The sequence below is a fragment of the Ursus americanus genome, chromosome 16 (genome assembly GCF_024610735.1).
Source record: "Ursus americanus isolate L20-20 chromosome 16, mUrsAme1.1.p, whole genome shotgun sequence".
Classification (NCBI taxonomy): domain Eukaryota; kingdom Metazoa; phylum Chordata; class Mammalia; order Carnivora; family Ursidae; genus Ursus; species Ursus americanus.
The window spans coordinates 31,242,605-31,385,788 of NC_142142.1; the positions used below are offsets into that span (position 1 = coordinate 31,242,605).

General features: G+C 39.9%; 4 protein-coding genes and 10 non-coding genes across 31 annotated transcripts; 9 read left to right on the top strand and 5 right to left on the bottom strand.

The window, feature by feature from the left end:
• Positions 1-2,566: 2,566 nt before the first annotated feature.
• MED17 (mediator complex subunit 17) lies at positions 2,567-25,737 on the bottom strand. Its single transcript, XM_045790774.2, has 12 exons — positions 24,610-25,737; positions 22,245-22,411; positions 20,093-20,312; positions 15,586-15,722; positions 15,413-15,497; positions 14,928-15,080; positions 13,842-13,972; positions 13,011-13,195; positions 10,295-10,432; positions 5,846-5,963; positions 3,954-4,113; positions 2,567-2,926 (listed from the first exon to the last, which is right to left on the bottom strand). The coding sequence occupies exons 1-12, from the start codon at positions 24,857-24,859 to the stop codon at positions 2,715-2,717; spliced, it is 1,956 nt and encodes a 651-aa protein (XP_045646730.1). The 5' UTR covers positions 24,860-25,737; the 3' UTR covers positions 2,567-2,714.
• A 3,013-nt stretch (positions 25,738-28,750) lies between these two features.
• On the bottom strand, positions 28,751-51,352 carry BKGD (beta-keto-L-gulonate decarboxylase). 4 transcript variants are annotated; one of them, XM_045790772.2, is made up of 10 exons: positions 51,132-51,352; positions 50,633-50,750; positions 46,913-47,063; positions 44,192-44,290; positions 40,915-40,988; positions 40,629-40,730; positions 39,238-39,414; positions 37,953-38,102; positions 32,285-32,401; positions 28,751-31,341 (listed from the first exon to the last, which is right to left on the bottom strand). In XM_045790772.2, the coding sequence occupies exons 3-10, from the start codon at positions 46,965-46,967 to the stop codon at positions 31,168-31,170; spliced, it is 948 nt and encodes a 315-aa protein (XP_045646728.2). In that variant the 5' UTR covers positions 46,968-47,063; positions 50,633-50,750; positions 51,132-51,352; the 3' UTR covers positions 28,751-31,167. The 4 variants fall into 4 exon arrangements, with proteins under 4 accessions (XP_045646728.2, XP_045646727.2, XP_045646729.2 ...); XM_045790771.2 differs by lacking the exon at positions 50,633-50,750; XM_045790773.2 differs by lacking the exon at positions 50,633-50,750 and having other exon boundaries at positions 51,303-51,323.
• Positions 51,353-51,405: 53 nt separating this feature from the next.
• TAF1D (TATA-box binding protein associated factor, RNA polymerase I subunit D) lies at positions 51,406-68,597 on the top strand. 9 transcript variants are annotated; one of them, XM_087868247.1, is made up of 14 exons: positions 51,406-51,557; positions 53,192-53,349; positions 54,085-54,460; positions 55,322-55,497; positions 55,805-55,865; positions 56,307-56,478; positions 57,328-58,639; positions 58,870-58,904; positions 59,665-59,713; positions 60,109-60,146; positions 60,697-60,763; positions 61,203-61,246; positions 61,483-65,132; positions 67,090-68,597. In XM_087868247.1, exons 2-6 carry the CDS (start codon positions 53,312-53,314, stop codon positions 56,460-56,462), a joined length of 807 nt encoding a protein of 268 aa, XP_087724373.1. In that variant the 5' UTR covers positions 51,406-51,557; positions 53,192-53,311; the 3' UTR covers positions 56,463-56,478; positions 57,328-58,639; positions 58,870-58,904; positions 59,665-59,713; positions 60,109-60,146; positions 60,697-60,763; positions 61,203-61,246; positions 61,483-65,132; positions 67,090-68,597. The 9 variants fall into 9 exon arrangements, with proteins under 9 accessions (XP_087724373.1, XP_087724375.1, XP_087724374.1 ...); XM_087868249.1 differs by lacking the exon at positions 67,090-68,597 and having other exon boundaries at positions 57,328-57,361; positions 58,497-58,639; positions 61,483-66,033; XM_087868248.1 differs by lacking the exon at positions 67,090-68,597 and having other exon boundaries at positions 57,328-57,361; positions 58,590-58,639; positions 61,483-66,033.
• On the top strand, positions 57,034-57,160 carry LOC123787919 (small nucleolar RNA SNORA40). Its single transcript, XR_006778373.1, has one exon. It is a non-coding gene; the product is annotated as a small nucleolar RNA SNORA40 (small nucleolar RNA).
• On the top strand, positions 58,407-58,537 carry LOC123787915 (small nucleolar RNA SNORA18). The gene has a single exon (XR_006778369.1). It is a non-coding gene; the product is annotated as a small nucleolar RNA SNORA18 (small nucleolar RNA).
• LOC123787922 (small nucleolar RNA SNORD5) lies at positions 58,685-58,756 on the top strand. The gene has a single exon (XR_006778376.1). It is a non-coding gene; the product is annotated as a small nucleolar RNA SNORD5 (small nucleolar RNA).
• On the top strand, positions 59,458-59,595 carry LOC123787911 (small nucleolar RNA SNORA8). The gene has a single exon (XR_006778365.1). It is a non-coding gene; the product is annotated as a small nucleolar RNA SNORA8 (small nucleolar RNA).
• Positions 59,467-114,087, bottom strand: CEP295 (centrosomal protein 295). 7 transcript variants are annotated; one of them, XM_045790760.2, is made up of 31 exons: positions 113,952-114,025; positions 110,338-110,390; positions 109,931-110,064; positions 108,698-108,898; positions 101,838-101,962; positions 101,009-101,102; positions 99,064-99,159; positions 93,873-94,013; positions 91,218-91,401; positions 90,597-90,764; positions 88,104-88,325; positions 84,757-84,849; positions 84,501-84,604; positions 82,426-82,563; positions 81,912-82,009; positions 78,098-81,641; positions 76,680-76,848; positions 76,399-76,542; positions 72,201-72,353; positions 68,806-68,903; positions 68,188-68,290; positions 67,615-67,785; positions 66,677-66,816; positions 65,859-66,030; positions 64,632-65,239; positions 63,750-63,890; positions 62,459-62,555; positions 62,145-62,309; positions 61,953-62,058; positions 61,769-61,868; positions 59,467-61,682 (listed from the first exon to the last, which is right to left on the bottom strand). In XM_045790760.2, the coding sequence occupies exons 3-31, from the start codon at positions 110,036-110,038 to the stop codon at positions 61,644-61,646; spliced, it is 7,722 nt and encodes a 2,573-aa protein (XP_045646716.2). In that variant the 5' UTR covers positions 110,039-110,064; positions 110,338-110,390; positions 113,952-114,025; the 3' UTR covers positions 59,467-61,643. The 7 variants fall into 7 exon arrangements, with proteins under 7 accessions (XP_045646716.2, XP_087724369.1, XP_087724370.1 ...); XM_087868243.1 differs by lacking the exon at positions 110,338-110,390 and having other exon boundaries at positions 90,597-90,761; positions 113,952-114,087; XM_087868244.1 differs by lacking the exon at positions 110,338-110,390 and having other exon boundaries at positions 67,615-67,773; positions 113,952-114,087.
• On the top strand, positions 59,849-59,983 carry LOC123787913 (small nucleolar RNA SNORA1). Its single transcript, XR_006778367.1, has one exon. It is a non-coding gene; the product is annotated as a small nucleolar RNA SNORA1 (small nucleolar RNA).
• On the top strand, positions 60,322-60,395 carry LOC123787910 (small nucleolar RNA Z40). Its single transcript, XR_006778364.1, has one exon. It is a non-coding gene; the product is annotated as a small nucleolar RNA Z40 (small nucleolar RNA).
• LOC123787914 (small nucleolar RNA SNORA32) lies at positions 60,803-60,928 on the top strand. The gene has a single exon (XR_006778368.1). It is a non-coding gene; the product is annotated as a small nucleolar RNA SNORA32 (small nucleolar RNA).
• LOC123787912 (small nucleolar RNA SNORA25) lies at positions 61,276-61,402 on the top strand. The gene has a single exon (XR_006778366.1). It is a non-coding gene; the product is annotated as a small nucleolar RNA SNORA25 (small nucleolar RNA).
• On the bottom strand, positions 68,379-68,448 carry LOC123787916 (small nucleolar RNA U2-30). The gene has a single exon (XR_006778370.1). It is a non-coding gene; the product is annotated as a small nucleolar RNA U2-30 (small nucleolar RNA).
• On the bottom strand, positions 68,626-68,705 carry LOC123787917 (small nucleolar RNA U2-19). The gene has a single exon (XR_006778371.1). It is a non-coding gene; the product is annotated as a small nucleolar RNA U2-19 (small nucleolar RNA).
• Positions 114,088-143,184: the final 29,097 nt, after the last annotated feature.

A 143,184-nucleotide genomic window follows, 5' to 3' on the forward strand; every position in this document is an offset into this window, starting at 1 on the left:
TCCTTGACCATGATGTAGTCCTTCTCATTTGGACATTCAGATTGGTCTCAATTTTTCACTTTTACAGACCTCTTCGGTAATCCTTACACAGTAATCTTTGTGAATCTGTGCTTTGTGAAGTATGCCTACAGGACGAATTTCTAGAAGTGGACTGGTAGATAGGAAACAGCAAACTTTAGAACAAAGACCAAGCTCTGGTCACTGACAGAGTCTGAGTAGCGCTCACGTCCCGGTGCTTTGCTATTTCAGACCCACGGTTTCTCAGGGATGAACTGCCTATTACGTCAGTTCCCATCCTAAAGTGAGATTCAAAGAGCCTTTGGCCCCAACCATGTAAGGCAGCGAAGAACGGCAGCAGGAAGTGAGGTGAACAAAGGTGTGGAGAGAGGCTGACCACAGAGCGAGGCTTTCACAATGTTCACGGCCCCAGATGCACTCACTGTCTTTACCATCTTTGAATCTGAACGATGCAGGATGTTCAAAAATGCTTTCTCCTACTGATAAATGAAAATGAAGCTGGCGTCTTAACCACTTACCAAATTCCAAAACGCTTGCCTTTTAGAAACGGGCGTGCGGTGTTTTACACCCACACAGCACTTCAGGATTTCGCGCCCATTACCAGCCCCACTGAGGCCTTTGAACCACCACTGAGCGCCGGGGCATGCTCGTCCTCGCCGTCCACACAAGGGAACAGGTTCCGAGAGGGCCGCCTTGCCAGACGGATACGGCTACGCAGAGGTACGACCAACATCTGAACACAGCTCCTGCCAGCCTGTGAACACGGGGTGGGGGACTAACTGGTTTTCTCCAACCGGTCTCCCAAGTTTCCAGCGCCTTCTTCCAACGCCATGTCATTGAGGTTACAACGTTAAGCTGGAAAATGTAAATCAACACAAGGCCCAAGAGCTGCCAGTTCCTGCCCCTCCCCCACCTTACCTCAGTTTCCATAGTGGGTAATGGCTATTCACTACCCAGCGATTTAAAATAATGGGGATAGGAAGGCATATGAAGATCGTGTCAGTCTTCAATACGGCCTCAGATGAAGTTTAAGAGAACAGGTGGGCATATCTGTGCACGTGCTCTCCGCTCCACTCAGCGTGGTCCTGTCGTACTGGCTCAGGAGAGAGAAGAAAAAGCATCCAGAAATGTTGGATAGCCATCTTATGTCTGTTATAATAAAAGGAGGGGGATTTATTTGGCTTCTCTTTAAAATTTAATTTTTCTAATTCATTTTTATTATATTTACTGAGGTATCTGCAATGGATGGAAATGAAAAAAAAAAAACCACTCTGGCGAAAGTCCTTTGAGATTCACTGTATTAGCATGTGAGCCTTCAAAATCACATAAGGCTCCAGGTGGGAGTAGACGTGTACAGATTGGCTTAGGATAATTAGCTAAGGGAACTTTTGTGGGCCACCATGAAAAAATTTATAAAGATTTACAATTTAGACTCAGACCAATTTTTGAAAAATTTCCATGGAAAGATGCAGTATCCAAAAGGGGATTAAAAAACGCAAATACAAAGATGTTATGGAATTTGGGGGCTAACAAGCTCCATTTTTCTTTTAAAAGAAAAAGGAGAGAAATACAGAAAGCTTTTAAAGTTACTTCACAGACATCTTATAAATGATTAAAAGCATATCTTTTAAAAAATTGAAAGCCTTTCCCATAAGGAAAACACTGCTCATGTAATATTTATAGTGGTTCCAAAGGACCCATATCAACCTAAGTCTTTTAGGAAGGGAAGCTCCTCAGGCACATTTTAGGACTGGGGACCAGTTCCAGGAAGTTCAAACATGTTATCTGTAAAGTGTAATCAATCCACTGATCCCTCGGGAAAGAACGCTAATGGAGTAAGACAGGACAAGACTTTTCACTGGTAGAAGAGTGCAGGGCTCCAGGGGGGAGGCTGCAGGGGCAGGTGGGGCGAGGTGTGAGCACACCTGGTCCTAATGGGGACGGGGGTCACTCACGTGGGGGAAGAGAACAAAAGGGGACCCTAGGAAGCCCCAAGGATAATTCTGCCCCTGTACGCCTTCAGCCGGCACCTTCTAGGAAGCTCTCAAAGCACGGGTCAGGGTTGGACGCGGGCATTCGGAGCCCACAGCTGGAGGAGGAGGGACTTGATTTGCTGAGACCAGCGGCCGCTTTAGCAGCTCTGCGAGGGCCAGGAGGACGGGCTCCCCCTGCAGGTGCGTCGTCTGTTCCACTTGCTTAGGGGTGAGTGTGCTCCTGTAGGAAGGCTGCTGACTCCCAAGTCTTTAAATATCCTTACGCAATCTTGTTAAGGAGTAGTGGAATGAGACGCGTTGGTTAAAGACACAACTCATTTAGGTTAAGAGTTGAGAATATCTGGACTTTTTAACCATATGCTTTATTTGATGTCAACATCAAAGGAATATTTAAAAAGTTGAATTCAAACCCATAAATTAGTAACATTTCAAGTTAACTGCATAAAAAAAGTTGTTTTGCATTCCCCCATACTATATACCCTACAACTGTACATAAGCGTCTGCATTTCAAGCACTTGTCACTTATAAAGTGAAAGGTTTCAAAATGCTAGGTAAACATTTGCTTTTTTTTTTTTTTTTCCCCTTAAACAATTCTCCTTTGGAAAATTTTCTCTTCCTTGTGCTTATAGTTCATCTTCTCAAGTCAGTTTCTGGGAACTTCTTTGGAAAAAAATAATCCAGAAACTGTTCTGGAAACAAAAATCATAGTAGGCAAGGGCTAAGTGCAGACATAAGCAGCTCCATTTTATAAACAAAGTTTCGACCCTCCATTTTATTCCACTGAACTTCTCTGAATGGTCCGCGAAGATGATTCCATTTGCTATCCTGTAAAACATCACTTTTCGGAAGATCTTTACACTGGTTACGGGGAAACTGAACCATGATCTTGCTGCCACTTTCAGGGCCATTACGAACTGTGGAGCAAAACCAAAGTATTAATACAATTTCCAAGCTAGAAAACAAGGGTCCCACAATTTCATTCTACCACGAATACAAAAACCTTGTCCACCAACTTGAAAGCTCTTGTTTAAAAGTGCTTGTCAGTTTTAATATGCTACCCGCCTCTCCCACAAAACCCCAAAAAGCTTGTTTATACATACTAGGCTGGTATAAATATTCATGAATTCCTGTTTCTACCATAAAAATGCGGCAACATGAATTCTGGCTTAGGAAAGTCAAATGTCCTATCTATTTTCAGAAAACCAATTTATTTTTTTCTAAAACATCTGACACCCACCTAATATATAATGAAACTCAAACATTCGGAATCAGGCCTGGGAGAGATGAAGACAAGATCATTCTAAGTTCAGAACGTCAGGTTTTAATGAGGCTTCATCACTCAGCAAAGAAAAATGGGCATTCTGAAACTGTTATCAATCAAGACCTAGCAATGACCAAGCCTGCAGATTCACATGCTGTGGTTCTAGGGGGAAACCTTCTAATTACTCTTTCAAATATTTAGAGCAGGTATTAGAAAAGACCACACTAAAGCCATAAGTACTCCGAATATCATTTTCAACTAGATAATACGCGTGTTCATTAAAGTGCCCTACTCAGAGCGGGTGCTTCAGAACCACCTCTCCTCTCTGCCCCACCCCTTTACATCTTTGGGGTCAGATGTGACTCCTGCCTCTTTGCAGCAGCACATTTTCCAAATGCATTTATCCATCCAAGGTTCTGAACTGCAGGAGTAACAGTGCTGATGGCAGTTTTTAGAGCTCCTAGGAAAATGTGTCGCCAAACAAAACATTTTTTATGACCACCAGCAGAAAGAGAAGTAATCATCTGTTGCTCAAGAGCCGTGATCAGATAAATGCTCAGCGCAACTCCTCTACGAGCTCACTGCAGAGAGAAATTACCCTGAAGTATGTCTAACTAGTACAGGTGAACATTAAGGCCAAACTACCGAAGATCTCTTCCCATTCAAGGCAGCGCCAGTACCTGAAATAGCATAGTCGCCACTCGGGGAGGCCACGGTGATGGCAGAGGCATTGCCAATGCTCTCTATGGGCCCCAGTCCCACGTGATTACTGAAGCTGAGCACCTGCCAGCCCATGACCTTGGCGAGCTGCTGAACTGCATGCACCTGGTGCTGTGACATCTGTGAATGAAGAAGGAAACTTTATGCATAATCACCGTGGAGGTTTACTTTGCAGTAACCTGACATCATGACTGTAAACTTTCGCTGGGGTGCTCCCCGCCTAGCACGGGAATCCTCCTCTGTGACTATCCGGGGAGGATCCCACCTTCCACTGCGGAGGCTAAAACAGCCTGAGACCCGTCTTCCCTGTCCGCTGGCAGCTTGAGCACAGGAACCGGACCCCAGCATGGCCGAGTGGAGACTCCCGCCTGGATCACCGAATGTGCAGCAACATCAAAAGTAACAGAGGGTGAGTCTCTTCCAGTTAGCGCTTCGAATCCACTCGCCACCCTACTCTGCCCAGGGAGGATCACCCATGCGGTTCCATCAGCTGGCTCTGGGTTGGGTTCCGATATCGGGAGCCACCCGGGAAATGGGAGCCGGAAGGATGACGAGGAAGACAGTAAGGTCGGGGCATTTATTCTCCCAGTCCCCTCCCCTGTGAGGTTGTATCCTGTGACAGAAGGCGACTGCTTTTCTCCAAGTGGCCTGTTCCACAGGACTCTCTCCTTCAGGGTACCCATAAGCCCGCCCCTTCTCTCTTTGGCCTAGGACTGGTGCCCACTAAGCCTCCCAGGTCTGGTTACCTGGTTATTACTAGTACTAGGTCACCATGCTCTCCCTGGTGTCCTCCGACACCCACACTTTTGTAAATCCTTAGTAAAATGACTGAGCGTGCCACCTATTTCCTGTTAAAACCCTGACTGATACACCAGGGCCATCTGGAGTACATTCTGTCACTAGCAAGGAAGGCAGGAATGTCAGGATGGCAATGATGGCATGGCCTGGGCTGTGGTTCTCGCCACGTAGCTTCCTTTGATCCCCGCCCATCTGCAAGCCTTCCCATCGATTCCGGGGGCTACCCACCAGCCTTCTGATATATTTCTGTGTATGTATGCTTAAGGTGACCAAAGTCATTTTACGTGTAATCAACCAAGAGCTGCCATACCTCACAAATGCATTTTATTTACTCGGCACCAAAGAAGCAAGTCAGTATAAAAGATTATTACTTCTAAGATGGAGAGCATTAGTATTTTTTTTTAATTTTATGTGAAACATAAATATGTATTTTGTGAGAGATATATTAGCATTTCTAAACCTATACTTTCTCCCACAACTCAGTTTTTCATTGCATCATCATAACTCCATGAAGAACAAATGAAAAATACTGTTCTTAATTTTATAGAACAGGACAGAAAGGTCCAGAAATTTATCCAGTGTCACAAAGCAAATGTGTGGTGGAGCTGGGACTAGAACCCAGCACTTTCCATGCTGCTCCTTAATACTGAAGAACTCTTTCTTAGGGCTTAAGTAGAATATTCCACTATTATGGAGAATGGTCACTATAGTTTTCTTTCTGATCTCCCCTTTCCCTGGTTTTCTGGGGTTAATACTTCTTTACTTTTATGTGGTCCCATAGGGGTTGTAAACCTTGGCAAACATGAGAAATAAAAATTTGGTAATCTCAGAGCTGGTCTTTCATCTTAAATACAAACTAACTGGAAATAAATCTAGGATAGTTTACCAACATTTTCAGTTAACCCATAAGTTGTAAAATGTGCACTAGAAATTAAATAAATGGCAGAAAAAACTGGCTTCTTGTTATAATTTAATATACTTGAACCACTTCTTACTTTGTTCTTTAAGCAGTTAGGACAGGAAGAGGCTCAGGCCTAGACGGCTGCAATCTTACCTGGGACAGAAGGAAGTCCTGGAGCTCCTGCTCCTGGTGAGACAGTGTAATTACTCTTCCATCTCTGTGTACAACTCGGATCTGCTCAACTCCGATATTCAACTGCAGCTGGATGGACCTTTATAGACACACATACTAAAAATCAGAAATGTTCAAAATTACCTTATACAGTGCCACAAACATTAAACCTTAACATCAAAGAAACGGAAAATACCCATTTGGATAACCTGCCCTAACACCCACGGGAGAGAGGGGTTCTCTTAGGTTCAATGTAACCATCAGACTCCCACCAGACTCCCCCAGGCCACAATGAGCACCAGTCTGCTCAGAAGGCTGCAGACGACGAAGCACAGCTTGCCACCAACCACCATCCGCTGCTCCTCTCCTTGGGTCGTCCTTCCGCCTTTGCTGCAGTGAGCGGAGATCCACGCTGGGCACGCGTGCCCTCACTGAGAAACCTCATTCCCCGCAGGAGCCACACGTTCTCGTAACAACTCCATAGGCAGGGTTTCCAAGGGCCCCACAAAAGATGCTGCCCCGTCTCGGAAGTCACCCCATCCGGGGAAATCCATAGGCATCCCCATCAAGCTTTTCTAATCCCTTCCAGTCCAGACCCATTTTACCAGTTTGGGATCATTTTTGCCAAAAGCAATGTTGCCTAGTAACAGAGATGGCATCCTTTCTTATCACGCTACTGGGGGACAACAGCTAGAGAATTAACCAAAGAGCAAATTCTCATACAGAAAGGGAAAAGATTTGTTAACTCTGTGCCCTCTCTTGAAATAATCAAACAAGTCAGAATATGTACACCATTAACTTGGCTTAGGTCAAAGAAACTCATAAAATAACATGCTGTAACATTCTTCCAAACCAATTCACAAATTTTTGGCATTAGCATACAACATATGTACAAGAAACGTGAAAATCCTCAAATCGAACCATCTAGATGAACAATGCAGAAAAAATGGCATTCTGTCTTTCTGCATTTGAGAGCACCTGTTTTATAGCCTTTATTTTACAGTAAACATTTGGGAATGAAATATTTTGGCAATTATCTCCTTAAAACTGTTATTTTGGCTGAGTAAAAGTTTACAAGTTCCTTTGAAAGAAAACCACAGAATTCAGAAGGCTTACAAAAAAAACCCTTCTAAATCTAAACAAATTTTAAAAATTTCGATGACTACTGGCAGGAGCGTAATTGTGGCAGCCACTCTGAAAAGCAATTTGGTAACATTCAGAAACGTTTTAAAGGTCCTTATCTTTTGACCCAGCAATTACACTTGCAGGACTTTCTCCTACAGCTAGACTTGCACGTGTACAAGCTATTTTGCTGGCATCCAACTAAAATGTTGAGCAGCAGAAGGCTAATTAAAAGTCGTGGTACATAAAATGAATGCAATAAAGCTGTAAAAGAGAAGTAAATCTGAGATGGTGATAAGGAATGCTTATTCTCCAATATAATGCCACTGAGTTGGGGGGAAAGAAAAGCACACAAATTGGGAATGACTATTGATAGGTATAGGGTTTCTTTTAGGGGAAATGGAAATGTTCTGCAATTAGAGCGTGATGACAGTTACACGACATAGGGAATATACTAAAATCCACTGAACTGTACACTGTTTTTTCATTTTTTATGTTTTTTAAGTAGGCTCCATACCTAACTTGGGGCTTGAACTCATGATCCTGAGACTAAAAGTTGCATGCTCTACTGATTACACCAGCCAGGCACCCTGAACTGTACACTTTAAAATAGTGAATTTTAGGGGCGCCTGGGTGGCACAGCGGTTAAGCGTCTGCCTTTGGCTCAGGGCGTGATCCTGGCGTTATGGGATAGAGCCCACATCAGGCTCCTCCGCTATGAGCCTGCTTCTTCCTCTCCCACTCCCCCTGCTTGTGTTCCCTCTCTCGCTGGCTGTCTCTATCTCTGTTAAATAAATAAATAAAATCTTTAAAAAAATAATAAAAATAAAATAAAATAGTGAATTTTAGGTTATGTGAATTATGTCTCAATATTTTAAGGCACACATTATTGCAGGAAAAAAGTAGGATATATATGCTTGTAAGTGCACAGACTTTCCTGGAAGGATGGGTAGAAAATTGTTTTAAATGCTTGCTTCTGGGGGTGCCTGGGTGGCTCAGTCCTTAGAGCATCTGCCTTTGGCGTGGGTCATGACCTCGGGGTCCTGGGATGGAGCCCTGCATCAGGCTCTGTGCTCAGTGGGGAGTCTGCTTCTCCCTCTGTCCCTCTTCCCCTGGCTCAAGCTCTCTCTCAAATTGAAAGAGGAAAAGGAAAAGGAAAAGGAAAAGGGAAAGGGAAAGGGAAAGGGAAAGGGAAAGGAAAGGGAAAGGGAAAGGAAAAGGAAAGGGGAAGGGGAAGGGAAAGGAAAGGAAAGGAAAAGGGAAAGGGAAAGGGGAAGGGAAAGGGAAAGGAAAAGGAAAAGGAAAAGGGAAAGGGAAAGGGAAAGGGAAAGGAAAGGGAAAGGGAAAGGAAAAGGAAAGGGGAAGGGAAAGGAAAAGGAAAAGGGAAAGGAAAAGGGAAAGGAAAGGGGAAGGGGAAGGGAAAGGGAAAGGGAAAGGGAAAGGGAAAGGAAGAAAGAGAGAGAAAGAGAAAATGCTTCCTCCTGGGAAGTTTTAAGAGAATTACTTTCAACTTTAAGTAGCGTAAGTTGACCCCAGCTATAAAAGATGAGGAAAGGGGAGTTCTGCGACTTCCTTTCCCTCCTGATGCTGTCGAGGCTATGTAACCCTTCACAGAAGGTTACAACCCCTGGGTCCTATAACCATAATCTCACATTTGTTTGGTCTTAGTTCTAAATGTAAATAACTCAGTGCTGGTAATTTTCTTCCTTCCCACTCCTTTGAGCTCACTCTTTCTCTTAACATTTTATTATGGATATTTTTAAACACACACCCAAGTCTATAGTACCACAGATTCTGTATATATATATAGTAATATGTGCGAAAGTAATACAACGGAAGTCAACGGTGCCATCACCCAGCCCTAACGGTTAAAATACCTGCCAAACTTGTGTTATCTTACTCAACAGCTACTCTCCCACCATACCCCAAGTCACCCGAATTATTTTCTTGTTTCTTCAGGTATAGGGGAAGAAAACCATGATCCACCTTCAGCTCACCATCTTTTCCTGGAAGCTGCAAGACTGATTTCCATTGTGCAGTCTTTTATCTTTTATATACAATCTTTTAAATCAGGCTAATTGACTATTTTTCATTCTTAAAAAACAGTGATTTAAAGCCTTGATATTAAAAAAGAGCCATTTAAGGGTATTATACTCCCCTACACCTGGGGGTGGTGATTTTGCTTCTGGTGTGTTTTGCTCACTGGAGAGACCACTGTGACCAGTAAGGTCTGCCTGAAATAAGCAACTGAAGTTTGAAATGTAACAGGTACTCATGGACCTTGATAAATGTCTGCTAGTGGCTCACTCCAACTGACCTGCGGAACGGCACTCAACTACAGCCTGCCAGTTGTCAATTTTCAAGAGGCTCAAATGGAAGCCAAAAATGCCTTTCATGGCTACTTGCTGATTTTATTAACTTCATTTATTCACCCCAGTTTTACTGAGATAGAACGGACATATAGCATTGCTTAGTTTAAGGTGTACAGCATGATGATTTCGTAAGTGTATATATTGTGAAATGACCATCACAGTTAGTTCAGTGAACACCCATCACCTCACATGCTACCCATTTTTCTTCTCGTGAGAAGAACTTTCCAGATCTATTCTCTTAGCTACTTTCAAATATACAACATAGTATTATTAACTATAGTCACCTGCTGTACATTGCATCCCAGAACTTGTCCATTATAACTGGAAGTCTGTACCTTTGGAACACCTTTACCCATTTGCCCCCTACCCACCCCCCACCCCCACCACCTCTGGCAGCTACCAATTTGTTTTCTGTATATCAGCTTGTGATTTGTGAATGTACATCAGGAAGAATGCTGCTCTGTGAATGGTGGGGTCAAAAGTCATTTCACCTCCTTTATGGACACAGCTGTCAGCTGCATTATAAGGGCATAATCAGGAACTGGATTAGACTAAATTTAGCCTCACACCATGAGGGAGCTACAAAACTTAGGCTGTTTCAGGCACAATATGGAGAGTATACGCTCTAATATAAATGGCCCTACTCACTTCCAATACCCCAGACTCACCACATCAGTCTGAGGTGTGGTAGCTTCCCCCTCAATGAGGAAGTTCTTTTTTTTTTTTACCACAACTCAAACACATGACATTTACCTAACGGAGACTGTCTTAGACATTCTTACCTCTCATCCACACACTCTACAGTTGCTGTACTTCACCAGAATGTTATGCCACCGTAGCAAACAATATCCCAAAATCTCGATGTAATCACTCAACAAACATCAACACATAGAAACAACTTAACATTTTAAATGGGTAACTTATTTTTGACACTTACTTGCATATCTGTTCATAACCTTGTGATGTGATTAAAACCTTCACACTAGATTCATAAACATCATTAATATTTGACCAGTGAGCCTGTATCTGAGGGTCCTCAATGCGACTTGCTAAGCTGTCAATGGTCGCAGCAGTTCTTTTAAAGAAAAGAAGTTGACATTTTAAATAAGTCACCACATAAAATAGTAAGATTATAAATCACTTATCAATGTTATGGCTACGTGAAAACGAGATGACTAATTTTCGAAAGTACCACACTTGAAAAGCAAAGACTTTTCTTTAAAAAAGAAAAAAAAGAAGAAAGAAAAAGGTCAGATGGGGTGAGGGGCTCAGCGCCACACTACGACACGTACTGACACATGGGCTTACTCGCCCTGAACTCCAATTTGTGTGCTCTCAGGAAGGTTTCTCAGAACACAAGGAAGAAGGGTACTCCTAGAGTATAAACCTCAGCTCTAGGAAGAATATGAATCACTCACAGATGACAGTCCTTGGTCCCCGGTAACACGGGACACACCCATAGCTGAGGCCCACTCCTGTCACGGAATGAGAACCATTTTCCTGAGAAGCCGGGAGACTTTCTGCACGACGAAAACCTTACACTCCAATGAAGTTAACTATGATATGCACACATGAGAGACAGGATTCAAGTACTCGTGACACACGAAGGACTGGAGTAAGTGCTTCCATGAGCCCTATCACATCATCTCATTAATGACCCTGTCAAGTATATACCACTATTATCCCTATTTTTCAGTCTAGCAATGTTCAGTAATGTGCCTAAGGTTACAGAACCGTGAGCTGGGGCGCAAAACCAGGAGCCTAACTCCAGGGCCGAAAACCTGGGGGTGCAACCCTAGAGCCTGTAATCCTTCCTTTTTACACACACTAATCAACAGCCACTGCCCAGAAAAAACATAAATCATGAAAGTTAACCAAACTATTGGAGGTCCTGGTTTCCAGTTTTCTAATTCTAGTACTTGATTGGGAAGAGAAGGAAAAAGCCAGAAGAAATGTAAACAGCCACTGAGGACAAGGGGCATTTACATAAATGGGCTTGGGGTTTGCTCTTTTACTGCTTCTGCTCTGGTGCTGGTTTCCTTCAATCCCTTAACTGTCTCTTCCTTTTTCGTGACCTGTCTCCTTGACAGGGCTTCAAAAATTCCTACAGCAGATGGGTATGTATAGCAAAGCATTCATCTTAGTATTGTTTCAACAAACTAGAAATAAAAAGTATCTGGCAATTGAGAATTCGTAAAAGAAATCAGGGAATATTCACATAATGGGATATTACGTAGCTATTAAAATATCTCTCAAAAACATTTAATGAAAGATGAAAAAAATTGTAATATTAAGTGAAGGCAGGACATAAAGTTTTATGATTCCAGATATTTTTTTTTAAAAGATACACACACCCTGCCGCACATACATCAAAAACACGAGCATGTTAATAGTTGGTCTTGCTACGTATGGTATTTATACAGACGAGGCTGATACCTTGGAACATTATTTTTATAACTGGGGAAAACGGGAACATTTTACAAGCTTTGCTGCTTCCAAGGCTGTCGCTAATACTCTGAAATGTATAATGGTTCTAAAAATAGCTACTTCCATGCCCCTAACTTTTGGTAAAACGTTCCTATAATTGAAATGCACCAGTGAAAGTAACAATAGTAACCTACCATACTTGATTGTTTATAAGGAACTTCTGCATATTTAATTTGATCCTAAGACTAGACTCCTGTATCCCTAATTGACAGAGAAACAGGTGCAGGGCCACAGACATGAAACCAAAGTTAGTTAGCACGTGACTGAGCCTGGCTTAGACAAATTTTTTTACCCCAAATGCATCATGCTGTCTTCTCCAACATGTTTTCCTAATTCATTTTACTAAAAGCTGCAGACGTAAGTTTCCACTTGAAGACTACAAACTAATGTGCCATTAATCCATGACTTGTGTTCGCGGGGAAAAACTGGAAATCAAAAATAAACTATCACCCACAGCAGAGTGAGCCCACACTTGAAAGTCTACAGTTCTAGCAAGGCACAATTCTGAATGAAGTACACACAGCCCTCTTCACCAAGGACCAAAAATAAAATATAAGAGCACCTCTAGCACTTGAAAAAGATACACTGAGGCCCAGTCATGCTAAGTTCTTTGTAAATAACGTGTACAGACGTGAGAAGAGCTTGGGAGCTACACAGACCTGGGTGTAGATCCTGATTTTGCTACTCTTCAGGGCTACGTAACTTCTCTAGGCCTCAACCTTCTCATCAGTGAAAATGGGCTCATACCACCTATGCCAGAGAAGAGCTAGATAAGTCAAGATATGGGAAAGTGCCTTCTAAAGTCTTAAAAAGTGGGACAGCCAAAAAATAGGGAAAGCTTCGAGAACAGATTAAAATCAGTTCCAGAAGCGGTTTCTGGTAGATGGTCACTAAAGAAGGGGAGGACTTCTAGGGCACGTTCCTAGTGAGGTATCTTTCAAAACTGTGGCCTGTATTAGAAACCATCTCGAAAGTGACATGGGCCCTGGAGCTCAGTCTTCCCTAAACCTGACAGGAGCATCCCCAGCTGCAAACGCTCACCCTGCAGCCACCCTCCTCTTCCTGGAAAAGAAGGTTACCGCATGCCAAAATAATGTGTGTAAGGTAACTAATAAAGGAAAAGGACTGCAGTTTCCAAGAAAAACAGTTACTTTGTTCATCCTTACCTGCTCCTCAGGAAAATATGCTTTGCTTGTTTAATTATTTTTTCTAGAAGCCCTTCACTGGATTGTAGTGAATTAATTTCATTTTTATCAAAAGCTTGAGGACCTGAAAGTCTCATTCTCTTGTGACCAAAAGGCGCACTTGCTGGATGAGGCATCATGATGGAACTCAAGGTCTGTTTATGAAACTGTAACAAGAACAGCCACTTTTTATTACTTTTTGTATTGAAGTATAATTGACATCTAACTTGTATGAGTTTAAGGCACAAAACATCATGACTTGATGTTTGTATACATGGTAAAATGATTCATAACAAGTCTAGCTAACATCTGTCACCATAAAGTTACACATTAAAAAAATTTTTTTTTTTTTTAAAAACAACTAATACTTACATCTTAAAGGCAGGGGAGGCTGGAATACATACTTCTATTAAGTTTCTCAGGGGATTCTTTTGAAATTAGCCTAACCTGTGAACCAGCATTCTGGAAACACAGTTCTAGATAACCTGTAAGTAGAATATGTCCTGAAATAACTCCTGTCCTGTTCACAGGTTCTGGCAAGACATCTTCCCCATCACACAATCAGACTCACTCGTTCCTCTGCACCCTGCATGCTTTTCTTACGTGCCTATACATAACTTGCAGTATATTTCTACCACTACTAGCTATGCTTGGGAACAGAGACTGATAATCCTGATTATCTGTGTTATTCCCCCAGCATAGAGCAAGGATCTTTCACATCACAGACAGTGAATGTCACAGAGAAGAGCTTGTGCACATTCACTGCACCGGACACGCTTACCACAATGCAAGAAGAAACATTTCTCTCATTACCTCTCTAATTAGTAGATGCAAATTATGCTCTAAGACATAAAGATGGTCCTCCGGACTTTGCTTCTCAGTAGCAGATTTTTGGGATTTCTTATCATTTGAGGAATGGCACAAAGAAATCAATAACTGCAAGCCTATTTATAAAAAGAAGTAGGACAGATGCAAATCACCTAAGACATGGAAAAGCACAACTGTCTTCATAAAGTATAATCACAGCCCATTCTCAAAAGATCCATTCTAAACTTGAAGATTAGGCTTCATGATTAACATTTTCAGACCAAAATGACTATTCATGAGTATAATAAACTATTACTTATGTCAACAATTCAAATTCTATTGACCTACAATGTGGCTGTTGACCTTAAGCTGTGGTTAAAGACAGGTGAACAAAAGCTGTATATTGACTAATTAGTTTCTTCTTGCCTTTAGATTAAAAAAAGCAAAACAAAACACAACACCATTTTTGAGAAAAACAAAAGAACACAGAGTTGGTATCTGGTCTTGCTGACGAGAAGACAGATACCCTTCCTTGCTGCCATGAAAACCAGAATGGAATTTTTCACTTCTAAAAACCCATTCCTTTGACAAGACCCAAGAAGATACATCTCAGAATTTATATAAATAAACAAGAGCACAGCTAACTATAGACTGATCTCCAGGGCAGGTCTGACTGCTCTTGAGTAATGTAATTAAAATCCCAATTTCCACAAATATAGGAGTATTATGGGTATTCAATAACCGCTGTCTGACATCTCATTGAGACAGTAAGACAGGGTCCCTGAAAAATCCTCCACAAATGGTGTTAGCACAGGAGCCTCAAAACCATCGTTGCTGAATAACAGCACTGCCAGTACAAATGTTTAACATATACTGTTTAAAATCCAGGAGTCCCACTATTTAGGACACACGATAGAATTAGCAATGTGCTTTGTCCTGTATGCTCTATGAACTACCATATCACGGATATCAGGTCACCCCTTTGCTCTTACTGTTCCCCCAACACAACCAAATATGTAGTTACCCTCCTCTGTCCTGTTCCCCAAACCACAAAGTCCTGTTTATAAACTCGAAAGGGCTGGCTGCTCTTACTTGGAAAGGGCTGAGAGATAATCTGATTTTTCACCACAATGTGAGGGATCTGTGACTTAATTTGAACAGCTTCCCGAGAGAGCTGTGCAAAAATTTCTTTACACAACAGAACATTTTGTGCTGCTTCTAATTTCGTCTGCCAATGCGGGGAACCTGAAAGACAGGGGACATATGTATAAATCAATTATCTAACTATATTATGCATGAGTTAGTTTAAATGGTGATCTGGATACATATAACAAAAGTTCAGAAAACACTATATTAGAGCAAATCCTTTCCAAAATACAAAAATTTTCCTTTCTTTCACACAGAGAAAACTGGTGAAGATTGTACCGCTATTCATTAATGGTTAATGAACAGATTATAAATAATGAATTTTCAATTCATTACTCCAAAGTACCTAGCTTCCTCTCTACATTTATCACTAGTTTATTTGGGAATGTGAGCTCAGACAGAACCAGAAGTTAGAGGATAGAACACTACACCTGGTTTGGATTTGGGCAAAGGTCGTTTGAAGAGGTTGACTGTGCCCAGATCACCTATATCTGGAGCCTGTTTCTGAATTGAAACCTATGGGACAACAAAAACATGAAAAGGTGTTAGCAAATTAACTTCTGGGCGAAGTCATAAGAAATTACTTAAAATACTTGACAAATACCTTGATATAGGCAGACCCCTCCAAATCGCTAGGAATTTGAACATCAAGGGGACAGTAATCTTCAGGTATCTTTTTATCCAGATCAATATCTGTATTTTTTATTACTTCAAATGTACCATGATGGGGAAAGAGAGATCCTAATGGGGTATATTAAAAATAGGAAAATAAGAATCAATTAACATATTAATTTAACATATATTAAGTATATAATAATATTTCACTGCATATGACATCACTAAATCATAAATTAAACTCCCACCTGAAATGTGTTTTGGGGGGGATAGGGGAAGGGTAGTAAGCAAAGGGAAGAAAGGAAGCAGGAAAAAAAAGTTTTTTACCTTTAAAAAAAAAAAAAGACTCCTTGGTCTAATGGTATCATTATACTACGAACTCCATGGGCCATCAAACTGTTTTGTCCCAATGGAATTTGGCTCATAAAATTGATAAAGTGGATGTACTTCTAGAAAGTACTTCCTCAGATTTAAGCCTTAGAGATTAAACACTTCTGGAGCTAAGCCTCTGTAATAAGGTTGCAACTAAGGTGTTTGAATCCAGCCCAAAGAACAAAAGGATACCACCTTTTTTTCAACCAGTCCCTAGATTTTTATGTGATGCCTTTTTGTGTAGCTCCGAAGTCTGAGTGACTTGTTCTGGGCTGCTGAATTATGTGAGGACCAGGTATTATATGTACCTGCTGTTTCGTAACACAGGAAGACGTTCAAGATCTTGCAATTAAAAACGGTAGGGGCGCCTGGGTGGCTCAGTCAGTTAAGCATCTGCCTTTGGCCCAGGTCATGATCTTAGGGTCCTGGGATCGAGCCCCGCATCAGGCTCCCTGCTCAGTGGGGAGTCGCCTTCTCCCTCTTCCCCTATTTCTGCTCATGCTGTCTCTCTCCCTGTGTCTCTCTCTCAATAAATAAATAAATAAATAAATAAAATCTTTAAAACAAAAACAAAAACAAAACAGAATGTAATCAAGTCCTTTTATAATCATGAGTAACACTGCCATAAGGAGAAAGTGAGTAAAGTACTAGCACATAACTATTTGTTGAAGAGAACGTACAATGTCCAGAACCAGAAAGCACCTGCTTCTACAGACCACCCATTAAGATGTAAAAAAAAAAAAAAAAAAAGGCTTTGTCATCTTGAAATCATCTTTGAAGTGGGATTTTTACCTTCAGAATTCAGAATTCCTCAATTCACATCAATGCTGAGACACTTAAGTGCTGCAGTATTGACTTAAACCACTCAACTTGCGTGCTATTAACTGGGGGACAATAATGGCTTACTTCGGCAAATGAGTCCTTTAAAAATATCACTCTACTGTTGTTATCACAATGATCACAGCCAGGGCTCCTTGCTTTGTCCCTTGACATTCAAAGCTTTTATTCTACTGAGCTGTAAATCTTATAAACATTTACTGTGTAGCTTCTCTGAATATCCCTTAGCAGCTTACAAGACATTCCCATGATTAACTCTTGAAACCTATTATAATCATAGCTCAACAACAAAGAACTTATACAAAAAGATGTGAATTCAAGATCATAAAATTTTGGTATATGCCAACAAAATATATTCCTATAGCATTGCCTGTATGGGAAAAAAAGAAGGCAAAGTGTTTTCACTGCCTTCTCTCTTTGCCTAGGATGTGAAAACAGCTGAGATGACTTAGGGGAGAAAAAAAGAATAAGGCAGAATGAAAATATTTCTTTTTTTTCCTTTTATGCTTAGATTTTAAGGGTTACATGTAAGATTCTAATTGAGAAGACATTTAGTCTCTGACTTAAATGTCACTTATGGTTCAGGGCGTGTTAACATATAAACTCAATCTGTAGACTTTCTGCTAAATGTACCATTATTCACCATGATCAAGTGGGATTTACTCTGGGCTGCAGGGGTGGTTCAATATTCGCAAATCAATCAACATGATATACCACATCAATAAAAGAAAGGATAAGATCCTCTTCATAGATGCAGAAAAAGCATTTGACAAAATACAGCATCTATTCTAGATAAAAACCCTCAACAAAGGAGGGATAGAGGGAAATATACCTCAATGTCACAAAGGCCACATAAGAAAGACCCACAGCTACTATAACCCACAATGGGGAAACACTGAGAGCTTTTCCTCTACCGTCAGGAACAAGACACCGATGTTCACTCTCATCATTACTATTTAACACAGTACTGGAAGTCCTAGCCTCAGCAATCAGACAATAAAAAGCAACAAAAGGTATCCAAATCAGCAAGGAAGAAGTCAAACTTTCACTATTCACAGACAACATAATACTCTATTTAGAAAACCTGAAAGATCCCACCAAAAAATTGTTAGTACTCATACATGAATTCAGTGAAGTCATAGGATACAAAATCAACATACAGAAATCTGCTGTACTTCTACACACCAATAATGAAGCAACAGAAAAAGAGATCAAGGAATCGATCCTATTTACCATTGCACTGAAAATAAGATACCTCGGAATAAACCTAACCAGAGGTAAATGATCTGTAGTCTGAAAGCCATAGAACACTTATGAAAGAAACTGAAAAGGACACAAAGTAATGGAAAAACATTCCATGCTCACGGATTGGAAGAACAAACATTGTTAAAATGTCTATACTACCCAAAGCAATCTACACATTTAATCCAATCCCTATCAAAAACACCACCAGCAATTTTCAAAGAACTAGAATAAACAATCCTAAAATTTGTATGGAACCCCGAAACACCCCACATAGCCAAAGCAACCCTGAAAAAGAAAATCAAAGCTGGAGACATCATGATTCCAGACTTCAAGCTGTATTAAAAGCTGTAGTCATCAAGATAGTATGGTACTGGCAGAGAAACAGGCACAGAGATCAACAGAATAGAAAATCCAGAAACAGACCCACAACTCTATGGTCAACTACGACAAAAACAAAAACGAACTATGAGGACTTCATCAAGATAAAAAGCTCCTGCACAGTGAGGGGGACAATCAACAAAATTAAAAGGCAACCAACGGAATGGGAGAAGATATTTGCAAATGACATATCTGATAAAGGGTTAGTTTTCAAAATTTATAAAGAATTTATAAAACTCAACACCCAAAAAATAAATAATCCAGTTAAGAAACAGACAGAAGACATGAACAGACGTTTTTCCAAAGAAGACATCCAGATGGCCAACAGACACATGAAAAGATGCTCAATATCACTCATCATCAGGAAAATACAAATCAAAACCACAATGAGATACCACCTCACACCTGTCAGAATGGCTAAAATTAACAACACAGGAAACAAGGGGTGTTGGCAAGGATGCAGAGAAAGAGGAACACTCTTACACTGTTGGTGGGAATGCAAACTGGTGTAGCCACTCTGGAAAACAGTATAGAGGTTCCTCAAGAAGTTAAAAATAAAACTACCCTATGATCCAGCTATTGTACTACTAGATATTTACCCAAAGGATATACAAAAATACAGATCTGAAGGGGTACATGCACCCTGATATTACAGCAGCATTATCAACAACAGTCAAACCATGGAAAAAGCCCAAATGTTCATCAACTGATGAATGGATAAAGATGTGTGTGTGTGTGCATGTGTGTATAACAGAATATTATTCAGCTACCAAAAAGAATGAAATCTTGCCATTTGCAATGACATGGATGGAACTAGAGTGCGTTATGCTAAGCAAAATAAGCTGGTCAGAGAAAGACAAATACCATAGGATTGCACTCATATGTGAAATTCAAGAAACAAAACAGGTGAACATATAGGACAGGGGGGAAAAAAAGAGGGGGGGAAACAAACCATAAGAGACTCTTAATGATAGAGGGTTGATGAGGGAGATGAGTGGGGGATGGACTAGGTAGGTGATGGGTACTGAGGGCACTTGTTATGATGAGCACTGGGTGATATATGTTAGTGATGAATCACTGAATTCTACTCCTGAAACCAATATTGTACTGTATGTTAACTAAGTAGAATTTAAATAAAAATTTGGAAAAAAAATCAGTACAAAAATAAATAAGTAAATATGGGGTGCCTGGGTGGCTCAGTCTGTTAAGCGTCTGCCTTCAGCTCAGGTCATTATCTCAGGGTCCTGGGATCAAGCTCCACATCGGATTCCCTGCTCAGCAGGGAGTCTGGTTCTCCCTCTCCCTTTACCCCACCCCCCTGCTCATGCTCTCTTTCACTCACTATCTCAAATAAATAAAACTAAAAATAAGTAAGTAAGTAAGTAAGTAAGTAAATAAATAAATAAATAAATAAGCTTTCTGCTAAACGTACCTAAAGGTACCTAAGTAAATAGCTTAGATTCAATTATGTAAGTATATTTATATAAGGCTATGATAAAAGTAATTTTAGCTTATCAGGTTTATATGTACAGAAATTAAAACTTCAAAAAGTAACATATAACTGAGAAGTAATATATTATAGAATATACAACATTACAGTTACTCCTGTATAGTTTTTTGACAAACTATAGTTTAAAAGCATAGTTTTTAACAGTGATCTATACCTGCACTTCTGTAGCTCAGATCTCCAAGAATTTTATCCCCAACTTTTCTGAGTTTCCAGTGTTGCCGTAATCTCAAAAGCTCAGAGTTGAAGTCTCTTTGCAGCTTATTTTCTTGGTTTTCAGTGACTGATTTGGTCAGTCTTTCTGCCCCCTTCAACAGGATCTGTGCTGCTCCAGCGAGCGACTTCTTTTTAGATATCAACTGCAGTGTCTGCGGATTCTATCAAAAACAATAGTGTAGTTCTGTATTTTTAAATGATTTCAACGTTCTCTTAATAATAAAATACCTACTCAAGAGAAAATTGAGAAATTAAAGAAAAGCAGATAATGCTGTTTTTTGAAAAATAACCTTATTTCTCTGGTCAACTCAAATAAACTTATGTTAAACCACAAACACCACACTGGACTACAAATCAGAACTTACACCAACTCTGCCCAGCTTAGATGCGGTTCCCTTCTCACGTGGTGCGCACGCCCACCCCCCCACCATGTGCACACCCTTTTGTGGCACTCATTATTCTTCTGCCGGAAGTCTATAATCCCTGCTTGAAGGGCATCCACAAGATGGTAAAACCTACTATTCCATAGACCCTAGAACAATGCACGGCACATAATGCTTGATTTCTGGAACAAATAAATGATCCCCATGAGTACAGCTGTAGAATTATCTTATATTACGGCAAGCTACTGATGTGCCTTTGGAATACAGACTGAAGCCACACAGCGTTAAAATTAATGCACTTCACCAAAGGCTGATTTTTGGAAAACTGCTGAGAATTCACAATTTATACATTATATATACATACATAAATATCCATAATCACCACCAATTTGTGTGCTCTAGTCACCAGATACACTTCTAAAAAGACAAATTTAATGTAAGAAAGTCTTCTGATTGTGTGAGTCAAAATCACCAAGTCTCATCAAATGTCACAATAATCTTTTGACCATATTGGGGGACCTAATTCTAAGTTTTTGGAGAGCTCAGAAAATTACTGGAGACTCCTGGGTGGGAAGACCACAGGAAGGTGGCAAAGGCTGTGGGCCAGGAATAAGGTGCTAGAGTTCCTGGCTTTGCTGTCTAATCACTGGCTTTACTGCTTCTGAACACGTCACGCATCTCTCTGGGCCTTAGTTCTCTCTCCATAAAACGAAAGAACCAGACTGAATGGTCTCTAAGAAGTCTTCCAGCACAATGTTTCTAGACCCTGAAACTATTACCACATGAGTAATTATATCCAGTTCACTTCACTTTACAAAAGGGTAAAAACAACCATTACTTCCTTTCCTTGCCACTAACCTGGTCATGGACCTGACGCTTGTTTTCCTCAAGAACCTCCTAAGGGGCCTCCCTGCTTTTAGGCTCTTCATGCACCAATTCATCCTTCTGTTGTCTTTCATCTTCTAATGTTCAAACACTGAACATACTCTTCATCAAACTTCAACAATTGTACCTAGCTTTCAGTAGCTTCCATAATTTGGCCTAATTTTTCTAACCAGGCCCCAAAAAGAGGTTGAAGGGGAAAGCTGAGACTTCGAGAAAATCACTTGTTGAAGGATCCAGAGCTAATGAGGGCAGAGGCAGGATTTGAATCCAGGTCAGTCCGACTCCAAAGCCATTTTACCATCACGTTTTTGTGTAATACACTACAGATCAATGATCCAGGCTATAAGAATTTGTTAAGAACTGGGAAACTTTAGGGGCACCTGGGTGGCTCAGTCAGTTGGGCAGCCGACTCTTAAGTTTCGGCTCAGGTCATAATCTCAGGGTGTGGAGATCAAGCCCCACTACGGGCTCCACGCTCAGCACAGAGTCTGCTTGTCCCTCTCCCTCTGCTCCTCCCCAAGCTCCTGCTCTCAATCTCTCACTCTAAAATAAATAAATAAATCTTAAAAAAAAAAAAAAAAGATCTGGGATACTTTAAAGTATTACATTATTAATGAAACTTAACTCTTCTGAGGGTCACAGGGTCATTAATAAAATAATAAATAAAGATGTGTTTTATGCCTTTGTTTTGAACCATTTTGTCTTTAAATTTTCATCTGAACTTAATTTTGCAGAAAGGTAAAGGAGACAGCAGGCACATAGCCTGAGAAGTGGTCCCGGGACTTAATAAAATGGTACCATTATTCAACCGAAGTCCACACATACCTGTTTTGGAGGAAGTGCATCCTGAGAGACCGGATCAAGAGTCATAAATTTCTTATCCCTAACAATACTGAGGACATCATAGAGAACGCACATCTCTGTCAGGGCACTTCTCAAATTGTTCCTCACGGAGTCCCAAGGCCAAAGGGAAGGTTGAAATTTTACCAACCCTAAAAAGAGAAAGAAAAAAAGAAATTCACAGGTATGAGTTATACCGAGTAGAAGACAAATCTCATTTAGATGTTACAAGTACTAAAAGAAGAAACGATGACTTATTTCAAACCATTTCTTGTTTTATCCCATTCTGTCCACCCTTTCTTGAATCTCTGTAGATATTTAAGTTAGCATTCCTACAGTGGCAAAACAAACATGGTATCTAATTTCCACAGAGCTTAAATCTAACATTCCAACACTATAGGCAGGCATTTCAGTATTTTTTTAATGTATGCAAATAACCTTTTTCTTCCAGCTTTTAAAACTTGAATAATTGGAGAGCATTTCCAAAATACATTAAAGTGCAAAAATAAAAATGACCTATAATGGCAGCATTCAGATATTAAACAACGTTAACATGCCTTCCAACCTCTTAAATAATTTCGTTAAATTTCACCAAAACAAGCTCACTGCATAGAGTTCAGATAGAGTTATAGAGTAAAAAAGTAATAAAAGTTTTCCTTTATTCCCCACCCCTAATTCTCTCCTCTCCTGAGAGGTAATCAAAATTAACAGTTGGGGCATATCCATTCAAATGCTTTTCAATGCATTTACATACATTTACTTCCATCTTTCTATTACTTGCTTTTTTCTCCAATTATTATATCCTAGAGATACTTCCATGTCAGCACGTATAGGTCTATTTCCTTCTTTTAACACTGTTTGACATTCTGGAGCGCGGATGTACAGTAAGTTTAACCATTCCTACTTAATGGACATGTGCGTTGGTTTCACTAATGCTAGTAGTGGTAAACACGTTGCACACCCATCTGCGTACATGCATAACTTTTTCCGTAGGCTGTATCCCTAGCTGTGATTTAGTGGGTCAAAGGAGTTGCACATTTAACACTTCTGACACATACTGAACTGCTAAACTGTCTTCCAAAAACGTTTTACCAATTCACATTCCCAACACTGGATGTTAAGTTTTCTAAGCTGCTGCTAATGGTATGCGCGAGAATAGTGTTTTAATGATGTTTTAATTTGCCTCTCCCTACTAGTAAGATCTGATGTCTTTTTCTGACAGCTGTTTATTATACCTTCAGGCTATTTTTCCAGTGAGCTGTCTTTTCCCCCCGTTTGCAGGGAATCTTTGAACATCAGGGATAGCAACCACTGTCTGTCCTACATGCTGCCAATACTTTTCCCAGTCTCCCATTTATTTTTTTACTTTATTCGTGGCACCTTTTTCCATTATTACTTTAAAATTTTACGTACTCTCTCTCTTTGGCTTTATAATTTCGGTTTCCTATCTTGCTTAAGGTCTCTTCTGCTCCCAAAGTTCTATGTTTGTAACTTTCTTCCAATCTTTATTCTCTTCATTTGCATTTCAATCCTTGTGGAAGTAATCCCGAGTGTGAAGTGTGAGACAGTATTTATTTTTTACTCCCAAATGGACCCCCAACTGTCCTAACACCACTGGCTCGAAAATCCATCTTTAAATTCCTACTTACATAGGGCCTGTTGCAAATACCCAAACCAAGAATTGTATTTTTTATCCCCGACAATTATGAGAATCCAAAACCCACTCATACTGTTTCTACAATTCTCTCCTAAGGAGCCTCCCTCCTTTCAGTTTTGTGTTCCCTGCAACCCATTCGCTACATAGGATCCAGAGTATTCTTTTTAACGTACACTCACCTGTCTACTTAAATCATTCCAAAAGCTATCAGTTGTCCTTTCAATAAAACCCAAATGCTTATCTTGGTCTACTGGCTCGACGTGATTTGGCCCCCGCCGACCTCTTAGACCTTACCTCATAATCCAGTCAATACAGACCTCTCTTTTCAGTAGGTGTTATTAGCACCATCCCCACTGCACAGGGAAGGAAAGTAACTCGGACAGTAAGTGGCAGAGCAGCGATATGAACCGCAGGCCTCTTAACCAAGTGTGCCATATCACAGGCTTAAACACTTCATCAGTGACAGTGTCTCAAATGCTCCAACTCAACATTAAGAGGCAGGCAGCGCCCTAAATTATCCAGCTGTGAGTGAAAAGACCCCAGTGAGCACGATCACTATTCCGCGCGGGTGTTGTCAAAGTTCGTCCACGCACCGCATTCGCTCAGCGCGGGAGAGCCGGAGCCGCAATACCTGGGCGGGTACCGGGGCCCCCAGACCCGCCGGCGGACTCGAGCGGCACACACGGGCCTTACCTTCCTCATCGTCCTGGTCCGCGCTGGACCCGGCTCCTGCCCAGTCCTGCGCATCGCCCTCGGCCCCCGCCGCCTCCTCCTCCTCGGAGCCCGAACCCTGGCTGAAGTCGATCCGCTGCGCCAAGCGCGCCAGGTTCTGCGACATGGACAGCGGCTGCAGGTACGTCTCAGTGCCATCCAGGCCCACCTCCTGGACCTGCTTCTCACAGGCCGACTCGATGCTGATCCGTACAGCGCGCACTCCAGACATGCTGGCGGCGTCGGGGGGCGTACGGAGGAACCCCGCGCAAGCCGAAAGCGCCGAAGTGAAAAGCAGAGGCGCCTCCGAGGAGAGCCCGCAAGCCGGGAACCGCAGCGCCTCAGCGCACCTGGGGTAACCAAACACTGCTGCCGGGCGGGAAACAAAGCCGAGGGCCAAGCGACTTTCCCAGAATGCACTGCAGTTCCCCACCCCGGCTCGGAGTCTCCCGGAACCCAACGGGCAGGAGCCGGCGCTCCGGGCTTCCGGGGGAGCGCTTCCGGTTTTCCCTGCGCTGCGTCGGGAAAAACTTCCTGGTCTGTAGGAGGCGTGGCCGGCAGTGGGAGGGAGGGAGGAAGGGAGAGAGGGATTCCGGTGCCGAGGGCGTGGATTGGCTGGTCCCTGGTGTCCGTCTGCATTTTAAGGTATTACTTGCTTGAAGTGACGGAGTACGGAAAGCTCAAGAAGGCTGAAGAGAAGTAGGGAAAAGGAAATGAATGGGTCCATGGGTCTTAGCAATGAGAGTCCCTCTGACAATGCTGAGATTTGAGGGTTTACACTCAAAGAAACATGTGTGAAGAGTTATAAGGATGTAATTTGAGGAAAAACATAAATAGTGCTTATCACTACTTAAAATTGTCCTGCACAATTAGTTTGTTATCTGTTTTCCTGTTAGTTGTAACCCCTGGTCAGCGACTATCTCCAGGAAGCATAATAGACACTGGCACGTAATATGAGCTTAATTTTTATTTCATGCCTGAGTAACTGAGAATAAGTAATACTTTAAAAGATTAAGAAGCAATGGTATAACTTCAGTCTGAGTCCCCTATAGTATGTCATTAGTATTAATTCCACAGGGGAGGGTAGATTATTTTATATTACAAAACTCTAAGGGATTATGTATAGCATTAATCATTTTTTTTAATATTTATTTGAGAGGGGGAGAGAGAGAGAGAGTATGAGCAGGGTGGAGGGGCAGAGGGAGAGGGAGAAGCAGACTTCCCACTGAGCAGGGAGCCTGACCCGGGCTGGATACCAGGACCCTGAGATCATGACCTGAACAAAAGGCAGACCTGGGCGGTTGAGCCACCCAGGCATCCCTATAGTATTTATCATTGATGAGGGATAGAAGCAGAAAAATGTTTACCTTCAGGCCAAAAGGCAGACCTATAGCCTGCATAGCTTTGATAAGGATCAAACAGGTGCTGGCTCCTACATTCTTAAAGGATCTCACTGACTGCATTTACATCTCACCCATAATTAATATCGAGCTGATTGATAAGCACCAGAGAAATCTTGCAAAAGTAGTCTTACAAGGAGAAATTTGAAGAAGGCATTTATGATCTAATACTCCCGTATGTCCCCTCCCCCTTGAGCACTAAGTTTAGAACCACCAGCTTCACACAGCAGAAGCACACCTCTTTCTGCTCATAGGTCCTGTCCCTGTGCTATAAAAAAGCACCTTTTTGCACAGAAAATGTCTCAAAAGTTCTTTCTTTTCTTTCTTTCTTTCTTTCTTTCTTTCTTTCTTTCTTTCTTTCTTTCTTTCTTTCTTTTTCTTTCTCTCCTTCCTTCTTTCATTTTTTTAGAGAGAGAGGCAGAATGTGCGAGTTGGGGGGGGAGGGTCGGAGAGAGAGAGAGAGGGAGAGAATCTTAAGCAGACTCCATGCGTAGTAAGGAGCCCAAGGTAGGGCTCTCATGACCCTGAGTTCCTGATCTGAGCCGAATCAAGAGTCAGACGCTTAACTGACTGAGTCACCCAGGTGCCCCTCAAGACTTCTTTCCTGACCGTTTGTGGCCCCACATCAATCATGAGTCTTTTCAAGTTTTGTACTGACCAAGATAAAATTTAAGTTTTTGACTTACTTTCCTAAGGTATTTAGAAAAATAGGATTGCACTGGTATCAGCCTCTACAGAATCAATGTGCGGGGTATGTGTTAGGAATGTGAATTTTCAAGAGAGAGAGACTTATTTTTTGGAAGCTCAACAGTAATTCTTTTGCACAATCATGTTTGAGAACCACTATACTTTTATGCATACATTTGTAAAAGGTTTTAACACTTTAAAATTTCATTAATATTTATCGTTAACTCTACTTGAGCCCATCACCGTGCCAAGTGTTTTAATCATATTTCTTATTTCGTCTTTTTAAGGTTCTCATACTTCTGCATTTTGGCCCTGGCATCTGCTATCTCATCTGGGTTAGGGCACACACCCAAGAATCAGAATCGAGGCTGGGCTCAGCTGGTGGGTTCTACTTCAAGATCTAGGGCCACAGGTCGTTCAGATAACTCTGTACCAGGTGTCTCTCATTGTTCTTGGACTAGCAGGCTGTTCAGGGTATGTTCTTATGGTGATGGCAGAGGTATAAGAGGGAAGTTTTGCCTGCATTACATGTCTGACATCCACATGGCCCAGGCCAAGCCTAAAAGTCAAGGATGGGAGAGGGGAGACTCTCAGCCTTTTCAGTTGAAGGAACTTCAGAGTTACAGGGAAAGGGGTGTAGATAAAGGGAGGAATGAGGCCAACAGCCTGTCACATATGGAAAATAATCCAGTTACATTCCCCCATCTCACACCATAAATAAAAATTCCAATGAATTAAAGATCTAAGTATAAAAAACAGAGTGGAGTCTTCTGCAGACTCAGATATATATGAGACTAAGTCCTGTTTAAAGGGAAGTGTTCTATGAAAATTATTTGTCAGATTTTGAGGTTTCATGGAGCTCATATCTTCCTAGGGAAGAAATGAGCCGCCCCCCCCCCCACACAATCTTTCAAGACTGAGGAGACGGAGATCTGCTAGGATCTCAATCTTTCAAGACTGAGGAGACGGAGATCTGCTAGGATCTCAATGAAAACGCCAAGGAACACACAGAATAACAGGCTGTAAGTAGAGGTGGCCTGAGTCTTATTTAAAATGCGGCTGTACCCCAACCCAGCTCAATCTCTGATTGAGGAATCGAGGAATCAGTCTCTCACTTTATCTACCTTACAAAAGAAAGGTGGAAACTCTTATCAGTGGAAGATACCTAGAACATACAATATCCAGCTTATAATAGTAATTGTTGTAGATATGTAAAAAGGCAGGCAAGGGTGACTGATAATCAAAACCTAGAACAACAGGAACATATCCATGGATGATCAAAACATTGGAGATGGGGCAAGAACTTTAACTGATCGATGATGTTAGATGAAAATGGAGAAGATGGATGAAGGGTTCAAACCGAGACTGGAAATGATTTTCCAGTCTATTGGGTTGATTTAGTCCATCACTGTGCCAAAACCACACTCTTACTTTAATAAGTTTATAAATGTTGTAATCTATATATCAAATACCTCTGACCTTGTTGTCTTGATAAACCTTTGTTTATCTTGGCATCTTGCTATCCCATATTTTAGAATCAATTGATCCTATGAAAAGCCCTACTGGCATTAGACTGGCATGAAATTGAATTTATAGATTTGACAAGAAATGCTTCTGGTGCTTCTATGATATTGCATTTTCCTAAATATAAGTATTTATTTTGCATATTTTTAAGTTTTCAACAGTTTTATAATTTTCTCCATGATGATTATATATAATCTTTGTTAAAGAAAATATTGCTATGTACTTTTGATAACATTGTAATTGATATTTTTCAAATTTACATTTTTAACTATTTCTTACTTATTGGTATGAAGAAATGCAACTTATTAATATACATTGATTTTATATTTTGGAAACTTCTTGAACTCAGTCTAATAATTTCACTATAAACTCTCTTGGGTTTTCCAAGAATCAATCATGTTTTCTGCCAAAAAAAAATTGTGTTTTTCTTCCTTTTCAGTCATTATTCTTTCTTGCCTGCTTTTTCTGGCTAGAACCTCCAATAGTTGATGATATTAGGCATACTTGTCACATTTCTTTTTTTTTTTTTTTAAGATTTTTTAAAGTAATCTGTACACCCAACATGGGGCTCAAACTTACAACCTCAAGATCAAGAGTCACATGCTCTACTGACTGAGCCAGCCAGGCGCCCCATCACATTTCTAATTTTAAAGTGAATATGGCATTAACATATAGCTTTGTAAATACATATATAGCATTACACAAAACTGCTTCTTAGAGCATGCACTAGGTGTTAGCTGCATAGTCAGGTGATCTTACTTTGTTCACAACAACCTCCTCATTGTTTCTTTTTTTTTTTTTAAAGATTTTATTTATTTCAGAGAGAGAGAGAGTGAGAGAGAGCACATGCAGGGTGAAGGGCAGAGGGAGAAGCAGACTCACTGCTGAGCGGGGAGCCCAATGTGGGACTCAGTCCCAGGACTCCAGGATCATGACCTGAGCCAAAGGCAGACGCTTAACTGACTCAGCCACCTAGGCGCCCTACTGTTTCTTAAACATTCAAAGTTCCCTCCTGCCTCTGGACTTTTAAATCTGCCAGGAAAGATGTTTCTCCAAATAACTTCACAATTCACTTTCTCATTTCTTTCAGGTCTCTGCTAAAATGTCTCTTTTTCAGAGTCTTTTCCTGATTACCCCATATAAAATGTGTAGTAAAGAGTCTAATTCCATTTTTTATGTTTGCTGACAGCTTTTAAGCCTCACTCCTCCCTCTTCCCATTCTGCTCCATATTTGAGCAAGCTGATAAGCCTGGCTGCTTCTTCTTTGACACTTGTGGGAAATTTAAACTGCATATGGAATCATCACCCTGGCCCTAACCCTTCACCACCATAAAAACCCCAAGCCAGTCTCCTTTCCCTGTTCTCTCAAGCCATTTTTGGACCTGTGTGGGAGCTGTCCTGCTTTCTCCAGAGAGCCTCATTATGCAAGCAGTAAATCCTTTCATACCCTGTTGGGCCGTGTGTGACTTTATCCTCCTCGACATCCAAACCAAATTTTGGGTGATGAATCCATCCTGTCATATATGAGATGGACACAACAGTCCATCCTGTGCTTTATTTTTCTTCATAGGACTTAATACCACCTGTCATGTTATATATTTGCTTATTGTGAGTTTTCCCCCACTATATAAATGACTGAATGATAGAGCCCAGCACCTGGTGAAGCATCTGACATAACCTTCCACACACTCATTCATTCAACAAATATTTACTGAATGGCTGCTTTGGCCAGGCACTGTTAAAGGCATTAGTGCCGCACTGGTAAACAAAGCCCTTACCCTCATGGAGCTTACATTCCAGTGGGCAGAGTAGGGGTCCAATATGCTTTTGTTAAACTAATTAACAGTGATATTTTTTTTCTGTCTGGAGGTAAGATATTAAAAAGAAACATTATATTGTGATTATAAAATTTTTATTCATTTTTTTTGCTTCAAACTGGTGCTTATTTAAAAATAACATTTAGGAATTTGTACTCACAGGACATGTTATAGGTAACATCCAAAGAAGACAATCAAAAAATATTTTTTGAAGATTTATGATGTGTTTAGTATTAAAGAGAGCCTAAATTTGCACATGGTTAGCATTAGCAAGATTAAGATTAGAAAGTTGATTTCTGACTAACGATTATTATAGAAGAATACTGAGGAAAATTTCAATAATTACAATCAGTAAAATAGTATAATTTTTTATTTTACAAAGGTCAGTGGTCATGTTTAGCAATAGGCTCACTTGTAAATTAAAGTATACTCACTTCAGTGTTGTATTTTGATGCTGTTTCTTTTCCCTTTCCTTCTGGCAAAAAACCAACAAGGTACAAACTACTTCCAATTGGCAAGCCAAACAAAGGAGGCATCATGGCTAGCTACCTAGTTGCCAATGTTTGTGAAAGGCAAACAGCGAACTGAGTATGGTTCAACCCCACCAAAAGGGGTAAAGTTGCTTCCTCTGCTCACCTTTTTCCATGAAAAAGAGTATACTCTGATTTCTGAAATGGATTTTTTAAATTTAGTACTAAGATTCAACAACTATCAACATTTGCAACACTGATTTTTCTAATACCCAGAAACATCCACTTAGGAGTTGTGAGACTAATTTGAAAAATTTAATAATGTTATACAAACGTAAGTTATTACCAGTAGACAGTAGGAATAAATCACATGATTCCTGATCATGTTTATACTTAAGGTATAAACATAAGACTGATGTTTTTGGTGTTATTAAAGAATAAAAAAATGAAGACCATTTTCATTATGTATCTGTTTCCAAAAATCTCTAATGAAATAATAGAGTATAAATGTCAACATACCTTTCAGTTAAAGGCCAAAGAATGGGATTTAAGTAGCGAGATCATTTCTATTGGATTTTATAGTAGTATTCGGTTAATGAGTTAATTAGTTAACTTTAGTTAATTATTTCTTTTTCATTTGATTTAATCTCGCCCAAATGAATGGGTCTCTTTTGGTTGATCAATGCGATACAGAAACTCCGCAGGCAAGAAGTATCCAAGATATTCCACTGTGTCTGGGGTAGTATCATAATGGTAGTGTCCACCTTCTCCATGATGACTAAAAAAATGAGTGTGCTCCAATCGCAAATCAAACCCCTAGGACAACAGACAAGCTATTTGTCAGTATTCAAATTATTTTGGATAGGATTTAAGGGGGAGGGAGACCTTCTTATTAATGTTACAATAGTTTTTTTATTTTTTAAGTAAGTAACATATTCACTTAATTCAAAATTCAAAGAATGAAAAAGGATATATTCATTAAAATGTGTCTTTCCATTTCCTGATTTTACTACTTACTCCCTTTCCTTGCAGGCAAACAATATAAGCAGTTTCTTTTATATCCTTCCAGAAATATTTACTTTTGTAATTTTTACTCAAATGGTAGCACCCTACCATTTGTGCTGAATATTGCTCTTCTTCATTTAACAATATGCTTGAGATCTTAGTATATCAGATTATAAAAGAGCTTCCTCTTTCTTTTACACCTACATGGCATTCTATTGTACATACATACCACTTCCCAACTGACATTTAGATTATTTCCAATTCTATTACAGTAATGCTTTCATGACTAACCTTTTAACTAATAATTTCACATAGTTTTGCATATTTAAGGATAAATTCCTAGATATGTATGTAATCGGTAGATCAAAAAATATGACTAGTCAGTATTCTGGTAGGTATTTTCTTTGAATTGGTCTATATTATATCTTTTTCTAGTGTATAATATTAGAATATAATGAATAGTATCATGAGCAACAAATAAGATAGGAGACCTAAATCCTGGTCTTGATTCTACTATTTAATAACATGACTTTGGTTGTTATTTAAAATACCTGGGCCTTCATTTGCCCAAAGGTGAAATCGGCCCTGCCTAACTCATAGGGTGGTTATCCACCTGCTCCCTTATCTTTCATGATAATTCTGGAGACTAGCCTATTTCTTAAATAACAAAAGTGCCTAATTTTAAAAGAATATCCTAAAAATTAAGCATTATCACTGTATGACACCACAATATAGAAGACAGACATAAACTTACTGGGTCTCTGGAGACAAAAACTGGCAGACAAACCAAAGGAGCTTTCATCTCATAAAAGCGCAACCATTTATTCACCTCTTCATCAGAGTTCAATGGGCAGGAAGAAAATTCTGCGGGCTACAATAAAAGATCATTCTAAATATATACAATATTATTTAGAATTAAATTTTAAATTATATATAACATCATGAGGTTAAAATTTTAAGCCTTCTTATACATTTAATCATTTTAGAATCAAAACAAGTTACGTAACCTAGTTTTCAAAAGGACCACCAATCAAGTGTACAAGCTAAAATGTATGAAGGAATAATGAAGGAATGAGTCCATTACTATCTTTTCATTTTTTATAGCCTCTCAGTTTTCCTGGAAATATATCCTCATCCTAATTTTAAATCTCATTATTGCTACCCGTAGATGGGTGGGGGGAGGGGGGAGCAAGGCATTAGAAATTGGTAGAAGCATCAAAAAGAATAAAATACTAAGGAATAAACTTAAGGAGGCAAAAAACATGTACTACAAAGCATTGCTGAAAGAAATTTAAAAAGACTCCAACAGGGGCACCTGGGTGGCTCAGTCTTCTGGGTGACCAACTGGATTTTGGCTCAGGCCATGATCTCAGGGTCTGGAGATCAAGCCCTTAGTTGAGCCCCAAGTTCAGCCCCCCATCAGCCCCTTGAGACCCCCCACCCCCATGAAGCCCCACTAGGAAGGCTGCAAGGAGCACCACAAGGAGCCCTGAGGACACAGAAGGGAGTCTGCCTCTCTCCCTCTCCTTTTGACCCCCCCACTTGTATATGCACACACATGTGTGCACTCTCTAAAATAAATCTTAAAATAAGATAAAAAGATTCCAATAAATGGGAAAATGTCCTGTGTTTATGAATTGAACTTAATATTGTTAGGATGTTAATACTACCAAAAGTGATCTAAAGATTCAGTGCCATCCCTATCAAAATCCCAAAGAAGTTTTTGCAGAAATAGAGAACCCATCGTAAAATTCATATGTAATCACAAGGGATCCTGAAGACCCAAACCCATCTTGAGGGAAAAAGAAAGCTGGAAGTCTAATACTTCCTGATATCAAACTTACTACCAGTAATCAAAACAGTGACAATGGCATAAAAACAGACATAAAGATCAGTGGAATGGAATAGAGATCTCAGAAATAAACCTCTGCACATACAGCAAATAATTTTCAATAAGGGTATTAAGACCATTCAATGGAAAAAGGATATCTTTAAAAAAATGGTGCTGGGAAAACTGGATATTGATGTACAAAAGAATGAAATTGGACCCTTAATTTATATGTATATAAAAATTAACTCAAAATGGATCAAAGACCTAACTGTAAGAGCTAAAATATAAAACTTAGAAGAAAACATAAGGGTTAAAGTTTCATGACATTGGATTTCACCATAATTTCTTAGATTTGACATCAAAAGTACAGGCAACAAAAGGAATAATAAACAGGTGGGACTACATCATATTAAAAACTTCTGTGCTGTAAAGAAAACAATCAACAAAATGAAAAGACCATTTACGGAACGGGAAAAAATATTTGCAAACCATATATCCACTAAGGGGTTAATATCCAAAATATACAAGGAACTCCTACAACTCAATAGCAAAAAAAAACCCAATTAAAAAATAGACAAAGGAACTGAATTAGGCATTTCTCCAAAGACATACAAATGGCCAAGAGGTATATTAAAAAGTGCTCAATATCACTCATCATCAGGGAATTGCAAATCACAACCATGAGATAGCACACCTGACTCCTGTGAGGATGGCTACTATAAACAAAAAACAAAAAACAAGAGATAACAAGTGTTGGTGAGGATGTGCAGAAAAGGGGACCCTTGCATGCTATTAGTAGGTATGTAAATTGGTACAATCATTATGGAAAATGTAATTACAGGCATACCTTGGAGATCTCAGGGGTTCTGTTCCAGACCACTGCAATAAAGTGAATACGCAATAGAGCAAGTCAAATGAATGTTTTGGTTTCCCAGTGTATGTAAATGTGATGTTTACACTATACTGTAGCCTTTTAAGTGTGCAGTAGCATTATGTCTAAAAAAATGTACATACTTTAATTTAAAAATACTTTATTGCTGAAGAATGCTAACAATCATCTGAGCTTTCAGCGAGTCATAAGCTTTTTGCTGGTGGAGGGTCTTGCCTCAGTGTTGATGGCTGCTGAGTGACCAGGGTGCTGATTGCTGAAGGCTGGAGTGGCTGTGGCAACGTCTTAAAATAAGAAAACAATGAAGTCTCCGCATCAATTGACTCTTCCTTTCATGAATGATTTCTCTGTAGCATGCGATGCTGTTCGGTAGCATTTTACCCATTGGAGAACTTCCAAAATTGGAGTCAATCCTCTCAAACCCTACAGCTGCTTTAGCAACTAAGTTCATGTAATATTCTAAACCCTTTGTCATTTCAACAATCTTCACAGTATCTTTACCAGGAGTAGATTCCATCTCAAGAAACCACTTTCTTTGCTCATCCGTAAAGCAACTCCTCAACTGTTCGAGTTTTATCATGAGATTGTAGCAATTCAGTCCCATCTTTAGGCTCCGCTTCTCATTCTAGTTCTCTCACTGTAACCTCCACATCTGCAGTGACTTCCTCCACTCAAGTCTCGAACCCCACAAAGTCATCCATGAGGGTTGGGATCAACTCCTCCCAAACTCCTATTTACATTGATATTTTCACCTCTACTCTTGAATCACAAATGTTCTCTCTCTTTTTTTAAGATTTTATTTATTTATTTGACAGAGAGAGTGCACACAAGCAGGGGGAGTGGCAGGCAGAGGGAAAGGGAGAAGCAGGCTCCCCACTGACTTGGGGCTCGGATCCCAGGACCCTGAGATCATGACCTGAGCTGAAGGCAGACACTTAACCACCCGAGCCACCCAGGCGCCCCTCACAAATGTTCTTAATAGTATCTAGAATGGTGAATTCTTTCCAGAATGTTTTCAATTGACTTTGCCCTGAGCTGCCACATATCTATGGCAGCTATAACCTTACGAAATGTATTTCTTAAATAATGAGATTTGAAAGTTGAAATTACTCCTTGATCCATGGGCTGCAGAATGGATGTTGTGTGAGCGGGCATGAAAACACTAATCTCATTGTGTGTCTCAATTAGAGCTCTTGGATGACCAGGTACATTGTCAATGAGCATGAAAGGAGTATTTTTTTCTGAGCAGTGGGTATCAACAGTGTGCTAAAAACATTCAGTAAACCATGTTGTAAACAGATGTGCTACCATCAAGGCTTTGTTGTTCCACTGATGAGCGCAGGCAGAGTAGATTTAGCATAATTCTTAGCGGCCTAGGATTTTCAGAATGGTCAATGAGCACTGGCTTCAACTTCCAGTCACCAGCTGCGGTAGCCCCTAACAGGAGAGTCAGCCTGTCCACTGGAGCTTTGAAGCCAGGCACCGATTTCTCCTCTCGAGCTCTGGAAGTCCTAGATGGTATTTCTTCCAATATCAGGCTGTTCTGTCTACACTGAAAATCGGTTGTTCAGTGTAGCCACCTTCAGTAATGATCTTAGCTAGGCCTCTGGATCACTTGCTTCCGCATCAGCACGCTCTGCTTCCCCTCGCACTTGTATGTTACGGAGACAGCTTCTCTCCTTCAACCTCACGAACCAACCTCTGTTAGCTTCAGACTTCTGCAGCTTCCTACCTCTTTCAGCCTTCATAGGATTGCTCTGAATTAGGCTATGGCTTAAGGGAATGTTGTGGCTGGTTTGGCCTCCTATCCAGACCACTAAAACTTAACCCATATCAATAATAAGGCTGTTTTTGCTTTCTTATCATTTGTGTATTCACTGGACTAACACTTCTAATTTTCGTTGAAGAACTTTTCCTTTGCATTTATAATTCACTATTTGGACAAGAGGTTTAGCTTTTGGCCTTTCTTGGCTTTTGACATGTCTTCCTCACTAAGCTTAATCACTTCTCCCTTTTAATTTAAAGTGAGAGAAGTACGACTCTTCCTTTCACTTGGTCATTTAGAGGCCATTGTAGTGTTATTAATTGGCCTCATTTCAATATTGTTGTGTCCTAGGGAATAGGGAGGCCCAAGGAGAGGGACAGAGATGGGAGAATGGCCAGTGGGTGGAACTGTCAAAACATACCAACATTTACTGGTTAAGTTGTCCATCTTATATGGATGCAGTTTGTGGCACCCCAAAACAATTACAATAGTTACATCAAAGATCACTGATCTCAGACCACCATAACAAATATAATAATGAAAAGGTTTGAAATATTGCCAGAATTACCAAAATGTGACACAGAGACAGGAAGTGAGCAAATGCTGTTGGAAAATTGGTGCCAAAAGACTTGCTTGATGCAGTGTTGCCACAAACCTTCAATTTAGGAAAAATGCAGTATCTGTGGAATGCAATAATGTGAAACACAATAAAACAAGGTATGCCCATAGTCAGTAACGTATTGAGTACCTGCATATTTAAAAATCCTATAATTATTTGGTATTTACCAATAGATTAATCTGTAACTCTGTTTTTAATAATTTGGAAAATTAACTATTTTCACAATGTTGTGTTTTTCTTTGCAAAATCAGCTGGCTTGCCATTTAAAGTTATCAGGATGAGATGCCAGGGTGGCTCAGTCGGTTAAGCAACTGACTCATGATTTTGGCTCAGGTTATGATCTCGGGGTCCTGGGATTGAGCCGCACATTGGGTTCTGCACTCAGCACAAAGTCTGCTTGGGATTCTCTCTCTCCTTCTCCCTCTGCCCCTCCCCCTGCTCACGCACACGCTCTCTCTGTCCATCACACTATCTCTCTAAAATAAATAAATAAAATATTTTTAAAAATACAATAAAAAATAAAATTATCAGAATAAAAACCATTAAAACCAAACATTTTTTGATGCTTTTACTGATAAAATGAAAAGGAAATTAACTGTAATGACATTTATACTATTCATTCATTCATCTCCAAAAAATTATTTTAAAACCTGAATGCCCTAGGTCTTGCTTTATATAGTATTCCATCCTTAATGTCTTATAAACTTGTGTAATTAACCTATAAGATTATAGTTCTCATAAGGAGTCCTTTCCCCAAAACCACAACCATCTTTTTTTTTTTTTTGAGAACGAGAGAGCGAGAGGGAGGGACAGAGAGGGGCAGAGACAGGGAGAGAGAATCTCAAGCAGGCTCTGTGCCCAGAGTGGAGCCTGATGCGGGGTTCAATCTCACAACCCTGAGATCATGACCTGGGCCAGTAACAAGAGTTGGATGCCCAAATGACTGAGCCACCAGGCGCCCCACCACAACCGTCTTAATAGCAAAGTCTATGTATGGAGTTCAGGATTCTGGCAATAAAAATGATAATCCATGTCTAAGGCTTATACTCATATCTCTCTAGATCTTAAAAACAAATGCAATGGAAAGAAAGTTCTAATTTATTAACATGAAAGAAAGGACCCTAGTTAGACATTATCGCACAATGTGATTTATAGTATTGTTTGCCATTTAAGTTTTAAAGTAATACAATCCTAGTAAAAGTATTCAGGGTGTCTTTAAGGGTAGAATTCGCAATGTATGATAAAAAATGCTAAGATCTTAAGTATATGCACAGACATACCCACATACACATGCACGCATGTCCATGAAGGCCCTTACCATTATGTGAGTCTTCACTTTTCCCTTCTGAACTATGAAAGTACCTCCCATCCCTACAGGTTTATCTCCATAATGTTTTTCAAGAGTCTGTCTCATACAAGTCACAAAGTTAAGTTTTCCAGTTCTTCTTTTGGCTTTCACCTCAATGACCTAGAGAAGACATAAATATGCATACCATTGTTCTAAGCTGAAAAATTTTATGTGAATAACTATCAAAGTGAAACACATAATCTAATGCCATCAAGCAAATATTCATTTGTTTGCTTAGAGCACCCACACAGGAGTTGAGTGAGATGTCTCATCCTGTCTTGATCAATGATATATATTATATACACATGATAAGTTATCATTTACTCTAATAAGTCTTATTCATGCTTTCTTGAACAGAGAGAGTTACAGCGAAGTCTTCCACTGAGCTCTAAAGATTCTTATCTTTATGTGTCAAGGTGGTAAAAGGTTGAGAATTCCTGGCTTAAAGGGGTTAACCTCTGGTAATTTAGAGGGGAGGAGAAAGTGATTACATTTTCTCCTTTCCCTTAAAATTCTGGACTTATATTACTTCCACTTAATTAAGTCTATTTTTTTTTTTTTTAAGGAGGCTCCACGCCCAGCATGGAACCCATCGCAATGCTGGAACTCACAACGCTGAGATCAAGACCTGAGCTGAGATCAAGAATCAGATGCTTAACCAACTGAGTCACCCACACACCACTTAATCAGGTCTTTTTAATTCACTGCCTCGTTTTTCAAAGTAGCTAAAGTAACTACTCCTATTGAAAAATCTGGGAGTTCTCACAACTGCTAACACTGTAATCATCTTTTTAATTTTCCTTCCTTCCTCCTTGCTATAATATTTTGCTACCACCATTTCTGTCTAGGTCAACCAACATCTGATCCATCAGGAATGAACAAACTACTTACAGACGAACTACAGGTAGGCACTATCTATTTATTTCAACTGAATGGCTCATGTATTTGACTCACTCCCCACATGAATATTCTGTTACCTTTTATTCCTCAGAAAAAAAGGTACTGCTTACTAAGTTTTGGATTTTTTTGTTTTGTTTTGCTTTTTTGCTTACTAAGTATTCTTAACCTCAGTTTTAAATAAGACTTTCGCCTTGCCTGTATTACCATAGTAATCTTTCATAATCGGGTTATTTAAAGAAATTTGACTTAGCTAGTTTGACTTTTCTTAAGAAAACAATATTTGTGGCAATAAAAGTTCAACTTTTAAGCTGAGAACTTTTGGAGAATATTGTGTTTTTGTGAACAAAAAAATCACCTTTCCAGGTTGACCCTCACTGGCAAAAAGATTAGCCAGTAATGCACACCCAAAATCATGATATTTCTCACTGTATTTCTCTAGTAGGCACCCTCCATCTGCAGGGTTAACACGGGCAAAGTAACTTCCATTCACTGGATGTTTGTGTTCACTTTCTGTTTGAATAACTGGCATAAACTGGAAAAAAAAGTAAATAAGAAAAGTAAATTAGTCAACCCTGACATCAATATGCAAAGAAAATATCTATCTAATCCTTGACTTAAGATATTTTATTTCAGGACCTAGTAAGAAAACATGAAGTATGAAATATTTAATTTGAGATTCAAAATGTTAAAGATTTACAAACATCAAAAAATTGAAAAAAATATTTTATAAAATGTGTACAGTATTTCTTACAGTGTTTCTATAACATTGTAAATTGTGCTTTAAAATGTCTGACTTTAGATTTTAAACTTTTTTCCTATATTGAACACTAGGTAAATTATACTAATCTTTCTACAAAAGAACTTGTAAGACTATTGACTAATGGTCACATCTGAAGAGGTGAAGGGATGGGCAGACTGAAGAGATCCTTCACTCTTCTATTAAGAGATGTGAAGAGGGGCGCCTGAGTGGCACAGCAGTTGGGCGTCTGCCTTCGGCTCAGGGCATGATCCCGGCATTATGGGATCGAGCCCCACATCAGGCTCTTCCGCTATGAGCCTGCTTCTTCCTCTCCCACTCCCCCTGCTTGTGTTCCCTCTCTCACTGGCTGTCTCTATCTCTGTCGAATAAATAAATAAAATCTTAAAAAAAAAAAAAAGAGATGTGAAGAAACACTGATGTTTTTATGTTGTTAATATACTAACATACACAGTAATAGATAGTACTTTTTGTAAATAATCACCATACCATTGGGGTAGGTCCTTACTATTTAGTCTGAAAGAGGGAATTAATGAGATCATTAATTATTCCATTCATCTTCTGATCAAAAGCTGCTCTCATATCAAAAGGAAAGATTTGAAGCTAGGAATTTTCTGATGTGTAAGGATTAAAATCTTTAGCAATCCAGGGTCCTCAGCAGACCACATTAAGACTTCAGACTCATCTAACACTCAGTGTATACTCTAAGAAAATCTGAAATTAGAGGTCAGTGCTCCATTACAGTTAGAGTATATGCTACAGTCCAAATCTGTACCAAACAATATCAAATCTGTAAAGAAAGAGGACATTGACCATTTATAATTCATTCAGAAAGCAGATTTTCTGATAGGGTAATAAAAGAAAAAAGGTAAACCAAATGTCAAATCAATAAAATAATAAAATAAAATAAAATAAAATAAAATAAAATAAAATAATAAAATAAAATAAAATAAAATAAAATAAAATAAAATAATTATATGTATGCTGACCTCACAATTGAACCCAAGAGTCTGAAATGGGCCTGCTCCTGCTCCAAGAATAAAAGCTCCAGGAAGCTTGATCTCTTTTGCAATCTTATTTATATCATACACCTATACAAGAAGAAAAAATATTATTTAAATGATAATCATACAAATCTCTTGGTTTACTTTTTTTGACTGAGTCCATTAACACTTCCTTGCCACATTGGTCAATGGATCTTCTAACAATAAAAAGAGGTATCAACCCAACTTCTTATAATCTTCATGTGAATGTGAAGAGTAAAAGTACACTTACTTTTTCTTTTTTTACAAGAGGCAATAAGTAAGGCACACCTCCTACTTCTGCAATTCTAGTTTTCCCACAGATGCCTAAAAAAAAAAAGTCACCTTAAAAATAAGCAAACATCTAACTTAAGTGTAAAATGCCAGAAGGCACTAATTTAATTTATTAAGAGTATATAACTTTTCCATTCTCACAGTTTTACAAGTGGCAGGTTTGGAAGATGAAAGTAGCTATGATCCCCATCCTATTCTAACTATTTGTGTTTCCAATATTGTCATAACCAAGTTTGACTTAATACAGTTGGTAGCATAAAGGCAACAGAAAGTTGGTAAAAGAGCAAGGCTAGAATTGAAGCCAAAGTTTGGATTGGATGAGATTTCCAGAATTAGTCTGTAATGACCTATTCCTTTAACAATCTGTGCTTCGGGCGGGGGGCGGGGGGGTTGGCTAAAATTGTATTTTAATATAGAATATTTTGCTTTGTTAGAGTTATTAGTTCTTTAAGAAATCTATACTGGAAAATCAAAGTTGTTTATTCCCAAGGTTGTTTATAGAAATGCAAGTAATTAGAGATAACTTCAGATGCTGGGAACTTTCTACTTATATTTTTAATTAACATCATAGGTACAGCTAGACGCGATCTGGGAAAGGTACCTTTTTTTTTTTTTTAAATGTAGAGAAAAAGTAGTCTTGTCAGTTTCATGCTAACATTATTAAAAAGTAAAGTATATATAATTGCTTTATTTCTTCAGTTATGCAGAGGGTAGATGTACAAAATTTTTATAGATCCCATTTATAATTAGGGATTTTAGAAATATCTTCCATGGGATCAGCAGAAATTACTCATGGATAAGAATCGTTCTCATAAGTGATAGTAATGTTAAAGTTGTCTTTTTGGTTTTTGGCGTTTTTTTTGTTTTTGTTTTTAACTTTAAGTGGGTTCTACCCCCAACGTGGGGCTTGAACTCATGACCCTGAGATCAAGAGTCACATGTTCTACCAACTGAGCTGGCCAGGCGCCCCCAGCAATGCTGAAGTTGAAAGAAACCACTAGGGGACTATTTTAATAGTCTAGGGAAAAGACAAGTAATGAGCTAAAAATGGTTGGCTGTAGAGATGGAGAAGAGGAAATTAAAAAAAAGAACAAGGGAGAATAGGCAACTATGGTGAAGGAATGAGCTAAATTTTAGACCTGCTGACCTCAAGTTGTCCTTAGCATTTATAGGTGGAGATGTCCTGTGGACAGGTGGAATTACTGATCCATAGCTAAGAAAAAGAGAGACCGAGGTGAGATGTGCAGATTTCAAGTTTTTGTATCCAAGTAGTAATTTAAAACCATAGGAGTGGATGGAAAAATGCAGAGAGATCATATAGAATAAGAAGAGGCTGAGGAAAGAATTCTAGAAAATGTCAGGATTTAAGAGCCTGTCAGAAAGAGAAAGGACCTAGGAAAAATGAGGTAGAAAGAACTGGAAGTAGGAAAGATACCAAGGAAGAAGAGGCAAAAGAACCAAGGAGAGGGGAGAGAAGATGTCAGGCAACAACGGCCGGATACTATGTAATATGTGAGAGATCAGAAAATACTAGTAAACATACCAAAGTCACTGGTGACTTCAGTAAGACCAGTTCACGTAGAAAGTACCTAATGACATTTATGAAAGATCATTCATATATAAACATACATATCTAGCCATATCTAGCTTCCTTAGTGTTACAATTTAAAGGCTTACAAATTATTGACTAGAAAATTCTTTGGATGACAGAATTAAGATTAACCATTTTTTCTTTTCCTTGTATTCTTCTGTGTTTTCTGATTCTTTAATTTTATTTTAACTAATTAATTACTTATTTAGTGGGGAGAATAAATTACCTCTATAATTGGAAGAAGCATGGCTATAAAAAAGTAATATGCTAAATGCTTTCAAGGTACAAAGAGAAATTGCTATCCGGTACACAAAACTTCTAGAATTTACAGGTATACTTAAAACCAAAGACTGTTTAAACTGGAAAGACCAAGAGGAACATGAAAGCCAAATCTCTCCATTTAAATATATGTGAGGCCCAAATACATTGCTTGGCTTACCCAGGGTAAAAAAAATCTGTACATGGCAGAGAAAGAAGCAGAGTCCAGGACTTCTGTGTATAACTACTTTTTTTTTTTTTTTTAAGATTTTATTTATTTATTCGACAGAGATAGAGACAGCCAGCGAGAGAGGGAACACAAGCAGGGGGAGTGGGAGAGGAAGAAGCAGGCTCATAGCGGAGGAGCCTGATGTGGGGCTCGATCCCAGAATGCCGGGATCACGCCCTGAGCTGAAGGCAGACGCTTAACCGTTGTGCCACCCAGGCGCCCCAGAACTACTTTTTTTTTTTTTTTTTTTTTTTAAAGATTTTATTTATTTGACAGAGATAGAGACAGCCAGCGAGAGAGGGAACACAAGCAGGGGCAGTGGGAGAGGAAGAAGCAGGCTCACAGCGGAGGAGCCTGATGTGGGGCTCGATCCCAGAACGCCAGGATCACGCCCTGAGCCGAAGGCAGACGCTTAACCGCTGTGCCACCCAGGCGCCCCTCCAGAACTACTTTTTAACAAAGATGTCAGTTACATATCAAAGAGGGAGCGAGTGTGTTTATCTCAAATTGCTCAGCACAGTAGGGTGTAATGGGAGATCAGACTTTTGAAACAGATAGACTTGGATTTGAATCCTGCTTATGATTACTATTGAGCTTGCTTAGCCTCTCTGAGTTTCGGTTTTCTCTTCTATAGACTGGGGCTAGTAATGACCTTGCAGTGTTACTGTCAAAATTAAGACATCAAATATAGGTTTCCATCATACAAATTATATTTACTCGACCAATATTAATTTCCCTTCTTACTTTAAACATTGGCTGGATGGTCACTTGGCAAATAAGCATTTCATAGATGATTCAAATACAAGGCTTTTAAGATCCCTTCTGGCCTTGAATAAATAAAAACATAAAAATTTATGTTTCCATAACAGTCACCTCAACAGTTAAAAACAAACCCTCATGTGCTATCAAGGATTCTAGGCTACTGAATATCTATATAACCTATGAAAATAACAAAAGTGCATAAAAAAATATTTTCCCACAAGGGTATAAAATGAAATTTGCTCAATATAAGAAAACAGCACAGAAATTCAGCACGATTTAGTCTACAATTTGGGACAATAATCTTTATTTGTAGATAATTTAAGATGATCCTTCATAATAATTCTCATTTCAGAAGAAGATTAGGACTGAAAAAAGTGAACTGCAAAAATTGTTTACCTTTTACAGGAAAGGTAAATGGCTCCTTAGTCAAATCAGGGCAATCAACCACAGAGACTTGGACATCTGCAAAGTTATCCTTTAGCCCCTTCTGCAGAACTGACAAAGACAAGGAAAAAAGGTTATTTAATATTACGTAAAAATTTGCCACCATATATCAAATCTTCCCTCAACATTTTGGGTATCATGCTTCCAATCTAACCGTGTATTAATATGAATTGGAGGGAGAAGAGCACCTGGCTGGCTCAGCCAGTAGAGCAAGCGACTCTTGATCTTGGTTCAAGCCCCAGGCTGGACATAGAGCTTACTTAATAATGGGGGGGGGGAATGGTCTTCCTAATGAATATAATTAGACATTAGACACACAATTAATCGAATGTGTACTATCAAATACCCCCATAAAAATCACTATAAATCTGTAGAGATTTAAACCATTGAAGATAAACACTGCACTAAGGTGAGGACTACCTTCCTTTTGGGGGGAGAATTCCAAAGACCTATTGAAATGTATATATTTAAACAGTTAGAAAGTAAGCATTACATGCAACAATTTCATTGACACTTGAAGACAAAATGTTGAGCAAAAGGAGTAAGACACAAAAGAGTACATATAACTTCAGTTATATATATTTCAAAATCAGGCAATTAATCTAAGGTGACAGAAGTCAGAACAGTGTTACCTCTTGGAGTAGAGATATTGACTGGAAAAGTAAATAAAGGAGTCTTCTGGGATGCTGGAAATATTTTATATCTCAATCTGGATGGTAGTGACACGGGTATAAACATGTTAAAATTCATCAAGCTGTACACTTAAGACTAGCATACTGTAATGGAGATATAACTCAATAAAAAAGTAAAAAAACAAAACATATTTTAAAGTTATAAATCTAGGCACAACGTGTGGGGAGTGGGGGAGGAGGAGAGAGAGAATTTTAAGCAGGCTCCACGCCCAGTGCAGAGCCCAACACAGGACTCGATCTCATGACCCTGAGATCATGACCTGAGCCAAAATCAAGAGTTGGACACTTAACTGACTTGAGCCATCCACGTGCCCCTAGGAGCAATGTACTTCTAAGGGTGATAAGTTTCCATAAAAATTTCTGTGAGAGTAGTCAGCCATTAGTTCAGGTTTTATAGAATCAGATTCTCCAAAACATGAAGTCGTCTTAAATCTAGCCATGTAGACATTCCATACCAGATCTTTTATCTATATGAAAAAGGAAACCAAGTTGCCTGGAAAATTCCCCTCCCTAAACTAATGACTGCAGACTTATGAATAGATAAAGTAAGATTTCAGCATGTGGAAATATAGTAAAATCTATTTTTTGTCATTTACAAAGAGAACAAATTCTTGCTATACGGTTTTCTGTAAAACTGAAAATAAATTTTAAGCCAAAAAACTCAGATTCCATTTCTATTTTGTACTGAATATATCCTGTACATACAGAGGAACATAAAACACAAACACACAAGAGAAGATAGATGTAGAAAGGCCCTCAAAGAAATGATTCCTAGCTGTCCCATCATATCAGGGAAGACAGAAAGACTGACAGAAAAAAAAATACAGGCAAAGAATACAAGTGATACAGATTGTTTACTAGCTGCCACCTAAATTTAGGAAAAAATAGGAACATTAGAAGAAGCAAGCCACAACCGAGCAAAACCCGAGAACACTTCTTGACTTCAACCTCATCAGGAAGACAGACGAACTATCAGGATGCGTGCGCTTCGGAAAGGGTAGGTTTTATAGGTACTATCAGAACCTAAAGGTGTCAAATAAATGCTAGCTTTCTGACAGGCTATATAGTTTTGGGTTAGTAGTATTCCTAGCTTGAATTCATATTCCTATTTTTATTTTCTTTTTCTTATCTATCAGCCCTCCTAATTAATCTTGTGAAGCTGCCTTAAATTCTTGTTCGAATAAGGGGAAATGCATAAAAATATACGCAGAGAAATCCAAGCAAGTTCATCGGCAGTCTATCATATCAGGAGAAGGGGAAAGGGTAGTAATGTTAGGAACATGATTAATATACCACAGTACATTATATATTTAAAGAATATTGCAACTGGTAAAAAGTTAAAATTGTGTGATTTTGTGGGCATCACACATACTAAATCTTGGATGACTATATTCATATTCACTCTGTAAAGTTGGTATCTTAACAAGAATCATCAAATGGTGAGTTTAGGTTTTTTAGGGGGGCATAATTTTGGACTCTCTCAATAAAAATAGTACGAAGAGGGACGCCTGCGTGGCTCTGACGGTTGGGCATCTGACTCTTGGTTTTGGCTCAGGTCAGGATCTCATGGGTCACGGGATGGAGCCTGAGGCTCAGCGCCGCTCAGGGCAGAGTCTGCTCGAGATTCTTTCCCTCTTCCTCTCCTTCTCCATCTGCCCCTCCACCTGCTCACGTTCTCTCTCTTTCTCTCTCTCTCTGAAATAAATAAATAAATCTTAAAAAAAAAAGTACAAAGAGATATCGAAAAGGAAAATGAGGGAGAGGGAGAAGCAGACTCCCCGCTGAGCAGGGAGCCCAATGTGGGGCTCCATCCTGGGCTCATAACCTGAGCCAAAGGCAGACGCTTAACTAACTCAGGCAACCTAGGAATATGAGTTCTGCATTGGAAATACTATTGCATAAATCGTATCTTAGAATATTTTTTTTTTTAAATTTTTCCTTAGAATAACTAAAAAGAACTCAAAGTTATTATTGTATTTACCTCCAACAAGCTCCTCGAGACTTGGCACATGAAAAGAATACTCAGCACAAGCCATATCTTTCTTCTTTAGGTATAAGGATATACACGCAAAGCTATGGTAGGCTAATGATCACAAGCGTTCACCGTGCACCATGCATGAACAGCTGTTGCTCTGGAAAGGAACACAAGAGTTCAGTTACATAAAAAGGGCAAAAGGGCATTTATGTTTCTTTCCTCACAGAAAGGCAACCACAGTTTCCAGTATTTATTTATTTATTCATTCATTCATTGAAGATTTTATTTATTTATTTGACAGAGAGAGAGGGAATGCAAGCAGGGGGAGTGGGAGAGGGAGAAGCAGGCTTCCCGCTGGGCAGGAAGCCCGATTCAGGGCTCAACCCCAGAACACTGGGATCATGACCTGAGCCAAAGGCAGATGCTTAACGACTGAGCCACCCAGGCGCCCCCAGTTTCCAGTGTTTAATATTCCAAGTGAGAAATACCCAAGTAACCTTTTTTTGATACTGATACTTGAAAGTCAACCTTTAAAATAGACAGACAAAAGGAAATGCCAAACCAAGAAGGCACATGATTCATTTTCTTTAGTCATATATGTGGATCGAACATGCAGTTTACTGATGGTTGGTCTAAGGAACATAGGTCCTGAAGCGAAAAGTAGTTTCTAAGGTTTATACGTAACTGTTTAAATGGTTGTAGATAACAGTATAGGATGCTCAAGTAATTCTCTCACAGATAATTTGTATTTTCTTTTCTATATTTGACATTTAAGGTAAAATTTAAACAAGTTTCTTAGACTATCACTTTTACAAAAGAAAATTTAAATTACTAAGAGAAATGCAAACTTCCACAAATGAGTACCTACTGAAATTCAAATTATTACTTTTACTTACAAATAAATACTTTCTTAGTAAGCACCTTTAATGTTCAATTATTCTGATAACCTAACCAATTACAGTTTGATGTTTTAAAAATATATGCTAAGCATATTTTACAATAACTAGACATATATACACAGAGATTAGTATCTTACCTTAAGTGTTCGGGTGATAAGGTGTGCACGCAGAGGGAAATAAATGAAATGAAAGGAAAAAGAAAAACTCAAGCAAATATAATGTGAGGTGGGCAGGGAATCCCACGCTCAGCCAACCGCAACAAAGAATGCAGGTAAACTCTTTTAAGAGTGTTTCTAAGCACTATTCAGATTTTTGTTAAAATTGTTAATGGAACACCTCATTAATGATTAATCTCAATAGTCTCTGATACAAGCTTACTTAGTAAGTGAAAGGTGCTCTTTCAGTAGCACTTGGAAAATCCCCCCCCCCTTTTTTTTAATTTTCCAGAGTTTCACAGGTTTCTTAGAAACTGAGTTTCTGGTTTTGATGATAAATTTCAAATGACATGTCATCCACAAACACGCTATCTCATACATTTAAGACTTAACTTTTACACAAATACTTCATCAAATACCAACTTTTATTATCCTTTAATTACATAATATGCATAATCTAGTCTTGCAAATAAAATATCAACTGTTGATAATGGGCCCCAAGACCTATATAATCATATTTCGATGACCTCAAGCATATCTTTCAGTTGACCAATCTATAATGGTTCAGGAATGAAACATTTTAACTTTTTTTTTGAAATTAATTTCAGATGGACAGAAAATACATATAAATATTCCTGTATACTCTTCACCTAGATTTTCCAAATGCCAACATCTTATATTTTATCAGAAAGTACTAATTAAGAGCATGTCAAAATCTGCTCAATACTCCCATTTAGTTATAATGAGGAAAATAAAGCACTCTAGATATTTCTGTTTATAGTAGGAATAATAAAGACAAGTTTAAATTCAAATACAATCCTAATTTTACACCCTTTGCTATCTTTAAAAGGTCAGATTTGTTTGTTTGTTCGTTTTCTTCCCCCCCCCAAAATAAAAACAAAGTCCAGCCCCGGGAGGCTACAGTTGAATAACTAGTTTGGAAATGCAGAACTTCAGGCAGGTCAACAGCCCAGAAGGCAGTGTGGTAATGTGTGCATAAATGTGTTTATGTGAGAGGGAGGAGGGGAGGTTGATGCTGGAGTGATGGGAGAAGGGGGTTAGAAAGGTTCTAATATAAAGTCAAGTGTGGCTCTAGGAGGACAGCTTTGGGCCATAAGGAGGCACAGGAAATTTTCCCTCCAGATTCCTCCAGAGTCAGTGGCCCAGAAGCAGGGTCTAGAAAAGGGAAGACTATAAACAGGGTCAGTTGGATAAGTGGACCTGCAGAGACAATGCCTAACAGGGTAGACCAACTGTAGCAACCAAGCTGGTAACTATTTATTGACAGCCTGCTATATAACGGCTACCATGTTAGGCTCTTTACATTCTCTCAGAACCTCTCATACTGAATAGATAATATAATTCTCATTTTACAAAAGAGGAATAGGCCAGAGAGAATATATTATTTGTTCAAGATCACTCAGCTATTAAAGTGGCAGAAATAATTCAAAATCAAATGCAGCCCACTGTAAAGCCAGAACTCCCTCGCATTAGACCATGTGGGTTAACCCGTGATGAAATGATACATTTCAGCTCATATAGGAAGAATTCGTACAGAGCCATCTTATAGCACTCAGAGTTATCATCTGTTTGCTTTGTTCCTTCCACCTAGGCTGTGATCTCTGCGAAGGTAGGACTGTGGTTCTGTCTTCTAAGTGCTTTCCCTAGAGGACACCAGTTCAGCCTTAATTATTTATTGAATATTTACAATGCATCAGACTCATAAGGCTCTGGGATAGGGCTGGCCTCATGTGTGTGCAACTAGCATAATGACACAGGGCCAAGTGCTCAGAATGGCACTTATTTTAATGCTCTGTGGTCACCACCCTGAAATTCTTAACTTTATATTTGAACTTTTAAGACCAATAGGACAATGGAGCATGTGCAGGATCAGAGGCTGGGGGGCAAAGTGCATGTCCACCACTACTCCTTGCTACCTCACCCACATAAAGCATTTGTGAAACCCCATGAGCACAGAAATCTGGTGGATCCACCATCTGTGGGGAGCTCTGCGAGACTCAGCGTCCCTGGATTCCATACTGTTGGTAGAATGTGCATATATCAAGGAGTAAAAAAAAAAAAAAATACGGGTAAGTTGGTTTTGTGGTTTCCATTGTTCCAGTATGAACAAAATACATGTTTGTGTGAGCTACAAATTATGAATTGTGAAATTTCATTGATTCTGCATACGAGTTAACTGTTCTTACGTTTGTATTTAAAACCGGAGTTGCACGCTATACGAAGTAAAATTCATGCTAATATTTATATTTAAATTTTTTTCTTTACTTTGACATTAAGTAACAAATTTCTGTTAATAATAGCATAATAATAATAGCACGATTAACATGCTATTATAATTAACAGTAGAAAGTTAAAACACCATGACAAGTCAAAGGAGATACTACAGAAGAAAGTAGACAGCTTATATTTTAGTACCTTTAGTGGCGCTTCCCTCTGCTCTTGAACAAGAGGCCCTGCATTTTCATTTCGTCCTGAGCCTCACAAAGTACATCCCTAGGCCTGCTCCCATGTAGGGCAGAGAGTAAGACATGTCCTACCTGTCCTGGAGCTTCCAAGTATTTCCTAACTGTGGAGATGCCTAGAGGATTCGACTTTTATGCATCGAATTTTTTCAATATTTAGAGCGAAACTGAGTAAAGAGATTAGATTACCTTCAAGGTGTGTTCAGTCCTGGGATGACACTAACTATACAGGACTAGGCAGCTTTAGGGCTCTATCATACGATACAAGAGGTCTGAAAGTGGACACATCAAACCAGCTGATTCCTTTCTGTAGGGGAGAAAACCCATCAAACATTTAGTGGGGGCGGAACCCACCAAAACTAAACTAGTTTAACTGTTTCAACACTCAGTAGCCGTTCAGGGGACTAAGGAGTCAAAATCGCAGGAAAAAAATCCACCGCTGATGTCTTGCGATACGTTAACCAAGTCCTGGAGGCTGACCCTCAGTTTGGAGGGAAAGAGCGTGCTAACGAAACAAGTCCAAAGGTGGAGAGGGGAATGGGGTGTGCTATGGAGTAATACTGGCTTCCAGAACAAAGGTTACATATTTGCAGTCACGGTCAAAGCACGAGCCTGTCACAGTTTCACACACAAGAGATTTCTGAAGGCAAAAGTAGACAGGACAAAACACAGCCGGCACCACACTCACCGCCACGCACACACCCCCGAAGGCTTTAGAAAATCAGACGGCAACTCAGCAAATGCGAAACACCGGAAACAGCTGAGTGGCTGACTCCTCGCAGTTCACAGCCACTCCGTTTGCTTGGCCCCACAGTCTGTTCTTGTCATTAGCGGAAACGTTCTCGGCTACTCCACGTACCTACTAGGTTAGCTAAGCCTGCACCTGAATTCCGATTTTGTGCGTCAACCAACCCCGCCTCCTCCGCGTTTGGGCATTCAGGCACCGCCCACCCCAATCGCCCCACCCCTCGCGGCGGTCAAAATGGCGCCCTGCGTCTCCCCTCCGCCAACCTTTCACTTTCCTCGTGGCGTTCAATTGTTCTCGCGAGATTTCGGGCCCACAATTGGCTGGTTCGCGGACCAGGCTCTCCTTTCCTTCCGCGAGGTTGTGGAGGTGAGCTGTTGTTGGCGTGTTGGGGTGCCGAGGTTTGGAGGTTGCCGAAAGCGTACCTCCGAGGCCTGGGTTGCGGGGCGCGAGTACGCAGCAGAGGCCCGTGGTGGGCCGGCGCTGTTGGTGCAGGCCGTTTGCCAGTTTGAGTGGGCAGGAAGGCAGGACTATCGGGCCTGGTGAGCGAGGGAGGAGTTAGGTTTTCCCGGGATCCCCGCGTGGCTCAGGAGGCCCGAGCCGCGGAAGGCAGGCCCCGAGGGTGGAGGGCTCGCGGTCGCTGGCTGAGGGCTTGCTTGGTGGCTGCACTGTGGCCCACATCTGCGCGTTCAGAGGCGTGCTGCGTTGTGTCGATGCAGAGTTTAAAATTGAGCATTACGGACAAGTACACGTTTTGAGAATTTCTTAAGTGCGAGGTAACCATTTCTGACGCCGCCTTCCTTGCTTGCGGTGAAGTGCTTCCTGGAGACCCTCGCCCCAAGGTTAGACATACTAAGTGGTTGAAGGGATTGTTAGCTCTACAGAAGTGCGCTACCTCGCCGCGTGGCCTCTCGCCGAATCTTGGGATTGGAAGTACACTTCGTTAGGAATGTTTCTACACGGTTTCCGGAAAAGTGGTTTTTGAGTTAACCCCGCTGTGCTGTAATAATGTGCTGATATTTAAGACAGACCTAACCTCCGGTATACCATCAGTGCCGTTGGACCCAATTTTTGTTAAATTTCGTTTTTGAATAATTATTTCATGAATACTTAGGTTTTCGCATTTTAAAAAGCTACCATCAAAACATACCGCGTCTGTCGGATATTTTGCAAATCTCTAAGATCTACCTGACCTTGGTGATTTCTTGTATTTAAGATATTTGTCATTTTATCCTAGGATTCCTTTCTTCACTACTCAGTTGGCATTCTCAGGTATACTAAAGACAACACAAAAACTGAAGTATGTTGGTATCCCCGTAGGGGAGATGAGGTAGTAAAATAAGACATCTTTAGTTTTTTTTCCCATTGTCAGATTTTCCAAGGAGATTATAAAAAGAGGAAGGGCACCATTGTGTGGTTTGTTGGCCTTTCTTTGAAAAGTTTCAGAATTCAGAACATTATTTAATTATTACCCATAATGGCAGGGAGACAGTATGCCAAGGAAGAGGTTTCACAGTGACTTTGGTGAATCATAGTATGAATAAGGGGCTACAAATGGAAATCCAGGAGTGAGGTAGTAAATCATTATTTTTCCTGATATAGGGAGGCAACACTGCCTTCTGGCTTTGTATGCGAAAGGTTTTTCAAGGAGTTCTCATCTGCTATTGAAGAATGGCTTTTTGGCCATTAATTGTATGTGAATACTTGTACATTACATGGTTAGTGAAATTACATTTTGTATCATGGGAAGATGTTTAATACTTTTTTGGAAATGGCAATACCTGGAATCTTATTCCACTGGGTAGATTGAGAAAACAACTGAAAAACAGAAACCGTGAATTCAGTTTCTAGTTTATAGAATTTGATTTGAAATGGATGATTCTTAACACAAAAATATTAAGGGCCTTGTATATGATTTTTGCCTTAATTTACATAAAACGTGACATAATCTGACTACATCGAATTTTGTACTACTGGGATACTAACTGTTGGCATTTGTTTAGAGAAACTACATCACGGTTACCGAATTGTCAGAACTCTGAAACAAATAACTAGTAGTGGATAAAACAGTTTGAAGAAGGACTTGGGAGAATATGTAACAGGAATGAATTTTCTCAACTCTAATGGCATCTAGTTCAGCTGTGGAAATGGAAAATGAAAGGTAAGTGCTTTTTTTTTTTTTTTTTTTTTAAATCAACCACCACCAGATTTTTACTGCAAAACTGACTAGATTTGCTGGTAACGTTTACTGTATTTTTATTACTTGGTAAGCAATAAAGGTAATTTTCAAGAATTAGGAAAGAAGGAAAACCTGTTTTACACAGGTCTCAGTTTGTTTATGTAGTTAACGGTGGGACACATTCTTAACCCCAGGGAAACAGAATATTCTCTGGGCCGGGTTGGTATCTGTTCTGACCAAATCATCCTAACATTACAACAGGAGAATAGACATAAGTGGGACGATCTTGCTTAAAAATCAACTTGTTGAGATAACAAGCACATTTATAATAGTGCTGGCATGCATATATACATGATGGAAATATCTAGTTGACTGGGAAATCAAATCTGCATTTCTATTCAAATTAAATATCTATCTGCCAGGCTACTCTTGTTTTATTTAGAGTAAGCTCTAGCAGTAAACAAGATTGCCTTTGGAAATTAAAAATATATTATTTCTCTTGGAAGGTCATTTTTTGGTAAGTGCTATGGCATCGTGGCACATAGCATTACGGTCCATTTTAGGTAGTCAGAACTAAGTGGTTGGTTTAATCCTGAGCCCATCTTTAAAAATCCTGAGCATGTTTTCCTGCTTTTGGTCTGTGGAAGAAAAAGTACCTTAGGGTAATAAGCATTCAGTAATACAAAAGTGCAATTTATTTTTTCCCCTTTTTTCTAGTGATAATTCTTCTGGTAGCAGCTTATTTAAAACTCAGTGTGTCCCTTACTCACCTAAACAGAGGCAGAGAAACCCTACTAGGAAGTTTGTTAATTCACCTCAAGGTGGTAAAGCAGGGGATTCATCCAGTGACTCATCTTTTGAACCAAGACCATTGACTTTAAAAGCTATTTTTGAAAGATTCAAAAAAAAGAAACGTAAAAAGAGGAAATATAAACCAACAGGAAAACCAAGAGGAAGACCAAGAGGGAGAAAAAACAGTAGACGTTCCCAGATAAATAAGAAACAAGTTCAAGACAAAGGATCTGGGTTCCCATTTTTAGAATCCGAGAATGCAACAAAACCATTACCCTGGAGAAAGATTTTAACCTTTGAGGTGAGTCAGTATTTTATATGTGTGGATACACATAGCTAAAATGTCTGAAATGGCTTGTTGGCCACTTTTAGAATTTAGATGTGCCTGGAACATAGAATCTGCGACTTTGATAATATTCTTCTGTACTGACTTATCTGCCACTTCAAGACCAGCCCATCCTTTAGCACAGACTTCACCTGGGTTTCTGGGTGTCTTCTTCACTGGTATAGTCAGTGAATATACCTATATATGAGGTGCTTCAAGGCCGTTATCTCTTGATCTCATCAGGTCTTTAAATATCATCCCTAAAACTCAAGTGATTCCCAGTTCTACAGTAACCTAAGTCAAACCCACCCATATCTTCCATGGGTAGTGGCTTTAGTAGAGGCCATTTTCTTACAGATACTGAATATTTGATTTTGACAGAATTGCTTGACAAATAACTTAGGATTAGACTCTCAAATACTTGAGTTAAATGATTGCATAATTTATAATCTTTTGCTCTAGAATTGGTGATTTGAAAGAATACTAACGTTTTATGTTTTAAGCTGATTATATGAACAAAAGAGATTTGTTTCTCTTTGCACTTAAAAATGTCTTTAGAAATTCCCAAACAATGCAAGATTTGTGCTTAGTTTTTCTTGGTATACCAACTGAGGTAAATTTGATAATGTGCTAGGTAGATAGTGTATTCTTTTTACAACCAGCATCTGGTATACGTGATCCACATATGGCAGTGAGTAAATCAAGATTGCTTAAGAGTTTGTGGTAAAAGGATCCTTTCCATTTTGGAACATAAGGCATCTGCTTATGGTTGCTGAAGTCATGGAGGAAGATTTTGTATTTTGTAAGACCATTATATAAAGTGTTTTTGATATTTAGCAAGCAGTGGCAAGAGGATTTTTCAACTACCTTGAAAAACTAAAGTATGAGTACTACCTCAAGGAATCCTTGAAACAAATGAATGTTGGCGAAGATTTAGAAAAAGAAGATCTTGACAGTCGTAGATACAAATACTTGGATGATGATGGATCTCTCTCTCCTATTGAAGAGTCAGAGTAAGTTTATTCTGTGACATAATTTTGGTCCTAGGTTTTATTGAATTAAATCTGTTTATAAATTTTAATTGTTCCATATTATGTTATGGATTTGTTTATTCTTTAATAGTGATGGGAGCACATATACAATAAGCCATCTGAGTCGTAGTTGAGCTTGGCACATGAGCCATCCATTTTGGGATATCATACATGACAACATAATTTTTCTCCTTACTAGTATTGCTGTTTCAGTTGTACGTCATGACAGTATATTACTAATTGGGTTCTAGAGGATTCTGTCATCTGAGGGTATATTTTAATGTTACAGAACAGAGGATGAGGCTGCAACAAATCTTGGACATAATGACGAATGTGATATCAAATTGGTGGTAAGTGACATTTTTTGTCCCATTTCATTTTAGGAAGATAGCAGTTGTACAGGAAGAATTTAATCCACTAGTTACTATCTTAGATTCTGAATTTAATTTTTGAAAGGCTCAGTGGATTTGGTACAGGAAATGTAAGCATAAAAATAGGGATTATTTGGATACTTGGTGAGAACATGGGCTTTTCAGTACTGTTAATACATTTAATATGTTAAGTTTTGCCATTAAGATGTCTAATTAGGATTTTCTAATGAAAAAAATTAGCTGAATTTAAGTTTTTAACATCAGGTCGTAGTTAACCAGGTTATTTTAAGTAATCTAGAATTCAGTTATATGTAATTACTAAAGCACCTTTAACACCTTACTAGAATTCAGTTACATGTGTAATTACTAAAGTGTTATTATACATGTAGTTATTTATTTAATATTGATTTTTTTATGCAGGACAATGATGATTTCATAATAAGTTCTGAAGTACCAAAGATGAAGAATATGTATTTAGAACAAGAGGAAAATACGGAAGAAGCTGCTTTGTCTAAAAAGAGAGCATCAAAGTCCAAAAACACTGGACAGAGGATAGGGTGGCCTGAAAAGAGATAGGAATATGAATGTTAAGGTAAATAGAACAGAGAAAACAGCTTTTCGTAAAAAGTAAAGATAATAAATGCAAATACATTGGTGTAGTGATAAAAGAACCTGCTAAGGGGAAAAGAAAAAATATCTGAACAAATTAGTGAAACTCTTAAAGAATTACTAGACAAAACATTTTAAAACAGTGAAATTATACACGTAGGGAAAATTGAGGCTTGCATAGCAGAAGTAATTACTTGAGAAATAATAAACAGAAGATCCGTTTTGCCTGTATTTGTTTATTTCACGGTAAGCACTTACAGGAGTCACTTGAACATTCAAATCAGAGAAGTACAGAGATTATTATAATAAAGTTTTTCAGGATTACAATCACTAATGATGGACAACCAACCATCCATTCCTCAGAGTCCCTGAAACCGTTTTGATTGCAGTTTTATTGAGACAAAAGTGACTTTTACCTTCAAATGTATGGTACTGTAATAACTTACTGGTTACCTAGACTATTTCAACTACCACTTTCTTCTCATCACTACTGTATATTGCTGATTAATGCCACTAAAGATATACTGTATTTTATGATCGCACTTGTGCTTGTTTTTGTTTAGTTTGTGAACAAAGACTTAGACAAAGTGCAAAAAATAAATCCTCTTTTGCAACCCAGAGCTCATGGCTCAGTATGAGTTTTGATACAGATAAGAAGGAACAAGTTCCCTAAAACATTAAAGTGGTGGTTGGGGGTACTGATAAGCCTGAAGGGCGGCTCCAGGACTGTAGAATTACTTACAGCATATGATACAAGGAAAATCTCAGGTATATTGAATTAGTATTCTCATTTTAATGTTGACATGAAACAAAGATGCCTTCTGTTTTTTAGGCTTTTCACTTGAACACAATGTCTGGACTTAAAGGTATGTCTTATGCTTTAGGTGAGTTTTTGGATCAGATTTGTTTAACTGTACTTTGTCAGTTTAAACCTCCACAGGTTTTGTTACTGAAAGACATTTTGCCAGTTTACAATCTGACATTTCAGAAAAATGAATTTTAGGGTTCACACATTTTATAGTGATAGAGTGCAAGCTTCACTTTACTTGCAGGAAAAGGGTCTCCACAAACTAAGTTAGTTTATATTGAAATAATCAGAATACCGGATATTCCCGTTTCACACATTTACATTATTTTAACTAATGCATAGTCTAAAATGAGGTGTAGGGTTTCATAATATAATGTTAGAAATGACTAGAGGACATAAGATTTCTTAAATCGGAATGATGCAGAGGTTAATTAAAAAGCACCCAATTTGTTTATCTTCCAATGATTTCTTAAATGGGAAGAGCAGAAATATAGCCACATTAATATTTGCCTGTATTTTTTTTTTAAAGATTTTATTTATTTATTTGACAGCCAGCCAGCCAGAGAGGGAACACAAGCAGGGGGAGTGGGAGAGGAAGAAGCAGTCTCCCAGTGGAAGAGCCTGATGCGGGGCTGGATCCCAGAATGCCGGGATCACGCCCTGAGCCGAAGGCAGACATCTAACGACTGAGCCACCCAGGCGCCAGTTGCCTGTATTTTTTATAAGTGATAGCAAATAATGGTATCTCTTAAGATGAGGCAAAAAATTAAACACTTCGATGTAATATGGGAATGTCCTAGACAAAACATTGTGATACTGGAGTTGCAAAAATCAAGACTTAGATACGGAAATCTTTTTCCTTTGGTGGTTCTATAGTAGCTACTTCATACTTTAGTATTTGGTCTTTATTCTCAGTATAGGCTCACTCTTTCCTGTAAGCATGTTAAAAATCCTTACCATGTAATTAATTTATAGAATGATTTCTTTAAATTTATTGTAAATATTTGGCTTTTTGCATAATTTTGAACTCGGGAGACTTAGAGCAGATCACAGTTCTGATTGTTTTTCTTGTGGAATCTTGCAATTTAAATCTGTAAACAGTGGTTGAGGTCTATCCCGATGGGGCTTTTTCTGTAGACCTACATCGTTGGAAACGCCTCATAGAGTATATGTGTGGTTTCCTTTATTCACAGAACTATGTGTTAGATCTGTGGGAAAGAACTACAAGACATTTATCTGCTACAACTCTGTGAAAGACCTAATAGTCAGATTTTTTTAAATCTTAGATATTGGCGTATCCCAACAATCTGCACAGTTCTAGGGTGTGATAGTTCAGGTAAGTTTTCATTGGGGACAGTATAATCTTTGGAGTACTGTTACAGTTCAGATGATGAATTTAACTGTTCAACTGCTGAATGATACAGACGTGAACTAAAACTTAATTCTGACAGAGCTGATTATAGCTTAAAAAATACAGTTACCAATTTGGATACTAATCATATATTTAGGTTTTAAATTTTAATCATTAAATTGTCCTTAATCTTTTATTTGGTATTTTATCTGTAGGGGTGAATATGATTTGAACTCATTCACATTTAGAGGTAGGTGGAACATTTTATTTCTGTTGAAATTTATTAAGGATCCAAAAGTTCTGAAAAAATGTAAGTTGTGAGGTCAGCTTACTATTGTATGCAGTAGTTTGGGTATGCAACAGAAGTATCAAGATCTTGGTAAAAATGTTTGCTGTAATACTTACAGAATTGGACAAACTGAAGAGACTGCATGTCTAGGGAATAACATGAAAGTACCCCCTTTTGTACATTATTAAACAAGTCTCTTATTTATCCTAGTAACCTTTGGCTGTTAAAAAAGGGATACTGAATTTTTTTAAGGAATTCTGCCTAATAACTGAGCAACTGATTTTGATTTCTAGTGCATCATTTCTTTAGTGATTTGACTTAATAGTTTGCATTTTATAGAGACAGGAAAGATAATGGAGTAGGTTTAACTTAAGATTCAGGTAATGTAGTTGCCTTATTGGAATGACAATTAGGAATAAAGGTCAAATTACATATTACAAGTACTTAAATTTCTAGATTTTCAGGTAGTAGCATTGCATCCTTGAAGTAGAGGGCGTTGCATATCCATCAGGATCGCACTGCATGGTATCTGCCCTCAGCAGCTCATTCCTGCTGGGTGTTCAAAGGACAGTGCAATAGAAACTCAGTATCTGGCATCGTTGGTTTTCTTTGCTTCGTGCATGTTAAACCTGGTATTTTTATTGAAACAGTATTCCTATAGTTTTTCATAATGTTCAATTTGAGATCATCTTCAAGAGGAACTAATGCTTTTTTTTTTTAGGGTGTTTGAAATTGAGAACCAGGCAGATGCAGGCTCAAACCCTGAAGGGGTAAGGCTTTTTATTATACTTGTTTCTAGTGGCTGCTTTGTTTTAGTGATAGCATCTGGTTAGCCAAACAGCGGGACTTCTGTAAAGATGCAGAAGTCTTTATATAGATCATAAGCTTGAGAGGAACTTTTATAAAGCCTCATTCTAGATGGAAATGGGCACTGTCGTTCTTGGTGTCCAGAAATTGTTAATGTGGCTACATTGAGACACAGGTTATGCTTCCATCACAACAAGTTTATTGCTGTGGTGACAATGAGGCCTGTAACATTTTCTGTTAGGCTCATGGAGTGTAGGTGGAAGTAACAAGACTTTTCAGCATTAGAAACAATTAAGGGATAATTTTCGATCTATTCGCCAAAATAGCAATCGGTGTACTTCTACAATTTGACTTCTAGGGCCCTGAAGTAAAGACATTGGATCCCAAAGATTACAGGTAAGATTTCCTCTCAAAAGCCTTATGTTATAGGAGATGGAATCCATTTATTTACCTAATTTTAACAGCAAGTAATCCTGGTAGTTAATTATCTCACCACTTAAAAAAAACCAAACAGAAAACCCTAGATGTTAAAAGGCCACAATGGGTGTTTATAGTGTTGGCCAGTGATTTGTGATGTTATGATGATGGGCAAAATGTTCAACTGCTCTGAATGCACTGAATGAAAAGTAGCCTTTCTGAACATCCATCCAAACATAACCTGTGCTGTACTTTCCAGCAAAAGCTCTAAAGTAAAAGTTAACTGAAACAAGAATAGTTACCTTTGGAGTTAATAATCCGTTAATCATTTCATGTCAATTAGGGTATTGAATGCAAGTAAATATAGCTTTAGTTTAAAATACATTTGTTCCCAACATTTAAACGGACTGGATTGAAAACAATTATTCCAACTTTGTAGTTTTAAGTCTGTAATTTCCAGCACATACTAGTTCAGACTGGGTTTTAGGATACTTGGGAACCTAATTAACTGCATTTTGAAAATCCATAGGTGGGGAGTTTTTGAAGTGTGTCCATATTCAAGTGGTGATCCAAGAAGCCCAACCGAAAGAACTCTGGCAAGTTAATTCTCTATCTTCTACCATATAATGGCATAATGGTCATTACCAAGGCTTTGAGAATGCAGTTTCTCATTTGCTGTGGACATGACCACAAAAAAATTTTCCCACTAGGTTTTCTTTCTTTCTGCTACTTTGTTAGCATTCAGCCTATTGGGAACATTTTTTCAACCCTTTCCTATTTCCATTGCCTAGCTCAGCACTGTCCAGTATAAATATAACACAAGCCATATTTCAAATTCTCATCTGACTATACGTGGCTAGTATATCAAAAAGTGTGTGCCTAGATCTCTACTCGTGCTTAATCTTCTGCTTAATCTTTCTGTGTTGCTAATAACCATGCGACTTGTAATATAATAGATCTAACAGAGGGAGGCTGGCTTCAGTTTACATGATCATCTCTGGAAATGGAACCTTACTTTTATGTTCTGTTACATAGGACTGACAGTGACAACTGTGCATTGAACAAGTTCTTTTTAAAAGGTATGTACACATTTGAAAAAATAACTTCTAGGTCATTTCAAAGAGGGCTTGTGGGACTAAAACCAAGAGCTCTTAACGCTGTGACCAAATATTGGAGTTCTCCATAGGATGTAATAGTTACTCAATAGTGCTATGTTTTCCTGAGGAGATACAAGATTTAGCTGCTTCTATCCATGATTGGTCAAGTGGGAAAGAAGTCTCTCAAGTTCAACCAGTGTATATACTCTTGTTCCCAGGACTGTTTTGAAGATTATGATTCTGACTTTGGAGGAACTATGGCGACTGGCAGCGGAAGGAATCACATGTAAAATTTCTTAAATAAAAATTTATTAGTTTAAATAATTTTGCCTATGTTACACATAATTTTAAAAAAAAACTTTACACTTTTAGTAGAAAGTCAGCATGTATTTTTGGCTCGAAGTTTCTCTAGTGTTTTCTGTGGAGGGAATTAAAAAAAAAATTTTAGCAGTTAACGGTGCAGTATACCCTAGACATGGAAAAATTGTAGGGGGCCTAGCTCACCTTATGAAATTCTTTTGCCCTTGCTCTGTTTTGGGCATATGCATCTTGCTTTGCTTTCTCTTCCCTTTGCTTTTTGACTTCAGCTAATTGATTGTATGATCTGTAAGAAATTTATACACGGAATTAAAGACACATTTTAGGAATGTGAATTACTGTTCATTCACACACACATACACACCTATACCTTAGGGTCCTTTGATGCATGAGGGCTTGCGCAGTCTTTCTGTCTTCAGGAAGTGACACTCTAACCTTAACCTTATTCACACCCTTCAGGCGACTCACAGATGAGCCTGAGCAGAGAACAAGTGACTTGGCAAATATTACAGTGTTACTACATTTTCTTTGTCAGAACTGATGTAGATTGTGTGGAACATACCTGTAGGTTTCTCCTCAACTATCCTGATTTGAGAATTTTCAGGAATACGAATTTTATTCTTTATTTCTTTTTGTCTCTGGGAGGATCTCTCCATAAATGATTTTTTCCTCTTTATAAATGCTTCTTGTAAGCTCCCAGGTAGAGCTATAATCTTTGGAGAGGCTTCTGTTTAAAAAAAAAAAAAAAATTGAAGTTTATTTGTATTGTGCCAGCAGTTGTACAAGATTGTGGGGCAGGGTGAACACTGGAACTGAATCAGGAACTCTGCTGGCCCCTTGGTTAACACTAACCATTTCAGATGTTCAAGGGCATACCTGCAGACACGATCACTGGCTCCTCCGTGCCGTGTTCGGATACATCTGGACAACCCAAGGTTTCGGTTTCTGATACAAGAGGCAGAAATTCACTCACCTAATTGCAAAAAAATTATAGATGAATTTACCACTTTTTCACCTCACTGAACAGAATCACACGCATAGGTTCTAAACCTTTATAGTTTCTAACCCCTGGCTCCCTTTGGTAGACAAATGTGGTCTTCAGGGGGAGGGAGGCAGTTGGAATGCCTACCCTCTAATCCTCAAATACAGTATGGGAATCTATGTCCAATAGACTTCGCTCCCGTTCTTTCACTGCTTTGTGCTGGTTCTCACATCTGAACTGTAGTTTTCTGGGAAGACAGAGTTTTTGATAAATGACTTTATTCTTACTAAAATGCTTTACCAGACCAGCCCACTCTAGCGAAAAGCTCCCCCTGCACCCTGATTCCTGTCAAGTTCTTCCATTCCACTTCTGCATCTGCTCTGCTGCTGTCCTGCCTCCCCAAATTACTCTTCTCAGTAATCATGGCAACAAGTATCAGGCCACAAAAGTCCTACTACTCTGTTAAGAGGGAAAATTAATACACTGAATCAGACAGCAGGTGGGGAGTTTCCAGCTGCAGTTTTGTAATCAATTCATCTAATCTAGAATCCTTACTAAGTTAGAATTAAGTTTGCGGCAGAATTCCCTCCAATGACTACCTTCTAAGAAGTGAAGTGAGCCAGCAGGAATGGTTTAGCTTGCCAAAGTGGAGAAAAGTATAAAGGAACCTGCCGCTAATAGAACTTAAAACCTATTTTAGTGTTAGTTTTATAACTTGAAATATGTCCTCATTTTTTCTTCAGGACTGACACACACAAAATAAAGTAATAGCACTCATTCTGTATCCCCCTCAGGTCTGGTTTTACCTGTCTTCTAGAGCTCTGCTGCCTCAAAACTTATTTGAATCAATTCATTCATGAGTCCAACCCTTACAGGTCCTAATGAAATCTATAGCATCATTAAGATGAATGTCTTGAGGACTATTAAATGGCACAAAACAATGCTACTGGGCAGTTCGAGAGCTGGTCCCTTTTCCTGTCAGCTGTCAATTGCTCTAAGCACAGTAACCCCTCCTGTTCACTGGGTAGTTGACTGCATTTGCACCTAGGAAGGGGAAGTAAATTACGTTTGCAGACAATTCTAATGTGGAAACAAAGTGGAAAAAACTTCCTGTTTCCCTATTCTCAGCTATGTGCTGCTGTATAAATGAGGTGTACTCATATTAAAGGGAGCTATGAAATTTACCTGAGAACTGCTTTTTGCCTCATTTCCTTTATTTTCTTCTAGGGTTAGATTTGCAAAATCCATTTCAGCAATACTGATATCACTAGTGCTTACTAATGTAAGCTCTGGTTCTTCCATTATACCATGGCCAGACTCTGTCTCCTGTGCAATAAAATTCAAAAGGAAACCATACCCTTAAAACATTAAAAATGTAAAAACAACCTACATTACAGAAGGACAGTGGTCTGCGAAGAGCATGGTGGTGCCTCCCCCACCCCAAACCACTTATAGAAATACTTAGAGACTTCGTGGATGGACGAAAATAATGATACTGTCTGAAAATAGCAAGGCTTCTAGGTCCAAATGCTCATTATGGTGCTATCAGAAAGTACAAATGCAGGTTGACTGGGGGCTGTGCAGAACCTGAGGGGGTAACCTATTAAAAGCAGTAGCTGGTGGGGTGCAGCCAAATGGAGGCCACTGCTGCCAAACTACAATTTTAGAGGGAAGTATCTTTAATTACTGAACAAGAATTTGGAAAACAAAACCACCCCAAAAGCCACAGAATAAAAACACATCTGTGGACTAGATGTCACTCTTGCTCTCAATACAATTTCTAGTCTATATCTGTAGAAGGACAAACAGTACTAGAAGGTAAAAACTACATTCAGGTGACTGGACTGGAAACCAAGCAGATTAATCCAATGCAGGGCAAAGAGGCTGAAGCATAGGCCAAGCCATTAGAAAAGGGATGTGAACTGGGAGCAGATCTTTTGCTGGAGATTTCCAATGATGACAAGATTGACCATCTCAGGAACATAGCAAGTAATTGGGCAGCTTGAATTTTATTTCAAAAGACTTCCCTGGAAATGAATTTATTTACATACAACAGATTTCACTTACCCACATTGGAATAGAGCTCTGTAATGATCCAGAACTTAAAAACAGCTCTGATTGTGCTAGTTGAGAAAGGTTTCTTGAGATTTTTGGAGTTTCTGCCTTAGCTGAATACTCAAAATATTTTTCATTCTGAACAGAATATGGTGCCTGAACTGAAGTTCCCATCTCCACTGTTCTGGTGCAGGATTGAGAATCCATTTCCTCCACACGTGAATTTAAAACCCCATGGGTTTCATTTTTTTCTCCATCGAGTCCTCTTTCTGATAATTCTTCGAAACCCAGTCTTTCTTTTCTGCCTTCTGGTTGGGCTCTTATTGAGCACTCACTAGAGGTAGACCCACAGGGAGTGCTATACTGTAGACTTAAGGGATGAAATACGTTAGCCTCATCAGATGAACTGAAGACTGAACTCTGTAAACTTCCTACACAGAGGTGGAAATGAACACTTTTTTTCTTATTTTGTATTTCAGTCTGTTCGGAGTAGTTCTGATTTTCCATGCCTTGGTAAGAATCTCTTGCTTCGATGCTAAAAATACTTGGTAGATCAACATGCTGGCTCCCCTCCTGGGAAGAAAATTCTGGCAGAAGCTGTTGAAAAGATTGTTCAGATCCTGTAAGAATTAAGTTAACCATAATTACATGTTGTAAAACCTGGATACAGATACAATCTCTAATGGTCTGACTAAATTGCAAGTAATGAAGTCAGATTACTTCCTACAATTTGAGGAGTGAAAGTTGATGTATGTATACATGAATAGAAAACTAAAAGGATGGTCACAGTGATTTTCAAATAATTCTGCTCCTACTATGTATTTTCTCCTGGTTATTAGACATGAGGACTCTTCCCTCCTAAGAAAGAATATTGATTTTAAAAACTTAGATGGTCTGTGTATCTCATATAAAAATACATATGTATATGTGTGTATACATAAAATTTGTTCAAGAAGTTTTAGAAGGATACTTAAAACTTAACCGTAAGGGTTGAGGGTAAGGAAGTTGAGGAACAAGAGGCAGCACTTTTGCTTTTTATTTTATCAAAAGTTCAGAACTGTAAAAATGCAAACTGAGCATTATTACTTCTGTTACTGAAATGAGTACACAGAAACAGAAGCTGTAACACTGGGAATGGGTGAGGACGGGAGTGAAGACATACATACCAGGTGCTGCTACGTACAATTTCCAAGAAAAATGGATGTAAACCAGGGAAAAGTATTTCTAACTTAATCATACCCTCAGTCTTTTCTGTAGCAAATATCTGAGTTGCAGCATGAGCCAAATGAGGGTCCGGTTGCTGGTTCAGGCTTGTGTTAGAAGATTTCAGGCCAGTTCTCAGTGCTGTAAAGGAAACAGTACTTCTGGATGCTCCAACAGCATGGTGGCTTTCACAGGAAGAATCTGAGTTCTGGTGGAAAACAACAGGGAAAGGCTGAAATACTGATTACGTATTACCAACTGGATCAATAGTCCTGTTCCTATGATACCACTCTTCCTTAATTACCACTTTACTTTCACACTAATAATTTGCTTATTTAAACCCAAGTCTTCCATTTCGGTCAATATGAAAGAGACTTTTTTAAAAAAGATTACTTAGAATACAAACTGCAAATTAACCAGATAGTTAAGCCTGGGATGTCAGGGTATGGGAGCAAAAGACCTAGGTTTGAATCTCAGCTGCTTTATTATACAGGAAGAGGCTTTAAGTTTTGTAAAATCAGTAAAAAAAAATTAACAATAAAAATATTCTTGAGCCTTTTATAGATTATACTCATTAGCTGGAGAGAAGGCTGACAGGACAAAATTCTAGTACAGCTGGTTTTCAATCTTCCACATTAGAATCACTAGGGGAATTCAAAAAAAGTTTGTAATAATCTAAGCACTCCTAGAGATTATGATTTAATTGGTCTGGGTACAACCTGGGCATTGGGATTTTTAAAAGCTTTCCATGTGATTCTAATCGGCAGCCAAGGTTAAGAACCACTGTTCTAACAGAAGAAAAGATAAACTGTTTTTGGAAATTCACAGCAATGAAGTATCTCCATTTAAAATACCTGGTAAAAGTCTCTGCTGTCTTGAGAAATCCCAGAGTATGATGATGATATATCAAAATCTGGATGTGGTTCTAACGGTTTAAACAGCTGACGATGCAAATTTGGAAAAGTGTGTTCCAATTCTGGAAAGTCAAGGTCAACTGTTGCAATTTTGAGAAAAAAAGGTAAAATTTAATTTTAGGTAACTGCAATTTAGCAAAATTACTTCCATATTTTTTTTCATTGCCAGCAGATGCTTTCAAATTCAGTCCTATCATTACATCCCACAAAAAATGAGGATACTCTCAATGACCAAAACCTTTGACGAAGTTTCCATTTGTACGCTCCAAAATCTTATGACATTAATTAGAAGAAGCCACTATGATCACTGCTTTGCTATATAAGCTTTGTTATTCTCGCTTATTTCATTTTAGGCTCAATGATTTAAAAAAAAGAAAAAGAAGACAAGTTCCTGTACAGGGTGTTACTATGGGCCAGCCACTGTACTTCATGTGTATTATCTCATTTAATCTCCGACATCCCCCTTTTAACAGAAGATGAAGGAGTAGCAACATGCTCATTGTCTCACAGCTAATAAACGATCAAACCAGGGTCTCAAGGTCCGACCTTATTCTCAATATTGGTAATACTGCCTCAGCTGTTGCAGCTAACTTTGCAATGCTAAAGGAAGATCTGTTCATCTCTGCTACATGTTCTTCAGTCTAATTCATTCCAGATCCCCTCTCTTTCCAAATGCCCTGTTTTCCATGTATCGTGTCATAACTGCCACAGCAGGCCATAAAGACATGAAGCTCAAACAAGCACTCCTTAAAACTAAAAGGATGAAAGGTTATACAAAAGTATTGTTCAAAATAATTTTACCCTCAAGTCTGTTTTTTCAGCCATCAAATTTGCTTCACTTATGTGCTTATCTATCATCTGCTGCACGTGTGTCTTACCAGGTGTAAACTTTTCCACTGCAGGCAACAGAGGCTGATGAATTTCCCGAGAGTCCTGCCTTTGACAAAGAACTTGTGATGAAGGAAGCATAGAACTTAAAATATCTCTTTCGTCTTCTTTACCGGTGGTAGATTCTTGTTCCCTGGGGTCCACAGGCTCTGAAAATGACCCTGAACATTGAGTTTAATGAAAATACTTAATGCTGGCACTTCCTTAGAGACAAGTTTTGGTAGAGAGGCATAGCAATACACACTGAGGAGGGATCAGAGCAATTAAGAGATCTGCTCAGATAGATTCCCGCTGAATGGGAAAATGTGACAATAGCAGATAAATCTGAAAATGTTGGAGAACCACAGAGCACCCCTGTGGGCCTGCAGGCCTGTGACTTCCAGTAATGTTTACAGTATCATACTGCCCATTATCCTCCCAGGAATGAACAGTTTACCTCTGAGACTGAAAGAAACAGCCACTCTCAGCACACTGATAAGCTCTCAGTGTCTGCTCTCACCACTCTACTGACCTCAACTGATGCTGGTCTTTCAGTTTACTAACAAACATTCTGATGTTATTACCTGGATCTGTAAGGCTCAGATCTGTGTTTTCATAACTTAAAAAGCTCCCAGTAGAAACAGTTACTGATGATAATGGCTCATGATAAATCTCTTCTGTTTCAGCCTAAAAATGAAGAGGTACGTTAGACCACAATGTAGGAAGTAACAGCTAGAAAAAAACCCAAATCACCAACATTAGCAGTTATCAATTCTGAGCTCAGATCAAGTGTAGAAACCTTCATAGTTGTAAAGGTCAGTAGTAAAACCTTTTCATCATTGCTCAGAACTCATTAGTCTCATATACACACACATCTCCCCCCACCCTTGACCTCATTTATCAAGTCCTCAGACACAGTCACACAGTCACCTTTACACACACACACACACACACACACACACACACACACACACACACACCCCTCCAGACATAAGCCCTTATTGTTCTAAGTTACTTTTGCTTCTCAGAACTAGAGAGATCATGCATCAGGTAGACTGGCAGGTCTTCTGATGCTCAGATTTGGCTATTTTCATCATTGATCCACTTCAGTAAGAGCAGATCTCAGAGAACACAGACTGCGCTAGAGACAACATGACACTGAACAGCTCTAACAATGGAGTGCACATGAAGACACTACTTACGTGATCTGGCTCCACAGCTGGACTCCGACATGTATGTTCTTCCTCCACAGCATGGCTTAATACGGCATGATTCTCAGCCACAGCCTCCTTGACCTTCACTGAAATTGGGGATGAGGGGTAGTTTAGATTTTTACAAGTCAAATTCTTAGCACCAGAGGATTTCGTTTCTATTTTCCTATAGTTCTCTTTCATATTTTGCTTTGTTGAACTGCCTTATCTTAGACCAAAAAGAAACAAACATTCATTTTATTATTCATTAGAAACATTTCCTAGTCAGCACAATATGCTTTTCCCTGGAAAACTGTACTTGTTATTACTCTACAAAAAGAAAATTAGCAATGTGATGGGAAATGCTTTTGTTTTACGTGAAGCAAGAATATTCTATCACTAACACGATATGATCTCAAAGTTGAGAAAAATGATATAAAAAGAATATATCAAAATTATTTGGTCTCAATAATAATTCAGGCATTCTGAGTTAATTTTTCTCTTACTCCAAGAGCCAAAATTTATGAGAAAGAGGTCAAAATGTATAGTTATCTGTGGCTATGAAACAGAATAAAATTAAAACCACACCACCAAATATATAAACTAACGATGTATATCTCATTATCACCATGATTTTATTAAGAGACATCACACACATTACAAGTATGTTTCTTAAATGTTTTTGTAAGAAATGTTTTCTCAAAGACCTAGGACACACACATGTACCTGTATATTTATAAAATAATATCTGTATTATGGATAATAAGGCAGAAACAAAGCTAATACTGAATATTATATATTAAGTACAATTTGTTTTTAATCATTTTTTTACTGTCTTCTACTTCATTACAAATATACCTACTTAATACAACCAATAAACTTACTTCTATGCACATTAAAATTTTCAGTAAAGAAACTAAGATACAGTGCAATTTTACAGTAAGTTATTTTTTCCTAGGCAACTCATTTCAAAAGCTGGTTGGGAGATAAGTGAATCTGGGGTTTGTCAATTCATAATCATAAATATACTGTTAACTGTAACACACCAAGAAGATTCCCCCAGGGGTAAGACTTGGGTAAAGTAAGAGGTGAAAAATAAAAGAAAGGAACAGGGTCTTTTCTTTTGGAGAAATGTTGCAGAATTCAGTGGAGAGGTTGCTGAAAGAGCTGGAAGAAAAACAAGCCACGCTGGTTTGGAAAGGACTCACTGATACAAGGGACCCATTATGTGATTACCGAAAAGGGGAAGTAGCATCATGAAAGCAATGCCTTGAATAGAGTCATCTTCCCAGGATATGCAAGGTTGTCCACTTTCCTTCAGAAGCAAAGCACCATTTCCCGCCCTCCCACAAAAGAAAAGGGTACAGAGCTTGAAGTGAGTGATACCACCATAAAGCTACTAAGAAATCAAGCTGAGGTGATGAGAACCTGAATAAAGAGGAAAGGAGGGAAAAGAGAAGAAGTAACAAAGCAGGCACCCTCTTTTCTAAGACAGAAACAACATGAATGTAGGGATGATTATGAGAAAGAGAAAAGCAGTCCCTGAGAGCCAGGAACTGACCTGGCACAATCAGCGAGGCCTTAACGTTCTCCCGTTAAACATGAACAATTCCACAGAATACCAGTAACAGGAAAGGCTACTCTGTGACTACGACGGATCAAGACAAAAATCAGGCCACCAGTACTATGTCTCAACCAGGAGTATTATCCAAAGCACAAAAATGACCAAGCATCTCCTTATCCTGGCCTGAATTAACTGAGACAAAAAGTGTCATTTTATATATTTTTAATATGTCAAATATAATTAAGAACAATTATTTTAAAGATTATTTATTTATTAGAGAGAGAGAGAGAGAGAGTGAATCCCAAGCAGACTCTGTGCTGAGCATGGAGCCCGACGCAGGGCTTGATCCCACAACCCTGAGATCATGACCTGAGCCAAAACCAAGAGTCAAACATTTAACCGACTGAGACATCCAGGTGCCCTGAGAATGACAATTCATAATAAAGGCAATACATGCTCATTATGATTTTAGAAAGCACCAAAAGTTATAAAGAAGGAAAATTCCTCCTTTTCCTACCAATCATGAGCCACCACTTATTGCACTTCAGTGAATTTGTTGTTGTTGTTGTTGTTGTTGTTGTTGTTTTAATATGAGGAACTGCTTCTTCGTTACCAGTTACAGCTTTCATAAGCCTCACTCTGTTGTTCCTACCTCCTGGATAATTCCAATAAGGGAACTGCCCCTCCTTTCTGATAACATCCAGTACTCATAAGCAGAGCCCCATTTCCTTGAAGCCTTCCCCAGATCACCTAATGCGAGCCCGAATCTTAGAGTAAGTCCCTTCTAATACCTGCACAGAGACACCTCCCAGTTCCCCGTCGTGAGCATTCTACCTCACTGCAACAAGTGAGAACACGCAGTTCTATTCGACTACAGGTATGTTCCCGGTCCTCTTTGGCTAGAGGACACCAATAGGTAGAGTAAAAAGGCAATACAGGTATCCACTGGCTAAATCTAAAAGAATGGTTACAGTTTTATTTTAAATTGTTGGCTCTCTCTTGCCTCTCATTCTATTAAACTATAGTGACAGTTAAAATAAAAAGAAATCTGGCTAGAAAAGGTAACTGCTTAAAAGATCCTTTGGAACTAATGCAGCAGTATGAACCAGAACTATGCTTTGTAGGGAAAGCAATATTACACATATAAAACAGTTTGTTATATACTTGCGGAAATTCAAAAGTGAAAAAAAATTAATACTAGTTGTGTTTGGGAGGCAGGATTAAGTAATTTAAAGTTTGTCCCTTGTAACTCTCTTTTCCAAATATTTTAAAGTAAGCATAAAGCATGTCATTTAGAATGCCACAGGATATTTTAAAGATAATATTTAATACTATTAAATTAAATATGGACTGTTACAAATTGGCTTAAATACAAAATTTGTAGAGGTTGCCAACGGTGAAAACTCCATACCCTCATATATTTCCTATTAGCATTTATTTAGTAAAATAATTTAAAAGCAAAATTACTATTCTCTAAATAAACTTCACTCCCTTATTCAGCTTTTTGTGGGAAGAAATAATACATGCTTTTTGTAAAAAAGAAAAAAAACCTATAATACATGAACATATAAAATGGAAAGTGAAACCCAGCCTCTGACAAAGGTAAAGCTGTACCAACACTTTGGTGATTATCATTCCAGACATTTTTCAATGCATAAGGACAAGTTTTACCCCCTTCATTTAACAAGTACACAGAAGTGCATGGTACAGACGCACCATAATGATTCTACTACCAACAGTCATTAAAGCTACTCACCATTTCTCAATACGAATTACACTACAGTAAGTATCTTTTGTCCACACAGCCTGTGCACAGCAATCCCACTGCGTGGTTCACTCTCACCTGCTTCCTTGGAGTCATCACCACAGACGTTCTCCTGGGCAACGGGGTAGAGAAATCCAAATGCATCACAGTTCAGGGGGCTCCCAACAAAACTTTGTTCTCGGCTTATTGAGACCCTTAGGGGGTCCCTGTCTGGATAAAAATCTGGTTTACCTGGGAGGAAGACAAGATGGACTCATTAGATTTTCACTTACAGTTCTAGAGTTAGTAGCTAAAACAAAAATGGCAATTTACAGGTAAAATCTATGTAGCAAGAAAATAGTTAACTGCTTATCTTTCACACAGACCTTTAAATTATTTCACTTCGATTTTACTTTTTAATGATAGTCCCATTTTCAACACCAGATAATACTTCAGTATTGACTAATCACAGGAAAAAATGCCTGGAGAATTTACTAACCATTATTAGTATTACAAGGTGTAGTCTGTGTTCATAAAATAAAGTCAAAAATAGTCACAGCTAATCTGTGGTATAAGAAATCAAGGCAGAGGTTTACCCTGGAGAGAACAGAGAGATTGTAATTGGGAGGACACAGGGGAGGGTTTGTGGAGTTCTCTAAGGTTCTAGTTTTTGTTTTTTTGTTTTTAAGATTTTATTTATTTATTTGACAGAGCGAGAGGCAGCGAGAGAGGGAACACAAGCAGGGGGAGTGAGAGAGGGAGAAGCAGGCTTCCCGCGGAGCAGGGAGCCCAGAATGCTGGCATCATGACCTGAGCCGAAGGCAGACGCTTAATGACTGAGCCACCCAGGTGCCCCTCTAAGGTTCTAGTTCTTGACCCGAGTGGTGGCTACACGGGGGTGGTTATTACAGCGGTCATCACTGAAATAAACACTTATGATTTGTGCACTTCTCTGAATGTTATACTTCTATACAAAAATAACAAACAAGTAAGGAAACAGAGGAGTGGGAGACACCCCAAAGTCGAAGCTAATCTGTGCACAAGCTTGGAAAAACTTGGCAATTCAAGGCACCAGCTATTGCATAAGGAAAGTGTGCACGAGAGAACTGAAGACGGGGAGAATGTTTAGAAATATGTACTTGGAACAGATCTATCCCATCTCCTAAGATCCCTGTCCCTCAACATCATGCCCACAGGAGACTAAGGGTTTATTCTCTGGAGAAACTGTATCCAATACACTCTGAAATTAGGGGGTTCGGCACCAAAAGGAAGCAACGGTGGAAGGAAGTGAGAATGCCATAAAGTAATCTGGGGTATTCAAGTCTGCGGCCTCAATGCAGACCCCCCAGGTCTGGCTCCATTAACAGCAGCAGCCAGATTTGTATCGCGCTTGGAGGCTCCTTTCTTAAAGAAACTAAACTGTGAACTGCCTCAAGGAAAAGAACTCCAGATGCTAAATTGAGGGTACCCAATGAGAAACCTCCTTTTCTAATGAAGTTCAGCAGGAAACAAGGCCCCCGTTACAGAATTTCTAATTGGCCTTTAGCATCCCACTCAAATATGCACGACATTAGAGAAAAGCCTCTAAAAAATGAGAAACAACAAAAAAGGAACAAAAGAATTCAGACAGAGAAAATACAGGAATCCAAACAAACAGAAAAACATATATATTCAAAGCAGGTAATACGCTGCATCTTTGAGCCAACAGCAGGATGCAGACAACAGCAGGATGCTATGAAAAAGGAAGAAAAACAAAACAAAACCAGGGAAAGGGCAAGCTTTTGAAAATGCAATTTGACAGTCAAAATGAAAATTCATTAAGTTAGGGAAAAAATTGAGGAAATTCTTCCAGGAAGAAAAACCAAAAGCAGAAGAAATGAGCTAGAGAAGAAAACTGGAGGATCAACACAGATCAGTGTCTCTCAACAGGACTTCTCACCGCCTGTCCAAGGAGTCCGTAGACATTATCTTTTGTTCTACATGTCTCCTACGTCCATGAAATTTTAATAACTACAGATACACTGTTTATCTTTTTATGTACACCTGTGCTTTGGTACATAAAGACAGACTTCACCTCCCCAAGAACCAATTCTCGTCCTCTTTGGAAGCAATAACCCCCTTATTAAGAACGCATGACAGAGCTCCCCCAACTTTCAAGTGGAAGGTGTTTCACGGACAAACTGGTGTGATCTCACCTTCTATTGGAGGTACGTGATAGAAGTATTAGTGTGAGAAAACAGATATTTAACAGAAACTTTAAGCAAATAAAAAAAGGAGACAATTTACTATACAAGAAAGTTTTACAAAAAAGGAAACAGTTATAGTACACTAATTGTCTTAGCAGTGAAAAACATTTATACATTAGTGTGATGGTAATTTAGCTTAATTTTTCCTAAAATTCATTGCCAAGTGACTTGTGTGGTAAATTTAAGAAGAAACACATAAAAGACCTGAAAAGTGGCTGCCTCTGGTAAAGTTAAGGGGTAAAGTGTGGATAGTGGCAGGAAAAAATGCTGTTTCATGTTATAACCTTTTAGCACTATTTGCCTTTTCAAACCATTTGCCTGTAATATTTTGACTAAAAGTCTTACCCAAAAAAGTGTAATAAAGGCCAGGATAAAAGCTCCAAAGGCCCAGGAGAGGGATACTTGATAGTTCAGGCCCGGTTTCCCAGAGAAGGGGCACTGGATCAGCCCCACCCTGAAAGGAAGAGCAAGACCACGAAGGGCCTGGCAGGTGGAGCTGGAGACTTAGACTCAATTTAGACTTATTCCTCGAATCGAACAGAAGCCCAATGAAGAGTTTCTAACAGGGACGCAGAGGGAGATGACTCGGAAGGTACCACGGGAAAATCAGAGTACAGCTAGACTGGAAACAGGAAGACACAGAAGCCGTAGCAGCCACTCAGGAGAGAACTGGTAGCCTGCACTCCTGAGTGCGAGTGGGAACGAGCGCACAGATGCCCGAGCTGAACAAGGAGAACTGAGAACTGGGCGTTTTTATTGGGTGTTGGAGAGATAAAGACAAGGGCAATGTTAAGATTTACATCTAAGTACTTGTCCATGAAAAAAGAAGGCTCAAGGATAAGGAGGTGGTGGTGAGGGGTGAGCTATATGATATATAGTTTTCTCTTTTGGACAAGATGACACTTTATCAATCTCAAACATGACTCATTAAATCATAGAAATCGATGGTGAGAATTTCCCAATGCGCATCCTGAATTAGGGAAAGCACTAATTCCCAAATAGCTGTGGTTTGCCAAAGAGTGCAAAACAGGAGAAAAGCTTTCAGAAACGCCTAGGAATAAATAAAATCATTATGTTAAAACTTTCGTAAGACACAATAAGGAAGCAGAAAGGGGACTGATTCTTAAGAGTTACTCTGAATCTCTACCTTCCTTAATTCTTTCACTCAGAAACAAAGGTACCATATTTTATGGCTTAAGACCAAGGTAGCTGTTACTATTACACTTCTATGTACTTGTCTAGTGACAAAGCCAATTTTTCCCCCTAATGTGTTTTGATAAATTTGATCAATTGAGTGTGAATTCTAAAAATAATTATGAAATTCAAATAGGGCTATTTACTAAAGATTGGAGGGAGGACTTTTCCTAGGTAACTGCATCTTGGAAAAAGTACAGAGAAGAAATACACCTGTAACTGTCCTTAAAGCCAGGATTTTAAGCATAATAATTATCCCATAAAAAATATAAGAAAACAGCAGGGAAGGTATTGAAGTAGAAAAGCAGCAAAGAGGAAAAGAAAGCACAGAGTGACTCGTCCTAAACAAAGGAGGTTTAGAAGGCAGATACGAGGGGCGCCTGGGTGGCACAGCGGTTAAGCGCCTGCCTTCGGCTCAGGGCGTGATCCTGGCGTTATGGGATCGAGCCCCACATCAGGCTCTTCCGCTATGAGCCTGCTTCTTCCTCTCCCACTCCCCCTGCTTGTGTTCCCTCTCTCACTGGCTGTCTCTATCTCTGTCGAATAAATAAATAAAATCTTAAAAAAAAAAAGAAGGCAGATACGAAAGGAAGCAGAGGGAAGCAAGAGTGTCGGAAGCAGACGATACTGAAGAATTTTTGTCTACAATAAACAGATTTTCGCCACTTACGAGAAAAAGCTAGTTACCTAATGCCACATTTAAGTCTAAATTTTAAATACTATTTATGTAAACCATTTTTTTCCTTTCATGAATACTCACAGCCTGTTTCTTCAGGACAAAAGATTTAGCAGGTGAAAAAAATGTAGGAAACTGGTAAACTATTAAAAAATCCTGTTTTATCAAACCATATACTTACCTAGTATAGAAGTTCTGCCACTTGCTGGTGACTCTACCTCTGGTATAGCACTGAGTTCATGTTGGTTCAAGTCCAATCCACATTTCACTTTTGCTACAGGTGGCTTTGAGGATCTCCTGCCCAGTTCTTTGTCCAGATGCTCGCCTACCGAGTCAGTGACAAAGTTAGGCACAGTACAAATCTGTTAACATACTACAAACTTTTCTGCAGCCAGCAGATTGCTGGAGGTGAAAGCAAAGAATAATCAGGATAGTTACAAGAAAAAAATGCAGTTATCTTACCACTTTGCTTGGCGCCACTCTCTTCTGAAAGCCACTGATTATCACCAGAGTTGCCCCTACTTGCAGGACTAACGCCTTCCTGATCATCTCCTGCTAGGTCCTGGCGATGAGGAAGCCACTCTCTGAGCTTCTGAGTTTCTACACCACTTTCAGGCGTGGGCTTACTTATCTGAGAAAGTGGACAGTTGAGGGCGGGGATGACCAAGATAAGGGATCATGTGAAGAATTCACCAGGTGTGTATCACCCTTCTTAAATCAGAACCTCAACCAAATAGTTTCACCAATCACACTGTTACAACTTTAGAGATTAAAAAAAGTGAGAAATGCTTCTAATACAGAAAAGGTGATACTTCCATTGAAAAGTTCAACCTTTCACAGGGCTTGGACTTAAAAAACAGCCTCCACTGCATCTTTCAGTAAGACATTACACTTAAGTACTCCCCCCTCCTTTTCTTTCCCCATCACTTTTCCTTAAAATGACCAGGAAATCCCTACAACTCACGTTTTCATGAACTCAACTCAAGCTTCTCTTGAATGTCAAAGGACTTATATAGAATTCTATTTAGGCTAAATCATAGATTCAGGAAGTGGCCTTTTAAAATAAAATGGACAGATTCACATTCAGGAGAATATACTCATCTCCCCTACAGAGGAACTATGAATACAACGTGATTGTGCCAGAGTCTTCTCACCAATTCAATAACAAACAGCAGGTCTAACTGCCCACCAGCCTAAAATCTCGCCAGTTTTAGAAAAGGCGGTGATACTGTCACTTGAAAAAGGTGGTACTAATTTTGATTCAAATACAAATGTCAACAAAGTGCTATACAGAAAGCACAAGACTTGCTATTTGCATAAAGAAATTCTGCTAATTATTTTGCAATTTAATTAAAAAAAATATTTTACTTATTTTTGCGACGGGGGGTTGAGAGAGCAAGCTCACGAGTTGGGGGGGAGGGGCAGGAGAAGCAGACTCCCCCGCTAAGCAGGCAGCCCAACACAGGGATCCCAGGACCCTGGGATCATGATCTGAGCCGAAGGCAGATGCTTACCCTACTGAGCCACCCCGGTGCCCTTGCAATTTAATCTTCTGGTAAGCTCAAAACCCTTTATAATAAAACTTCAAATGACAATCTGCATTTTTAATGGTGGTTTCATTTGGTTCTGTCAAAATAAGGCTGAAATCAGTTGGTCTTCGAACAACTATTAACCTCATAAATACCATGCAAGGTAGAATCAATTTTTATGTTTTAATATCCACATTGTTTAAGGTAGAAAATTAAAGCAGTTAAGGTCAAACCATTTATTCTCAATAACTGAGAACTTATTTAGGCCTGAGATGAAAAAAAATATCTAGGTTGTCTGAGTTGGTTTACCTCCATTAATTTAATTTCCAACTATTCAAGTTTAACACATACCTGACTACAGTTAAAGAAATCCTTCAAAGTCTCTTGATGTTTCTGTATCTGCTGCTGCAATGTTGTCTGTCTCTGTACAAGCAATTCTTCTTGGGCTCTTTGGCTATAATGCAGAACTTTCTTCTGCAGATCCAACTGCTTCTGAAGTCCTAGGTTATCCTGCTGAGTTAAGACAGGTTGTGAAAACCACACAAGTCTATCTTGAAATCTGGGGATCACAGAATTGCTTGAAGGAACTGCATGTTCACTCCTAGATGAATACAATTCACCATTGTTTTTAGATTTAACTTCAGCAAAAGGCAGTGGAATAAATGAATCCTCTCTTTCTATGGGTAAAAACAAAGAGGGAATAGCATGCTCAGAAGATTCACTTTCAGTCAATTTTGTTTGTTTGTTTAACAGCGGTTCTTCCTGGTCCTTCTCATTAGAATGCACCACTTCCCTCTGTAAGTCCAACTGTGCTGTCAAAATATTCTGCGGAGGCACAACAGGCTGTGATGAACTTGGAAGTCTGTCCTGGGATGTTGGGATCTCAGGATGACTTGAGGGAACAGTACTATCACTTCTGGTTGCAAGAGGCTTCTGGATTCTTTCAGAGTCAGCCACAGGCGGTGCTACCTGGGATAACAATGAAGAGCCAATCTGCTCCGATGATAACAATGAAGAGCCAATCTGCTCCGATGATACCCTTTTCTCCAGTTTACTTAGTCTTTGCGAAAGTAATTCTTCTTGGGCTTCCTGTCTAGATCGAATGGCTATCCTTTGTATTTCTAACTGCTCTTGAAGTACTTTCAAATCACCATGGTGAGGCTGGACTAAATGCTCAGAGGATAACTCTTCCTCAAATTTATATTGTCCGGGCAAAACCAATTCTTTCTGGGTTTTCTCCCCACACGGAAGGGAATTTCTTTGTGCATACAAGTGTTCTTGCTGAAGTCCAATCAAGTGATCTTGTTGAGGTAAGACAGGCTGAGATAAACCTAAAAGGCTGTCAGGCAATCCTGGTATCCCAGAATGTCTGGAGGAAGCTGTATTATCACTCTTAGTTGAACAAGGTTCTTGGGTTCTTCCAGATTCACTAAGAGGTAATGAAGCAAATGAATGCTGTACAACTGGGGATAGGAAGGAAGAGGAGCCAACCTGCTCAGGAGATATTCTTTGCTTCCACTCACTCTGCTGGTGCAAAAGTAAATCTTCCTGAGCTTCCTGTCTAGATTGAACGATAGCTTCTCTCTGTGTAGCTAACCTTTCTCCAAGCGCCTTCAGATTATCTTGTTGAGGCCGAATAAGCTGTGATATCCTCAAAAGCCTATCCTGCAATTGTGGGATCTGAAGATGGCTTGAAAGAGTTTTACCATCACTCTCTGTTGAAGGAGGCTCCTGGGTCGTACCAGATTCAGCAGAAGGTAACGAAGTAAATGAAGGCTGTCCTAACTGGGGTCCGAATGAGGAGTCGGTTTGTACCGAAGACACATTTCCTTGGGTTTTCTGGCTAAAATGAAGGGCCGCCTTCTCTGTGTCCAGCCATTCTTGGTGTTCCTCCAACCTACCTTGCAGAGGTCGTGTAGGTTGTGGAAATCCCAGAAGTCCTTCCTGAAATCTTGGGATCTTAGAATGGCTTAAGGGAACTGTACTGTCACTCTTGATTGACATAAACTCCTGGAATCTTTCAGACTCGGCTACCTGGGACAGGGATAAAGAGGGGCCAGTCTGTTCAGAAGAAATTGTTTTTTCTAATTCATGTGGTTTGTGTATGAATTCCTGAGCTTCTTGTTCAGCACCAAGCATTACCCTCTGTGTGTGCGACTGTTCTTGAAGTGCTGTCGAATTTTCTTGCCGTGGCAGGTTATACTGTGGAAAACTACGAAGCTCATCCTGAAATGCTGGGATTACCGGGTGACTGGAGGGAATAACACTCTCCTTTCCAGATAAATAAAAGTTCTGAATTCTTCCAGGCTCAGTTTTAGCAGGAGTTTGTGAAGCAACTAAACACGGAGCAACCGCTGTTGGGAGTGAAGAACTCATTTGCGCAGACTTACTGTCTCCCAAATCCCTTCGTCTACGCAAAAGCAACTCTGCCCGGGCTTCCTGCCTGGCCTGAGGAGCAGCCCTCTGTGTGGTCACCTGTTCTTGGAGCAACTTCAAACTATCATGCAAAGGTAGGAACTGCTGTAGGAAACTCAAGGACCCATCCTGAGGTTTTTGGTTTTCAGACTGGCTTGAGAGAAGTCCCTTCGTACTCTCCGATGAATACTGCTCCTGGATCTTTCCGGAATGAGTGCCAGCTGTAGGTAGTGAAGTAAATGTATGCTGAGCTACCTGAGAAGGGAGAGAAGGGGGTGCAGTCTGTTCAGACCATATTCTTCCACCCAATTCCCTCTGTTTATGTATATATGATACTTCCTGGGCTTCTCGCCTGGCTTGAAGGCTGTCCCTCTGAATATTTAACTGTTCTTGGAGAAACTTAAAATTATCTTGCTGTGATAAGACGGGCTGTGAAAAACTTAAAAGCCTATCTGGAAGTCGTGGGACCCCAAGATGGCATGAGGGAACTGCAGTGTCATCCCCGGTTGAAGAAGATTCCTGGACTCTTCCCGATTCAGCTCTGGCAGAAGGCAGTGTAGCAAATGACTCCAGAGATACTAATGGAAGGGAGACAGAGAGGCCAGTTTGTCCTTCCAATTCTTTCTGTTTGTACAAAAGCAGTCGTTCCTGAGCTTCCTGTCTTGACCGAAGAACTTCCTTCTGCAGGTCTAACTGTTCTTGGAGAGCCTTCAAATTACCCAGCTGGGCTGTGATATTCTCTGAGGTTGGCAAAGATTTATCCTGCATTTGGCTGATTACAGAATGACTAACAGAAACTGTACTTTTGTTCATGGTTGAAAAGGATTCCTGGATTTTTCCAGATTCAACTGCAACAGGAAGAGAACTAAAAGCATGCTCAGCTGCCAGTGGCTGGAATGAAGAACGTTCAGGTAGCTTGGAGGGTATACTTTCCTTGTTCTCTGAGAACCTTTGCTGGGGATCTAAAGTTTGAAAAGTTGTTGCCCTAGATACTTCGGCTACTTCTTTAGGATCCTGTATTATTAGCAGCTTACCCTGTGACAAAGGCTTTGAAAGTGCATGAGAGTCTTTATGAATCAATTTATCGTCTCTCTGTTGTACTTCACTCTGTGAGACTTGCTTAGGCTGTTCCTGTGATTCCAAACACTGCTTGGCCAAAACTTCTGAAGTGATTAATGTGTCTGTTTCTACCTGCCTTTGTGGAAAGAGACTTTGTCTTGGAACCTGAAAATAATCTTGCTCTAATTTGGAGATCCGTATGGATGGTACAGGTTGGTATTTGTTAGGGTTCAACTTGGGTCTCTGACCTTGATCCCAATGCTCTGACAGAACAGTGGGTCTTTCAGAGTTCTGTGGTAGTACTGATATCACAGATTCAGGTATCAATGAAGTGGCTAACCCGGAGGAGTACTTTCCTTTTAACATAGTCTGATATTCGAGTAATCGTTTCCTGGCTGTTTCAACAGACTGTCTGTGAAACCTAAAACAAACAAAAAACCAAACATTATTCTTTCTTGATGAAAATAATGCCCTATATTCTCAAGTGCCTACACATTAAATTTAACAAACAGCAATTTAGGGTTGGCCATCATCATGATGAAAAAAAGAACAACATTCATATTGATCTTTGGGAAACCTATATACTGTAGTCCTAAGGGAATCCAGATTAGATCTTCATATAAACAAAATAATAAATTCCGAAGAGGCAGCTACACAGTATATCACATATAAATTGTACCCTAGCTAATACCTGTTCTGCTGTAAAAGCTGCTGTTGATAGTTACGAATCATCTGCCTATGATTATCTTCATCAGAAGTTACAGTGCATGGTGCTGGAGCAGTGCCAACCTAGTAAAAGACAAAGCTACTAATTAAAAGGCAAATCCAGACACAAGTACTGAAGTATTTTATATAAACTGAAGTTCTACATTTGTAAACTTTCATATAGCTTTATTTTTCATAAAAAAGACTGGCACTTCATTATTAAGAAATGAAGTAATCCACCATTCTCTTTTAGTGCCAAGTCCAAGAGCTCAACACACACCTTACTTATAAATCAAGGTCACATATACTGGTAACCTCTAGAAACCGAAAAATGAAAATACAGATGTATCTACAGCTACCTATATATGCACACACACACAGTGTTAAAAAAATTACCAAATAAAAATTAGAGATGCATTTTACTTTCCTGAACGCTACAACTGTTCATATTTTCTTACCCCCCAACAATCTAAGTAGGGATGAGATGTCCTGCATCCTACCCCAGTCTGCTGCGTTCTTGTCCTTTTTTCTTCTTCCAGCTGAGCCTTGAAGCAATCAGTTTCTAATCGTAACTTCTGTTGTTCAATTTGTTCAAGTAATTCCAACTGCTTTTGCTTCTGCTCTTCTATTTCCATTATCTAAGTAACAAAAATACTACTACCTATTAACAACAAACTCAAACAAAAGAGAAGTGTGTATGAATTACATTGAAAAGAAACAGACCTCATCACCAAGAATACCAATTATCCGAGAAGAAAGTGGTAACGTTTTATCTGTTACTGCCACTGCCAGAGGGAGGAAGAGGGTGAGATGGGAAAGGGGGGAAGGAAAAAAGAGGCAGAAGGGGAAGGAAAAAATAAACACATTAACTGTTCCTACTTCCTGTGGGAGCACAGTGAAACCTTGCTCACCACTCTTAAGACCCACCTTCAGAGAAGCAGCAAATGAAGCTCAGCCAAATTCTGCGCTCGCATCTTTAATTTTACAGTGTTCTCAGTAAGAAAAATGACCGAAGAAATTAAATACCAAGGCCTTACAAATAATTTGACTTCTTAGGCACACCCATAAAGGAGTGCAGTTATCTGGAGGCCAAATAATACATGAGCAACATTCTGTGTCTTCTGTCGGGTGTGAAACAGACGGGAAGACAATGGTAGAGGGCTAACACATAAACTCTAGTGTTACACCAACACACACACACACACACACAGAGATCCAAGTAATGAGAACATGCCAGAGGAGCTCCAAGCTTCGTAAGGACAGGGACTAGTCTGACTGGCTGTGTGTTAAATCCAGCACCTAGTACAGTCCCTAGAATACATAGAACACATAAATATTACTCAATAAGTAGAACAAGGAACGTATGGGAAGTTTTATGAAGAGGGACACTTCTGCTACAGATAATGAAGAACGATCTTGTTTTCAAAATAAAAAATGTCTCAATCTGGTATTTTCCCTATTTCTTTTTTTTTTTTAAAGATTTTATTTATTTATTCGACAGAGATAGAGACAGCCAGTGAGAGAGGGAACACAAGCAGGGGGAGTGGGAGAGGAAGAAGCAGGCTCATAGCGGAGGAGCCTGATGTGGGGCTCGATCCCAGAACGCCAGGATCACGCCCTGAGCCGAAGGCAGACGCTTAACCGCTGTGCCACCCAGGCGCCCCTATTTTCCCTCTTTCTAATCAGGCAAGAATGGCTACAGCTGTGTTCTTGTCCGCTTCTTCTCTACTTTCCCTTACTCGGAGGAGCCACTGAACTTTGGCCACTTACAGTTCTGCAGCACCTCCAGAACTACGCTGTCAATACAACAGTCACTAGCTACAGATGACTATTAAAATGTAAATGAATTAAAATAAAATAAAACTGAAATCCAGTTACTCAGTAGTACTAGGCATATTTCAAGTATTCAATAGCCCATGCAGCTAGCAGGTACCATACGGGACATAGATATGGAACATTTCCATTACCACAGAAAGCTCTATTGGACAATACTGCTTTAGAATACTGATTAGAAAACACTTATCTGAGAAAAATACTGGCTTACAGAATTCTTACCCCCAGCTGTATTTTCATAAAAACTATGACTATGAACTAACTAGCTTACTGACAATTAGCCTCTTTCAAGGAAATCTGTGTTAAAAAAAAAAAAAATCTTGTATTAAGATAGATGGGGCCAAAATTATAGTTAAGGAAGTTGAATTAACAATTTTTCTTCTGAAATACTATTTTTCAAAAAAACTTTTGAGGTTATAAAGCCTAGCTGAATTCAACAAATATTTATTGAGCACTTACTATGTATAAAGCATTGCACCAAAAACTATGTAAAGTAAGTAGAATTTTCAAAAAAGACAGTCCCTGTCTTTAACAAAAATATTAAATACAAAACAGAATGCAGTAAGAGTCAAATGAGTAGTATAAACAAAGATGAAGTATCTTTTATCAGCCGAATGCCTAAGACAAGACAGAAGAAATAGTATCAAAAGCAGCCAGACAGTAAGACAAATTTCATTGATCACACAAAATTATAGAACCTAGGGGAAGAAAAAAACCTCTAAAAATAAAAATTTCAGATTACCTGTTTCTGCCTTGCTGCCATTCTAATTTTGGCTGCTTCTTCTTGAGGATGCAGTAGAACTGAACTCTGAGCTACAGCTGTGATAGGCTGAGCCTCCTTTATTTCTAAAAGAATCCCAAAAACAAAAATTAGTTCCAATAATTTAAAATTCTGACACCACTAGAATTCTTTATTCATTTATGACATATGTAATTTTATTAGGAAAAAAATGTTAAATTGAGCAAGCTTAATTTGAGAATGTGATAAAAAGAAATACCTTGTTCCTTTTCAGAGTCTGTATCCAATGAAAGCGGTTTCTCTTCACTAGTAATTGGTCCGGAGTCAACTGTTAAAGTATCACTTTCAGCAACTGTAGTAGATACATTATTACAAACATATTATCACTGTAAACTTAAATCTGAACAAAGTAACAAAAACCTGCATTCAGATTAACAATTCAATTTTGGTCCATCTAACATTTAGTTAAGATCTAGTCATGTTCCAGATGACTGCATATTTTATCCATTAAACATGAACCTAATATAAGAAGACAGATGAGAGACTAAAATTGTGAACTTTCAAAAGGAAAAAATGAAGAATTGATTAAAAAGGTTTGCTGACAGTTTCAAACACAGGGAAAAGCAAAGAAGAACAGAATAAGCAAGGCACCTAAGTTAAAAAAGAGAAGCTTAAGGAATGTCAATGTATCCCTGCCATTTTTAGACGGGATTTTTCATATTTCTGAAATCAGAATGGAGAAGGAAGTTAAAGCAGTGTCTTGGACCGTATCAGGGTAGTTAGGAACTCTGAATCAAACGTTCACTCACTCACTTATGCAGCTCCTACTTACGTGCTGCACGCTGGGGATACAGTGGCAAATTTTAAAAAGGCCTAAAGGAAGTTTTACAGGGCAAGTGGGGGGACAGAAACATTAAATAATCATCCTAAGAAAAAATTACAAAACTAGTAACTGATAAGTGCTATATAAGAGAAAGAAAGGATTATGCAGTAGAGTATTAAAGGAGAAGGTGAATTAGACTAGGGGCGCAGGTGAGATTTGTCTTAGGAAATGACATTTAGGCAGACATCTGAAAGGTAAGGAGGAATCAGCCACGTAAAGGAGGTGGGGAGGTATAGGAACGAATATGAAATGTAGTCAGACAAGGGGGAGAATGAATGAAGCAAGATGATGCTGGAGAAAGCCAACTCGTACAGGGCCTTTAAAAAAAATAACCTGGTTAAGGATTGAAGATGAAAGCGCCTCCTTTTACTGAATTCTGAAACCATACTCTCTCCTACTTTTGTCGGCCACTCCTTTTTACCACCTTTGTTGTCTGCCCCTCCTTTAGTCATCTTCTAAATGATGGAGTCCCTCAAATGTCCCTCGAAGGTCAAATTCTTTCTCCTGGAAGAGTTCTTCTATGCCTGTAGCTTTAAATATCATATCTACATCTCACTTCCAAACCACTCTTGTTTTAAGCTATTCAATCCAGCAAATACTAACTGAGCATCGTTTAGGTACAAGGCACTAGTCTTGCCCTGGGGATACAGCAATGAAGAAAACCCAGTTCCTACCTTCAATGGAACTGGAGGATGTACAGGGTGGAGAAAGTGTCAAGAAGCAAATAAGCCAAGAAAGTAAATTTATGGTCCAGGAGATGTTGGTAAGAGCTATGGAAGGAGTGAAGGCAAGAGCTATGGGGAAAAAGCAGGGTAAAGGTGATAGGGAGTAAAGGGTACGGGAGGAGGAGGAGTGTAGAAACTTGCCATTTTATACAGAGTGAACAGAGAAGGCCTCGCTGAGAAAGCCATGTCTCACTAAGTATCTGAAGAAAGTGAGAGTGAGGCACAGAAATATCCAAGAGCACCCCAGCCAAAAAGAGCTCAATTTGCAAAGACCATGTTAGTCAAGTTTGCTATGTCTGAGGAATAGCCAGGAAGCCAGTGCCTATGGTGAGTAGTTTGGGAGGGAAGTATGGTAGAAAATGAACTTAGAGAAAGAGAGGGTGAAAGAAATGGTGGGAGGGGGTGTATATGCACGCAGATTATACAAGGCTTTGATGCCCCTGTAAGCACTTTGGTTTTAACTGAATGAACTGGGTAGTTGTTGGAGGGCTTCCTCCTTAGGAATGACTTGAGGTAATTTGTGTTTTAACAGGATGACTCTGGGACTAGGTCGTAGCAGGGAGGTGCAAAATCTGAAGACAGACCAGTTAGGAGGCCACTGCCAAGAATCCACACTGGACAAGAAACGTAGCTTAAACTAGGATGGTAGGTGGTGAGAACTGGTTGGACTGTGGACAGGTTTTGAGGGTGAGACCAAAGCTAGAAAGACACTCAGATGTCATCAGAATAAAGATGGTAATGTAAAGTCATGACATTAGCATTCAACTAGGGAATGTAAAAGGATCTGAGAAACATGCTCTGGGAGCAATGACTAGTGGTTATAGAGACAAGAACAGCAGCAAAAGAAATCACAGAGGAGGAGCCAGTGAGGTAGGAAAAGTGAGAGGGTGGTGTCAAGAGGTCAAGTGAAGAAATGAGTTCCAGGTTTCCTGTTGTACTTAGGATAAAATCCAAAATCTAGACACAGACTGTAAGTCACTTCTTTCAGAAGCCTGGTAACAAAATACTTCCATAAAAATCCAATCACATTTTTAAAAAAATTCAGAAGATAAAACTCTTAGAAAAAAAAAAAAGAATCAAAGAGGAATTACATCATCACGACTCATTTGTTACTTTGTAATGCCAGATAATGTTCTGGCTTGACCTTTGTAACTTCTGGTTAACAGCCTTTTCGTCTACCAAAAGAAACTTCTTTAAGAGTGACAAAGAAACCAAATTTCTGGTGGCAATGTGAAATAAACACACAATATATTCAAAGACTGTTAATATATTCATCATTCTTTGATTCAGGAATTCTTTCAAGAGTTGTTCCTAAGGAAATAAAGATATAGGCAAAGACTGCTAAAAGGATGCTCACTATAGCACAAAAAATAACAAGAAAAATTAGAAACTGGCTAAATATTTAACAAAACAAACTGGTTAATTTTGGTTCCTGAGTTACACTGGACTATTATTAATATATACAGCTGACCCTTGAACAATGCCGGAGTTTGAAGCCAAACCCCCTACTTACAACTTCTGACTCTCCAAAAACTTTACTAATAGCCTATGGTTGGCTGGGAGCCTTACCAATAACATAGTTGATTAACACGTATTTTGTATTTTATATGTATTACATGCTATATTCTTAAAATACCTATTTAATTTTTTCTGAACTTTAGGCTATGCAGTTTCTCTGTTTTTTCAAACTGTTACAACCTCCAAAAAATCTTCTAATATGTTTATGCAAAAAAACCCTGCATATAATTGGACCCATGTAGCTCAAACCCATTTTGTTCAAGGGTCAACCACGTATAAATACTACTACTACATTAACGTGTGCCTGGAAGAAGGTTCATGAAGGTTTTTAACATCTACTGCCTTGAAGTAGCAGCACTACGGGCTTAAGCATTTTCTTCCTTTTGACCACTATTCTTTGATGTTTCAGGAATGAGTATATTTTTGAACAACTTAGGAAGGGTCTGTGTGCTACAAAATGAGACTCTTGGAGAGACCCACCTTGGTCCTGCCCAGAGGATGATGTTCTCTCTTCGCTAACAGTTGCTCCTGATTCGACTGTGGGTGCTTTACTCTCAGTTTCACTAAGAGTTGTAATCACTTCACTTTCATCCTCAGATGTGGATTTAATTGTCCAGAGAGATTTTTGGCTTCGGATCCTATTTAATAATTTTTTAAAAAGAATTTTTGAAGGGACCTGGTGGGTCTTTATTGCCAGGGGAACTAAAAGAAAAGAAAAGAAAAAAAACTTATTCAGGACCTGTTATATACCAAGCAAATTATTCTATTCTACTTAGCAACCACCACAAACACTAGATAAAAGCACAACTTTATATTTTTTATATTTTTCATTTATAATTTAACAGCACATACAATTATATTTGACCCCAATTGCAATTTTATAACCAGGAATAATTTTCAATTTAAATTTAAATAAAGGCACCAAAATTCAACTATTTTCCAACAACATGCAATACCGATTTTGAGCTTAAAAATTTATCACGGGGAGGTTTATTCTGCTTGCTAAATGATGACAGAATGCATATCACATAATTAACTTGCGTGAGATCAGCATTCAAAATATGTTCTGTAAGGTCTTATACTCTAACCTAGAGAAGGGGCCTAAATAAGGCTCTGTACTTAGTAAGCTACAGAGGAAAATGTTACGAGTTATAACCCTGAAAGCCAATCAGGTGCTCCCAAATTATTCCTGTACTATCTGGAGAAAATTTTCCCCACCTATCTTCATAAAAAGATCCCTTTCAGTTAAAAACAAAATTCTTCGGTTATTTCCCAAAACATCCTTCCCTATGGGTTGATGGTACACCACCAAAACTCAGCATAGTACAAACAACTCTCTAAGGCGACAAAACTGTGTTGCAAACACATAGTTCTCTGGCTTTAATCAAGGAATAAAATTTAAGAAATCCATTAAAGTTGAAAACAGGCGAACTATAGTTTTGTCTGACATACTTTTCAAAAAACACTTTCTAATTTTAACTTACAAACAATAAAGTACATAAAACCTAAGTGTACAGCTAAAAGAATTTTACATACAACTATGTAACACCATCCAGATCATTACGTAGAACATTACCAGCACCTAGAAGGCTCCATCATGCCCCTTCCCACTCAACACACCCCTAAATATAACCACTGTTCTAATTTCAAGACGAGATTAGTTCTGAATGCTTACTCTTTTTTAACTTCATACAAATATGGAATTATACTTAGGTATTCTTTTCTGCCTGGATTCTTTCAATCATCATTAGCCTGTGACTCACTTATATTTAAGAAATTAAATTTGTTGCCAATTTTTAAAAATAAGTATTTTTAAAAATCAATGGGGTTCCTAGATTCTTTTGAAAAATCAAGAGAGCTGGCAACATCGAGTGAATTCCAAGTGGGATTAGCAGGAGCTGAAGAGTAACTGTCCCTTTGGATATGGCAAGAATTGCAATTCTGACAAACTAGAGATCTGAATAATATTCCTAATTAAAAAAACTGAAAAAGCTGGATGAAATAGGAAAAGTATCTTCCTTAAAGGCTCTGCTGATCTGATAAGGAAATCAAAGATTCTTCAGAGGCCAGAAAGAAAGTGTAACTGGGAATTCTGGAAGGAGGTGAACACTGAACCCATCTTCCGATGCTTATGAAAAACCACAGTAATCTCACACTGTTTAGACAGCAGTTGGACATAGGAGACAGGGAGTCTAGAGTCTAATAGGAGTCTCACCAGGAGTCGAACAGGAGACCCACATAAAGTTGGAACCACAAAGGGATACCTACCCACACTACAGAATAAAGATTTATACGAAAGCTTGAGTGGTTCTGAACAAAGGCAATACTAGTAGGTATGGGGGAGAGGAAGAGATCAAAATAAAGAGAACTTGGTCTCTAAGGAGACGTGAAGTAAAGGGGGAGGTGTTACTGGTAACGTTCACTGGTCTGGCTTAGATAATTACAGACTGTGGTATCATTTACTAACATGAGGAAGACAAGATTTCAGTAGGCAAGAGAAGAAGTTTAAATGTATTGTCAGACAGGGAGTTTTAAGTAGCTGTGAGACAGCCAAGTGAAAGAGTTAAGAATGGTGGGGCCAGAGGTGAAGTTTAGAAGAGAGATTGAAGTTTGTGTTACTCAACATTGTACACGAAGTACTTAGCAGTAATTAACACAGTAGGATCTGTGGTGATTCGATGAAAGTCTAAAGATAATGCTGAGCCTTCAAAGGAATTCAGCATTGGGCATCTAACTTAAATAACCTAAAAATCTTCACACTATATGTACATGTGAACAAAATGACTTTCCTTCCATATATATGAAAAGGATCTTTAATGATGGAAATCTAAAAACATGGCTTCTTTCCTCCTTTACTCCCATTAGTATTAGTCATTTGTTTACACTAACATTAGACCAGATTTTCCTGTTGGCAAATTACTAGCATGTTTTTCTATGAAATATGGTAATATTCAGCTCAGAAGGAGTTTTTACCGTCTGCTTCACTAGAACATATTGTTTCGGCTTCTGTCACTGGAATGTTTTCAGTTTCTCCTAGGCTTTCTTGTTCCATTGAAAGGTCCAGTTCTTCGTCTTGGATCTTATCAGTCACAGTGGGCAAAGGTTCTGGTTCGAGGTGCAAAATCAGGTTTCCTTTCACTTCTCAGTAAAGAAATAGAGAGAGAGGTTTCCATTCTGAAATGACTAAAAAGAACTTGAGCATAAAATTTTAAAGGCCATTTCTTCCTTTCTTTCTTTCTTTTTTTTTTTTTTTTAAGATTTTATTTATTCATTTGACAGAGAGAGAGAGAACACAAGCAGGGGGAGCGGCAGGCAGAGGGAGAAGCAGGTTCCCCACTGAGCAAGGAGCCCGAAGCGGGACTCGATCCAAGCACCCTGGGATCATGACCTAAGCAGAAGGCAGACATTTAACCGACTGAGCCACTCAGGCATCCCATGAAAGGCCATTATTGTTTCTAAGTCTAAAATAGGAGGGCCTCTTTCAAACTGAGAACTCATCCCAACATAAAAACTGCTTTGTCAATACAAATGTATTTCGCCACCAACACACTTAGAAGCACTGCTGAAAGCTTATGGGAAATGGGAGAGTCTTACTCCTGTCTGCATTGTACATGTCTTCAAAGGCAAATTCCAATTCTCTCTGCCAGTCTTCCTTCATTTCACTGCGTTTGTGCGGAAGCTCAACCAGCTGCGGTGGCATCCGCGCTACCGTCTGCCTCCTCCGTGCCAGGTCCTCTTGCTGGAGCTGTCTGAGTTCTTTCATTAGCTTCTCCTGAGTCTTCAAGAATAGAGGAATTTAATCAATAACAGTTCGGTCACAGACTTTAGACAGTAACATTAACAGGAAGGGAAAAGTGGAGAAATCATGAGGAACAGGGCCTGGAGCTCACTCCCTGCCCCTCCCGTGTTCTGCTACAAAAAGACACAAACTATTCATTCAGAGACATTTACTGAAAGCCGAATACCATGTGAAAGGCTAGGAACACAATCTCACTCCTAGCCTAGAGATCAACACACAGGTAACTAGTATTATGTTAGTGTTACGGAAGGATAGTACCGGCTAGGCCACAGAGCTTCCAAATTGTCTGCTGGTTACAGATCTCCTGTCTCAGGATGGTTGTGAAGTGATGGTCTGTATGAGCTGCTGTGGCTCCTGCAATGTACTTTGTTCCAGTGCTCCCTGGAGCCAGCAGTACGTACGTACGTACCAGTCGCGGGTAAGCACCAAGATCCAGAGTGGCTAGCTTAACAGACATTTCTTGTTACTTCACACTCTTACAAATCCCCATGATGAAAGGGGATCTGTATCGACTTCTTTAACCTTAAAAAGTCTGGCTAATATGAAAGTTTAAGTACAATGTTTTAGTGAGGTTATCTAATTAAATTATGGTGGTGAAGGATAGTGAGGGAGGATGAGGGAAGACTTCTCATCCCGAGTTGAGAATTTAGCCAGATAGAAGTGGATGGAGGGGCACCTGGGTGGCACAGCGGTTAAGCGTCTGCCTTCGGCTCAGAGCGTGATCCCGGCATTATGGGATCGAGCCCCACATCAGGCTCTTCCGCTATGAGCCTGCTTCTTCCTCTCCCACTCCCCCTGCTTGTGTTCCCTCTCTCGCTGGCTGTCTCTATCTCTGTCAAATAAATAAATAAAATCTTAAAAAAAAAAAAAAAGAAGTGGATGAAGGAGAATGAGTACAAGTAAGAAATAATAACTGGAACACAGAGGTATGGAGATGAAGGCATGGGGCATGCAGGGAGAATACACTGCTTTAGGGTATGGGTAAGAAAGGGTATGGTCAAGGAGAAAAGACAGTACTGGAGAAGCAGGTAGAGGTCAAATACTAGTTACAATAGATACTAGCAGGAAATAAGATCCCAAGGCACAAAGGGGTCTGTAGCAAAAGGGCTCCCAAGGAAATCCCCTTTCAGTGGTGAGACTGCAGGTTTTGATGACCATTCTCATGTAAGAGATACTAAATCAAAAGGCAGAGAGCCTGTGTAATAGTGTTTGCCAAGTGATAATATAAACACTACTATTCTTACGTAAAGTTTTACAAATTCATTTCTTTGATATTAAGATTCAAACAGTTTCATTAAATTAACTTCAAAGTTATCTGAATAAATATACTATTTCTGGCTCGCTGAAAGTATGGCATATTATTCTATTTGAATTATTTTATTATAACAACTACCATCACCACTGACATTTGCTGTGAGCCTATGAAATTCCAGGCACAATTCTAAGAGCTTTACTAAACTCATTTAATCCTCACAAAACAGACAATAAAACAGAATTCAGAGATGTTAGGTAACTTGCCTGAGGTCAATCAGCTAAGCAGTGAAGGAGGGAGAAATTCCAGGCAGAGTGTGGAGTCTACCTTCTTAAGCACTAAACACTCTGATTTATAGAAGAATCCGTTCAGTTTATGATTGTTTTTCACATTTTTTTCTACCGGTTTAAATCTTAGATGAGACTTACTGGTAATAATTCAGACAATCAGTTATTTTAGTCATGATTTACTCCCAGTTCATAAAATGTAAAAATTTAAGGGAGGTCATATATAAATCAGTTAAAATTATACCAATGAACTTTAAGGCCTTTAATTCTCACAGAAATACTTAAAAATTCAGTCTTCACATGAGTGTTTGAAGCATCCATATGCATTAGTCAAATACAGAAGAAACAGTTTAACTTTGAAAATGAATCATTTTTATACTATGTTTCAGGATAAACACTCACTGAATAAGCGTGACAGAATGTGAAGCTAAAATTATAAAGCCAGTTTTCACTATACATATTGTATGGCTTTACAACACTTTTTCAAAGCTCCCTGATAGCCAGGATCATGGCTCTACCTTTGAATCAATACTCTGTAAAGCCAACAAGTGCTTTGCTCAGTAAATATTTAATAAACAGAATCCTAAAATTTGCAAAGCACAAATGCAATTCATTAAATGAGAAGAGTGATTAATTTCTTTTCAGGCCATTTCCAGCTGATTAAAATATTAAACTTTAAATAAACTCATCATTACAAAAACTTTTAGAACAGCAATATACTGTGGGAATTGCTTCACCCAACCTGAATTTGAAACAGGAGGTAAAAGTTGGGAAACGTGAAATGACCTGCATCAAGGACTGTTATTTTCAAGTTCTTCATACCTCTGTACTTGGAAACCATTTACACTGATCAGTTAGTTCTACAGTCTATCGGTCCATCTACCAGCAGCGGTCCCAGCCAGAAGTCTTACTTGAGCCAAATGGATCTTTTTCATTGCTTGGAAACCCCGTACATGTGCCTTCTCACACTGTTCCACTCTCTCCTGTGCTGCTTGTTTTTGTCGTTCTTCCGATCTTTTAGCTTCTTCTTCAGCAGCCAAATGAGGATCTGGCTAGCAGTCAATAACATTTTAGCAATTTTAAAAATTGTGAAATAAAGTGACAACTAAAACATGACCTTAAAATCATGCTTTCCTACTTATATAAAATTAAATAAGTAGAGTTGTATTTTTAAATGCCCACAATTACCAAGCACATGTATATATGAAAAATATCAAATTGTTAGTGAAAGTTGAGCAAGTTGGTTCATTTTAAGCCAGATTACATTATTCTCACCCACACATTTCTCCATCGTTGTTTTGTTCAGAAATTCCAGTAAAACAACAGTGTTGAAGGCACTCACAAAGCCAGTAGTTAAGAAGCCACAGAGAGCAAAGGTCATTTAGGGAAGCACTGAGATTTGTCTTTGGTTTTCAGTCAACATCTGCTGCTTGGAAGGCCAAATCACTGAACAACTACTTTAATATAATTTCTGACTTCCTAAAACTTGTGCATAATCAGTGATGATGTGATTGCACAGTCAGCTATCATCTCACCAAGCCAACAATAGCAAGTAAGCGGGGGAAGGGCACAGAACCTGGATTTACTATTATGCCTGAATGTTCACTTTCAAAAACAGGAAAGCATTCCAAATGTAACTTTAAGTAAACATCTTATGTTGTATGTTGAAATTCTTCGGTGAAATAATGATGATTATGAAAGCTATCATAGTAGACCCTTAACACGGGTTTAAACTGTGAGAGTCCACTTATACGTGGGTTTTTTCCAATAAAAATATCGGAAAGTATTTTGGAGATTTGCAACAATCTGAAAAAACTTGCAGATGAATCCTGCAGCCTGGCAATACTGAGAAATTAAGAAAAGTTAGGTATGTCATGAATGCATAAAATATATGTAAGATACTAGTCTATTTTATCATTTACTGACATAAATACATAAAAATCTCTTATAAAAAGTTAAAATTTATCAAAACTTACATACACAAGCCCTTACAGACCAAACATGGAAGGCATTCACAGTCGAGAGAAATGTAAACAAACATAAAAATTCAATATTTAAGTCTCAACTGCATAAAATTAACTGTACATCCTGTACTACTGTAATTTTTAGCCACGTCCTGTTGTTATCACAGTGAGCACAAGTGCTGTATCTGCTTAAAACACGGTGTGACGCTAATGCTATCATTTCTGCGTGAGCAAGTCGTCTCCCCAGTAAACTGCATATGGTGTCTCATGGTTCTTGTGTATTTTGCCTTGGGTTTATGAGAGCAATATCATAAACTCTGAATAACATCATGGGTCCCGTACAAAGTACCACCAGTGATACTGGAAGTGTTCCCAAGAAGCAGAGACAAGTCATGACATTACAAGAAAAAGTTGCACTGCTTGATATATACTGTGGGTTGTGGTCTGCAGCCGCAGCTGCCTGCCATTTCAAAAATGAATCCAGGGTGAGGAAATTGTAAAAGAAGAAAAGGAAATTCATAAAGCTATAGGTGCAGCTACAACAGCAAGCATGAAAACCTTGCACTTTTTGCAAAATAACTTTTATCTCATATTGATAATGCAGCTTTTCTGTGGGTGCAGAATTGCTACAAGAAAAGACACACCTATGAACTCTAATATGATTCAAGAAAAAGGAAGTCTTAAAGCAAAAGGAAAGGTGAAAGATCTAAAGCTGGAGAATTTAAAGCAAGTAAAGAATGATTTGATAATTTCAGAAAGAGATTTGTCTCAAAAAGATCAAGGTAACAGGAGCAGCAGCAGTTTCCAGAGGTGTCAATGAAGAGAAGGGATATCTGCCTGAACAGGTTTTTAATGCAGAAGAAAATACCCTATTGGGGGGGGGACCACATGCCACAAAGGGCACTTATTAACATGGAAAAGAGGCGAGCACCAGGGATTTAAGGCAAGGAGGGATAGGTTAACTACTATTTTGTGCAAATGCACACAAGTTTATGATCAGGACTGACTTTATCTATAAAGCTGTAACCCTCGAGCCTTCAGAATGGAAAAGATAAACCCTGGCTGCCAGTCTTTTGATTGTACAAGAAGGCCTGGACAAGTAGAACCCTTTCTCTGGATTGGTTCTATTGGTGCTTTGTCACTGATGTCAGATAGTATCTTATGACCCCTGATCTGGAGGCTAAATTAGAGACATTGTGTTTGGGAGCAAGTAGACCACTTCAGCACTTTCAATGTTATATCCCTTTTGAGCCAATAACTGTTTATGCAAATCTACATAACACCAGGTAGAACAACAAAAGCTAGATTAAAACAATACTGTAGTCTCCAAAACATTTATTTAGGAAATTACAATGCATAAAATTAAATGAAATAACTTTTAGGAACAATATTTCATTCCACTTAGGCCATGAAATTTTGAAGAAAAAAATTGTCTGGAAATTCGTCACATCATTTGAGGGTAAATTAATAGGAGAATGTCAATTTTGCTACACCAAAATGTTAAGGGAAGGAAATCTTCAGAACATACAACATTCACAATAAACATATTCAGTCCAAACACAATGAGGTATATAAAGGATATGAAGAAAATAAGGGTTAGAGTGTCTGCCCAAACTTCAAAACAAGATTTTACAAGAATTCTTTAGGAAGACAATCTCCAATAGATTTGCGTTAATGACACTAAAAATTTATACAAAAAACTGGTCGAAATAATTGTTAGATTACATTTTTAGTAGGTAATTCAGAAGGTATATGAAACTTGCAAAAACTGTGAATCCCAAGCAAAAATTTTTAGAGAACATGTTTCTAAAAAACTTTTCTATGAATTATACTCTGCAGTGCACAAAACAGTAAGTGATATTATTAAATACACTACTCTGCATTCTGTATATCAGACATTTGGACAGAAATCTTTTTCAGTAAGACAACAGAATAAACTGATGAATTTAACTGTTTCTGCTTTACTTGTCTAAAGTTTCTGCTTTACTTGTCTACTTTGCTAGGTCTCACAGCAAACAATACAGTGTATCTGCTTGGAAAAATACTCCTAGGGACGCCAGGGTAGCTCAGTCAGTTAAGCATCTGCCTTCAGCTCAGGTCATGATCCCTGGGTCCTGGGATCGGCCCACATTGGGTTCTCTGCTCAAGAGGGAGTCTGCTTCTCCTCCTACCTGTGCCTGCTGCTCCCCCTGCCTGTGCTGCTCTCTGTCAAATAAATTAATATAATCTTAAAAAAAAAAAAAAAAGGAAAAATACTCCTAGGACAAAAAAAAAATCCATTTTTAACAAATGCTATGCAACTGTCATTGACAAAGGGACAAACACAATGAAGGCCATGAATAATTTAGAAATTGCAAGCATTTTCCATTAGTTGTGTGAACAGAAAGTAAACATGGCTGAACGTAATTCAGAGAAGAACTGGCTCTAAGTGGGGATATAGTAGGCTGACTAATCATCCTTCAGCCAAAGACAAATTTTATGACATGTAAGAGATTTTAGAACTACTTTATCAGGATATTCAAGCAAAACATGATGGCACTCGTACATGTTAAAAACAGTTTATTTGCAGACAGCTGCTAAAGAAATCACCAACCATTTATGCCGAGAGTGCAAGTATTTTTCATATGATACCTGCTATAAAGATCTTTTCGTTCTACTCCAGAAAAGATGCTAAATTATTGTGAATGTGATATAAGCTTAGATGCAGATGAAAAGTCTGAGGTAATTTTATTATCTGGAAAACCAAACACATTGCTCCACTGCCACATTTTAAACCCAAGGTTTAAAAGAAACAGATTTTTCTCAAGTGATGGTATAAAGTAGCAAATAAAGAAAATATCAGAATGCTTCAGTCTGTGGGGCTGTTTTTATAAAACTGCATTATAACTACTGATCCAATTTTCAAGCCAGAAACTGAAGAGGAGAGGGGTTTTTCAGTTATGATCAAAGAGAAAAGTTTAATAACTTACCATAAGACTATCAGTAGTACCCTATACAATAGCTAGGTAAAAACACATTTTTCTTCATCAGTCTTACTTGAGAGAGAACTGTTTAGTACTGCAAAATGTAGTGTAGTAACCACAAAAGCAAGTTAGCCAAAGACTGAAGTTATTGTTTCTACGTTATAGTAATATTGAAGTTGTAATAATAATTTACAATTTCAAACAAATCAAGATTTATTCTTTTTTCTTAAAAGTTAATTCTACAATGAGAATACTCATCTTAGGCCTTGATGAATAGTGATTTTTTTTTTAATGATTTTTTATTATATTATGTTAGTCACCATACAGTACATCCCCGGTTTCCGACGTAAGGCTCGATGATTCATTAGTTGTGTATAACACCCAGTGCACCATGCAATACGTGCCCTCCTTACTACCCATCACCGGTCTATCCCATTCGATGAATAGTGATTTTTAACAACCGCCATTAAGCAGTTAACCACAATGTGTATTTGCTACAATCTAAACTCCAAGGAAAGCTATATTGAGAAAGTCTGTTTTCCCAGGAGCCAAATAAATCCAACATGAAAAGAAATTAAAATCCAGTTATAAAAAATAGAATTTCAAAAACAAGGACTATCATTTATACTATCATTTATCACTCTTGAGACCGGCACCAATTTCTAAACCATAATCATCCCTACAAGGGAATGGAGAAGGTTATGGTAAGATGGCCATTCTCATATGTTGCCGATACTTTTTACAAGGCAATTTAATGATCCATATCGAGTATCAGTACCAAATGTTATACAGTTTGGAACCAGTAATTTCTCTTCTAGGAGTCTACTCCAAACATACCTCAGAGTTGTAGACAAAAATGTACAAGATTATGTTTGCAGTATTTACGGAAACAAAAAGAAATGAACTAAAGAACAATGGTTAAATCTGTGATGAAATATTAAGTGCCCATAAAAAATTACATTTTGATAAGTGTGTATATGCTTATATATAAAGGCTATAATGAATTCATTAATGTATTAATCACATCACTTTTAGGTGATGGAATTGTAGTTGTTTTTCCTATTGTTTATGCTTATGTGTATAGTTACAAATTTTTCACAGAGAACGTGTATAGATATAACTCACTTCAATGAACAGAGAAACAAAGTGAGGATTGTGAACAATAAGTCAATCACCTGCTGTGTGTCCATCTCTCTATTCACAAAAGCACAAAGATGATGATAGGTGGATCTACCGGTTTTCACATTAGAAGTTCTTTTTAGTTCAATGTTCTGAAAAACGAACATAAGACAATGGATTATTAGGTTAACAGTATTAATTTTCAAGTAAAGCTGGACTCCCCCCAAAAAAATGCTGGACCCAATTTAAAAAAGTAATTTTGTATTTAATCAGTTATCCTTATTTATTTTTCTCTACATGGGCTATATTTCCATCACCTGGAATGTAGGTTTAAAAGCTAGAGTCCACTTAGGCAAGAATACTAACAAGGGGATGCTGTATAGTTTACTGCACCACAGCAGGCAAGCTGCTCCCCTATGATGGATTCCAAGTTTGATCACTTGGTTACGGTGGTGCATGCCCAGTGATGAGAAAGTTGTCTTTTCTTTTTTCAAACACAAGTAGGACAATGAATAAATGTACGAGGATGATAGATACCTGTCTGGTGCCAGAGTATTACCTCCCGGGTTACTTGGTAATTGAAAAGAGAAAAATATACCTTTATGATAGAGATCTCTTGTAGTCACCACCATAACCAAATGAGAAAATACAGAATACGAGAAACTAGTCTCTTCAAAAAGTCTGAAATAAAAACGTTGACTAGGGTTGTAGGAGATAATGTTCCATACCAAGAGAAAGACAAAACAAGCAGAAGTAATGGGTGAAACCTGACTCGATCCTGGTTTAAAAAAGAAAGAAGCTGTAAAATAAAACAATTTAGGGACAACTGGAAAATCCTGATTAGGGACTGTATATTAAGTGGTATTAAGAAACCAATGTTAATTTCCTTAGTGTGATACTGTGGTTGCATAAGAGAATGTCCTTATTCTTATAATGAGCATAATGAAGTATTCAGGATGAAACATCATCTCTACAATTTACATTCAAATGTATACATTTGTACACACAGCTATTTGAAATCTATACACACATATGTAAACAACTATTCAGTGTATTTTCCTTTTAACTTCTCTATTTTGAAAATTTTCATAATAAAAAGTTGGGGAAAAAAGTACAACTACACATTTGCACATAATTCATATTTGCACTTACACAGATGTTTTATTTGGTTTAGGTAAATATGTGACCTTGGCTTGGTAGGAACATTAAGGCTCAAGAGGGCAATACCTGTACTTATGCTGATCCTGCATCCACAAAATATACTTGTATATACAATGAAATCAGATATCCCTATATTTATGGGGTTTTTTTTTACTTCCATGTTTTAGATAGAAATAACTATGTAATTGTAAGAATCATCCAAATAGCCATTTCAATAACTACCACAAGCTACTGTAAAACAAAAGAACCAATACCTTTTAAAATTAATTTCCTCTTTAATGTCTTTTCAAAAATAAGCTCCAAATCACAAAAGCACACATATTACTCCCATAGAGAAAAAGACTTCTCTCATCCACTTTATGTAATCTTGTGTAAATTCATCTGCACCTAACTTCTTTACCTCTAAAGTAATAACTATTTACAATACCCAAATCTTGAATGTGAAAAAGTTGATAGGGCAAATAATCTAGTTTTTTCCACTATAAATAAAGGGCATTAAAAAAAAAAAAAGACCAAACCACTTTCAGTTTTTTAAAAATCAAAAACAAGGTTTTTGAAACAACTAAAATAAATTAAGACAATTGGTGAAAACTGAGTACAGACTGACTATTAGATACCAGGAATATTAATACTGTGCTTTTTAAAAAAGTACTTATACATCAGAGGTACATACTAAAGAATGGGTAAAATGATATCTAGGATTATTTTTAAATACTCCAGACATACTCATGTGTTACCTTACTGTAAGTTTAAACAAATGAAATTCTGACCTGCACTGAATTCTAATAGTAAAGAAGAAGTAGTATAACCTAGTTCTTCTCAACACTCTAAGTAATTCACCTCAAAAAGAGTTGGAGGTGGTGGTGGCAGACTTGTAATTTTGGCCGATCTCTCTTTTTCCACAAGCAGTGCTTCCTTTCGAGCTGTTATATGCCTTGAAAAACAAGAGATGTCCTAAATTAATCTCTCAGGTAATATCAGAATACAACCCTCAGGGTCTAAAATATAAAAGCCACAGGATCTCAGAAATCCTCCAGTCTGATCCCACAGGCTCGATATGCTCTTTAATAAACAATCTATATACACTGGACACGTAAGAAAATGTGTACCAAGTAAAAGAGGTGTATCTTTAAAGACATAAAGCCCTACAGTGAAACTGACCCAACAAACATCTAATGTTTCTTCATTTAGAATAGTGTAGATTAAAAACTGGAAATGTTGATAAAGATGGGGGTCGCTGTATAAAATGAGCACTGTTGACTAGAACAGTCTCCATCATCTTTACAACATGAAAGAATGATTTGCCAAGAGCCTAAACCTCTTTTCATGTTCTTAATTGCACTGATTTTTCTCTGGTTTTTTTTTTTTTTTTTACACATCAGAGGCAGATGGATTCTGGGGGACATGCATTTTGAACAAGCCATACATTTCTCCAGAAACTAAGTAATTGCTGAAGTCACATGAGAAGAGAAAGTTCATGTGTTACATTGGCACCGAGGTCAACCACACCTCCACTGCATTATTTTTAAACCAAGTTGAACAAACCAATGGATATACCATATGATTTATATTTAATATCTGCTTAAAAATTAAAGTACTCGATGTACTCTCTACTTTTAGCCATATCAAGTTTCAATGGAAAATGTGGTAAATTTCATTATTACTTTACCAGGTTTTTTGTTTCACTAGTTCTTCTTTTTTATTTTTCTGTAATTTCAGAGCTTCTTTATGCCTCATTTCTGCTTTTCTTCTTCTTTCTGCTGCCCGCCGTGCCAGAGCATTCAAATCAGGTTCCTAAAAATATATATTACTTAAAATGTTATGTTAAACAAGATTAAAATGCCAAACATATAAGTAGTATGGGTGGTTCTCCAGTCAGGGCAAAATCATGAAGGTACTCAAATGACTGAAATTTGGGAAACACTGCACTAAGCATAAAGTTAATGGTGGCATAAATAAAACTACAAAACTCAGATGTCACAACCTAAGGCTATTACTAAAAACACAGATTAAACCCAGAGAGCAAGAACATATTTCATTGTCACATAGTTTAAAGATATTTATCTTCCTCACTAATTGTTTGATATCAAAGACCTGCCTTCTCTGGAACCAGGTTGTTTATTTTGTGCGACTATCTCTGGGACCACAATCTAGTCATTTCCAACCATAACTCACAATAAACAAAACATGGTCAGGGAACGGTGTTAAAGTTCCACTTTGCCTTTCTGAAAGTCATCAAAGAATTTTTACTATTTGTGAATGAAATACATTAAACTATACATGTCTTAGAGGTATGAAGAATCATAATAAAATGAGAAATCTGAATTCACCCCTAATAAATCTGTCCAAAATGCTTGAAGCAATCAACTTCTGATTCAGCAGGTTACTTTATTTACCCAGATAGTTAGGGATTGGAAGAGAATAATTCCAATTTAAGCATCATATGAAGATAGATTTTATTGGACGTGACTCTTACTAGGAAATGCATCTAGCAGCATTACTGAATTACATTAATATACCAAAAAGTTGAGGCAGGTCTGCCAGGGCAGCACCCCAGGAACCCCAGTCTGCTCCAGTTTAGTCATCTTGCCAGTACAGCCCCAGTGGAGAGCACCTGAGACCCCTGGTCCATGCCCAAGCCCACCCTAGTCGTCCCATCAGTACTGCACACCAGGCCTCAGTCCCACAACTGTAGCAGTTCCAGCTGGTTAGCCAAAGCTACCAGGCACACTCAGTCTACACTGGGGACATCCTTACATAAGGCCACTCTCTCAAAATCAGGAGAGGGAGCTGCTCCACCTAATTCCCAGAAACAAACACAGAAAGTCAGACAAAACAAGGAGAGAGAGGAATATGTCCCAAATGAAAGAACAAGGCAAAACCACAGAGAAAGAACTGAACAAAATGGAGACAGACAATACACCTGGTAAAGAGTTACAAGTAATGATGAGAAAGATGCTCACCAGATTTAAGAGTGGATGAATTCAGTGAGAACTTAAACAAAGAGAGAGAAAATACAAAAAAAGAACCAATCAGAGTTGAATAATACAGTAACTGAAATGACAAATACACTGGAGGGAATCAACAGTAAGTTAAAGGATGCAGAAGAATGAATCAGTGAGCTAGAAAACAGGGTAGTGGGAAGCACCCAAGCTAAACAGCAAAAATAAAAAATAATAATTTAACAAATGAGACTAGGATAAGGGACCTGAGATACCATCAAGTGTAATAGCATTCACATTACAGGGATCCCAGAGAAGAATAAAAGGGCAGAAAATGTATTTGAAGGAACAATAGCTGAAAACTTTCCTAACCTGGGGAAGTAAACAGACTTCCAGGTCCAGGAAGCACAGAGAATACCTAATAACATGAAACCAAGGAGGCACATACCAAGACACATAATTAAAATGTCAACAATTAAATCATCACCATGAAACCAGCCTTACCAGTAATATTAAAGGGACTTAAGTGGAAAAGAAAAGGCCATAACTAGAAGTGAGATGAAAGGAAAAAATTCCACTGTAAAAGCAAATATATTGTAAAAGTAGTAGATCAATCGTTTATAAAGCTAGTTTGAAGATTAAAGGATAAAAGTAGTAACATCAATTATATCTACAATTAGTTAAGGGATACACAAAATAAAAAGATGTAAAATACTACATCACATACATAAAATGTGAAAGGGGGAAGTAAAAATGTAGTGTTTTTATTTTTATTTTTATTTTTATTTTTTTTTAAAGATTTTATTTATTTATTCGACAGAGATAGAGACAGCCAGCGAGAGAGGGAGCACAAGCAGGGGGAGTGGGAGAGGAAGAAGCAGGCTCATAGCGGAGGAGCCTGATGTGGGGCTCGATCCCAGAACGCCGGGATCACGCCCTGAGCCGAAGGCAGGCGCTTAACCGCTGTGCCACCCAGGCGCCCCCAAAAATGTAGTGTTTTTAGAATGTATTCAAACTTAAGCAACCATCTACTTAACACAGACTGCTACATACATAGGACACTATACATGAACCTGATAACCACAAACCTATAATAGACACACAAAGATATAGAAATCCAAGCATTAACACTAAAGAAAGTCATCAAAACACAAAGGAAGAGAGCAAGAGAAGAGGAAAGGAACACAGAACTACAAAAACAACGAGAAAACAACAAAAGGGCAGTAAGTACGTACCTATCAATATAATTTCTTTAAATGTAAATGAACTAAATGTTCCAATCAAAAAGACAGGGTGAATGAATGGATAAAAACTATGACCCATCTACATGCTGCCTAGAAGAGGCCAACTTTGGACCGAAAGACACATACAGACTAAAAGTCAAGGGCTGGAAAAAGATACTCTACACAAACGGAAGTTAAAAACAAAACAACAACAACAAAAAGCCAGGGTAACAATACCTATATCAGACAAAACAGACTTTAAAACAGACTATACCAAGAGACAAAGAAAGGCACTACATAGTAAAAAAGGATCAATCCAACAAGAGGCTATAACAATTGTAAATATCTAGGCACCTAACATAGGAACACCTAAATATATAAAGCAAATGTTAACAGACATAAAGGAGAGAAAGTGACAGTAATACAATAATAGAAAGGGACTTTAACAGCCACTTACATCCACAGATCATCCAGACAGATGGACTTAAAATATATAGAGATTACATTCCATCCAAAAAAATTAAAATAAAAATGCACAATACACATTCTTTTCAAGTGTACATGGAACATCCCCCAGGATAGATCATATGTTAGGCCACAAAACAGTCTCAATACATTCAAGAAGTCAAATCATATCAAGTGCTTTTCTGACCACAATATTATGGAACTAGAAATCAATTACAAGAAAAAAACTGGAAAAAAAAACCCCACAACAACAACAAATGGAAAATAAATAACATGCTATTACAGAACAAATGGGTAACAAAGACATCAGAGATTAAATAAAAAAATACATAGAAACAAATGAAAATGGAAACACAATGGTTCAAATTCTTTGAGATGTAGCAAAAGCAGTTTTAAGAGGGAAGTTTATAGCAATACAGGCCTCTCGCAAGAAACAAGAAAATTTTCAAATAAATAACCAAACTTACACCTAAAGGAACTAAAAAACAAGAAGCAGCAAAGCCCAAAGTTAGTAAAAGGAAGGAAATAAAGAACAGGGTGGAAATAAATCAAATGGAGATTAAAAAAAAAAACAATAAACAAGATCGATGAAACTAAGCTGTTTTTTTGAAAAGAGAGATGTAACTGAGAAACATTTCACTAGACTCATCAAGAAAAAAGATCAAATAAAATTTGAAAGAGAAGTTATACCACAGAAAAACGAAGGATTTGAAGAGACTGCTATGAAAAATGATACACCAACAAGTTGGACAACCTAGAAAAAAATGGATAAAGTCCCAGAAACAATCTTCTAAGACTGAATCAGGAAGAAATAGAAAATATGAACAGACTGATGACCAGTAATAAAATTGAATCAGTAATCAAAAAATTCCCCACAAATAAAGGTCCAGGACCAGATGACTTCCAGTGAATTCTACCAAACATTTAAAAAAAAGTTAATACCGACTTCTCAAACTATTCCATTAAATAGAAGAGGGAGGGATGCTTCCCAATTCATTCTACAAGGCCAGCATAAACCAGACAAAAACTGCAGAAAAAGAAAATCACATCCATCTATCCTTGATGAACATAGATGCAAAAACCCTCCTCAACAAAATATCAGCAAACTGAATTCATCAATACATTAAAAGGATCACTCACCATATTTAGGTAGGATTTATTCCAGTAATGCAAGGATGGTTCAAAAACCACAACTCAATTAATGTGATATACCATAGTAACAAAACAAGGGAAAAAACCATATGATCAATTTCAACAGAAGCAGTAAAGCATTTGACAAAAATCAATATCCATTCATGATAAAAACTCTCAACAAAATAGGCATAGAGGGAACATAGCTCAACATAATAAACGCCATTTATGAGAAACCCACAGCTAACATCATACTCAATGGTGAAAAGTTGAAAGCTCTTCCTCTAAGATCAGAAACAAGACAAGGATGTCCACTCTATTATTCAACATAGTATTGGAATTCCTAGCCACAGAAATCACACAAGAAATAAAAGGAATCCAAACTGGAAGGGAAGAGATAAAACTGTCACTATTTGCAGATGACATGGTTTTACATATAAAAAACCCTGAAGACTCCACCAAAAAGACATTACAATAAATGAACTCAGTAAAGTTGCAGGACACAAAATTAATATACAGAAATCCGTTGCATTTCTATACATTAATAACAAAGTAGCAGAAAAAGAAATTAAGAAAACAATCCCACTTACAATTACTTCACAAAGAATAAAATACCTGGGAATAAATTTAAACAAGGTGAAAAGAACTATACTCTGAAAATTAAAACACACTGATGAAAGAAATTGAAGATGACATAAATAAATGGAAAGATGTTCAATGTTCACAGATTAGAAGGGTTAATTTGTTAAAATGTCCATACTACCTAAAGTAATCTATGGAGTCAATGCAATCCCTACCAAAATATCAATAGTATTTTCCACAGAACTAGAAAAAATAATCTTAAAATCTGCATGGAACCACAAAGACCCCAAATAGCCAAAGAAATCTTAACAAAGAACAAAACTGGAGGCATCACACTTGCTGATTTCAAACTGTATTACAAAGTTGTAGTAATCAAAACAGTGTGGCACTAGGACAAAAACAGACATACAGACCCATGGGACACAACAGAGAGCCCAGGAATAAACCCACGTTTATATGGTCAATTAATCTGTAACAAAAGAGGCAAGAATATACAATGGAGAAAAGACAGCCTCTTCAATAAATAGTTCTGGAAAAACTGGACAGGTACATGCAAAAGAATAAAACTGGACTGCTTTCTTATATCGTACACAAAAATTAACCCCAAATGGATTAAAGACCTAAGCATAAGACCTGAAACCATTAAACGCTGAAAAGAAAACATAAGTAGTAATTTCTTGGAAATCAGTCTTAGCATTATTTTTCTAGATTTGTCTCCTCAGGCAAGGGAAACAAAAGCAAAAATAAACGGGACTACATCAAACTAAAAAGCCTTTTCACACTGAAGGAGACCATCAAAAAAAAAAAAAAAAAGCAACCTACTGAATGGGAGAAGGTATCTTCAAATGATATATCAGATAAGGCATTAATATACAACATATACAAATAACTCCTATCACTCAAAACAACAAAGATCAAATAATCCAATTTAAAAATGGGCCGAGGATCAGAACAGTTTTCCAAAGACGACATATGGCTGGCCAACAGATGCTCAACATCACTAATGAGAGGTATGCAAATCAAAACCCCAAAGAGATTATCACCTCACACCAGTCAGAATGGCTAGTAACAAACAGAAATAACAAGCGTTGGTGAGGATATAGAGAAAAGGGAATCCTTCCACACCGTTGGTGGAAACGTAAATTGGTGCAGCCACTGTGAAAAACAGTACAGAGGTTCTTCAAAAAATTAAAAATAAAAATACCAAATGATCCAGTAATTCTACTGCTGGGTATTTACCTAAAGAAAATGAAAACACTAATTTGAAAAGATATATGCACCTCCACATTTTTTTAAATACATAAATATATTTATATATTTGTTTGAGGGGGGAGGGGCTGAGGCAGAGGGAGAAGCAGACTCCCCACTGAGCAGGAAGCCTGAAGAAGCAGAAGCGGGAAGAAGAAGGAAGCGGGAAGCAGGGCTGGATTCTGGATCATGACCTGAGCCAAAGCAGACGCTTAACTGACTGAGGCACTGAGGTGACCCTGCACCCCCATGTTTATTGCAGCATTATTTACAATAGCCAAATTATGGAAGCAGCCCAAGTGTCCATGGACAGATACACAAAGATATGGTGTATATATACAATGGAGTATCACTCAGTCATAAATAAATAAATAAATATCTTGCCATCTGTGACAGTATGGATGGAGTTTAGAGGTAATGTGCTAAGTAAAATAATTCAGACAAAGACGAATACCTTATGATTTCACTTGTAAAAAAACAAAACAAATGAACAATCAAAAAAACAGAAACTGACTAATAAACACAGAGAACAAACTGGTGGTTGCCAGAGGTGAGCGGGTGGGGGATTAGTGAAACAGGTAAAGGGGATTAAGAGGTATAAACTTCTCTCTATGAAATAAATAAGTCACAGGAATGAAAAGTACAGTATAGGGAATGTAGTCAATATTATTGTAATAACTTTGCATGTTGACAGCTGGTAACTACATTTATCAGGATGAGCATTGCATGACGTATGTAACTGCTGAATCACTATGTTGTACACCTGAAATTAATATAATACTGAATGTCAATTATACTTAAATTTAAAAAATAATCATAGAAAGCATAAAGAAGTTCAGGCTGGCCAAAACAAACTCTATACATGCATGTATACTATAAACAATTTACTTTTTACCAATACCACTACCAGACAGGTAGTCAAGTAAGCATTCACTTACATTTTCTTTGGCCTGTTGGTGTCCCTCTCCCATACTTCTTAAACTTGCCAAATATAGCTTTTCCAAGTTCTTTATTTTCTGAGTTTGTGATTCTTTCCATTCTGTCCTTAGTTCCTCTGCCAAACGAGTTAATTGCTGATTTCTCCTCTGTTTTATGTCTTCTCTTATCTGTAAAGCGATACCCCTTTCTTGTTCTCGAACCTAAAGAATGCATATTTAACAGATTATATGAAAAGAGGCTTACTTCAAGTTTTCTGAAAAGCTGTTTGGAAATAGGAACTTAAATGAATTCTGTTCAGGTATATCAATTCTCTGGAATATTCATATTAGATAAGGCCTACATAAAATGGAAAATCCAGTGATGTAAAAAAGCTAAAACCTCAAGACTACTTCTAAAGTTCTCTAACTTATTAGCTATTATCTTCTCCTCCCCAACCCAAGCACTAACAGTATTACTATTATCATTTTAATAACTGGTAAGAGGTTAAAATGGTAAGGGTGTTCAATAAAATTTATAGACCAGGGGTGCCTGGTGGCTCAGTCAGTTAAGCAGCTGCCTTTGGCTGAGGTCATGATCCTAGAGTCCCAGGGTCAAGAGCCCCCCATAGGGCTCCCTGCTCATCAAAGATTCTGCTTCTCCCTCTCCTTCTGCCCCTTCCCCTACTCGTGTTCTCTCTCTCCCTCGCTCACTCTCTCTAACAAATGAAATCTTAAAAAAAAATTTAAAAAGAATACAATTTATAGCCCAGGAGAGTATAGAGCCAGATGAGAAGTCCATATTTGTGGTACATCATCTCCAATTTTAGATAGAATGGCACCTAAAACATGCTTCCCAAGGGCTTAACTATCTTACTCTGAAAGGACTTCTAGAAAATAATCTACAACTTCTTAATAAATATTACAGCAGCTAATAATATTTCCAGTAAGCCTTCTTCAAAGCCATTCTAATCTTCCTACCCTAATCTACATCAGTACCACATAGTTTGAAAAATGTTTATTAAGAACCATTTTCTAGTAATCGAGTCAAATAATCTCTATCCTCAAACTCTTCTTCATCTATTTACCATTTCAGCCTCTTTTTTTGAATTTTCCTGAACTAGTTAATACACCAGAACCAGGGCTCTTAGCCAGAAAAGGGTTTTAAATGCAACATTCAGAACTCTCTACTGTAAAAAAAAACTAATAATTTGGGGAAGACAAAGAATTTAAAACCTTGTTCCAGATGAATCTTACCTGCAGTAATCTTAGTTTTCGTCGTCTTTCATAATCTTCCTTTAAAATGTAAGCTTCCTCATTAGGACTCAATCTCAGCTTGCCAGCATTCACTACCTTTCTTTTCATTTCTGGGTACTTCAAATATAAAGTTTCTGAATTAAAAAAAGAATGAAAGAAAAATGTCTATTAAAACAGGGCAGCAAAGATTAGAACAATGTTAAAAATATATTTAATACTTGACATTTAAAGAACTAAATATACACAAAATAATTTGGGTAAACTGAGTCCAACTTATATTTACAAATTGCAATTATTAAATTCAGCACTCTAGTCAATGATTCTCAAATGGGGAGAAGGGGTTAAGTGGAGGATGAATCAGAATTACTCGAAAATGTTTTCCCCCATGACAGCAGAGTCTTGCTTACCTAGAGTATCTGGGACCTGACATTTCTGATTGGGATTTCCGGAGCTTACCTACCTTAAATGTAAAAAAGCACAGACTTAAAAAAAATGTTTTCACAATTGCAATTTTACACTTTGGAACTTTGATAACTTGTCCATAACCAGCAGGACTGCTGTAATTGCAAAAGGCTCCCAGTCCCTAGTTTCAACTCCCAGTCTGCTGTGTATAACTTGATGACCAAGTGTCACCGTATCAAATGGAATCACATCAAACTCTCAACAATTCTTTAATAATTACAGTGGTGTGATTGTTCTAAATCAATGACCATTTTAAACATTTCCCTGAGAACGATTCTGTTGTTTGCATGAGTCAGGTGTTTAGGCTCTCAGATCTATACGTGCCATTGACATTCAGGTGCTCTCACTCTCCTCCCTAGATTATAACATGGATACTTACATCTTTCTGAAGCTAGCTGAAGCTCCACTTCTTCATGAAACTGTCCTCTAGTAATTTTTGCTTCACCCACCTACCACCTCATTCCTGACTTGCCCACCCAGAAGGGACACTATCTTTACACTCAATTTGGGGACCAATCTAATGCTTTCTTGGTATTACCTTGCTCTAGTTTTTCATCAATTACACTGTGCCTTTTCTAGCTAGATTCCTAACAACTGAAGGACAGAGGTTAGTTTTATTTTAATATTCAAATTAATTTAACAAATAACAATTATCAGGCAGTATTTCACATACTATGGATGGATACTGTTTTGGGCTAGGAGGACTTAAAGTTATCTAATAGGGACTAATAGACTCTGACGCCAAAAAGAAATAACTGCTTGCATTTGAAAATCTTTTCCAGTAAGCAAAGTAACAGTAAGTAAAGTGCTGACTGCCTTCTTCATTTTATAAATGAAGAATCAAAGGCCTCTTGTGTTAAAGCACTTGACCTAAGTGACAGGATCTACTTGCAGATCCAAAGAAAGATTTCCTTATTCTATATGGCTCCTAACTTTCTGATATGCTAAAACATGTGGAATGAGGACATTTTTGTTTAAACCGGTATTGTTTGCTAGTGGGGATTGATGAACAAGGAAACACTGAACAAAGAAGATAAAATGAGCAAGATTAAATTCAGTCAATAATTTTTCTGAAGGTCTCTGAATTTATATTCAAACTATCAAAACTAATTCCTGGTAACTCTCGTAGACAAAGTATCATGGGGAAAAAAGACAAAAAAGAGAACATACTGTAAAATTCCATTTATATCAAGTTCAAAAACAAGCAAGACGAATCCATGATGACACGGGTTAAAACAGGGCTCGCCTTTCTGTAGGTTAATGACTAGGAGGGGGCACAAAGGAGCCTGCAGGGATGCTAGAGATGATCTGTATTTTGACCCGCGTTATGATTACACAGGTATATACATATGTAAAAATTCCTCAAATGATACACTTAGATTTGTGTGTTTTAAGGTTATACCTCAAAAAAAAAGGGAAAAAAAACCCTGGTTTTTTTCAGATTGCTTTGAATATCTATCATCTCATTTGCTTGAGGATTATAAGGAAACATACATTTGTTACTTTTACCTCCTGAGATGTGGTAGTATAATTTTTCTCTTGCATATAACTTTCTTAATTTTTTTAACTTATTTGGAAATAATTTCAGACTTACAGTTCCCATATACTCTTTCCCCCGCTTCTCTAAACATCAATCACAGCACGAGACCGAAACCAAGAAACTGACACTAGCACAATACTTCTAACTAATCTACAGACTTTATTCAAATTTTGTCAAGTATCCCACTAGCATCCATTTTCTGAACCAGGACCCCATCCAAGGACAATCCATTGCTGTTACTCTGGGTCTCCAAGAAGCAGAGGACAAGATAGGATTAAACCCACAAGGATTTTATTAGGAGAAGTGCCTGTGTGAGGGGAAATGGGAAGGAGCTAGTAAAAACTGGGAGCGCTTCAGGCTTCCACGTAAATCTGACACTGAATGGAAAAAGGGAAAGTTGGGTAGATGACTGCCATGCGGTCTAAAGAAGATTCAGGAAGACCTCTGAGGAATTAAGGGAAAGTACCTTGTTTCTCAGGAATAGGCCTACCTTAATGCCCATGCCATGCTTAGTCATTGGCCAGAAACAGCCCTGGGAAGCATCCATGCAAACGGATTTCAGAATATAGGAGCTGAAGGTCTGTGAATTATATTCTCATGGCTGTAGAAATTGTCACCTCTCCTTCCACCCCTCTAATCTGGGACAGCTCCTCAGTTTGTGCCTTTCTTTTTAACCTCTTGACTTTTAAAAACTACTGGCCAGTTATTTTGTAGAATGTCCCTCAATTTGGATTTACTTAATCTTTTCCCGTGGTTAGACCGAGATTACACATTTTTGGCAAGAACACCACAGAAGTGATGATGCACCCTTTCTCAGTGCATTAAATTATGTTAACGTGTCTTACTACCACTGGTGATGTTAATTTTGATCCTCTGGTTAGGTGGTGTCTACCAGGTCTCTCCACTTTTCCTTTATAAGTACCTGGAGAGATAGTTGAAACTATATATAAATATCATGTTCCTGATTATATCTTTGCTCCTTAGTATCCACTGGCGGTTGCTGGAAGCATTAACTACAGCATTTACCGAAAAGCATTTTCTATTTTCGTTATTCCTTATCAACTGGAATCCTACTGTAAGGAAGAGTTTCCCCTGCTCCCTCTTATTAAATCATTTATTCATATCAGTAGGATTTTTGAATTCTGTGTATTAACACTATCCAATAACAGATATTAACTTATGTTTTAAGATTTTGGCCTGAGAATTAAATGGCACTTGGCATATTGTAATCACAAAATACTAGACTTAGAAGATTTGTGTTCAAGACTCATCACGACCATTTACAGCAGGAAGACACTAGCCAAGTCGTTTTAAGTTACTGTGGTTTCGTTTTCTTAAACTATATAATGGGAATCGTAACATCTACCCCAACAGGTTGTTCTGATGATGTGACTTGACGTGAAATGGCCAAATACTTCCTAAGTATTAAGGACTCAAATGTTCCCCACTGTTCAGTTTGTGGCAGGACTAACTACCTGAGAAATTAAAGGTGAGAGACAGCAAAAAAAAAAAAAAAAAAAAAGAGAGAGAGAGAGAGAGAGAGAGCACGCTCTCTGCAAGAAACAATTCTAGGCTGTGCTCTTAAACGGCTCCCGGGTTTCAGGCCAAGTCCGCGGAGGACCCGGGGAAAGGGTGGGCAGGACGCAGCGAGAAGCGCTTGCAGCAGCAGCCCCGGGAGGCCCTCCCCGCCGCCCCGGGTTAGGGAACCCAAGGACCCCGCGCGACCCCACCCCGGGAGGGCACGCAAGGCCACACGCGCCTAAGGCCCGGGAGCAGCCTCTCGCTGCAAGCAGCCGGTCTGCGCCGGGACGTACCTCCCTTCCCCGCACTCCCTACCGCCGCCAGCCTGACTCCTGGCAGGGCCCGGGCCGCGCCGAGGCCTCAGAACGGCGGGCCGTGCTGCCTTCCCGACGCCGCGCCTTCAGGGCATCCCATTCCCGGGGGGCGCACCGCCAGCTCCTGGGCTTCGGGGAGTTGTGCACGGCCGGGCCGCGGGAAGCCGGCGCGTCCGTCACTCACCTGAAAAGCAGGGGCCCGGAATCGGGAACAGTAGCTCAGACACACACGGCGCCGGCGGCCGCGGCCCACCAGCGTCCCAACAGCCGTTTGTGCGCCTGCGGGGCGGCCATCGCCGAGCTCCCGTCACTTCCGTCATTCAAACCGCCCGCCAATGGCGGGGCCAAGCGGCGGGAATCGGCCTAGTCCCGCCTCCCCCAAGGGCCGCTGGGGGCCGCCCCGGAAAAGTCCGCGCACCGGCCAAACCCTACGTAGCAGCCCATTATTTCTCATGTCTGCGACGCTCCGAGGTTTACTGCCTCTCTGTCAGTGCGCTCGCTTTACACATCAGGAGACAGGGGTCCAGAAAGGGGGAAACATTTGCCCAGAGCATTGAGGGTGGCGTTAGTTTTAGGCCCGGCTATGAAGATGCCTCGGCCTGTGTATCCTTTCGCGCGTGGACTGCACAATTCACTAAGCACTATTATTCTGCAGTTCGTGATTCCTAGCGTTAAGGGTCTCCAACTTGCACAACAGTGAACCATATCGTGACAGCCTGTGCCTCCAGAGGTCTGATACATCTACAACATGTCACAATTTAAACTATAATCAGAGAGTAAGGAGTGCAGGTTCATATTTATTGAGCAACCATTATGTACCAAGTACATTGTGGTAGGTGGAGGGGAGACAAGGGTAAATGGATTAAGGCCCCTATCTTAGATTTTGTAGCCTGGAGGTAGAACATGGCAAAAATCAAAGAATTAGAATATGGGGAGCAGGGAAGAGGGAAGTTGCTGACATGATCAGATTTGGCTTCATGGTGAAGAGGCCAGAGGGAGTGAAAGGCTGAAGACTGAAGGCAGGGAAACCAATTAGGATACTACTACAGGAAGTGAAAGATGATCGCAAATGAGGCCAAACATCAGAAATTGGTGGTTACTCGGCTATGGAAAGCAAAGGAGAGGGAGAAATCAACCATGATGCCTAAGTTCTATATTTGGCAACAGAGTGGACGGGGATAACATCCTGCTAGAACTCAGGAAGACCAGCAGGTTGGGGGGGGGGGAGTGATGAGTTAAGATTTGAATATTCTGAATTTGAGCTGTTTATGGGATATCTAGACAAAGGATGAATTGTAGAAATATTTAGGAGGCAAAATTAGTAATACTAACAAAGGATTGCATGTGAGCTTGAGGGAAAAGTTGAAAGTGAAGTTAACCTCATATGCTACTAATAATGTTAAAGGCGGTGCTACCAACCAAGAGTGAAATCAGAAGTGGGAGTCAGTTAAGTGGGCAAGGTGATGAGCTCAGCTCTGGACATATTGAACTTTACCTGGGTGTGGAACATTTTGTGATGTGCAGTAAGCAGATGACTGCAGTGGTAGACAGCCCACAGAACTGGGCTAGCATTTAGACTCGGGTTTCATTTCCATATGAGTGACAACCAAAGCTATAGTAGGTAAGAACACTTAGTGAGGATTTGCAGAGTGAGAAGAGCAATGAGCTAAGGACCAAACTCTAAGGAACATCAAAACTTAAAGGGAGTCGGAGAAAAGAACTGTCCAAGTACATGAAGAGTTAGGGGGACCCCACTTCAGCTTTGCAAACAAGGAAGCTGGGTTAAAGTGAAATTGAGTGACTTGGCCAAAAGCACATGTCAGTGGAGGGTGGAACCAGGGCTAGAATTCATGTCCTTATCCTAAATACTAAAATTTTTCCTCCCTGCCTCCCTTCCCATTTCCAGTTCACATTTATCTTGATGGATAATTGTATTCATTCTAAACATAGTCTTCAACAGCCTCGACATAGACTCAGAGGTACCCTCTTACACCCAACAAAAGATGAGCCCATTATTTTATGCTGCGGGCTAGGTTTAGTGCCCACCATGTTTTTCAAAAGCACCTTTCTCATCATGGCACTTATCAGTCTTATTGAAATGAGCTATTTATGGGGATCTCTATTGATTAGACTCGGTTCCTCAAGAACCAGGAATGCATTTTTTTTTTTCAGTTGCTGGCCACATAAATCTTCTTAAATGTTTTCTGAGTGAATGATATGCTCTACTTCCCTAACCTGCATCCTGGGCAGAAAGTCTACAACCGGAGATTTTGAATTAAGGCTTGTTCTATTTTTAATAGAAGGCAGTAAGGAATCAAAGAAAGCCCAGTGGGCTTAGAGTCAGAGCATCTGATTTAGCATTACAACTCTGAGATTTCTAGCTGTAGGACACTAAGCCGATGAGCCCTAGTTTCTGTTTTGGTTCCCTATTGTTGCCAACCAAACCACCCTAGAATGTCCACAATGGTTCGCTCTTCATGGCTGGCAGTTGATGCTGGCTGTCACTTGAAAGCTCAGCTGGAACTGTTGAGTGGAATGCCTTCATGTGGCCTTTCCTTGTGGGTTGACTTCTTACTAGCTGAGTTTGAGAGGGAGTATCCTCAGTGTGAGCATTCCCAGAGAGGAAAAGTGGAAGGTGCAGGGCCTTTTAAAGACAAAATGTATTATAGTTAATTCAACCACATGTTATTAAATATCATAGGGTGAGCCCAGATTCAGGTGAGGGGAAATGAACCCCATCTCTCAATGGAGAGAGTGACAAAGAATTTTTGGCCATCTTTAATTCATCACCATTATTTTAGTAATACTTGATGTGCCCTCTTCACAGGTGGTTGAATCATGAGAGCATTTTGTAAGTTCCAAAGAGGTAGAGTGATGTTATGTAATATAGCAGCTATTTTATATTTCCTCTCTAGCAACTTTCTCTCCTGGTATAGTCCCAGCCCTCCAGGCCACGGGGGTAGGCAAGTGACCCAGACTGGGCAAATTATAGTCCTCTGTCTCCCTTGCCACTGGGATTGACCCAAGGATGAGTACATGACCTAAATTGGGCCAATCAGAATCTTTCACAGGAATTTTTGTTACTGGGGCCAGCAGGAATGAATTTTTTCCTCTCTGGGCTAATCTTAGAATATGAAACTGAAGCTTCCCCAGTGAGGTGCCCAACATGTGATCCCCCACAAGGTGGTCTGAAAGAATGAGACTGACATTCATCGCAAACAGAGAATCCTGTGTTCAAGTCCCTGCATCCAGCCCACTCTCCAGCTTACTGACAGAAACCGTTAAATCCCCCTTTTATTTAAACTGCTTTGAACAGAGTTTCTTTTTCTTTTTCTTTTTGCAAATGGAAAGAGGCTATGGATTTATATTTAAATTCTCAGAGGCAAACAACATCTGGGCATCTTGGGAAATAGTATCAAGAATAGTTAAGATCTTGGACCTCGAGTCCAACTGCCTGGATTTAAATCCTGCTTTAACAACTCTGACCTTGAGCTCATTGCTGAACCTCCCCAAAAGTCGATTTCCTCATCTTTAAAAAGGTGGTAGTAATGTTTAAAGCTCGTAAGACATGCCTGGCACAGAGTATGTGATAAATGCTAAGTTCTTCGGCTTTTATTTTAGTACATTTATTTCAGACCACAGCAGACAAAAACAAAAACCGAAGCAAAAGCAAAAAACCCTCTAAATATGTGTTCATGGGTGTTTTGGGTTTCATCTTTAATTAGGTCCTTCTGTACCTTGTAGGCCTAGGTGGAGGTATGTACACTGACCTTCCTGGGCATTGTTCCAGCACTGGGAATGAATGTTGACATGCAGGGTCAAGAGGAAGAGCTGCCCGACACAGTGATGACTTCAGCGTGACTGGGCGCGGTGTAAGGCTGCCCCTCCTCCAAATGCAACTGGAGCCTTTTTAAGATTGGAGCCGGTTCAGACATTTCTCAGATGCTGAGAGTTTCACTGTTCTGAGTTCACACGAGTCTTTGTCCACATCCAGTATGAGCGGCTGGCATTACAGTGGTGGTGGGTGGGTAGAGGAAGGGACTCCCTCAATAACTCTTGCATGTAAAATCCAGAAGAAAGGGACTTGTAGAGGCCACTTTTAGGCCAACAGGCTTGAGTGATGGAAGGTAGAGAGGGCCCACAGGGACCCCCTGGCTGAATAGAGACAGGCCCATCAGGCAACCCACCTCAAAATATCCAGAGGCCCTAACTGACCGATGCGCTACTTACAACCAGGCCCAGTTATTACCAAAACAAGGGAGAATTCCATACATTGCCATAACTCCTCATCTTCCCCCTTTAAATACAGCCCCCACCCACTGCCTCTTTGCAGGCAGTATGTTCTCTACTGTCCTGGCCGACCCTCCCTTGCGGTGTGTCAAATAAACTTCTATCTCCTTTGTTGTGCCTCAGGTGAATTCTTTCACCTCCCGTGCCATGGACTTCCACCCAATTGTCACCCCACATTTGGGGGCCCCTTCTGATAAAGAGACACCCCATTTAGAAACCACAGGAACCCCTGCAAGAAGAGAAATAATCAACCATCTGACCATCTGCCAACTGCTCTCCCTTTCTCTGGCATAAACACCACCAGAGTTTAACAAGTGATTGTATCTCAATGGGATAATTTAGAGCTGCCCCCAGCAGTGAGATTAAGAGTGCCCAGCGGGACAGGAAAGAAGGGCTGGGAAAGGCTTTTAAAAACTATAAATATATATTTTTGAAGCTGTGTGGGTAGTTCCGGGGTGGTGAGGAATTGGGCCGTTTATTTATTTATTTTTAAAGATTTTACTTATTTATTTGACAGAGAGAGAGAGGAGAGTACAAGCAGCGGTAGCAGCAGAGGGAGAGGGAGAAGCAGGCCCCTGGCTGAGCAGGGAGCCCAACACGGGGCTGAATCCCAGGACCTTGGGATCCTGACCTGAGCCGAGGGCAGATGCTTAACAGACTGAGCCACTCAGGCACCCCTTGGGCCATTTGTTTAAGGAGAGTGAGAAATGAGAGGAGAGTTTGGGAAACTGATTGGTTTTGTTTCATATTTTAAGTCTTTTTTTAAAACACATTGCTAATATGTTATTTATTAATATACTAATGTTTATTAAGCCATTAGCGTGTAGACTGTGAGTTAGATACTTAAAAAGAGGGAAGTTTCAATGAAAAGTTGGGAGTGGGGGGATGAGATTAGTTACAATCCAGAAAAGCACATAGCAGTTGAGGAAGACTGGTGGTGTGGGAAGAGTTTTGCAGCTGGAAGAAGAAGATGTGGGTTTGAACATCTGCTTGACAAACAGTTCATCTCTCTGAGGCTCAGTCTCCGTCTATAAAATGGGGATAGAAATACCCAGCATTTATTGGGCACTCTTTGGGCCAGGAATGTTAGTACCCATCCTATCTTACAGAGCAGTTCCAAAGATCACATTTTAAAAAGTTAAGTTGTCAGTATCCTACAGAGAAGCATATCAGTATCTATAAAAAATGATACTACAGGGGCGCCTGGGTGGCTCAGTCAGTTAAGCATCTGCCTTTGGCTCAGGTCATGATCTCCGGGACCTGGGATCGAGCCTGGCGTTGGAGTGGAGTCCCCATGTCAGTCTGCTTCTCCCTATCCCTCTGCTCCTCCCACCGCCCCCTCATGCCTGTTCTCTCTCTCTCTCTCAAATAAATAAATAAAATCTTTAAAAAAATCATACTGGGGCTCTTGGGTGGCTCAGTTGATTAAGCGTCTGCCTTCGGCTCAGGTCATGATCCCGGGGTCCTGGGATTGAGCCCCGGATTGAGCTCCCTGCTCAGCGGAGGGTCTTCTTCTCCCTCTCCCTCTACCTGCCACTCCCCCTGCTTGTGCTATCTTTCTCTCTCTGTCAAATAAATAAATAAAGATCTTTTTGAAGGAATTTTAAAAATGTAAAAAATTAAAAAATCATACTGCAGTTCGGTCACCAGCACAGGCTGGGGGCAGGGAACTTTCCCCCTAAGGTTTCTTTGTCACTGCCATTTAGCCTGCTTTAACTGAGCTAGCTCTTATAGTAAGGAATCGGCACTCCTAGGTGAGTTCCTTTCATCCAAAATTACTTCCATTTATCTGTGAACATAACAGTTATCTACACCCCTGCTTCCGAAATTGTGGTCCAAAGATCAGAAGCATAGGCATCACCTGGGAGCTTGTTAGAAATGCAGACTCTCGGGATTCGCCCCAGATCCGTGGCATCAGAATCTGCATTTTAACTAGATCTGCAGGCAATTCATGCTCGCATTGAAGTTTGAGAAGCACTGCTCTACACAAAGCCCCGTGTGAGGTAATGTTAGGACAGAGAAATGTATGTCTAAGCGGGAATAGAAAAGGGGAAGCAAATGGGTCACAGTATGAATAAATAAAAGAGACAGATCATGACACCTTCTAAAACGTGAACAGTGTTCTTTTTTACTAACGTAGATCTTGGCCACTTGCTAGTATAGTTATGTGCATGGTAGAAGGAGTATACTGCTTTGGAGTTCTTATCCTAGCTCTGATACTTACTAATTTAGGAAATCAGTCATTCTGAGATCCTCATTTTATGAAGAGGAAACTGAGACTCAGAGAGGTCACATCCTAGGAAGTGAGTACAATGGACTTCCAAATGAGGACTTTTATTCAAAGCCAAACACCTAAGTTTGATGATATCCTTTATTTAAATACCATCATTGGATCCATTGATGGTATTTCCTAACGGACATGGGATTATGGCAGACTCCTCAGTGCCAGTCTTGTATTTCCAGATTTTACCTCAGGACTAAAGTTATGTGTTGCTGTCCAAAGTCATTCCTACTAGGAAATTTTGTCTCTGGACTTCCTCTCTCTCAGCTGACATCCTCCATGCACCTGCTCCATTGCTCATTCCTGGATGTGGCTCTCTCCAGCCACCTCCCTACATTTTTACCAACCAACCGCGCCACCCAGGTGCCCCAACACATGGATTCTTGAAGGACATAGTTCAACCCAGAGCACTTCCTCTTGAAGCTACTTCAAGGATGCGAAATACATGAAACCACTCTGTTCATAGGCTCACAACTCAAGATTTCACAGCATAAAATCGTAATATTATAGATGTGCAAAGTGTGTGGGATTTCTGGCTCCTTACCAGTGTGGAACCAATGTTGTATGACCCCCAGGGTTGTTCTCCTCTTCCTAGCATGCTTCTGTGTTGCTTGCTTATAGTATGAGCGTCTTGACGTGAAGGAAGATTCCTCAGGGTGTCAAGACAAGGATGTGCTTGATAAATAGTGGGATACAAATGCCCTTCCCTTCATTTCCACTCATCTACAATCTACCCATCTTTCAAGGCTATGATTATCTAATATCTACCATTTTATTGAGCCCTTACGTTGCCTGGAGTTACATGGCTCAAGTCACAAGGCTGAATATTTTTACCCAGATATTTCTAATATTAGGGTCCATATCCCCATTCCTCTCTGTTCATGCCACTGTTTTCCATTCCATCCTAATCACTCAATACCTCCATACTGAGTACTTGTGTGAACAAATACTGTGTTTCTCTTCTAGCCAGCTGTGATCAGACTGTTCCCCAAATGTTCCCTGCTCAACATTAACAACCCTTCTACCCAGTGTTATAATTATTTTATAACTGGGCCAGGTCCTCTGGTAGACTGCAAACACCTGGAAGGAAACCGCCATGTCTACTTTATGTTGCCCCACTGCAGGGCTGCGTGGAGCACAGTGTTCAAACCACTGGTGGTCCTAAATATGTATCTGATGAACAAGGGAAAGAATGTGTGCACCCACAAACATTAGGCATTAGACTTTTTTCAGCTCTGTGTTCTGATTATTAGAATATGATCTAGTTGTAAAAATAACTGGACTTTAATTTCATTGGCTAGCAAGGGGTCTTGTTTCCCTATACGTCTGATGTGATAAAACTTTGGCCATGAGAACTTCTCCCTGAGGTTCCACTTTTTACTTGGCTTATTCCTAAGAGAATGACACTTGATGACCCAATTTTCCATCAGGTGAGTTGAGAATGACTTTATCACCATTTCAACCACACACCACCTACTATAGAACCACCTTTTCTGGAGTTCCCAGGGCCCCTTCAGGCAGTTTCCATCTCTCTCAGACCATGTCTGTGGGTTCCACATTTGGGCTTCTGTTGACTCTTCTTTAGACAAAGCCCGTCTCCTATTTCTATGAGTCAAGTCTCTTATTTCCAATAGCCTTTCCTAGATTTCAAGCTTCTGTGTTCTTTTTTTCTCCCTTTCTTTCATTTCCCTCTCATCTTTGCTCCTAAGACTTCACCGTTAGGATTCTACTACTGGAATTTCCCCCCAGATCTTCTAATAGAGGTCTACTCATCCTACACTCTCTCTCTTCAACTCTTACAAGAGCCTAAGGACTTCATAATCTATCCCCTGATGTCATCAAGCCACCAGGCCTAGGTCAGAAGAGGGATACATGCCCCCTTTCTGGTTCACGCCCTCATCTTCAATACGAGTCACAACATACCACGTTTAGGGAGACTTAAGGTAACAAACAAAACCATTACATCATCTATGGTTTACCAACTATTTCCCTGAGACCGTAACTATCACCACTGTGCCCATTCTACAGATGAGCAAGCTCATCCTCAGGAAGACTGAATAGCTTGCCTGGTATTACACATCTTGTCAGTGGCAAGAGGGGCATGGTTTCTTTATGCTAGCACGAATGCCGACCAACATGGTGAGAGAGACTCCCCCTTCGGGCTGGGAAGTTTTGCATTCCTTTCCTTCAAGACCTAATTTCCAGTGTTATGACATCAACTTCTGTTTTGAGGTATTACTCCTAGACAGACAATTGTAATTTTTGAGGGAACAGAGGAAGTATTTGGAGAATTGTGCCTTTTGCTTTTCACCCTATGAATAGCCAGCAGCCCCATTTATGGTTCCCCTGTATGGATGCTTCCCGCACACTTTCCTGGCCCTCGTCTTGAGAAGTGTCCTTCCTCTGGCTCTCTCAATTCAAGCTAAAGTGTTCACAGGCAGACCACTGCTTGAAGGCATAGGCACAGATTTGTATTTTAAGAGGGCCTTTCAAAGCTTTAACACAGGGTGCCTGGGTGGCTCAGTCAGTTAAGCATCTGCTTTTGGCTCAGGTCATGATCCCAGGATCCTGGGATTGAGTCCTGCATCAGGCTCCCTGCTTGGTGGGGAGTCTGCTTCTCCCTCTACCCCTCCCCCCTGCTTGTGCACATGCACACGTGCTCTCTCTCAAATAAACAAAGTATTTTTTAAAAACCCTTAACACAAGGAGGTGGTGATCAATGGGCCAGTTTTGGGCACTTCCACACACATTTACACGGTGGTGGCAGGACCAGGAGTGAGAGGTGAGGCAAACACCTGAAATTTTTCTAGTTAAACTCCAACTGAGGGAAAGTGGCAGACATTATTATGTCTGCCACTAGAGGGCGGACTTGTCAAGTTTTGAAATGTTTGCAGGCCTTGGAGAAGCTGTGGGAATTTTTTTCTTGCTTTCACAAATGCCCCTGCATTAGGCAAGAGAAGAGACCAGGGTCACCAGAAAGAGAAGGAAACAAAGGTAGTGCCAGTGTTCTTGATAAGAGTGGGTCCCGCTTGTCGTCTTCTTCTCTAAGTGTGAATAGCGTAGTGGGCCTGCCCTAGGGAAGCAAACAGCACACCAGGTAGTAAGAGCCTCCTATACTATCCATATTACGCAGCACTGTGTACTAGACATTTTACCTACGTTATCTTCTTTGGTCCTCACAACAGCCTCTTAAGGCAAATTTTTTTTTAACTCATTATTTTTCAAGTTAAGAAACAGTCTTATTAAGTTAAAAATATTGCTCAAAACTAAGTGGCTTATAAATGGCAGGCTTGGGATTTGAATTGATGTCTGTGGGGAGGCGTTAAATGAGTAAAGGGAAAGTCTAGAAAGGGCCTGAAATTAAACAGTACATCACCATTCGAAGCCTCTAAGAGAGCTCAGCGCAGGGCATTTTCTGTCTTATGGTAGAAGCTCTAAGCAGAGAAAATACCATTAAGCAAATTATACGTGTTCTTTGTAAAAGGGAAAAAAGCGATCAACACAGAACATCTAAAGAATAGAATGAAAACAACCTTCAAATCTTATCGTCTATGTAAAGCACTTTTAATCAGGATCCTACTAGCCGGTTTTTTAAAAATTGTGGCTCCGTTATCATGTAGAGAAGCACAGGATCTTCACTATCAATATTAATAATTGCGTTTTATTCTCTTGTACTTAGATTCCTTACGTCGCTTATCCAGTTCCTAGTAATAAGCTTTCCATTAATTTCCAATTTTTTTGTTACCGTTATAAACAATTCTGCTAACTTCTATCCAAGGGATACTCACTTTTGTTAATTGGATCCCATCTTATCTCCCTAAATTCCTTTGTCATTTCTTCCTTTCGGCCATATCACTTCTTTAACAACCAGATACCAGATAAACAGCTGTCTTCTAAAAACTATCTTTCCTGACGCCACTCTTTCGCCCGCTACAGCCTGTTTTCTTTCTTTACCTGAACACCTGGAATTCTCAAGAGAGCTATTTATAACTTGCCAGCCTAACTTTTTCTTCCCCCTTCTTTCTCTTGAATCCACTCCAATCAGGTTTTCTTCCACAAAGAGTTCTTATCAAGGTCACCAGTTGGTGACCCAATGGTCAGTCCTCCATCTTTATCTTTCTCAAAATATTTGACATACTAAACATTCCTTTCTTTCTTGGAATTCTTCCCTGGCCTTCCAGTAAACCACTTTCTTGGGTTTTCTTCTATTTTCCTGGCCACTGCCCTTCACTGGCCATGGGCACCTTTGCTTGTTTCCCCTTGCCCTCCTGACCTTTAAATTTTGGAGCAGCCCAGGGTTTGCATCTCAGATGTCTTCTCTGCCTACAGTCATTCCTCAGGTGATCTCCTCTGGTCTCAGGACCAAATACTATCTATGTGCCCAGACCTCACTCCCAGAACTCTGGATTCCTATTCCTGCCTACCCAAGGGACATCTTTACTGTGATGTCTGATAGACATCTCAAACTTGATGAGTTGAAAGCCCTTCATTTCTCTGACTTCATTTCACTCAATTTCTCCTTCTACAGGCTTTCCCATCTCAATAAATATACTTTTCAGCCCTAAACCCGAGACATCCTCGACCCCTTTATTTCTCTTACAACTCACATCTGTCAGGAAATCCTGGTGACTCTACCTTCAAAACATCCAGAATTCAACCACCTTCATCCACCTCCACTGTCCCCTCCCCCATCATATTTCACCTAGCTTATTATAATTACAACCTAAGTCTTTGAGCCTGCTTCCACCCAACAGCTGGAGAGACTCTTCACAAATTCATGTCGTTGACCCATCACTTCTCCACTCAAATTCTAATTCTGATTCTGCCTGTTTCATCAGTAGTAAAACCCCAATGGCCTTACCATGGCTGACAAGGCCCTGAGTGGTCTCAGAGCTCGGTCCTCTAGGGTTCCATGTCTTTACCCCTCCCCCACTCTACTCCCAAGTCACTGGCCTCCTCACTGTCCTGCCTCTGCTCCTACCCTTTGCTCTTTCTGCAGGTATCCCTTACACCCTGCTTCTCTATTTCCTTCAAGTCTCTGCTCAATGTCTTGTCAGAGAGGTCTTCCTAATCACCCTGTTAGGAGCAGTACATTCCATTCTCTATTGCCCTTAACTTTTTTCCCCCCCTGCTTTATTTTTCTTACTATTATCACTACCATCACCACTACCACCACACACGCGCGCACACACACACACACACACACACACACACGCATGCACGCACCAAACACACACACAATTTATTTATTTGCCATCTGTCTCCCAGGACTATAACGTATGCTCCTTGAAGGCAGGCATTTTGTCTGTTTTCTTTTTGGTTATGCCTCTAACTACTAATCTAATGCCTGACAAATGTAAGGGCTCAATACATATCTGTTGAATGAATGAATACATACTCATCTTCTAGTGCAATGATCTCCTTAGGGTAGATTTCTGGGAGGGAGATTACCGCCTCAAAGGGTATGAATATTAAAGACACATTGGACACATTTTGTCATTATTTGATGCATTTAACCAATTTATATTCCCATCAGCAGAGGACCTGACAGTGTCATTGACTCAAGGCCCATTAATAAGGGACTTGTGGATACTTTTCATCTTTAGTAATCTCACAGGGAAAATATTTCCTTTTCACTTGCATTTTGGGATTATTTGCATATTTTAGGTATAGATTTATTGACCATTTATACATGCATTGTTTGTGAACTCCTAGATTATGTTCTTTGTCTTCATTTCTATTATAGGTATTTCCCTTACTGATTATTTTTTTTTATTAAATCATTTTGGAATTGCCAATATTTTCTCCAGTTTTTTATTTGTCTTTCATCCTTATTTTAGATGTTTTTGACAAAAAGAAGTTAACAGTATATTATGCAGTCAAATTTATTCATTTTCCCTGGTGATTTTTGATTTCTCCAATAAAAATAAAGTTATGTGATGAATATTTGAATATCGAGCTTGCTCGGGCTTTCTTGGTAATGTTTACTAAGGATATTCTTTGCTTGTAGATAAATTTCTGCCAAAGTATTATGCATCCAGGTAGTAGGAGGTGGTATAGCACTACGTGGCCCCTCAAACACATAGTTCCAGGAATCTAAGGAGTCAGAATGCTGTACCAAGGCAAAGTGCCATGAAACCAATTCCCGGGGGAGTTCACGGAAGGGTGAGCTGACACAGCTGTTAGACATCTATGCATAAAGCAGGTGCCAGAAAGAGAACTTTGTGCAGCTCCTGGAAGCTGTGCACTCATTGTTTCGCTCCAAGGAGAGACATGCAAATGAACATAAGTACACAGTTCTGGAGAATCGGAAAGGTTTACCTTGACAGGTTTCCCAGATTGCAGAGCCGTGTAATCACCAGCTAATTCCCTTCCTGTCAGCAGGGTTGGCTGATGTATATCCCACCCCAACGTGGTGCTAAACTTATGCACTGGACAGGTGTCTTCCCACCCACCCTCACCCCGTGTGCATTAGACGCTAAAGATGTCCCCAGGAACAGGAACAACACTTTCTGGTCCCCATATAAATGATGAGTTAACTCAACGTAACATGAGTGAGGATCGACTTCCTACCCTTGGAGCCACAGATGTGCGAAGGTGTGCAGAAAAATTTCCTCCTCCCTGGCCTTCAGGGCCGCAGTACGGGGCCCGGGTGGACTGAAGCTCCAAACCCTACTCCCTGAAGTACTGTCCATGTGCTGGCAGTGTGGGCATCATCTGGGAGCTCATTCCAAAGGCAGCATTTCGAGCCTCCCCTCAGAATCTGCATTTTTGCAAGGTGCCCATTAACTTGCAGAAGCCATGCCCAAGACAACTGATCTGCGCTTGAACAACCCCATGCCATGCATAACTACTATCGTTATCTGCTCCTGGATCGTGAACACATTTGGAGAGCACCGACTATAATAATCCGAGCTGGAAAGACGGTCAGCTACTGGAGCTGTTGCTGCTGTGGTTTTCTGGAAAAGTATGGACACTAGTTAGCACTTCCTTTTCTTGGCTTTCTCCTCATCTCTCATTTCTCCTTTCCAATGAGACGGTAGGACTAGTTCATCTCATGACATCTCCCTCCAAGATTTTAGTACCATAACGCAGGGTTTGGCAAACTTTGCATTGGAATCACTGGGTGGGTGGAGGTGTCTTGTTAAAATGCAGATTCTTATTCAGTAGCTCAGAGAGTCTGCATTTCAAGCAAGCTTTCAGGTGATGCTGATGCCGCCGGTGCAGGGACCGCACTTTGAGTAGCAAGGTTGTAGAGTATTCGTTTGACTCTCATAACAAGCTTATGAGGCGGGTGGACTAGATGTTACCCCCACCGTTTACTAAGGTATTTGAGGAGCGTGGAGCTCAAGGACTGTGTCTAAGGTCCCGTAACTATTAAGAGGTGGAGTTGGATCCCCTGTGGTGTTTGCCTCTTGTTGACTCTTTCTTCCTTTGTACATTAAGGGACAGAAAAGAACTGAGGGGCGCCTGGGTGGCTCAGAGGGTTAAGCGTCTGCCTTCAGCTTGGGTCATGATCTCCAGGTCCTGGGATCGAACCCCACGCTGGGCTCCCAGCTCAGCGGGGAGTCTGCTTCTCCCTCTCCCTCTGCCTCTCTCCTCTGCTTGTGCCCTCTCTATCTCTCTCTCAAATGAATAAATAAAATCTTAAAAAAAAAAAAAGGAGCTGAGACTGGCCCTATAATGAATTGCTAGAGCAGCCTCAGGGCTGTGACCAATGTTTCCTCTTTTCTTTATTAATGGCCATGACTCAGGCACTACACCTCAGATTGGCATCATAGTGCCTTAGTCCATTTGGGCCACTGTAACAAAATACCATAGAGACGGTGGCTTGTAAACAGCAGAAACTTATTTCTCACAGTTCTGGAGGCTGGGAAGTCCAGGGAAAGGCACCAGCAGATCTGGTGTCTGGTAAGGGCCCTGTTCCTGGTTCTTAGATGGTTGTCTTCTCGCTGTATCCTCACATGGTACATAGGGCCAAGGAGCTCTCTGGCGTTTCTTTTGGTAAGGGGCACTAATCCCACTGGTGAGGGCTCTACCCTTATGACCTGATCACCTCCCAAAGGCCGAATTCCAAATACAATCCCCTTGGGAATTAGAATTTTAATGTATGAATTTTGGGGAAGACACAAACATTCAATCTATAGCAATCGTGAGTAGGAGTTTTGTACTAGGGGGACATTTAGACATTCTCTCAGCGAACACAAAATAATTTCATCAAAGATACTTATAACTTAAAAAAATTTTTTTAAGAGAGGGATAGAATGCACTTGCAAGCTGGGGGAGGGGGAGGCGGAGAGGGAGAGAGGGAATCCCAAGTAGGCTCCACGCTCAGCACGGAGCCCAATGTCAAGCTCCAGATCACAACCCGAGCCGAAATCAAAAATCAAGAGCTGGACGCTCAACCCATGAGCCACCCAGGCTCCCCAAAGATACTTATAACTTTAGACCCAGTGTTTCTCCATCCTGGTTCACTTGCCACACTCTAAAAACAGATTCCTAGGCTTCCCAATAAAGATACTGAATCCAAGTCTTTGGAGATGGGAGCCCAGGCATCTGCATGTTTTCAAAATCACCACAGGTGACTATAATGGATGATTAGGATTAAAAAACAAAACAAAACACTGCGTTATCTTTTCATCCTTCCCCAGTGAATTTTTGTAAAGTTGTCCCCCCCTTATCCACAGGGGATCTGTTTCAAGCCCCCCAGCAGATGCCTACAGCCACAGATAGTGCTACTGAAACTTGTCTATACTGTTTTTTCCTGTACGTACATACCTAGGAGAAAGTTTAATTTATAAATCAGGCACAGTAGGAGATTAACAACAGTAAGTAATCAAAACAAAATTATAATACTATACTGGGATACAAGTTATGCGATGTGGTCTCTCTCTCTCTAAATATCTTACTGTACAGTACTCATGCTTCTCGCGATGATGTGCAGTGATAACGAGCCTACGTGGGGAGGTGAAGCGAGGTGAATGACGTAGGCACGGTGACGTAGCGTTAGGTGACTACTGACTTTCTGAGGATAGTGCAGAAGGAGGGTCACCTCCGTTCAGACCGCAGGTGACCACAGGTAGCTGAAACCCTGGAAAGTGAAACAATGAATCAGGGGGGATGACAGTCATGGAATAGTTAACAGATACTCAGGATTTACTCTGTCTGGCAATCACTCAAAGTGTGGACGGGGGACAAGCCGCATTGGCTCTGTCGGGGAGCTTGCTAGAAGATGTCAGAATCTCAGGCTCCAACCCACATTCACTGAATCAGAGTTTGCATTTTAAAAAATTCCTGGGTGATTCCTAGGCACATGGAGCTGGAGAAGTCCTGCTTTATGTGCATAACCTCCTTTCCTTTTATCTTTCCAACACAGTGCAGGGTCGTTTCTCAAATGCATGGGCATTGGGGTCTGAGGAGGTTAAGTAACTCACCTAAGGTCACATAGCTAGGAAGAATTCAAACTAGGTCCCATCTGACTCTAGAACCCAGGCTCTTAACAGATACATTAGTGATTTTCACAATTTTATGTGCCGAAGATATTCCTAGGATACTTCCTTCTCTGAAAATTCTGATCCAGCCCACTAGGGTAGGCCCCAGAGATCAGCATGTAAATCCACCCATCATTGGGATTTTGAGGCATGTGGTCACACAGAACACAATTTACAAAGCGCTGCACTGCACTTTCTGAATGTGCTTTTGGGGAGAGAACTACCTTGTATTTCCAAAGCACTTCAAAATGAGGACTTGGCTGGTGGTAATAAAGATATTCCCCACCTAGATGGACCCAGATCCCCTGGAAGCCTCTGGAACCCATCTCAAGCTTTGGGAGAGAGCGAGGAGGAGTCCCACTACAGCCAAACAGGTGTACCAAAGCAGGGATTTACTCGGATGCCAGACAGACACTGAGGCCAGGTGAGATCTGGGATCTATTTAAGAACCAAACCAAAAGCTTGTTATTTTCCACAATCTACAAGATTGAATGCAGGCAGGGATGTTGGTTACCTTTTTAAATTTTTATTATGATTTCATGTATAATTTAGATCACTGGATGGCTGTAACTCCTGCTAATAAATTGTGTACACGCTGAACACAATAAAAATCAGCCAGCGCAGCGGAATCAGTCCATTCAACTGTTGAACCCTTGGGACATGGCCGAGTCAAAGAACGATGGACAAGAATTAGCCTCAAAGTTGCAGAAGCTCTCCCCTCCAATTTTAACAGAGTATGTTTTTTTTTTAAGAGTAGTTTATATTCCACTCTCCACTTCTTTTTTTTTAATAAATATTTTTGATGACTTCATTTTATCCTTTTAAAAAAATTTTTTTTGTTTATTTGAGAATGAGAGAGAGCACGTGCTGGGGCAGGGGTGGGTAAGAGATGGAGAAACAGGCTCCCTACTGAGCAGGGAGCCAGAAGTGGGGCTTGATCCCAGGACCCCAGGATCTGGACCTGAGCTGAAGGCAGACACTTAACTGACTGAGCCACCCAGGCACCTCCAGAATATGTTTTTGAACATACATTTTTTTTTTTGACATAAGACTCTTGTTCTAAAGAGCTCAGGGTATAACACACACACACACACACACACACACACACACACTCCCTTCATTTGATGATTGCCTCAAGAGTGAACACAGGATTGCCGTATGAATGGAGAACTAATGCATAAGAAGTGGGAAGAAGTAGTAGCAAATGATTTGTTAGGACCCACCATTGTGAGTCCATTCATTCGTTATTTTACTTAACAGCCTGTACTGAACATTTATTACACTCTGAGCCACTGGGTAGCTACTGAGTCTGTCATGGCCCCGATCCTCCTGAGGTGCGGGGTGAGGGTAGGAGGGAAGATACTGAAATACACAATTTTAACACATTCACTTAGTGAAGGAAATGCCTCCTTAAAAGACGTCTTCTTGGAACTGATCTGTTACCAATAAGGAGGAAATGCAGGGCTTGGAAGGTGTGGTAACAGTGAGCAGCCCCTACTTTGGGAATGCCTCCTTACTCAGTGTCAGACACACCACCAGCAAATCTCCACCTAGTTACCCAGACTTACAAGGTGTGGGAGCCCCAGGAGGGTTGGGGTGTTCCCAAGGTTATGCTAGGGGAATGTGGCATCATCAAGACGTATGTTTTTCAGATCCTAGAGCAGAGGTCTTCCGACCTTGCCACCTCATTTTCATGGTTGAGAAGGTGATAAAGAGAAGAAAAGAAAAATCTATACACAAAGAAAACTTGACATAGAAAGAAACACCTCTAATGATTACTGCTGGGTTTTTAGAAATTCATCTCTGTAGCATTGGGTAGAGTTTGGTAATGTTCTAGACAAGTGGATGGTCTGGGAAAGGCCAGATGGGTGATTTCCTCTTATAAAGCCTGAAAGAGAACCATGCCATGAGATTCCACCTGAGTTTACCCAGAGGGGGGCCCTGGTAGGGTGCTAGATTCTGGGAAGAGATTTTGTTGCGACTTAAATCCAGAGAAACAGATGACATCTAGGGACTCAGAATGTTGCATACTGCTGCCCAGGGAACTGAATCATCAGAGAATACATGAGTATGTTGCTTTTCCCAGGCCGATGGGTCTAACCGCCCCTTCCGAACATCACGGTGTGCTGGGGCTGGAGCCAAGTCTGGCAGTGTGTCTGGTAGGCTGTCTAAAGTTTCTGTAAGTGGTAGGAATCCAAGGAGGTGTGAATCAGTTACACTACAGTAACAAACAAGACTCCCAAATTTCAATGTTTATGATGACAAATGTTTATTTCTCACTTCTGTATCCTATGTGGGTCAGCTGCCACTCCATCCCATATCTCCATCCTGGGACCAGGCTGATGGAGTTGCCTCTCCCTGAAACGTTTCCTGTCATTGAGACAGAGGGAAGTGTTCCTAGGGTCACTTCTGCCCACTTTTCTTAGGCTAAGTGAGCCCGTAGCTCCACAGGACAGGCTTTTATAATCCTCTCTCAGGGAGAAGGATCAGAATATTAGGTGATGAGTAAATCTAATCTACTGCAATGAGTAAAGAGTTCTGAAAATCAAATTTGGGATCTAAATTCAGAGGTCAAGTGCAGTTGATGAGAGTAAGGCCAGAATTGGGAGGGAAGACCAGCGAGGCTAGAACCCACCAGAACTGGAGGAGTATGGCGATTTGGAGCAAGGGTGGGGTCAGGGGTGATTGCCATGGATACCCCGGGTCGTTTGTGTCCACTGAGCAGTGACTGGCTGGGACATGGGGAAGCTAGCTGATTTAAAGGCTCACAAATGTGCAGGCTTGGGGGATGGAAGCCATTAGGGTCCATGAGGGAGGTGTGAGCGATTCACTTTGTGTTCACTTGGGTCAGTGCTGTCTTCTACTTAGCTCTCCAGACACCGACTACCCTGGGGGAAACTGAGGCAGCATGCTACACCAGTAAAGGGTTCAAGAACACTTCCCATGCCTACAGCCTTAGAAGATCTTTTTCTAGAACCCCGAATGCTTTTTTTTTTTTTAAAGGTAACTTACATTGGACAAAAGCCTTCTAACTCAATTTAAAGGACTTTTGATAAAAAGATGGTACAGTTAGGCAAACCTTGCAGATAATTTCTGCTCTGTGATAAATAATGATTTACAATGAGCAACAGTCAGGATTGTTAAATTAGCTTTGTTTGTTTTCCCATTATCTGGAGCAATAGCAAGCTAGATTCTGCTACAAAGAGGAAAAGGCAAATAATTGGCCCAAGAAGGGAGTCAGATCAGGTAAAGGAACACGGGATCCAATTCTTCTCCTTTTAGACCTTGAGAAAAAGTGTAGAGTGGATTCAGTTCAACATTCTCTACATACTTCTACTGAGTGTTCACCTCACTAGTTTGGGACTTTTCCCTCCTGTGAGGCACCCAGTGCCCTCTTGCATCCCACTACTCAGGTCTGCCTCTCAGGCAGGGTGTCAGCCTCCAAAATTCTCTCTCCTCTCCACTATTGAAATTACCATTCAATTGACTTGGTTGAGAAATTTAAGAGCATCACCTGAGGAATGTGTGGATAGACTAATTCAGACTACAGTGCAAGAGACTAGTGAATATGGTAACCTTTTTTTTTTTTTTAAAGATTTTATTTATTTAGTTGACAGAGACAGCCAGTGAGAAAGGGAACACAAGCAGGGGGAGTGGGAGAGGAAGAAGCAGCCTCCTAGCGGAGGAGCCTGATGTGGGGCTCGATCCCAGAATGCCGGGATCACGCCCTGAGCCGAAGGCAGATGCTTAAGGACTGTGCCACCCAGGCGCCCCTATGTTAACCTTTTCTAAGAATATTTACATTTCAAAGCTTCACAAAGACAATGCTTCGACTCTGCAAATAAACACTGCCTTGGTGGCTTGCCAGTGGGGGTGACTTTTTGATAGGGGGACTTTTCTGGATTATTCCCAGTCCCTCCTAAACAACCTGCATTTATTCTACCCTCTAGGATTTGTTAGCACCTAGCTTGCCACACAATTCCAGCAGCCCAGAAGCCAATGGCTTCTGCATAACACAGGGCCACTTTCAGCAAGATTGTGTGAGTTCCAAGTGTCTGTGCCTGCATGGTCAAGACAAAGCTAGTAATTAGGGGAGCCTGGGTGGCTCAGTCTGTTGGGCATCTGCCTTCCGCTCAGGACATGGTCCCAGGGTCCTGGGATCGAGCCCCACATTGGGCTCCCTGCTCGGTAAGTCACTTGCTTCTCCCTCTCCCTCTGCCTGCCCCTCTGCCTGCTTGTGCTCTCTCTCTCTGTCAAACAGATAGAAAAACTCTTAAAAAATTAGTAATTATAATGCCATACATATTATCAGACTCCATGACGAAAAAACCATGAACTCCCAAGCATTCTCCCATGGATTGACAGAGGGAATACCCAAGAAGTCTATGATGGACCGGGCAGGTCTGTTATCCCCCATTTTAAAGATGTGGCAACCGAGATCTGGAGACACCGAGTGACTTACCTAAGGTCACGCAGCTGGTTCATCTTCGCACACCTGGTCCGGGGCTCTTCCTCCGAGCAGCGCGGCTCCTTCAGTGGCTAGCACGGCCTGGACTGTGGGCACTGGGAGTTTGGATCGGGCAGGGCAGAAAATGCAGGATGGTGGTGGTGATATCACCCATCAAAGCCCCCGTGCCACGTCTGGCCCCAGCTAGGACCTGGCCAACGTTTTGCCGTAGGGCACCACCTCAGCAGCAGGGGTGAGGGGGGCAGGGCTGTTTTCTATATTGGTATTCCACATCTGTGTGCGTATTGATTTCTCTCTCAAAGGGTTCCATCTGCCTTCTATCTAATTATGTTACTAATCTTCATCCCAGTCCTTTGAGGATTTTTATCCTTGTTCTATAGATGTGCAGGTTTCCAGGGTTACCAGAAATCCATAGATTGAAGCCTTTCTCCAGCTTTCTTGTAAAGGTCTTTAGCAGTGAAAATCTTACTTTTTGTCATCTTTGTTTTCTGGATGCTGTGTCTCCCACAACTTCTCTTTTTACTTCTACTTGAAGTCTGTGAAGAGCAATCCCTGAGAAGAAGCTGCTTGATGCAGAAGAGGATGCGACATAAATTACAGACACCATGTCCTCAGTGCGAGTTAAACAAACAAACCAACCCCAAACTAGACCAACGTCATGAGGCGGAAAGAGCTCTGCTGTTGGAACCAGCAGATCTGGGACAGTCTTGGCGTGTCAATCAGCAACTGTGTGGTCCTGACCGAGGCCTGTAATTGCTCCCTGCTGAGTCTCAGTTGCTTCATCTGTGAGTTGGGGAAGTAATGGCCACATTGGTTTGTGAGGATTTGATGAGACAATTCTGTCAGGCAGGGCTTCTCAGACTTCATGTCACAGGAATCGCGTGTGGGAAATGCAGGTTAAAACATAGATTCACAGTCTCAAAGTCTGAGGTGTGGGGCCTGAGATGCTGATTTCTACCAAATTCCCAAGTGATGGGACCAGGATTGAGTACCACGGTCTCAAGAAATGTTGGAACGGCGTGTGGTGACAACCCCTCAATTCCTCCTCCTCCATATTGAAGATGCACAAAGTGGTGTTGAAATGGGGCATTTATTGTTTTTTCTTATTACGGAAGTAATGAGGGGTATTTGTGGACACAAGGCTGACTCACATCTCAACACTTTTCTTGGCTGACATTCAGACTGATTTGCAGTGCCAGGGGCTAAAGATTTGAAAATATCCCAGCATCCTGCCGCACAGGCAGCTAAATTAAACTCAATACCCAGGGCTTGCGTGATTAGAATAGTGAACTATTCAGATCGACTTCGAAGACCTGTTGGTGGGAGAGTATTGTAGAAGCTGGGGGAAGCCACATTTGGGAAGCAGAAACCGTATTGCAAGAAAGAAATTCCCACCACCTGTTTACATATCAGATAAATTGTTGTTTGGGATGGTGAGGAATTTGCTGCTTCAATTCACCTTGAGGTATGATGGATTTTTGACCCAGAGAAAAACCTCTTTTCTCTTTTTTTGCAGAAAGTGGGCAAAGTCTTGTTACAGTCAATCCCGTGTCCCTCTGTATTCCCATGTCTAAATTCTCCATCCCGCCTCAGGGACTGGACAATCTTGGGAAGGGTTATAGACCAACCACACTGCTGACCCAAGACTTTGTTGTCTTCAGGATGATGAGTTAAAATTGCACAGTGCTTTATGGTTTCGGAGCACTTTCACCTACGTTACCTTTTTTGATCTCTCTGACTCCCCTTTAAGCCAAATAATATTATCTCCAATTTCAATTTTGGAGAATTTATATGATGTGTCCAAGGTCATGTTGAAAGTGGCAGAGCTGGAAGGCAAAAACCATCTTCTCACCACTTATTTATTGCTCTTTGCACAATAATATATCTGTCCTTGCTCTAGAACGGTATCTTTTCAATCCTGGACTCACATTAGAAGCTTTTTAAAAATCCTGATGCCTCGGTCCTATCCCAGATCAATTAAATCAGAATCTTTGAAATGGAGCCAATATCCATCTGCATTTAAAAAAAAAATTCTGAGAGTGATTCTACTGTGCCTCCGGAAATGAGAAATCACTGCTCCAGTAGTTTTGGGGACTGCTAGAGGACAAAAAAATTTTTTTCATCAAAAGGGAGGTTCTATTTATGCAGGGCTAGATATTGTCATAGTACTTGATTCTTTGTGTGATTTCTACCATCTGGCTTAACACCTGACAGGGGGGGAAAAGAACCAAAGTTGCTGAACCCCTACTGTGAATTAGGTGCCCTGCTGGTCATTTAAGCGCCCTACACCTCAGTGAGATTGGGATCACTACCTCATTTTCCAGATGAAGACACTAAAACATACCAAAGTGAAATGACTCATTCAAAATCATGCCACTTGTAGGTATCATGGCTGGGATTTGAACCTATACCTGCCAGTGCCAAAGCCCAGGTGTGTTCCATCATGCCAGTGGTTCTCATCCCCGGCCACGAGTCTGATTGGCTGGACTGGAGCAAGGGCCAGACACTGGCATGTTTCAGAAGCATCCCAGATGATCCTAGCCTGTAGCAAAGGCTGAGAGCCGCTGCCCCAGTCCACTCTGCCTTTCCAAGGTGCTTACAATATGTTCATTGAACTTGAACGTTCCAGGGGAAGGACTTCCTCAGGCATGTAGATGCATACATGTGCATACGTCGACATACACACGTCTCTTCCCACCCCTCCACCTAAATTAGAAGGGACAAAGACTTTCATTCTACAGTGAACACTTTTTGGAATAGGAAATCCAGTTACTTAAGCTCCCCCGTCAAGGCTTTTCTGAGAACTCGTGCCCAAGGGCCCAAGTATTTAAGTGTGGCTCGGCAGACGGAGGGGGCGCGAGGGGGTTAGAGAGTTGAGGCGGTGGGGGGAGGCACAAAGACAAACTTGGACATCTTTACAGTTTTGCCTGAAGTCAATCCACCCCAGGAAGCAGCCAAGTCTTGGCAAGCAGAAGCAATCATTTAGACTAGACTGTAGTGTGACTGAAAGATCCCTCGAGGTTTAGAAAAACACCTTATTAACTCCCTGGATCCGGGCATGATCTGAGAGGATGGATTCACATTTTGAGGAAAATAGAACAGATTTTTTCCCCTTGGATTGGGCCCCGGCTCCACTAATCTTCAGCGGGTCCCATGTACACATGTAACACTGTCAGGGTATCATGGAAGAGGTGGGTGTGTTTCGGTCCCAGGTAAAGTGACTCACAGGCACTGCCCCTGCTCCCAAAGCCGTATCCACATCATCGTTGTCATTCAGGATTCCAATTAAGTGCCTCAGAATTACTCCTTAGAGAGCGAAAGAAGAGAGAGAGTCTGGTATCTCCCCATTAGTATTCCTACCATGTTAGTAGAAACACAATATAATTTTTACATCATTGTTTGAAATTTGTCCAAATGAAAAATTCTCGGTCAATTCCATTCAGTTGTTTGCTCTTGACCTTAGCTGAACCCGAGAGTCCAACTTCTAAATACCAGACTATTATCTGAGGGTCACAGCTCAGTGACCCCAACCTTAGAAAAAGAAACCTCAAGAGCCAGACTAAATTGGGTCCAAATTAATTTATTTTTGGCCAAAGATGATATGCTGCCTAAGCAGAAGAAGAATCGTTGTTTTAGTTAAACATTTTGGGTCTCCTAAGCCAACACTTTAGAAAGGCCCCCTAACCTCTGTGAATGACATCTGAAGTCAGTTTGGTAAGTATTAATTGAAAGAATACTTAATTGGAAGACTCAAAATGGAGCAGAACAGAGTCCCAATCATTTGTTCATCAAACATTAATCAAGCTATTACTATGTACCAGGTATTGGCCTAAGCATCGGGCTGTAAAGGTAAGTAGCTGCTGCCTCCAGCCTAGAGCCTTCCCATGCGGTGGGGAGACTGACAATATTTCCTCAGCATCCCCCTGCGCAGTGGGAGCGGTATTTCTATATCTGGCGTACGCATCAGGAGAAAGAGAAGGACCGTCCCCCTTCTTAGTTCTCCACTGTTCCTTCTTCATGCAGACCCAAGCCACACAATCAGACCTTAATAAACCCAGCTTGCTGTGGTTCCTAAACATTGAGAGGCTTTAACTGCAGTATTTTTTGGATCTTTTCAAGGTTGTTCAAGGTGGACAACACTTGTTGACTTCCTCTGTGCCATTAGTTCATTTTATAACTGGAGAGAGCCAGAGGCTCACTGGGATGTGGTGACTCCTTGGTTGATGTCTTAAAGCCACAGCCTTTTTCTGGATACCAAATCTTACAAGGATTGGTTGGGGAATTTCACCTAGACAGGGATAACACATCATAACACATTGCCCCATTTCACCATTATTATTACATAACTCACTTAACTGGGGCAAGAATGTGGGATCTTGGCATTCCACCTAATAGGCCATAAACTAGGACCCCATCAGATCAAAGGGAGGGTAAAGTGGGAAGTGTCTGAAGTCGGGGCATTAGCCAGATCGCTAGGTGGGGGGTGAGCCAAAAACATGCGAGGGTGAGAGATCGGCGGCAGGAACAGTCAGAAGTCAGATGTCCCCATAGTCTGGGCAGGGGCTCAGGAATGAATGGGTAATTCTGGTTAGAAATAGGCTAAAAGTGAAAAGGCTGGGGAACCACAAGAGACCAAGGGGCTCTCAGCTGCCTGGGTCAGGGACAGGCTCGAGTTCTCAGAGGTGAGGAATCTCTACAGCTGTGTTGGCAGAAGTGATGTCAGCATTTAGGCGGGTGAATGCCCAGAGATGGGATCTGAGAGGTGAGCAGGGAATGCAGCTGCTTAGGGCAGAAGAAAGCGGAGGCTAGAGATGGTTAGGAAGATGTTTCTATTCGTTGAAGCAGAGTGAATTCTTCCATCTATATTCTTAACCTTATTGTTGCATTTATATTAGTGTGTGTGTGTGTGTGTGTGTGTGTGTGTGTAGTCTTTTAAACGTATACATATTTTAACATGCTACCTCCCCAGCAGACTTTGAAGCTTCCAGGGCAAGGCACCACGAGCCTGCTCACACAGATTTGGCACATGGGAGATGTTGTTCACTTTACCTGACTCCTCCTCCAGTATTCTTGACTGTCCCCCTGGAGGTTTCCACATGGATGCTCAAACCCATAGAACTGACATTGCTAAAAACTTTCTGGGTTCTTTTGGTCACCATTGGGTTTGACACAAGGGTCACACTGGCTTGCAAATCAGTGGCATAATGTTAGAGACATTGCATATACGTTCTGCCCAGATAGCCTAATGAAATGATATTTACTGAGAACTGGTACAAGCCTGGCCATGTGCTTATGGTGCTAACCTCAGTTAATGTACTCGAATGTCTGTTATCATCACCCCGGCTGATGAGGCAAAACCGTCCCCAAGGATGCAGCCCTTCTCATCTCAGTGATTATAAATGGCTCTCTGATAGCTCTTGCTATTCTGCTTCTAGTTCTCTTATTTGGATCTTTTTTTTTCCGGGCCGACAGTCTTCTAATGAGGTATGGCGTTTCTCTTTTTCTGATTCCCACACACTGGGATAGAGCGAAAGCGATGCCATTGGCTGCAATGTCTTCCAGTTTTTGTAAAGAAAGGAGAAAAGAGAGGCAGAGCGGAAAAAAGGAAAGAGAAGGGAGTGCATGGAGGGAGAAAAGAAAGGGAAAAAGAAAAGAAATATGAGGGAAAGTAAGAAAGAAAAATAATGTGAATCTTCTGGACAGTTTGAGTTTTGCCTTGTTCTGAAAGGTGTTTAAATCCTTCAGAGTTTCTCTTTCAAGCCAGGCTGCTGTCAGAACTTGGAACACCTCTTCTGCCTAGATACACGTTATAGGAAACTTAAATGATACAAAGATGCCTATCTAGATACTTCTAGTTAAGTTCTCTGCGGTGTGTATGTTCCTTCGTAGGGCTGTGGGGACCACTTCGGAGTTTGAAAACCAAAGGCAAACTCTGTATTTTTTTTTCCAGGACACAAGTATCTGCTGGAGATTTTGTTTCACTGGGATGGCTTAGTCGGATGGCTGAGAGGACAGTGATTCAGTTATTCATTCTCGTTCCTTGAGTCGCCAGGGGGCAAGGGGAGGAAGATGATTAACTTTCTTATGTCTTGATTGCTTTGTACATTTTGAAGACAGAAAAAAAATGTCCTTTCCTCCTTCTGTCCTGCTGAGCTTCTGGATGCTGGTTCTTCTCCTCTCTCCTGTCTCAGCTGATTGCCTGCCAGCCTTTGTCTCCAGTTTCGTGCCCTCCTCTGCTCCGGACCGTGCCTACTGCCGACACGGTGCAGTCGTCCCGTGCGAGGAGGCCTTCTTTCTGGTCCACTCGGCAGACATCCACCAGGTGTGTCTGTTCTCCTTCCCAGTGAGTCCTTCAGCGATGCTCCTGATGAGAGATGAAGTAAAAAGCCAGAGCAGCAGGTCCGAGGAAGAAGAAAAGAAAATTCTCAACAGTGGAATTGACAGTAGTCAGGGCTTTAGCATGTGTGTTTGTGTTTATGAGTGTGTGTGTGTGTGTGTGTGTGTGTGTGTGTGTGTGTGTGTTGTGGGAAGATGTGATGATGGACAATGAGGAGGAGGCAGGGCTTGGATATTCCCAGAATTATTTTAATTTTTTAAAAATTATTTTAATTCTGCTTCCTCCATGCACAGTGGCCCTCTGACCTTCTCCACCTGCCTTCCCATGCTCCCTTCCCTCACTCCAGCTCAGGAAAGGAGACAAATGCCATGTCACCTGGAAAACTCTTCAGTGAATGTGGAGGTGACAGGAGGTGGTGAGGGAAGCAACCCGGAGAGGAGGAGAAGGGAGCGCTCTGATGGAATTAGGAGCGTAGGCCTTAGACACACCTGGGTTTGAACCCCAGTATTAGCGCATGGGAGCCGAAGAGTCACTTGGCTTTGCTCGTTTCGGCTTTCAGGTCTATAAACGAGACTAAATTCGATTCTTTAGTGCATTCAGAGTGCTATACATTTAGTAAAATCTCAATAAATGTCGATAGTATTAGCACGGAATACCTGGAGTGCAAGAGCTTGGAAGGAGTCGTTTTTATTTGAAGATGCACAAGCCAATGACTCGGCCACAGCAGGAGGAACCCCAGTCCCAGATGCCCCCCGCTCTTACGCCAGGTCTGTGGGCAAATGTGGGGCATGGGCGAATGGGCGGCCTCCATTCGAGAGGACTTCAGGGAGGTCTAGGGGAGAGGCCGGTGAACAGCGGGCACAAATTCCCTTTTTAAAAAAATCATGCCTGGGGGTGTCTGGGTGACTCAGTCAGTTAAGCGTCTGCCTTTAGGTCCGGTTATGATCTCAGGGGCCTGGGATGGAGCCCCACATCGGGCTCTCTGCTTGGGGGAAGCCTGCTTCTCCCCCCCTCCACATCTGTCTGTCTCTCAAATAAATAAATAAAATCTTTTTTAAAAATCGTGCCTAACATCTTAGCTTCAACTAGGTGACCCTCAGGGTCCTTTAAAATCTAATTAGAAAAAACCCCAAAAACTTCACATGCTGTAAAATCTAAACTCCATAGGAGGATTTAAGGACAGTGAGAAGGTTCCCCAGGGGCAACAACCACAGCCACTTTCTTATATATTCACATGCATTCTTAATGTTCTAGTCTGTGAAACCCCTTTGCAGAATATCCCCTTCTTCTTTAAGCCGGTGTGAAAAACTAACTTCACATATTCCCTTTTACACTTTTTTGGGGGAGGGAAGAACTTCCACACTGTCATAGCGGGTCCCATTATGACCCAGGCAGCCGCTCACTAATACAGTGCACCGTGCTTTGGGGAGAGTCCAACATGAGGACCCAGAGAAGGTCGGAATGTACCGGAGCTGCAGGTGCGGCTTGGGGCCCAGAATGGCCTGACCCTCTGCTCTCCCCCCCAGAGACATTTGCTTCCTGCTCTCTGATCCCCTCCTTCCCTATGGCCCAGATGTCCGTGAACAAGATAATGCTAAGTTCTGCCAATATGGTGTGGTGAGGAGAAGAGAGGGGGAAGAGCATACGTGCTCAGGAGTGGGTGGGCAGAGGAATGGAAGGGTGTTTCCTTCTGTTTAAGAGCCCAGAAAAAAGGTCTGTAGGGTCAAGAGAAGGCAAAGCTCAACTGGAGGGGCGCCTGAGTGGCTCAGTGGGTTAAGCGGCTGCCTTTGGCTCGGGTCATGATGCCAGGGTCCTGGGATCAAGCCCCACATCCGGCTCCTGCTCAGTGGAGAACCTGCTTCTCCCTCTGCCTCTGCCCCTCCCCCTGCTTGTGCTTGCTCCCTCTCTTTCTCTGTCAAATAAATAAAATCTAAAAAAAAAAAACCAAACAAACAAAAAAACCTCAACTGGAAAGTAGAAGGGAATGCAGGGGACAGCAGTGTCACTCACGCTGGTGAGAGCCAAGCTGGAAACATAAATGCTTTCTCTTCTGTTGCTCCAGAACTACCTAATCTTAGATTCTTGCCGAAGGCGACTTCACTCCTGCCATTCCACAGGACACTGTCCCCGTCCAATGATACAGCATTTCTCCATTGTTGACTTCAGGGAGAAACCCTCACAGGGTTGTTCGGCGCATTTTTACAGCATGGTCTGATTTCACTGATTTTATAAGGTCGACTCATTAGAGGCAAGTTGGGGGGCCCCAGAACAGACAAATGAATAGTCTGCTAAGCCACACATTTAAAATGACAATAATAAAAATGTTAATAAACATCAATATTTGCACCGCGGTTTATGATCATTTTTAACAAGCAATTCTGCTGTGATCTTCGAATGATTTCCTTTAGTAGATGACTTCCCTGTTGTCAGATTTGATCTTGACTCAATACGATTATGCTACCCCACCACATGTGTACTTGAATTAAAAAGCCTTTTGGCTTATTTCCACAACTGAACACAAGAGTCAGACTCCTTACAGATTTTTATAAG

Bases quoted from the DNA above. Each gene is read 5' to 3' on its own strand.
- MED17 (XM_045790774.2), bottom strand. From the start codon at position 24,859: ATGTCTGGAGTGCGCGCTGTACGGATCAGCATCGAGTCGGCCTGTGAG. The intron at 13,973-14,927 runs GTAAGAGCAGCC...TTTTATAAATAG, and splicing joins TATCTCTCAGCCCTTTCCAA to GCTTGCAGTTATTGATTTCT. The intron at 4,114-5,845 runs GTAAGATTGCAG...CTTCATTCACAG, and splicing joins AGGACTTCCTTCTGTCCCAG to ATGTCACAGCACCAGGTGCA.
- BKGD (XM_045790771.2), bottom strand. From the start codon at position 46,967: ATGGCTTGTGCTGAGTATTCTTTTCATGTGCCAAGTCTCGAGGAGCTT. The intron at 44,291-46,912 runs GTAAATACAATA...TGTCTTTGTCAG, and splicing joins TCTCGAGGAGCTTGTTGGAG to TTCTGCAGAAGGGGCTAAAG. The intron at 40,731-40,914 runs GTAAGTGTACTT...CTTCTTGTATAG, and splicing joins CTCTTGTAAAAAAAGAAAAA to GTGTATGATATAAATAAGAT.
- TAF1D (XM_087868251.1), top strand. From the start codon at position 53,312: ATGGCATCTAGTTCAGCTGTGGAAATGGAAAATGAAAG. The intron at 53,350-54,084 runs GTAAGTGCTTTT...CCTTTTTTCTAG, and splicing joins GTGGAAATGGAAAATGAAAG to TGATAATTCTTCTGGTAGCA. The intron at 55,498-55,804 runs GTAAGTTTATTC...TTAATGTTACAG, and splicing joins TCTCCTATTGAAGAGTCAGA to AACAGAGGATGAGGCTGCAA.
- CEP295 (XM_045790761.2), bottom strand. From the start codon at position 114,087: ATGACGGAAGTGACGGGAGCTCGGCGATGGCCGCCCCGCAGGCGCACA. The intron at 108,899-109,930 runs GTAAGATTCATC...TGCATTCTTTAG, and splicing joins GAAAACTAAGATTACTGCAG to GTTCGAGAACAAGAAAGGGG. The intron at 62,556-63,749 runs GTAAATTTCATA...TTTTGCAATTAG, and splicing joins AGGCAAAAAGCAGTTCTCAG to GTGAGTGAATTTCTGCCTCT.